This window comes from Leucoraja erinacea, chromosome 3 (assembly GCF_028641065.1).
Source record: "Leucoraja erinacea ecotype New England chromosome 3, Leri_hhj_1, whole genome shotgun sequence".
Classification (NCBI taxonomy): Eukaryota; Metazoa; Chordata; class Chondrichthyes; order Rajiformes; family Rajidae; genus Leucoraja; species Leucoraja erinaceus.
Window position 1 is genome coordinate 97,438,083 of NC_073379.1, and position 144,179 is coordinate 97,582,261.

Genomic DNA, 144,179 nt, shown 5'->3' on the forward strand with positions numbered 1-144,179 from the left:
GTAATTTCACGAAAGGGCACTGGAGCGTAGATCCGCACCCACGTGACCGAAATTCTCAAGTGGAGGACATGCTAGACATCCGGTACATGTTAGTGGATGGGAAAACACGCACTTTCCCACCCGTTAAAAACATAGAAACCGGCCAGGTTTTGATCTGCAATTTATTGTGCCAGTCGGGGTGACCGTGAGGCACAGCTACCTAGATTTACAGTAAAAAAAAAAGATAGACACTAAGGTAAATTAAAGAGGGAGCTGAAGGTGCCAATCCAGCGGAAGTGAACAGCGGACATTTGCCGTGGAGATTTAAAGGTCCAAAATATCGGGAATTATCGCGTTTGCTCGCTGAATTTCATCAAAAGTAAGTCGACAATGCCTTACTTTTGATGAAATTCAGCGAGCAAACACGATAATTCCCGATATTTTGGACCTTTAAATCTCCACGGCAAATGTCCGCTGTTCACTTCCGCTGGATTGGCACCTTCAGCTCCCTCTTTAATTTACCTTAGTTTTTATCTTTTTTTTTAACTGTAAATCTAGGTAGCTGTGCCTCACGGTCACCCCGACTGGCACAGTAAATTGCAGATCAAAACCTGGCCGTTTTCTATGTTTTTAACGGGTGGGAAAGTGCGTGTTTTCCCATCCACTAACATGTACCGGATGTCTAGCATGTCCTCCACTTGAGATTTTCGGTCACGTGGGTGCGGATCTACGCTCCAGTGACCTTTCGTAAAATCACCCTATAGGGAACAAGATGCTAATTTCCGAGTATGAAAATGGCCATAACTTTTTAAATACTTGCGATATGAAAGTGAATTAGGTGTCAAATTAAACTTATTTTTATGCTTTATCTGATGGGATAAATTGCAGACTTGATTTTTAAAATCTCAAAATGTCTCCCCCTCCCTACCTCCTCTCCCCTCACCCCCCCCCCCCCCCTCCTGCCCCCCCCCCCCCCCCCCCCCCATCCCCTCCTCACCTCCCATCCCCTTCTCACCTCCCCACCCCTTCCCTCCTCACCCCCATCTCCTCTCCTCACCCCCCATCCAGTCCTCATCCCCCATCCCCTCCCCACCTCCTCACACACACAGGACGGGCCGAAGGGCCTTTGGCGGCAGCGGCGGCGGCGCGCTCCCGCGACGTTTAAACCCGTCTCCTCAGCAACCGCTGGGCTCGAGCTGCCACCGGGACGCTCTCGCTCTCGCTCGCGCTAGGGCGCGCCTGGCGTCCATCAGCCGCCGCCTCCTGACATCACCCACCCCGTGCCCTTTGCCCTGCGGCTCATCCATCCATCCATCCATCTACCTGTCTGTGTGGCCGCACCTGCCCACCCGCACTGGGCCCTCACGCCGCCGCCCGACACAACACTTCAAAGGTTTAGTTCCTCCCCCACCATCGCCAGAGCTCAACACTCCCTGTGACTGACTCCCTGCACCTCTGTAAATTTCGCAATTCAGTGGATTATTATTATGTTTCCGAGATAATAAATCTTTTAAATAGATCATGTTGTACATATGTACAAATTTTATTTTTTGTAACTTTCCCTGTTGTTTTGCCGAGCCTGGACCTACTGCTCTCTAATACACGGCAGCATTTAATCCCAGCAGACGATTTTCTTCATTTGGCTATACTGGTCAATTTTCAAATGTAGGAAGCTCTTTCAGACCCGAATAGGTTGGACAACTGACAACTCTTCAAGGAAACAGCAGAGAATGAACTTCCTGCTTTTGTACAAATTTAAATTAGCAATGCAAGAACTTAAACCCAGAATTTAATATTACGTCTGAATGTCAGGACTTAATTGTTTGAAAATGGATATACAGTGAACAGTTAATTGGAAGTATGTCTCCCCTGTACAACAATTTGCAAAACAGAAACTGTTGGCATGTACATTAATCAGATGATTAAACGGAAGTATCAGTTTACTGATTGGGTTAACTAGTGCTTTTGCTCCACCTCTAGTTAATGCAAATACAATTTTACATATCACTTCAGGGCGGAGATGTACTGAGTTTGCAACGAGATGGATTACAAATAACCTAACTTGTACGCCAGGTAGAATTTTCTGTCTTCAGCAGCAGATCTGGAATTTACTGTTAACAAGTCAAGAAGCTCCTGAAATAGGCACCAAACAATACAACTGGAGTACTTTATGTGAGAGAACTTTAGGATGTATAATTTGTTCACTGAATTCTGACTGCTGTGTTTTTTTTAAAAAACTGCTTGACAATATAGTTTTAATGAATTCTAGTAAGAAAATGGTTAAAGGTAGGGATAACCCAACGTTCACACTTACTGAAGACCCAACGTTCACACTTACTGAAGATCCAACTCGGCACCAAAAGTCAACAACTGACGCCGTATCCATTCAAGAAAGCGCAAAATCAACTGAAGAATTTGAGGAAGGACCATGTGGCTGGGGAACATTTACCTCAGGTTGCATTCAACGATGTAACAACCCAAAAGGATATTTATTATGTTACAGTCTGCTAGCTGTTGTTCAAGGTAGGGTTTAGTTTTCTTTCAGTCATTTAAAAAATATCTTTATTTTTCTTTTGTTTTTATTCCTTTAATTGTCAATATTATTTTTTAATTCCCACTAATTATTATCAAAGTTACCATTATGACAGAGATGAGCAGCCAAATTCTCTCATTGTTAAATATTCTTGACTCATGAACATGTAGATTTGTGAAATGTATGGTGCTATCTTTCAGCAAATGTGTTTGTTTATTAGGAAAGGAAACTGAATCCCTACAGTTGTGATTAAAGATAGAGGATAATTTAAATGGAGTAACTTAATAATTACCAAGTTGTCTTCGGCATTTTAGGTAGCCTTAACTTTCTAAAGCCTTAACTAAAGCCTTAACTTTCCGTTCAGTCAAACAAAGGCCAAAGCATTGCAGTCTGTGTGTTAATTTAATATAAGCTATTGCTCTCTGAATACAAAAAGGGATGCATAAATAACATACATCACCAGTAAAATAGCCGATGTATTACAACATTGTTCACTGCCAAAAACACATTTTAAATCGATGTAAACCATACTGAGGGCAATAGGATGTCATTGAAGTTCTGGAAGGGCAATAGGATGCCACTGAAGTTTTGCTTTTGTAATACTACTTTCCATCTGGCACTTGAATGTTAACAATTAGAATCTCTGTCTTATAGATATTTATAATTAAAATTCACTTTACTTGTTAATTTGAAGGTTACAATATATATATTTTAAATGAAACAATATTTAAATATATTTATTTTGAATCTAGATCCCTCTTATCATCGTGCTTCATTTCATTTTTCCCCTCCTGCTAATCTGCCATTTAAAATCTCTATTCAAATTTTTGACACCTCCGCAACCGCCATGTTATCTTGGTGCGGTTTCAGACTTTAAGTGCTGAAGGAACTCAGTGGGTCTGACACCATTTTGGGGGGAATGGACATGTGACATTTCAGGTCGCCATCCTTCTTCAGACTAAGGTCTCGAGGTAGAAAGATGGAAATATAGGTGGGGGCGAGACAAAGCCGGGCAAGTGATAGGCTTGTGGGCACAGATGAGGCCTCAACCGTGTATCTTCTGTATCCAACAGTTCTGCTCTCAATCCCCTTTGCCCCCAGACAGAACAAGGATAGAGATCTCTTGTTCCTGACCTTTCATCCCACTAACCTCCACTTCCAACACATAATACCCTGCCACATTTAAAGTGTTCCCACCATCAGACACATCATTGTGTCCTCGTATCTTTATGGTTTCCGCAGAGACCAAACCCTCTGCAACTCCTTGGTTCGCTCCTCCTTTCCTACATAGCTTTCCTCTTTCCCAGGTACTTTCCCTTGCAACCGCACGAGATGTAACATCTGTTCCGACACATTCTCTCTCACTTCCATCCAAGGATTCTAGCAGCCCTTCCAGGTGAGAATGCGATTCATGTGCATATCTTCAAACTTCATTTCTCTGCATTTGGTGCTTATGATGTGGCATCCTTTACATCAGTGAGACGAACCGTAGATTAGGCGAACATTTTGTGGAACACTTGTCCGCCAAGACCTGCAGCACCTCCTGGCGGATAACCATTTTAACTCTTCTTCCTATTCCCAAACTGACCTTTCTGTCCTTGGGTTCCTCCATTGCCAGATTGAGGCCACACGCAAACTGGAGGAACATCACCTCATATTCCACTTGCGTAGCTTGCACAACCCAATCGAAATAATGAAAAGCAACTGTTGAATTCTCCAACTTGAAGTAAAAGGGCCTCTCCAAACACTGTCTTTGATGATCTTCTTTTTTAGATGTCCTGTGCCCCGCTGTCCTGGTTACCCTCTGAAGCCAATCCCGGTCTGCCATGCATTCCCACCATTGTAAAACATAGAACGCAGAGTAGGTCAGCAGCAGTTGACAGTACCCAGCACAGGAACACACGCCCTGGAGCCCAAAATGTGCTGAACCCAATGGAATGTCATGACCATTCATAAAATCCTCTCCCACCTTTCCTTTTTTTCCTGTGCCCCCTGTAACCATTCCCATTTAAAACATATTACAGCACGGCCCAAAATGTGCTGAACTTAATGTCAGGCCATCCATCGGCCCGGACACAGTCCGTCTCGCCGAACAAAATTTTTTTTTTCCCTTAGTCCCACCTGCCTGCACTCATACCCTAACCCTCCATTCCCTTCTCATCCATATGCCTATCCAATTTATTTTTAAATGATACCAATGAACCTGCCTCCACCACTTCCACTGGAAGCTCATTCCACACCGCTACCACTCTCTGAGTAAAGATGACCAAATCTAACCTTTCTCCACCAAATCCATATCCTTCCAATCCCTGCATATCCATTTGCATATTCAAAGGTCTCTTAAATGCCACTATCACATCTGACTTAACCACAACCCGACAGCTTGTAACAGGTACTTGCTGACGTTGTATAAAAAACTTGCCCCGCACATCTTCCTTAGACTGCCTCTCTCACCTTAAACAATACTAGTGTATGAATTTTCCATCCTGGAAGGAAGGTTCTGGCTGTCTCCCTGATTTAAGCCTCTCACAATTTTATATACTTCTGTCGGGTCTTCAGCTTTTCTAGCATTCTTGGAAAAACTAAGTCTATCAACCTCTCCCTGCAGCTAGTATCCTCTAAACCAGGTATCATTCTGGTAAACTTCCAGTACCCTTTTTAAGCCTCCATATCCTTCCTGTAATGGGCTAACTGCATACAGTATTCCAAATGTGGTTTACAACGTCCTACAACTCGGCATATGACTTCCTGACTTGTATCCAGTGCCCTGACCAATAAAGATAAACATACCAGATGCCTTCTTTACCAGTCTATCTAATTGTGTTGTCACTTTCAAGGAGCTATGAACTAAGAACCCAAGATCCCTCTATACATCAGTGCTGTTAAAGGTCGTGCCATTAGTTTTATATTTTCTCCTTGCATTCAACTTCCCCAAAATCCCACACCTCAATTTGCTTGAATTAATCTCCACATACCATTTCTCTTTTTCTGTGAGTGATCTGTACCCCACTATATATTATGACAGCCTTCCTCACAGTCCGCAACTGCAAGAGTCTTGGTGTCAAACATACTAACCAACCTGTCTACATTTATGTCCAAGTCATTTGTATACATCACAAACAGCAGAGATCCTTGCAGAACTCCACTCGTCACAGACCTCCAGCTATCAGACCTGCCGTGTACAAAGCCATTCTGACTGTCCGTGATTAACCCATTCTCTTCAAAACAGGAGGAAATCCCTATCCCAAACAATCCTCTTCAATAACTTTCCTACCACTGATGTGAGCTTCTCTGGTCAATAATTCTCTGGATTCTCTTTACCTATCTTTTTTTTTAATAAAAGGAGCAATATTAGCTACTCTCCAGTCCTGCATGATCTCACCTGTGGCTAGAGATGACACAAAGATCTTTGTCAAGACCACAAAATCTCTTTTCTTGGTTCTCTCAATAACCTGGGATAGATTCTGGAATGGAATTGAAGGCTATGTGGCCAGGTTTGCAGATGATATGAAGATAGGTGGAGGTGCAGATAATGTAGAGAAAACAGGGATTCTGAAGAAGGACTTGGACAGGTTGGGATAGTGGGCAAAGAAGTGACAGATGGAATTCAATGTAGCAAAGTGTGGAGTCATGCATTTTGGAATAAAGCTCTCTTCTACATGGGGAGATAATTCAGAAATCAGAGGTGCATAGGAATTTGGGAGTGCTGATAATCTAGGCTTTACGTTTCCTGGCCCGTCCCAATGTGCCTCATTTCATTTTCCCCATCTGCCTAACCTGCCCTTCCAAATCCCTATACAATTCTTTGAGGACCACAACCTCCATCGTGTCTCTTTAATCTTGATGAGAACTCTTTGCTCAGTTTTCCTTTTGATGTTCTGAGAAGCATTTATCCCTGCCTGTGTACAAGCTACAGCTATCTCCCAGCAATCTTTTCAGTAGCAAATGTTATTAATGTCCTTACTGCACTACATACCCCTCCAACTACTCAATGTTTTACTCAGGGTAGGATGGCTTCCTACCTTGAGTAAAACTTGTCCAAACAAATGAGGTGACAGAATTATTGTAAAAACCATATTGCACCATGACCTTCCCCCAAATCGTCTGCCACCTTCTTTGCTTTTGAACATTTCACTATCCAACTCTGCCCACGTGCAGATCACTGGCTGGCTCTGCGGATTATATCATCAAATTTCAACATCATCTTTCCTCCTCTCTTCTGGCTGTTTGTTACTTATATTGAGTATCTTGTTATATTCATTCAGGAGAATGCTGTTGAGAAGGACAAATAGATCAGCCTTGATTTAATTCTGCTCCTATATCATGTGGTATTATGATCTAATGTGCGGCAGTTGATGCTTTTAATAAAGTATCATGTATTATGATTGCTACTAGAATTGAAGCCTTGCAAAGATGCAGTGGAGCATGGGTATACAATTGGCTGAAGAGGGTTGTGATTGTAGCATTTTTTACAGACTGGGTATTTGATGATATTCCTCGAGAGAAGAGTTGGGGATAAATACAATTTTGAAATTGGAAGAGTTGTAAAATTTGGAAATGTAGTAAGCATTAAGGACATTTCCAGAAAGTCCACCCTGAAGGATCAGTTGCTTTTTGAGCAACTATACTGGGTGACCCTCTATCAACATAGAAAGGGGAGGCAGGAACTTTCAAACAGTGCAAATTGATGAAAAGATATTCAGTTCTGAATACCTTTGATACAAATAATAAATTAGAGTAGAACAAGCAGAGTAAATTTGTGGTGGTGTGGAACAGGTGATTGCTAATCTGAAGATATAAAGTGCAGAAATGGTAGAGCCCATTTCAATTATAGTCAAAGGTCCAGAGTGTTTTGTTCAAACTGCTGACTTTCAGAGCAGGTACAAATTTTGTGACAGGAATAATAGGAAACATTTATGGTGAAAATGAGATACTTACAACATAATATTCTTTATATTCCTTCTTTCTACATTGTGACTTTACCCAAAGACAGTAAAACATTATTTGTGAATTTAATAAGAATACATCAGAAAAGTGTACTGCTTGGATCCAGAGGAAACATTTGTTAAGCACAATTTTTTTCAGTAGCTCATTCCTATAGCTTAGTTTATGGTCACTGTAACTGAGTTTGCCATCTTAGCTTTTTTTTTTAAGGATGAATATGAATCGGGCATTTTAGAGGTTAAGTTGGATTCATGGGAGGTGGTCTTGGAGGGGAGGATGCTCCTCAAATTGTGGAGATTCTTGGACAATACTGTTCACCCCCTCCTTGATGACACACTGGTCAATCTGAGGAGTACCTTCAGCAACAGAATGGTTCCACCAAGATGCAGTATAGAACGCCATAGGAGATCCTTCTTCCCTGAACTGTACAACTCCTCCCCCTTCTGCCGTGGGGTAGACTGACTGACTCCCGTCCCTTCTCCCCCCATCTCCCCGCTCCCAATCTTTGCACATTCCCAATCCTTTCCATTTCCCTCCTGGGATAAATAAAGTTCTATCAGAACACCCTAACAATAGAAAGATGAATATATAGCTGAGAAGAGTACAGGCAACAGGCCAACTTTAATTTGCTGATTGCACAACATAGCTAGCATTATCTACAAAGTTCAATGACTGGAGCTTGTGGCTAGCAACCAAGATAATTTGCATTGCTCAAAGGTTGCCTAAACGTTTTAAAGCCATTTTTGCTGTAGCAGGTTTTGGAAGTCAGACTGCAATTCAAACTGACCTTGGCAAGATGGTACAGAAGTGGAGAGAGCAGTCTCTTAATGTTTTAGTGCAATGCAATACATACCGTGGTGAAGAAACTGGAGAATAGGATGCATATCTTGTAAAGACAAGAACCAATTTTCAGGATGTCCCAGTGCATTTTATTTATTGAAATTGATAAACATTATCAAAGAAAAATGGGACGACGTAACAAAAGCAGGGTTCCTGGTCTTCACTGTCACTTTTTTTGCCTCGCTCTCAGCCACATCTTGGATCTCTGATCTCCTACTCCACCTCTCCTAGGACTCCTGTGTTCCTTTTCAGTAACTCCTAAAGCTACTGACCTCCTCCTGAGCTGCTACTAAGATCTCTGGACTCTCCTAGCAACACCCTGTGGTTTCTGGCAGCTGCTTACACTATGCCAACTCATAGTCATAGAAACATAGAAAATAGGTGCAGGTGTAGGTCATTCAGCCCTTCGAGCCAGCACCGCCTTTCAATGTGAATGTGATCATCCACAATCAGTACCCTGTTCCTGCCTTCCCCCCATATCCCTTGATTCAGCTAGCCCAAAGAGCTCTAACTCCCTTTTGAATGCATCCAGTGAATCAGCCTCCACTGCTTTTTGAGGCAGAGAATTCCACAAATTCACAACTCTCTGTGAGAAAAGTTTTACTCATCTCGGTTCTAAATGGCTTACCCCTTATTCTTAAACTGTGGCCCTTGGTTCTGGACTCCCCCAACATCAGGAAATAAATTCTTGCGTCTAGCTTGTCCAATCCCTTAATAATTGTATATGTTTCTATAAGATGCCCTCTCATCCTTCTAAATTCCAATTAATACATGCACAGTTATTCCATTCTTTCATCATATGACAGTCCCGCTATCCTGGGAATTAACCTTGTGAACCTACACTGCACTCCCTCAATAGCAAGAATGTCCTTCTTCAAATTAGGAGACCAAAACTCACACAATACTCCAGGTGTGGTCTCACCAGGGCCTTGCCCAGCTGCAGAAGGACCTCTTTACTCCTATACTCAAATCCTCTCGTTATGAAGGTCAACATGCCATTCGCTTTCTTCACTGCCTGCTGTACCTGCGTGCTTACTTTCAATGACTGATGTGCGCGGACACCCAGGTCTGATTGCACCGCCCCTTTTCCTAATCTGATAACATTCAGATAATAATCTGCCTTCTTGTTCTTGCCTCCAAAGTGGATAACCTCACATTTATCCACATTATATTGCACCTGCCATGCATCTGCCCACTCGCCCAACCTTTCCAAGTCACCCTGCATCCCCATAGCATCCTCTTCACAGTTCACACTGCCATCCAGTTTTTTGTCATCTGCAAATTTGCTAATGTTACTTTTAATTCCTTCATCATTAATATATATTGTAAATAGGTGTGGTCCAGCACCGAGCCTTGCAGCGCCCCACTAGACACTACCTGCCATTCTGAAAGGGATCCGTTAATTCCTACTCTTTCTTTCCTGTCTGCCAACCAATTTTCTATCCATGTCAATACCCCAACATCCTGTGCTCTAATTGTGACCACTAATCTGTGTGGGACCTTATCAAAGGCTTTCTGAAAGTCCAGATACACCACATTTAATGGCTCTCCCTTATCCATTTTACTTATTACATCCTCAAAAAATTCCAGAAGATTAGTCAAGCAAGATTTCCCCGTCATAAATCCATGCTGACTTGGACCAATCCTGGTACTGCTATCCAAATGCATTACATCTTTAACAATTGACTCCAGCATCTTCCCCACCACCGATGTCAGACTAATTGGTCCATAGTTTCCTCTCTCCCTTCTTTCTTAAAAAGTGGGATAACAATAGCCACCTTCTGTTTTGGGGTAAGGGGGAACTGTACAGAAGGGACGGATTGCATCTTAACAGATGTGGGACCAGCATTCTGGCAGGCAGGTTTGCCACTGCTACACGGGTGGCTTTAAACTGAATAAGGGGGGTGACTTGACGCAAGAGTTAACCAGAGTTTAACATCGTGGGAACCTCGTGCGATAACAGTACGGCATTCGTGGACCACCGTGGCGCTAACGGCAGGTAATCGTGTAACTTGGTGACTCGGGAGAAAATTCAAACAAGCTTGAATTTCTCCAAGAGTGACTTGTACACTTGTGGTTGAGCATTTAAACATTATATGATCATAGTGGCCAGTGCGATATCCGTGCGATATCCGTAATAACTCTTGCAGTTACCGTGGGAACTCCTGCGAACGGTAAACCCGGAAGCTGGACAGAGGGGACAGAAGGTGAGTAAAATTTGTCTTCTGTGGGATTGAATTTAAAAAATAAAGATTTGCATCCGCATATGGACATCAACTTATTCATGAGTTATGTTAAGAAAATAACTATAATCTTTAAAAGGGATTTTACTGAAAGATCCCGCATTTTTATGGTCCGTGAGAACTTTTTCACATGTACTTCTTTGAGAGATACAGTTCGGAGTCCTCGCCGACTAGCGATCTATGGCTTTCCGAAGCAGGGTCCGGAATGCTACCAATCAATGTTCTCCAGAGACCCGTGTAAGGAGTGAACTGCACATGCTGGTTTAAACCGAAGACCGACACAAAAAGCTGGAGTAACTCAGCGAGTCAAGCAGCATCTCTGGAGAAAAATAGGTGATGTTTCGGGACGAGACACATCTTCAGACTCAATTCCGATTAGGATGTCTGAAGAAGGGTTCCGATTCGAATCGCCACCTATTCTTTTTCTCCAGAGATGCTGCCTGACCCGCTGACTTACTCCAGCTTTTTATGTTTTTCTTCCCAGATCTGACTTGGGTAACTTAGGTAACTTACACTCTCTCTCTCTCCCCCATGGTCAGGATCGAACCCCGGTCTCTGGGGCTGTGAGGCAGCAACTCTACCACTGTGCCGCATGTAGTCAGATTTAATAAATTGCTGGTGTTGCTTCCAAAGACAGAGGCATTGATAATATTAGATCAGAATTGCATCTTTCCGCTAATAGAATCAATTATTAGTCAATTAATAATAGAATCAATTATTGTTGGTGATATTTCACCTACGAATATCAGACTATTTTCGCAGAGGTAAGGGCCAATTAGGCATAGCAAAAGGTATGAACACTTTTAAACATTTTTTTCCGACTATTTTGTCAAATGCAAATACAGGGAGAATGATCAAAGTGCTCACATGGCTCACTCTGTTAGAAGCGTTCTGAGTTTAAATGTTCCGTGTATTCCTTCTTAAAGTATAATTTTGTTGTGTGGCCAGGGGTGCGATTGAGAACAGCTGGGAAAGGGCGGAGGGGGTGTCACGAATAACAGCGTTTCCCTGGCCATATTATGGCCCATTCCCCAACCGTAACATTAATCAAGCTCTGTCTAACTCCGCCTTCACACCATCCCCCTGTGACATGGGTTAGTCATCGCTGGGCGGGCTGTGGGCCGAATGGCCTGCCAACGGGAGTCAGAGACTGACACTGAGATCCATTGTGCAGGAAGGAACTGCGGATTCTGGTTTTTACCGAAGATAGACACAAACGCCACCTGTTCATTTTCTCCAGATATGTTGCCTGACCCATTGAGTTACTCCAACATTTTGTGTCTGTGGTCACTATGAACATTGAATTATTTAATTTTAGGTAACTTACACTCTCTCTCTCTCTCCCCCCCCCCCCCCCCCTCCTCCCCCCCCCCCCCCCTCCCCCATGCAGTAAATGTCGGTTAACCAGGCCAAGGTTTGCAACGATGGTCCCCTCTTGGGATTACACTATCCCTAGCCAACAATTGGCCTATCAGGGAACCAAATGTAGACATAAAGTGCTGGAGTGACTCAGTGGGTCAGGCAGCATCTCTGGAGGAAAGGGTTAGGTGACATTTTGGGTCGGGACCCCTCTTCAAAATACCCTGCTGAGGTCATCTGTTGTTGGCCCTGATTTGTCCCGGTCTTTTCTTGCTTCCAGTTCCCCCCTACAATCATCCCGAAGAAGGGTCCCGACCAAAAATGGAATCTATTCCTTTTCTCCAGAGATGCTGCTTGGCCTGCTGAGTTACTCCAGCATTTTGTGTCTAACTTGCTGATTCAGACAGTTTTTGATTATCAAGGATTCTGCGCTGACTCTTTACAAGTACCACAGATCCCCACCTTTATAAATTTCTATCTGGCAGTGTTTTCTGTCTCAGGAATTTCAGCCCTTTGTCTGTAGTTACTGTCATCAAATATAGACAAAGGGCTGAAATTCCTGAGACAGAAAACACTGCCAGATAGAAATTTATAATGGGGCTTTTTCACGGGGCGACTTGACGCAAGATGTGACCAGAGTGAAGTGGTCGTGGTCTAGCACGATATCATACGATATAACGGGGGGGTAGACAAAGAGTTCCCACGGTACTCGGCAGTTCTGTTATTTGTGCGAGTGACTTGTCCGTCTCCCGAGCTTTCCCGTTAAATCTTGAATGAGCATTGTAAACTGTCAAGTGCAATTAAATCATCACGTGGCACAAATGATGTCATAATTTATTTTATGGCTCTTAGAAACATGATTCCAACCTCAAACACAGAGGGTGTAAAAGATGTCTGCGACTTTTTTACTTTGCAGCTGCAGGGCACAGACAGACTTATAAGAGAAGTTTAAGTTAACTGCAAAAACAGCACTTTTACATCTATAGCATTGTATGTTTTTAAATCTTGGATAACATTAAATGGTTCTCCTGTTGATGAACTGATATATCGTTATTTATACTCACATGAGCACCCGGGATACTCCGCAGCCTTCGTCTCCAGCAGGTTCCGTTTTCTCTCCCTGTTTCTATAATCCTCTCTGGATTTATCGTAGAGAATCTCGTTAAATTGGTACCATTCTACAAGTTCCCCCTCTTGTTCCCTGGAGAAGTTATATGGCCTTACCTTCTGCCATCTTCCCTTTACATAAGCGTCTGTAGAGGCTATTCCTACAATGGCTACTGGGGAGGTAATCTGAAATCTACCTTGCTCACCCTCTCCCTGCTCCAAGGAGCCCACAGGCAGTGTTATCTCTGGCATCTCCTGTTGCCTCTCCACCTGTCTCTCTTGCAGCGTCTCCTCTTCATTCTCCTGCATGGCAAAAACCTTTCTGACACGCTTTACCCCCTTTCTTTGAGCTTTTCTGGGAGCCATCTCTGCGTGTTCCTGTTAAAAACATTCTCCAACAATGACAATGAGGTGGGACGTCCTCGATGGACACATGTTCCATTGGCGACATTGAGAACACCTTTTTTACTCACCTTCTGTCCCCTCTGTCCAGCTTCCGGGTTTACCGTTCGCAGGAGTTCCCACGGTAACCGCAAGAGTTACTACGGATATCGCACTGACCACTACGTTCATAAAATGTTGCCATGCTCAACCACAAGTGTACGTCACTCTTGGAGAAATTCAAGCTTGCTTGAATTTTCTCCCGAGTACCCAAGTTACACGATTACCTGCCGTTAGCGCCACGGTGGTCCACGAATGACGTACTATTATCGCACGAGGTTCCCACGATGTTAAACTCTGGTTACCTCTTGCGTCAAGTCGCCCCGTGAGAAAGGGGTTTAAAGGTGGGGATCTGTGGTACTTGTTACTGTCATCAAATATAGACAAAGGGCTGAAATTCCTGAGACAGAAAACACTGCCAGATAGAAATTTATAAAGGTAGGGATCTGTGGTACTTCTGAAACACACGTTGGAAATTTAAACTTGGGCGCAACTAACATCGTCTAAGTAATGTGGCATCTTGCTGCAGTAAAGTCACGGCAGTAGTACAGGCATGTCTCCAAATGAGCCAATTCAACCAAGGGAGGATATTTATAGTGTGTGAAAAAAAAAGTGACATCATTTGTGCCACGTGACACTTCACAGTTCACAATTGTCATTCAAGATTTAACGGGAAAGCTCGGGAGATGGACAAGTCACTCGCTCAAATAACAGAAATGCCGAGTACCGTGGGAACTCTTTATCTACCCCCCGTTATATCGTGTGATATCGTGCTAGACCACGACCACTTCACTCTGGTTACATCTTGCGTCAAGTCGCCCCTTGAGAAAGCGCTTTAAGCCTCCCCCAGCACTGGAGATGAAAAAAAATCAATCCCCAATTGCAATACCAATTGATCCTCCCCCTCCTGTCCTGCCAGGAGCTATGATGGCCGCATTGTTGCAAATGTCGGGTGCACTTGCTGATAGATGCCATTGAGCTGAAAAGTTCAGTGTGTTGCTGCCAGTGTTCCTGTCTTGCAACTTTGTATCAAAGTGTGCTGGAAGCTCAGGAATGATTTAAAAGTAAAAACCATTTTAAATTCAAAGTATTTTTAAACATTTTCAATAATAGATAGATAGATAGACCTTTTATTGTCATTCAGACCGAAGTCTGAACGAAATTGCAGCAGTCAAACATATAATACCATACAATAAAACAACAATAAACACATATTAACATCCACCACAGTGAGTCCACCCAGCATCTCTTCACTCTGATGGAGGCAAAAGTCTTAGGTCTGCAGTCTCTTCCCTCCTCTTCTCCCTCTGCGCTGGGGCGAGTACCCCCCCCCCCCCCCCCCGGGCGATGTTAAGAACAGTCCCGCGGCCCCCCCCACCGACAACGGAGACCAACAGGGAAAAGGTCGGGTCTCCCGAACAGGGAAGAGATTTTAAACGGTTTCCCCCTCCCCCCCCCCCCCCCCCCGCCCCCCCACATATACACATTTAAAACTAGTATTAAAAAATCACCAACACTACATTTAACTAGACAAAAAATATAAAAAGACAGACAGGCTGTAGGGGCCGCTGCAACTGGTGAGTCGCGCCGCCAACTATGTGGGTCACCGCGGCCCGGGGTGGTTGAAGCTGCCGCCCACCAGTCCTGCAGAAGCAGCTGCTGGCCCGCGGCCGAACCCCGGACTCAGGCCACCGCCGCCAGAACACCGTCCCAGCCACCCTCACGTGAGTACTGCGCCGTCTTCAGCCTCGGGCTGGGCCGCCCCGACTTGGGCGCCGAACCTCCCCCGGACCGGGCCGCCCCGACTTGGGCGCCGAACCTCCCCCGGACCGGGCCGCCCCGACTTGGGTGTCGCTTCTCCCCCGGACCAGGCCGCCCCAACTTGGGCGTCGCTTCTTCCCCGGGCTGGGCTGCCCCGACTTGGGCGCCGAACCTCCCTCGGGCTGCCAGCGCCGCACCTTCCCGAGCTCGGCCGCTCCGACGGGAGCCTCGTTCCACCCTCGGGCTGGCCGCCCTCACGGGAGCGTGCCAACCTCTTCCAGCCCTGAGCTGGACCACCCTCACGGGAGCGAGCTCAGGGCGAGTCCTGACGGTGCTCTGCCTCCGGAGCCTCGAGGTCGTCAGCTCCATTAGGCCTCAGCACAGACGGAGGCAGAGAAGGGGAATACGACAAAAATGTCGTATTCCCCCGCAGGGAGAGACTGCAAACCCCGTTAACCCCCCTCCCCCCCAAAAAAAACACAAGCTAAAGCCAAAAAATAACTCGAGAAATAAAGCATGAACTTTTCAGATAAGGCGGTTTTGGACTGCATGGAAAAAAATCTCTACCGGAATATGTAAAAATATTACCGTTAGCGTATCGTTTTTTCTTCTGTGAAAAGGCTGACGTTAGCCACTAATATCTCAGAATTAAAAATGATTTAAAAAATTTCCTGGACTTTACCCCTCCCATTCTGTAACCTCTTCTAGTTCTGTATAAATACAGTTTTTATTATTATTACATTTATGTTCTTTGTTTGAGCAAAGATGCAGCTTTATCATCACTGACTGTAGTAACACTGAGTGTCTCCTTTGAGAACATAATGTACTTCTATAGCAGGTGAACTTAAGGAATTCATTCTATGAGCCAAAATCACATTCTCAGATGTATAGTACATGCCCCATATCAGAAATGTAAGCTGTTGGATCACTGCACACCATTCTGGGATGGTATACAGTATATGAATAACAACACAGGGTCAAGTTCTTCTTTAGTGACCAGTGCTGAGTGTTTTCACTGCTGTGTTCACTGAAGTTGGATCTAAATTTGCACACAACGTACAATCAGGATCTGATATTTATGCACATATTTACTGCTAGAGTTCAAAGATAAATTGGTTGTTAAATCCCACAGCTGCCATAGTAGCTGTTCAGACATTCCCATGGAAAAATGAATATTGTTGGATGTTTTAATTTTACATCGCCAGATTAGAATTGGCAACGCACAGTGGCACAGATGGTACAGCCGATGCCTCACAGCGCCAGAGATCCGGATTCGATCCTGACCTCTGATGCTCCCTGTGTGAAATTTGCACATTTTCTATGTGACTACATGGATTTTCTTTGGCTGCTCCGATTTCCTCCCACAGCAGACATGCTGGTTTGTAGGTTAATTGCCTAATGTACAGAGAGTGGTTGGGAAGGTGGAATAATAGAATTAGTGTGATTGCTGGACGGTGAACTTACCATGTACTTGAAGGCTAAAGGGCATAGTTTCATGTTGCATCTTTCAATCAAATATTGCATTGCCTTGCTTTCTTGCAAATCCTTTACAAAATGGAATGCTGTTCAATATAATACTTTGATGCATATTTTATTATTTTTGTTATCTCTGGTGGAATATAGATCTCCTGCCTCATCAACTGTGACTATACATAGCTAATTGAATATGTAGAGTGCACTGAGTGTAGCACAATTTAACTGCATTTACAAATTATGTAAATGGAGTAGTTTTAAAATTTACAAGTAATGCATAAACAAAACATAAGGCACAAAGGTAGCCATCTAGCACACAGTGCCAGGACTTTGCCTTAGGGAGTATGCAAATTATTTCCCATTTCTTTCCGCATAGTCATTTAGCTTTATCCCACTGAAGTATTTATCAAATTCCTATTTGAAAGTTACAACTGAATCAACTTCTCGGCAATATTCTGATCAGAGTTTCTTAAATTTACTCCCTTATTTAAGATACATCAATGCAACCCAAGTTATAATTACTTGCTGTTTAAAAAAAATCTCTTATTATTGCCTCTGACATTTATGTCAAATATCTTAAACCTATTTTCGCTGGTGATTTGAAAGCAGCTTAGTCTCCCTAATTCTGTCAAAACGTCATGATTTTGAATATTAAATCTCCCATTTCCCTTGGGGCTAGGAGGGAGAGATAGATCAGCCATGATTGAATGGCGGAGTAGACTTGATGGGCCGAATGGCCTAATTCTACTCCTATTCCTTATGACCCTCTTTCTCTTAAATTAGGACTTGCATCCCTGCTTCCATTTTAGTAATTGCTCCAATAGCCTCGTCATAGATATGACATGCTTCCTAAAGTGAGATTGTCAATATTTCACAGGAAACCTAACCAACAATTTAAAAAGGTCGAGCATAACATAATTGTGTGATTGTCTATAAAACATTTATAAAACCAAGGTTGCTATGCTTTTATAATGGCCACTTCAACTTGTCTTGCAATCTCAAAGCAATCCTTTACATCCATCTTTTATAGCAACTCCCTTTAATGTTGGATCATTTAGTTTATAGTGCCAATTCTTTCCTTCTTCTAAAGTGCATTATTGCATTCTCTGAAATTGTATCCACAATGTGTTCTTTTCACCAGCCTGTGAATGTCCTCTTGAATCTATTGCTATCTTCTTTACATTATAATTTTGTTTTTAAGTTTTAGGTCATCTGCAAATTTGGAATTACGTCCTGTTTACCTAAACCCAGAATGTTAATACATTTGTGAAAGAAGAGTAATCCTATTTTTGTCTGGTATCTTTTATTTTCATTGTTAGTCTTTGGCTTTTGGCACTGGGACAGTTTCTGTCCATGTTACTATTGTTCCTTTAATTCCATGTGCTTGAATTTTACTCTCATCTCCAATATGATACTTTATAAAGCACTTATGGAAAGCTGGCAAGCAAACCATTCCCGAAACTCTCATTCCTTCATCGAATAAATCAATAAATTGTCTTTAACAAATGTACCTGTCATTGGTTGACCCATGTTTTTTCAAGTGACTATTAATTTGATCTTGAGTTATTGCTTTTACAATAGACAATAGAGGTGCTCATTCGGCCCTTTGACCCAGCACCGCCATTCAATGTGATCATGGCTGATCATCCCCAATTAGAACCTGCCTTCTCCCCATATCCCTTGACTCCGCTATCTTTAAGAGCCTTATCTAGCTTTCTCTTGAAAGCATCCAGAGATCCTGCCTCCACTGCCCTCTGAGGCAGAGAATTCCACAGACTCACAACTCTCTGTGAGAAAAAGTGTTTCCTCGTCTCCGTTCTAAATGGCTTACCTGTTCTGCCCCCTATCTCATTTTGAACGTATGCACAAGGAGATATTTGGAAAAATTAGTATGTGCTCTTGCTTTCCATCCATTAAAAAATATCTCTTTTGGTTGCAAATTGTCCTCATGGTGTATTTTACCATACTTTCCCTATTTCTGTTGTTCTAAGATAATTTAGCATTCCATTTAATATAATTAAATGTACCCTAGGTATTTTATTGGAAAACCTGAGCAAGTCATCCTCGTTTGCAGATAAAAAATGCAGAAAAGTTTTAACCGGTTATAAAATATCTGCAAAGAATGTAACACAGTTCACCAAAAGTCATCAACCTTAAATATCAAACCTAGCTTCTGTCTCGAAAGAAAGGAAAGCAGTTTCTTGTGCCTACAGTTTGTTTCCCCTGAATCCGACTAACATGTTGATCCGCATTGTCCAGTGCCCTTTCTTGGGATATGCTTTGTTAAATCTAAAGCATTCGCATATTATATTCGCACATTGCACTAACAACAAAAATCAAAATACTGCTGATGGTAAACAGAAAATGCTGAAAACACTCAGCAGGTCAGGTCGCACATGAGACAAAGAAGCAAGATTGATATTGCAGGATGCAGACCATTTATCAGACTATGAAGGAGATGAAACAAGTGAGTTTGAAATTGCAGCGAAGGTTGGGGGGGAGCAATGGAGATGCATATACCTTTGATAGGATGAGGCCAGAGTTGCTGTGAGAATAAGTTGTTGTGTCACTGAGTCAATTGTGGAGGCGGCATTCGGAATGAGAGAAAATGAGCAAAAGCAATGTGATGAGGGCAGTGAGAGCGTGAGAATAAAAGTAAAGGATTGTGAAAGGGTATAAAATGTAGAGGCATAGGATACACCTAGCATGTCAGGCTATGTTAATTTGGAGAGAAAACCTGAGTCAAAATACTCCACCAGCCCCTCTCAAGAAATAGGTCAAATATGAAGCACCTTCTGGGAGAAAACCCTCAAGACCCCTCTGAGTATTTTTAAACCAATGCTCTCTGGTTGTTGACACCTTTGCTGAGGGAAACTTTTTCACTGTTTACTTATCTACGCCCCTCTTTATTTTGTACAGCACAAAATAAATTGTCTTTGACAAATGTACCTGTCATTAGTTGATCCATGTTTTTTCAAGTGACTATTAATTTGATCTTGAGTTATTGCTTTTACATTAGACAATAGATAATAGGTGCAAGAGTAGGCCATTCGGCCCTTTGAGCCAGCACCGCCATTTCTCAAGTCTACCTCCACTCCAAGGAGAACAAACTCTTGGAGCATTCGAGGAAGTGTCCAGATGAACCTCTTCTTCCCCCTCTCCAGGAGAATCATGTCCTTCCCATAATGTGGCATTTGCAATGACATGCAATATGCCAGCCGTAGTTTGACAAATGTTTTATATATTTGCACAATAACCTCACAGCTCTTATACTCTATTTCCAGCTAATATCGCTTGTTTCTCAAGCTGTAACACTACATTCTGCACTCTACCTCTTTATTTCTATTCTCTTTTTGCATCTCCTGTTGCGCTCATGCAAGATGTCCTCCTGCTTCCTCTCAACTTCTCATTCTACCCTCCCAATTCTTTTTGTATTGGTTTATTGTTGTCACATGTACTGAGATAAATTAAACTACATTTTGCATGGTATTCAGGCAAAACCTACCATATATGTGCAAAATGTAGTGCAAATGACTGAAAATGCAAGCTACTGAGACTTTTAGCCTGTGATTGGGTACATATTATTTATGACCGCTTCATGACTCCCGGAAAAACCTTCAACGATCCCCATAATTTATGACACGCAAAATAAAGCCAAATGGCCACTACACTGACGAGACAATCTCTTACCTGCTACTTTGTTAAATAATATGACATCTAATCATACAATAAAGATTAATTTCTGCTTGCTATATTTGGGAAGTTTGAAAGCTGCTTCCTGTTTGTACTAATGGCTACTATACTATTGCCCCAAATTATAACTTCCTTTCCATAAAAATGGCCGATAAATTAAACATAGTTAGTTACTTCACAGCAAAAAGCATAAATAATCTTCAAGATATATTAGAGAATGAAGGGTCCAAAGTAAATTAAAATTAAATTAGTATTAATAGAAAAGTATTATAGCATATATAGAAGTTAAGTAGCCCAAAAAATGGACGATGATTTTTTGCTGAATATATTTAAGAAAGAAATCAATAATTTTCCCGAGGGATGTGAGGAAAGAAAGTGATTTTAATTTTAGTTTTGGAGATACAGCAAGGAAACAGGTCCTTCAACCCACCGATTCCGCGCCAACCAATGGTCATCCGTGTGCTAGCTCTATCCTACACGCTAGGTTCAATTGCAGATGCTCGTCTTAGTGTGTGAATTTTGGGAATGTTGGCACTGATGCTGTTTGCTTGATGTCACTGCATTATTATTATTGAGATATTCCCTGTTTTTATATATTTAAAGTAATAAATATTCTTTTTGTTCCAGGTGCTCTGGTGAATGGCCTAGTCAATGTCAACCTCTCCACGATCGAAAAGCGATACAACTTGTCCAGCTTCTACGCAGGATTGATTTCTACTGGCTATGATATCTCCTTCTGCGCCTTATGTCTCTTTATCTCTTATTATGGACAAAAGGGACACAAACCACGGTGGTTGGCCTTCTCAGCTTTTATGCTTGGATTGGGATCTTTAGTGTTTAGTCTTCCGCATTTCAGTAGTGGCCTCTATAATCATGGTGCTCAAATGAGAGGTCTGTTTATATCTTTGGATTTGAGAAGTACAACTTTTTTAATGCTCCTATTACATAGTTTAAATAAGATAATGCGATATAATTTGAAACCGGTATCAAAAAAATAAAAGGAAGGGATAAAAAAGGAAGTCAGCTAATCTTTGATCAAGACATAGCAAGCTAACTTCTCTAAATTTTGCACCTTTTTTGATGTGCAATTTATGTTAATATGTTCATGTCTAATGAGTCAATGGGTTCAATTATTCTGTTGAATAACACTTACCTGCTATGATGTCAGAATTTTGTTCTGTGGCCATCGCAGATTTGGAAGTGAGTGTAAAGTAAAATTATTGGCCCTCACCTTTATTAAAGAGTAAATCAGCGACCAATCCCTTATGACAGCAAATGTGTCGTTAAAACATGGAAATCATAGGATCTTCCTTGATCTGCTCCATTGAAAGTTCTGCTATATTGATGGTGAAGTTGCAAAACTAACTTGATAAATGACCATTATATTTTCTATTCACAAAGGCAAAGGCAAATTTTGGTTAAGGCAAATTCAGTCAAGTACTTTTAATAATAATAATAATAATAATACACTTTATTGTCATTGCAAATACATACAATGAAATTTCAGGCGCACTGCCCGTGCGGAGCTCCAACATATCAGATAAATAATAACGAATAACAAAAACAGCAAGAAAACGTCGTCAGAATGTGCAATATTTACAGTATAGTGTTGTGGCAGTACAAATATTGGCTATGGGGGCTGTGTGTTCAGTGCAGAGTTCAGAGTGGTGATGGCCTTGGGGTAGAAACCGTTTGTTCATCTTGTGGTGTGTGATTTGATGGACCTGAGGGCAGGTCCATCAAGAGACAAGTGATGTGCGGGATGAGATGAGACCTTTAGTATGCATGAAGCCTTCCACAGGCAACGAGAGCTGTAGATCTCTTCCAGGGCCGGCAGGTGTGTGTTGGTGTTGTTCTAACCAACAGTGAAAATATATGTCTAGATACATAGCGTCACATTACTTTGCACTTCAGTGATTGTTGGCATTTAAAAAGTTAATAAACACAACTTGTTTTTCTTTCTCTCTCTTCAGTGGATATTTGAATATTTAGGGAATTAAGAGACATAGGAAGAGCACAGGAAGGAGGTGCTGAGCAGAAAAGATCAGGCATGATCTCAATGAATGAGTGATCTCAATGATCTACTTTTGTGATTTACTTTTATTAATGTATTTTTCTTTACTTCTGTTGCACCTATTATTTAATTATTTTTTTGAATTTACTCTTCCATTGTCGGACTCTATGTGACTCAGTAGGTGTTCTTCATTCTGATTGGTTAAGGAGGTGCATAGAACAATAATTGATATTGCAAAGTGGACATTTTATGTGAGGTAATCAATGTGAAGCTGAAATTCACAGGCAAAATGTGATTAGAACTTAGCATGTATAAGCTGAAATAGTAGAATTGGTTCCATGCACCTGTTAATCCCTGTGAATCCCCCAGCAGTGGCTTCAAAAGCAGGACATCCATGTTTGTTGCCACTGCCGAATATTCATTTACAAATACATAATAGAGAAATTGAAAATGCCTTGAATGGATAGATAGGCCTTAACTCGTGTAGGAGGGAGCCTATCACCAGAGACCATCAAGAAATTTCCGAAGGTAGAGACAAAATGCTGGAGTAACTCAGCGGGACAGGCAGCATCTCTGGAGAGAAGGAATGGGTGACGTTTCGAGTCAAGACCCGGACTGAAGAAGGGTCTCAATGCAAAACGTCACCCATTCCTTCTCTCCAGAGATGTCTGCTCTGCTGAGTTACTCCAGCATTTGTGTCGATCTTCTGTGTAAACGTGAACCTGCAGTTCATTCCTACCAAGAAATCTCCGATGCTCATTTATTCCAGGTAAGGCCATCCAAGTCAGTGACTGTTTATCCAATGGTGATTTTGTGGTAGCCACCCCCATCTCCTTCCTGCCACTCTTTACTTGGTTATATATCTTGATGTGATAATTCCCACTGAGCAAAAGCACTTAATGTTCTGCTATTAAGGCAAGCAATAACATTTGTAAGCTCAAGCCTCTGTCATGAATTGTAAAATTGTGAATGGAAGATCTGGCAGTGGTCTCCTGTGCATTACCATTTTAGCATGTGTTTTAGTACACATTGTAAGCTCTAGGCAATGGTTGCTTGCTTGTTTTCAACAACCTTCGCACTTTGTACAAGGTTTCTGTTCCTGAAAATTATAATGCAAACATAAATTGAATGTATGTTAACTGGTGCAGCTACACTGAAAGGCCAATGCTGTTTTTTCATTGTTAATTCCCAGCTCTTGGCTGCGTTGCGAGCATACCTAGAAATAGCAAAATGTCTTTCATGTCAAAATCTGGTTAATCATCAGATTTAGGATAAAAGGCTCTGTTACAGTAGGTTACAGATCCTTGTAATAGTTCTGACATGTAATTGTCAGCGGCCAACTTCAAGAAGCTGATTTACTGAAAATCGCATTCTTTTTCTATTCATATGAACTTAAAATGTTCAGGTACATCAAGGAGATAAACTGGCTTATTACTGTAACAAAATTAATCAAAAGTTCAATATCTACAAGGAGTGCTGACGCTTAATTTGCCAATCTTCAATTGAAAATCTGGAAGAGGCAGATAAGGTTGGAGAAAGTTTTTCAAAATATTATTTGTTTATTGGTGATAAGGTATAATTTTTAAACTGTGATCCGACAATATATTTTGGAATATTTCTGTGCCAAAGACTGTTGCAATCATCATTTAGTGTTATCTTAGAGATAAATAGGAAGAGTTATTGTATTTTAAGTGCATAGTAAAGTTCCTGACCTTTGAAAAGGACAAGAAAATGCTAATGCCTGTAATCAAGGTGGTACTCTTATCCATTCTATCAGTAAATAGCTTTGCAAGAAATATTGGCTTGTGAACATTAAAATGTTGATAATTGGAACATTCAGATAGTTTATTGATCAGTAAAGATATTCTCTTGTGCACACTAAACAAGTGGGTTTAAATTAAATTGTGGGGGGGGGGGGGGCAATTAGAGGGAAGGTGAATACCAGGTCAAAGTGTTGTATATGAATGCGTGAAGTATAAGAAATAAAGTGGACGAGCTTGAGGCTCAGTTAGAAATTGGCAAGTATGATGTTGTGGGAATTACAGAGACATGGCTGCACGAGGGCCAGGGCTGGGAACTGCATATTCAAGGGTATACCTCCTATCGAAAAGACAGACAGGTACGCAGAGGGGATGGGGTTCCTCTGTTGGTGAGGTATGAAATTCAGTCCCTTGCAAGGGGTGACATTGAAACAGGAGATGTGGAGTCAGTATGGATAGAACTAAGGAATTGCATTTGGTAAAAAGACCCTAATGGGATGTCTACAGGCCCCCAAACAGTAGCCTGGATATAGGGTGCAAGTTGAATCAGGAATTAAAATTGGCATGCTTTGGTTGTTATGGGAGATTTCAACATGCAGGTAGACTGGGTAAATCAGGTTGGTACTGGACCCTAAGAAAGGGAGTTTGTGGATTGCTTCCGTGATGGCTTCTTAGAGCAGCTTGTATTGGAGCCTACCAGGGAAAAGGCAGTTCTGGATTTAGTGTTATGTAATGAACTGGATTTGATAAAGGAACTTGAGGTTAAGGAGCCAATAATATGGTCAAGTTTAATCTATAATTGGAAAGGGAGAAGGGTAAATCGGAGGTGTCGGTGTTACAGTTGAATAAAGGGGCTATAGACAATAGACAATAGGTGCAGGAATAGGCCATTCAGCCTTTCGAGCCAGCACCGCCATACAATGTGATAATGGCTGATCATCCCCAATCAGTATCCCGTTCATACCCCGTTCATGCTGAGAGAATGGAGCGGCTGGGTTTGTATACTCTGGTTTAGAAGGATGAGAGGAGTTCTTATTGAAACATGTAGGATTATTGTGGGTTTGGACACGTTAGAGGCAGGAAACATGTTCTCTATGTTGGGGGAGTCCAGAACCAGGGTTTAAGAATAAGGGTAAGCCATTTAGAACGGAGACGAGGAAACACTTTTTCTTACAGAGAGTTGTGAGTCTGTGGAATTCTCTGCCTCAGAGGGCGGTGGAGGTCAGTTGTCTGGACACTTTCAAGAGAGAGCTAGATAGGGCTCTTAAAGATAGCTGAGTCAGGGGGTATGGGTAGAAGGCAGGAATGGGGTACTGATTGGGGATGATCAGCCATGATCAGATTGAATGGCGGTGCTAGCTCAAAGGGCCAAATGGACTACTGCACCTATTGTCTATTGACTATTGCCTAATTTGGCTCTAATTTGTGGAAGGTGATCTTGATGTTCAGGGTTATAGTGGGGAGAGGGAAAACATTTCACTTTGTGAATATCATACTAGTATTTTGAACCATTTAAAATCACTATACATCTGCAGCCCGCCACGATTGTCTCCATTTCTGATCTCTTAAAGCTGAATTGCTTCACTGTGAATCTCATTTTTGGCTTTAATTTCCTCTGATGCGGAAACATGATGACCAAGAAATGTGGATGTTGGGTGCAACTTTTTATTGTTTAGCTTAATTTAGTTTATTATTGTCATGTGATTACAGAGTTGACGTGGATAAGCTTTTCCCACTGAGAGTAGGGAAGATTTAAACAAGGGGACATGACTTGAGAATTAAGGGACTGAAGTTTAGGGGTAACATGAGGGGGAACTTCTTTACTCAGAGAGTGGTAGCTGTGTGGTGGTGGAGGCAGGTTCGTTTTTATCATTTAAAAATAAATTGGATAGTTATATGGATGGGAAGGGAATGGAGGGTTATGGTCTGAGCGCAGGTATATGGAACATGGGGAGATTATGTGTTCGGCACGGACTAGAAGGGTCAAGATGGCCTGTTTCCGTGCTGTAATTGTTATATGGTTATATGGTTATGTGTACCAAGGTGTAGGGAAAAGATGTTTTGTTGCATTCTATCCAGTCGTCGAAAACACTATACACAAATACAATCAAACAGTCCACAGTTTACAGATACAGGATAAAGTGTATAACATTTAGTGCAAGATAAAGTTCAATACTGATTAAAGATAGTTCAGAGGTATCCTATGAGGTAGATGGGAGGTCAGGACTGCACACCTGGGAAGAAACTGGGCCTCTAACTGAGGGTATGTGTTTCCAAACGTCTGTACCTCTAGCGTGATGGTAGAGGGGAGAAGTGGGAATGACAAGGGCAAGACTGCGCCTTGATTATGCTGGTGGCCTTGTCGAGGCAGTGTGAGCAGTAGATAGGAGTCCATGGAAGGGAGGTTGGTTTGGGTGATGGTCTGGGCTACACCCTCAACTGTCTTGCAATCTTGGATGGAGATGTCCCCAAACCATGCTGTGATGTATCACAATAAAATGCTTTCCACGGCACATCTGTAGAAGTTGGTGGTTGGTGAGGGTTGTTACACAGGTGTTGGTGTGCTTTCTTGGTCATGGCTTTGATGTGGCTGTTGCAGGACAAATTGCTGGGGATATTTATTCCTAAGAACATGAAGCTTTCGACCATCTCTACTTCTGCACCATCAACATAAACCAGGGTGTGTGTACCGCTTCACTTCCTGAAGTTAATCAGAATCTCCTTTACCTTGCTGATATTGAGGGAGAGGTTGTTGTCTTGGCAGCAGGTTATAGGTTCTCAATCTCCTTCCTGAACTACAGCTCACCATTATTTTATATTCGGCCCAGCACAGTAATATCATCTGTGAACTTGTAAATTGAGTTGAATTGGTATTAGGCTGCACAGTCATGAGTGTATGAGTGTACTTATAAATATCAGCTATTTTTATTTCTAAGTGCACTGCTGGAGATATTTGACCTTTGGAACATTATCAAATTATGTCACATTGTTTTGAGATGTGGACATGATTGGACACTCTAAGAGTGACTATGATTTGATTTGCATAGAGAGAGTAAACAGTCAGAACCTTTCTCCTTGGATGTCTTGGTAGGTGTCTGGAACATTGCCAGGGTTGGTGGTGGAGGTAAATATGACAGTGATGTTTAAGAAGCTTTTAGATAGATACATGAATATGCAGGGAATCGGGGACAATTGCTCACGTGCAGGCAGATTAAATTAATTTATCTTGGTTTCATGTTTGGCATGGACGTTGTGCGCTGATGGGCCTGTTCCTGCGCTGTACCTTTTATGTTATTTAACAGATACCTGAAGTATTACACCACTGGACTGGGAATCTGATCTGTTTTGTTTCCTTTTAATTTCTGTAACTTACCTGCCCTCTTTGGGCATCCCTTGACCTTCCATCCTCTTCTCCACTGATGCTAAGGCCATGTGATAACCATCCTGCTGATCCTCCTACACTCACCCACCCCCAATTTATTGATCTGGTCTCAGAATTTTGGCCACTGCCACTGCTTCCCCACCCACCTCAGGTTATGATTATCAAGGAAACCCATATCAAGGAAACCCATACTTCCCCAGCGATGGCAGAAGTCCCACCCTCCCTGTGCCCACCTCTCATGTTCCATTCTCTGACGCAACTTCCACCCACTTCCCATCAATTATAATCAGACCCTTGCGTGCCAGATGTAACCTCTGACAACCCTGCTAATTCCTCCTTAACTGGTCCCGGTCCTGAATATGGTGTATTTTTCTGCACATGAAAGTGTGAAGCAGGTAATAAAGGTTTTGTCTGTAGACAAAAATGCTGGAGAAACTCAGCGGGTGAGGCAGCATCTATGGAGAGATGGCAACGTTTCGGGTCGAAACCCTTCTTCAGACTGATGTGAGGGTGGGGTCGGGAAAAAGAAAGGAAGAGGAGGAAGTGGAGCCAGTGCGCTGATCCATCTCTTCCTTTCTTCTTCCTGCCCCCCCCCCCCTCACATCAGTCTGAAGAAGGGTTTCGACCCGAAACGTTGCCACTTTCCTTCGCTTCATAGATGCTGCCTCACCTGCTGAATTTCTCTAGCATTTTTGTCTACCTTCCATTTTACAGCATCTGCAGTTCCTTGTTAAAGGTTTTGTCTGTGCCATGTAATGACTTATTAGCATTATTTACTGGCTCTATACATTACTAAAATTAATCTAATTAAACACCATATGTTAAATCAACGTGCTGAACTTTATGGGCAGCAGTGCATGAAAGCTTATTACAATTATGCTTAACCATCGATCCTATAAGTCAGTTAATGCCTGAAGCTTGCAGTAATTAGAAAGCCACCTTGGTGCAGTGCACTTTGCTAACAATCTTGAACTTTATCGAAAGAACATATAATTGTGTATCTACGTAACACATCAGATTGAATAACTTGCACTGAGCCATGCAGAGTCCGATTTAGGAAGTGTAATTTAATTCATTTAATTCAATGATCTGGCTTCAGAAATAATCAAAATCTGAGAGTTGTATATCCACATCTGTAAGAGTTAATTTCCACTGCCACTGAGGTTATTTGGCAGTTATCAAGGTTTATCAAACCATTAAAAAATCTACTTGCACTGGAATAGCCCCATTTTCTGTTGAATTTCAATTTTATTTCCCCACTAAATAACATTTCTTCATCCATTTCCATGTATTTGTGTGCCGTTGGTGAGATGCTGCTCTAATGCAACTATAGATTCGGGTCAACATTCCCCAAATTTCCATCTTTAACCATGTTCACTGGAAATTGCTATCTGATTTACACTTTGTATACATAGTATATACACTCGGTGTACATTGATATCCCTACCATTGATGTTATGCATCAGGTTTTATACTGGAACTTGCTATGAACAGAAGGCCACCTTGGTGCAATGCACTCTTTAACAAACTTGATCTTTGTTAACAGAAAAATCAATTGTGTGTGTCTACTAAATAGATTAGATTGATAAACTGGCTATGTAATCAGACAAATTCTGCCAACTATTTTCAGATTGTTGGATTATTTTAAAGATCAAAGGAATTTGTTAATTTATAACTTAATAATTTATAATCGGCCTCTTCTCAATAGCATTTATTATTCAGTTTGGGTGCTATTGCAAATTATGTGGTGTAATTTAGTATGTGGTTAACTAATGGCATTATGCTTGTTATAGAATAAATTGAGAAAATAATTATAAAACATAAACATAAAGATAAGAAAGCTCCTGAGATCTAACTTTTAAACTATTAAGATAAAGATAATTGTTTTTGGGTTTTTTCAGATACCTGTGGATTTTCCAATGGCAATTCCACCGGAGAAGACTGCAATTCCTCTAAAGCATCCAATTTTCTGTTTCTGTTTCTTCTGGGACAATTGTTGCATGGAGTTGGAGGAACCCCTTTGTACACACTGGGAACAGCTTACCTCGATGACAGTGTTCCGAATGATAAAACTTCCCTTTATATCGGTATGATTACATGACTGCTTGAGTTATGTTATGCATTCTTCGAAGATCACTGATTTTTAGTGAAATTGTGGCATTCTGGAATAAGACTACTATGATTAACGCTGTAAATTATATCACATTATTGGAAAACAAAAGTCACATTTTCAAGCTTTACTTACTATGTTAAATAGCTGGTGAGCTCCTCACCCTTTTAAATCTCTTCTTGCTAGTGTCTGACCCCTTGCAAATCCATTGCCATTCATGCCTTTTATCTGGCCTCTGTCCACACTTCTGGACCTCCTATTGCCACCATTTGACCCCTTACAGGTCTGCTGTTATGGAGTTCTTGAACTTTGAGCTCAGGTATCTGAAAGTATAATTACTGAGAGATAAGGTAATTGAATTGCAAACATTTTTAACATTATAGAAGTTAAAGTCTTAATTAAATATGCATGTTGTGATACACTGCAGGTATTGGAAGTGGCATGTCAGTTCTGGGCCCAGCCTTTGGATATACTTTAGGTGGTCAGATGCTGGACATCTATATTGATTTCGATCATGTTTCCAAGTAAGTTGATATTTCATTCTGTTAAATTCATTCAAGCCATGTTATCTCCATTTATCTGTTAGTATTAATGTAAAACTTGATTAATATTGAAAGCTTAATTAAAAAAATCACAGCCAGCATATCACTAGCAATATACCTAGTTTGCATCTAAAATTTCTTGACTTTACAGCAAATCACAGAAATTAGTTGAAGTCTTGGGATATATTTATGAGAGAAAATATCTCCAACTCTTGTCATTCGTATCTTGTCATCAATCCTTGAATCCTATGAGCCCCTCTCATTTCTGTTTCTTTTTCCTCATACCCTGACTGGCTCCCTCCCTACCATCCATCCCTAGTTTCCACCTCCTTGTTTCCTCGGTTGAACCAATTTGGACAGGAATAGTCAGAAAGTCATCCTGCTTAAGTTCTCTAATGTATATCACTCTTATTTTCAGTTCTGTATTTCTCCTTTTGTCTGTGACTTTCTCATTGTTTCTGTCCCCTTTTCCTATTGTATTCCATTTCTCTCCTCTCCAAACTATTCTGCAGCTCCAATACATGTTCATTTTAACGATTTATCCTGGTTTATGATGTTTCTCTTTTAAAGATGTTAGAATCTAGGTGTCGGAAACAGCAGGACTTGAGAGCACGAATAAGCCACAAGGCTTCTCTAACATACTCTGCCATCCATTATAATCTTGGTTGATTCTCCATTTCAAGACCTTTTTCCTGCCTGATTCATACAGTATATACCTTAATTAGTTTTGGTCCTAAATCTTTCTTGCTTAGTTTTAAGTATACTCAATAGTTGAGCATCCCACAGGCGGCTGGATGGAGACTTCTAAAGCATCACAATATTAGGAGTAAACATATTTTTCCTCATTTTGGTTCTATATGAATGAATGAATACGTTTATTGGCCAAGTATGTACACATACAAGGAATTTGCCTTGGTGCTCTGCTTGCAAGTAACAATACGCCATACAGTAAACAATTAAGAATAAAACATAAAACATTAAGAATAAAACATTATAGTTTAAACATGTAAATGAAAACACGAAGCGCTAACGGTGAAATTTTTACATATGCCGATAAGAGATTTACGCCATGGTCAAAAATCACCTCATCTGAAAATTTGATGCATTATTTCCCAAGTTATTTACGAAAATGTTCAAAAATTTTAAATAGCTTGGTAAATAAACTAGATGGTCTCGCTGATGACGTCACAATGGCTCTGCCTGCCTGCCTCTGTGCACGCTGCCACAAACGATCTGCCTGCCTGCCGCTGCGCACGCTGCCACAATGGCTCTGCCTGCCTGCCTCTGCTCACGCTGCGAATGATGTCACCCCTGTTCTGTCTTCTGTACTTCTTGGCTTCTTAACTTTCACTTCTTTAAATTTGTCAATTAGCATTTTTAAACTGGTGCTTAGGTCCGCTGGGCTCCTTGAAGTTCTATAACATTGCTGCGGCGGCCGTTATCTCCGCGCGGGTGAGGGTGCAGGACAGCGTGCTGGGAAGTTTGCCAGCTGTTTACAGGAATTTATTTTATGGGGGCTGATAACATGTTCCATATGAAATAGGAACATGCGCTCTTGAAGAACAATGTAATTGTTCAAGAATGATTCATTACATTTTTTTCCCACTGTTACTTGTTCAGGAGGACTATATTATTGATACAGGTGCACAACCTTTTATCCGAAAGCCTTGGGACCAGACACTTTTCGTAATTCAGAATTTGTCGGTCTTTGGAATGGAAATTTTTTAGCGTATTTTAATGGCTGGCTCAGTGGTAGAGTGTTCGGCTCATATCCGCAAGGTCGCGAGTTTGCGCCTTGATCCAGGCAGTTACTCGGTCGCGAGTTTGAGTCTTCAATGTCGTTGTTTCTTGCAGAATAAATGTTTGTATGAAATGCAGTGTAGGAGAGGTGTACTGACTGTGTGGGCAGAACTTTGGAAGTGATAGCCCACCAGTCTAAAAAGCCGCTGTGTCTCCCTGTCCCTGGGATAGCAGGGGGCGATCAAACAGCACAATACCCCCCTCCCCCTCCAACTCCAGAGGAATCCGCTCCCCGATGGGCCGCTACGGCGACAAGTGGCAGTTTCCCACAGCCCGGGATGCGCCACCCCAAGAACACCTTGCACACCATCAGCTTCTGCCCCTACGTGTTCCTCTGGAGCGGGGCTGGGCTGGAGTTGCTGCTGGCTGTGGGTCTCTGGGATCTCCGTCCTTGCAGTGGGCCTGGGAGTCGCTGTCCCGTTGGTCCTGACGTCTCCGGCCACCCCCCCTGGACTGGAGCTGAGACTGGGAACTGTACCGCCCTTGCCCCCTCCCTCTGCAACTGCAAACAACCCCACTCTCCTGCAAGGGCGGTACAGTTCCCGGAGGATAGCAGGTGGCCGGAGACATCAGGACCAACAGGAACCCGCTCCCCGATGGGCCCCTACGACGCCCCGAGCTGCGCCCCGTCATCCGCAACCCAGGTTCCTCTGTAGTTGGAGCGGGGCTGGGCTGCTGTTGGCTGTGGGTCTCTGGGTTCTCCGTGCTTGCGGTGGGCCTGGTGGTCGACGTCCAATTGGTCCTGACGTCTCCGGTGACTGCACTGACCTGCAGCCATCGCCGACTTGAAGACAGTGCAAAGCCCCCGCGCCAGTGCAATGTTAAAAAGTTCCCACGCTAGACTCACGATAAACTGTGTATCGTGTCTACCGTGGGAACTTTTTAACTCAGCGGGCAGGTAGCAGCATATTGTCAATTATTAACCCTCCCGCGCAATATACCCTCACCTTCTCTTTTATGGATGGGGGTTTAGTTCCCCTTTCTTCGAGGACCGACCGGAGGTTCCGCTGTCACCTCTGCGGGTCGCCCTCGGTGAACGTCCTGTCTCCCTGTCCCTGGAATAGTAGGGGGCGATCAAACAAGCTGGGCTGGAGGTGCTGATCTGGGATCTCCGTACTTGCATTGGGCCTGGGGGTCGGTGTTCCGTTGGTCCTGACGTCTTCGGTGACTGGCACTGTGCTGCTAGCATCGCGACGTGAAGACAGTACAAAGCCCCCGCGCCGGTGCAATGAGCGGGGAGCTGGAGAGGGGAGGGAAGGGGTCACACACATGTCCGGGAAGCAGAGGGGTGTAGGTGGGGTGAAACTGAAGGGAGCGACAATCTACTGCTGCCTGCACGCTGAGTTTAAAAGTTCCCACGCAAGACTCACGATACACTGTGTATCGTGAGTCTACCGTGGGAACTTTTTAACTCAGCTGGCAGGTAGCAGCATATTGTCAATTATTAACCCTCCCGCGCAATATACCCTCACCTTCTCTTTTATGAATGGGGATTTAGTTCCCCTTTCTTCGAGGACCGACCGGAGGTTCCGCTGTCACCTCTGCGGGCCGCCCTCGGTGAACGTTTTCAAGGACCGAAAAAATGTCGTTATTCGGAGGTTTTCGTTATTTGGATCTTCGGACAAAAGGTTGTGCACCTGTACTAACACTATGTAAAAGTGTGCATTTAAACAGGGGAGATATTAATTGTCAGTATGAAATGAACAATAACATTAGCTATGGGCACGCGCATGGGCCCCAGCTATGCCTGCCTCTTTGGAGGGTACCTCGAACAATCCTTGTTCAATGCGTCCCATGGCCCTATCCCCAAACTCTACCTCCACTACATTGACGACTGCATTGGTTCTACCTCCTGCACCCATGCAGAACTCACTGACTTCATCCATTTCACCACTAACTTTCATCCGGCACTTAAATTCACCTGGACCATTTCTGATATCTCCCTACCGTTTCTGAACCTCACCATCTCCATCGCAGGAAACAGTCTACTGACTGACATAGAAACTAGGTGCAGAAAATAGGACTACTAACCCACCAACTCCCATGGCTATCTGAACTAGACTTCCTACCATCCTGCTTCCTGTAAGGCAGTGGTTCCCAACGTGGGGCGTACGCCCCACAGGGGGGCAATTTTATTTTTAAGGGGGGCAATTGGGTCCAAATTTTCGATTTTTATTTTTTAGGATTTTCCATCAGGTAAACATATGCAGTTTATGTTTCAGATGTTATTTTGAGTAAATAGTTTTTGGGGGGTAGAAAAGGTCTTTATTGTGTAGTTATTACAACCAAGGTATTGGCGTTTTAAGCTTCTTCAGCTGAAACGGAGTTCACTTTTTAAATGATAAGAATTATATATCACCACATGGGGGGGGGCATCAGGATTTTAGAGGTGATTAGGTGGGGCATGGCCAAAAAAAGGTTGGGAACCACTGCTGTAAGGACTATCCCCTACTCTCAATTTCTCCGCTCAATGCTGCATCCGCACCCAGGATGAGGTGTTCCAAACCAGGGCATCAGAGATGTCCTCGTTCTTTAGGGAGTGGGGATTCCCCTCTTCTACGATAGATGAGGCTCTCACCATGGTCTCCTCTATATCCTGCAGCTCCACTCTCACTAAAAGTCCTCAGACAGGTGAGAGAAAGCTAATCTGATCAAAATTGTTTTAAAATTGGCCAAAACCACACCTTTTGTTATTTTTGTACAGTTCTATAAGGTAAAATTATGACACTGCAGAAAAGATCGAATGTTTAGACATTATATTTACTTTGCAGTGTTGAATTAGAATCAGATGATTCTCGATGGCTTGGTGCTTGGTGGATTGGGTTTATTGCGTGTTGGATACTTTCCTGGTGTATGATTATACCTCTGACTTGCTTCCCAAAACATCTACCAGGTAAATACCATGACTAATTCACTTCAAGATAAAAAAAATATTAATAGATCACTGAAATGGCATAAAAATTATGAAATATATTTAAAACTTGAGTAGTTTTGAATTTAAGACAGTGTTTGTGTATATGGATATTCGTATGTAGTAAAGTAAAAAATTACATTAAAAAATATATTTTTAATGGGAGAACTAAAATTAATTTCTGTGTTGTATTCTTGGTAATATTTAAGGCTATACCTATTGCTTAATAAATAAAATGTTTAATATACTTTCTCTCTTATGGTCCTGTTTTCTCTGGAACTTCTGAGGCAGCCGGGAAAGTTGATAGAATTACATAAAATTAGGAGAGGTATAGATAGGGTAGATAGTCAGAACCAGATAGTCAGCCGGAAATGACCAACACTAAAGAGAATAGCTATAAGGTGAGAGGGGAAGGTTTAATGGAGATGTGCGGAGAAAATCTTTTGCCCAGAGGGTAGTGGGTGCCTGGTTACACAGAAAAGCTGGAGAAACTCAGCGGGTGCAGCAGCATCTATGGAGCGAAGGAAATAGGCAACGTTTCGGGCCGAAACCCTTCTTCAGACTAGTAGAGGGTAGTGGGTGCCTGGAACGCCTTGCCATGGGTAATGGTGGTACAGATATGATAGTGGTGTTTTCAGAGGCTTTGAGATAGGCAAATGGATGTGCAGGGAATGGAGGATATGGATCATGTGCAGATGAGATCAGTTTCGCTAGGCATCATGTTCGGCACAAACATTATGGGCAGCATGTTTGAGAAAGAACTGTAGATGCTGGTAAAATCGAAGGTAGACAACAAATGCTGGAGTAACTCAGCGGGTGAGAGAACGCAGCTATGGAGAGAAGGAACTGGCAACGTTTTGGGTTGAGATCCTTCAGGCAGCATCCTGGAGAACATGGATAGGTGTTGTTTCGGCTTGGAACCCTTCTTCGGACTGATTGGTATGCGGGGGGAGGGGGAGAAGGGGGAAAGAAAACTGGAAGAGTGGCAGAGCAAAGGTGGGTACATCTCCAGGTGGGGCCTCGAGAAGGGTGTGGGGGGGGGGATGAGAAAAAGGAACGTGGTGTAAGTTACCTAAAATTGTTAATACCAGTGGGTTATGAGTGGAATATATGGTGTTGTTTCTCCAGTTTTTGTTGTGGCCTAACTCTGGCAACGGAGGAGACCCAGGACAGGAAGGTCAGTATTGAAATGGGAAGAGGAGATAAAATGGTTAGCAACCAGGAGATTTAGTAGATCTTGATGGGCAAGCTTTCAGTGCAACGGTCATGGCATCTATACTTGGTCTTGCCGATGTTAAGAGGCCACACTGGGAACATCAGATGCAATAGATGAAGTTAGAAGAGGTGCAGGTGAACCCCTATCTCACCTGGAAGAACTGCTGGGATCCCAGGTTGGGTGCAAGTAGGCGTGGGGACAGGTGTTACCTCTCCTGCGGTTGCAGGGGAAAATACCTGGGGAAGGGGTGGAGAGGGAGAGGAAAATACCTGGGGAGGGGGTCGTTTGGGTGGGAAGTGATGAGCGAACCAAGGAGTTCCAGAAGGAGCGTTCTGCAGTAGGTGGAAGGGGGTGGAAACAGGAAGGTGGGATTGGTGTTGGGATCACATTGGAGGTGATGGAATTGTCGGTGAATGATATGTTGGATGTGGAAACTGGTGGGATGAAAGATGAGGACCAGGGAAAGTATACTTGTTCCATCTGGGGGGAAGGGGTGGGGGCGGAGGGAACAGTTTCTTCCCAGGAGTTGTCAGGCAATTGAACCGCCATCTCACCAGCAAGAGTGCGGTCTTGACCTACCATGTACCTCATTGGAGACCTTTGCATGGACTATCTTTAATTGGACTTTATCTTGCACAAAATAATATACCCGCTATCCTGTGTCTGTCTTTACACTGTGGACAGCATGATTGTAATTATGTATAGTCTTTGCGTTGACTAGAGCACGCAACAAAAAAGCTTCTCGCTGTACCTCAGTTTGTGTGACAATACCAAACTAAACTAATCTAAAGAACACGGAGGAGACATGGATGAGGGATTCATCTGTGACAGCAGGGGGGAAACCAGCTTTACTAAAGAAAGAGGACATCCTAAAATGTCTAAAGATGCACCACGCCATCAGGTTCAGAAACAGCTATTTTCGGAACATGATGAACTATCTTGCTCACTACCAAGGACTCTGAAAACATAGGAATCTGAAAACTGAGAGATTGGAGTGAGAGATGGATGAAGAATTAAAGTGAGATACAACTGAAAACTTAATGCCATCTTTATGGATTTAATGCAGATGTACTGCAAGGTGGTCTCTCAATCTGTGTTTGGTTTCCCAGTGATAAGCAGTGCACATTGTTACTCTGTCACATACATTCCCATTGTTCTCTCCCTCTCACCTCAGCTTAATCTCCTGCATCTCTCTTCAATTTAAAGTACACTCATTTCCATACTTTAACAATTCTGATGAAAGCTATTGATATGAAATATCAGGGACACTAGAGACTGCAGATACTGGAATCTTGAGCAAAACAGCAAACTGCTGCAGGAAGAACGGTCCAGGTAGTATCTGTGGGGGGAAATGGATAGCATGGGTCATTCATGACTTCCCTTCAAGACCATCCATTCTATCTATTTCCCTTTGCAGATGCCTAACCAGCTGAGTTCTTTCAGCAGGTTACACAAAAAAGCTGGTGAAACTCAGCGGGTGCAGCAGCATCTATGGAGCGAAGGAAATAGGCAACGTTTCGGGCCGAAACCCTTCTTCAGAGTTCTTTCAGCAGTTTGTTTGAAATATCAGCTCTGGTTATTTTCCATGGCCACCTCAGGCTATTCTCTGGTGGAGGCCTCCAGTAGTCAGCTTAATGAATTGTAAATGTGTTGATATGCTGCATCTTGCATAATAATATAATCACAACAAAGTAGCCCTTATCACCAGCTATCAGGAAGAAACATGAGGAAATGAAAGAAAGATACGAACAGGAACAGATGTTGTAACATTTACATCCCTTTTCTGCTCTGGCTCTCTGTGATAAATTAGTTCATGACCAACACCTTTAATTCCAAAACAACACCTCAATACCAAAGAAATCTCACCTTATCTTTCCCACCGTGCTAAAATGTTAACACCAAACACACATTCCAATCTCATGTATTAAATTACAGTAGATCATGAATAATATATACAAAATCAATGGATCTTCCAGATGGATTATTTCACTACCTTATCTATGTGTCATTAGGCTATGTCTTACTGGACAGGGATTACCACTTGGAATCATTGCTGAAAGTTTATATCAATAAGTGGGACGTATTATAGATAACAAAGATGATTATCAATGGTTACAACAGATAGGCAAATGGGCAGAGGAATGGTTAATGGAAATGAAAGCATTTGAATATAAGCTATTGCATTTAGGGAAGTCTAAGCCGGGCGGGATCTTCACAGTAAATGTCAGGGCCTTAGAGAGTGTTGTAGAACAGAGGGATCTAAGAGTCCAGGTAAAACATGGATCCTTGAAAGTGTCATCACAGGCTTGGTTCAGTTTTAGTTGCCCTGTTACAGGAAATATGTTGTGAAGCTGAAAAGACTGCAGTGAAAGGATGTTACTCGGACTTGCAGGCGGCGCGACTCTGGTCAGCAGCGGCCTCTGCAGCCTGTCCGCGTTTTATGTGATTATTTTTTGTCTGTTTTTTTATGTAGTTTTTGTTATTTTATGTTGGGGTGTGTATGTGGGGGGGCAAAGAGGGGGGGGGAAACTTTTGAATCTCTCCCTGCACTGGAGACCCGACCCCCTCTCGTCGGGCACTCAGCTTGTCGTTGGATGGGCATGCAACAACGTCCCTTTAGCGGCCTCCAACAGGAAGAAGCCGGGGACTCAGGTGCCGACAGAGGTCACCGTCGTGGAGCTGGCCGAACCGGAGCTATTGCGTCCGCGGTGGAGGAGCGTTGCCGCTGCCGCTGCGAGTCGGAGGCTGCTGCTGCGGGTCTGTGGATGACGGCACCGGGAGCCCGCGGCTCCCTGGAGGGAGACCGCTTTTCAGGGCTCCTGCAACGGCGACTTCTCCCGCCCGAGTTGCGGGGTCGAAGAGCTCCTGGAGCGGGGCCTGACATCACCGCCCCGCACGGCTTGGAATGACCGCGGGACTCTGTGAGCGCCCGCCGGGGGCTGCAACATCAAGAACCCGGTGTGCGACTTTGCACCACCCGGCGTGGCTTTAATGGCCGCGGGACAATCGCCATCGCCAGCCGGGGGCTTTGACTTTGACTCTGACATCGGGGGGGAGAGAGTGCAGTGGAGAGATAAGTTTATTTGGCCTTCCATCACAGCTATGTGATGGATGTTTATGTAAAATGTAATTATGTTGCTGTCTGGGGTTTCTCCATTTTTTGTGTAACCTAAGAGTCCAGGTACATGGATCCTTGAAAGTGTCATCACAGGCTTGGTTCAGTTTTAGTTGCCCTGTTACAGGAAATATGTTGTTAAGCTGAAAAGACTGCAGTGAAAGGATGTTACTCGGACTTGAGGGCCAAAACTATAAGGAGAGGTTGGGCAGGCTGGGACTGTATTCCTTGGAGCAAAAGATAATAAGAGATGATCTTACAGAGATAATACGGCGAAATAGATAGGGTAGATGCACAGATTTATTTTTACCCAGAGTAAGAGAAACAAGAACCAGAGGACATAGGTTTAAGGCGAGATGGGAAAGATTGAATGGGAACCTGAGGGGCAACTTTTTCCACACAGAGGGTGGTAGATATATGGAATGAGCTGCCAGAGGGGGAAGTTTGGGCAGAAACTATAACAACATTTAAAAGACAATTGGGCAGGTACATGGGTAGGAAAGGTTTAGGGGGATACAGGTCAAAGGTGGGCAGGTGGAACTAGTATTGATGGCACAGGCAAGCAGAGCTGAAGGGTCTGTTTCCGTACTCTATGACTCAATGACTTGTCATGCCCATACTTGCCAAATCTTGGTGCAGAATTTCCAGGTATTTTCAGGGAACCTGCTCCCCATTGGTCTCTTTCTCCCTCCTCATCTGCAGATCTCCACACATACTGTTCTTTGCCTCAAACACCCCACCACCTCTCACCTTGCTTCTTCTTCATTCATTCCATTTGCCCCTCAACTACATGCATGGCAGATGCAGTATAATGTGGATAAATGTGAGGTTATCTGACATCTGACATCTGACAATGTGGATAAATGTGAGGTATGACTCTGACATCGGGGGGGGGGGAGAGTGCAGTGGAGAGATAAGTTTTTTTGGCCTTCCAACACAGTTATGTGATGGATGTTTATGTTAAATGTAATTATGTTGTGTCTGGGGTCTATTTGTGTGTAATGTATGGCTGCAGAAACGGCATTTCGTTTGGACCCCCAGGGGTCCAAATGACAATTAAATTGACTCTTGACTCTTTGGTGGCAAAAACAGGAAAGTAGACTATTATCTAAATGATGGCCGATTAGGAAAAGGGGAGATGCAATGAGACCTGGGTGTCATGGTACACCAGTCATTGAAAGTAGGCATGCAGGTACAGCAGGCAGTGAAGAAAGCGAATGGTATGTTAGCATTCATAGCAAAAGGATTTGAGTATAGGAGCAGGGAGGTTCTACTGCAGTTGTACAGGGTATTGGTGAGACCACACCTGGGGTATTGTGTACCGTTTTGGTCTCCAAATCTGAGGAAAGACATTCTTGCGATAGAGGGAGTACAGAGAAGGTTCACCAGACTGATTCCTGGGATGTCAGGACTTTCATATGAAGAAAGACTGGATAGACTCGGCTTGTACTCGCTAGAATTTTGAAGATTGAGGGGGGATCTTATAGAAACTTACAAAATTCTTAAGGGGTTGGACAGGCTAGATGCAGGAAGATTGTTCCCGATGTTGGGGAAGCCCAGAACAAGGGGTCACAGTTTAAGGATAAAGGGGAAATCCTTTAGGAACGAGATGAAAAAAACATTTTTCACAGAGAGTGGTGAATCTCTGGAACTCTCTGCCACAGAAGGTAGTGGAGGCCAGTTCATTGGCTATATTTAAGAGGGAGTTAGATGTGGCCCTTGTGGCTAAAGGGATCAGGGGGTATGTAGAGAAGGCAGGTACAGGATACTGAGTTGGATGATCAGCCATGATCATATTGAATGGTGGTGCAGGCTTGAAGGGCCGAATGGCCTACTCCTGCACCTATTTTCTATGTTTCTATACCTCTCCCATCTTTCAGTACAATTAAAGGGTCTTGACCAAAACCCTCGACTGTCCATAACCCATCCCAGATTTTGTGTCACCTGCTGAGTTCCTCCAGCAGTCTGTTTTCTTTGCTCCAGATTCCAACATATGCAGCCTCTTATGCCTGCATTTCACCACATGCATATCACTTCTCTATCTTGTCCTATGCAGGCTACCATTTGTTAGTATCTGAACTTCTGTTTTCAATTCTGATGCAAAAACAATGACTTATTTTCAACTTTTTTTTCTTCCAGTTCCTCCACTACACTTTGGCACGGCCTGTGTTCGGCACGGACTAGAAGGGTCGAGATGGCCTGTTTCCGTGCTGTAATTGTTATATGGTTATTATATGGTTATAACATGTCTTGATGTGAGGTGGTGCTGGAGAAAGGCAATGTTTTGCAGGAGGCATGGCTGTATATTTATGTTTTGTTTTGTAAAGCTAAAGACTTCAGCCAGAAGAACAACTCTAGGAACTGGCCATTTCAGCTATTTAAATGCATTAGCGATCTTATAGTCGTTTGACATGCTGCACAAACCTGACCCCCAGGAACACAAGCACAGCACCCGGCGGTGTTGGAAGGGCCTCCATTGTACTAGAAAGCGTGCTTGCCGCTGAGGCCTTCATGTGAGACTGAAGCATCAGGGCATGTAACCCTCCCCTCTCCAACAACCTTCAATGTACTATCATTGGAGAACAAAGTAGAAGACCTAAGAGAAACACAGTTGTATCAGAGGAAAATGAGGGAGTGTTCTGTACTCTGTTTAACTGAGACATGGCTCATCCCAAACTCTCCGAAATAGGTGCACCAGCCCGAGAGTTTTTCCATCCACTATATGGACCAGGTGCCAACGTCAGGAAGAGGAAGAGGCAGTGGTGTCTGTTTTGTGATAAACTCTGCATGGTACTCGGGCTTGATGGCCACGTACCCTTTATGCTCCCCTGACCTGGAACGTTTAATAGTTAAGTGTCGACAATTCTACCTACCGAGGAAGTTCTTCACTGTCATCTGATTGTAGTCTACATCCTCCCTCAGACAAACGTCAAGCTAACACTTGAGGAATTGAGCATTGCTGCCAACAATCACACTACAGTCTTCTCTCGTCATCACTGGGAACTTCTACCGAGCTAGCTTATATAAATATCTGCACAACTACCATCAACACATCACCTTAAACATCAAAGGAAGCAACATATTCAACCACTGCTCTGCCACCATCAGGAATGCCTACTGTTTGCTCCATCACTCGCCTACACTTTGGAAAATCTAATTGTCTGGCTGTGCTTCTTCCTGCTCACAGGCAGTTGCTGAAGAGTGCAACCCCAGTAAAGAGGCCAATGAAGATCTAGTCAGGAGAGGCAGAGGAGGGATTACTTCAAATGAATAGACTACTTCAAATTGATGGACTGAATCACATTCAAGGATTGATTAAACAACTTGAATGAATATGCCAGAGTCATTGCTGACTTCATAAAGAAATGCATGATCGAGTGTGTACTTACAAAAATATTTGGAGTCTTCTTCAAAATCAAAAGCCCTCCATGAATCAGGAGATTTGCAATCTGCTAAGGATTGGATCTGTGAACTTTAGGACTTGTGATCCAGAGTCTTATATGAAGCCCAGGAACAACCTTACTAAAGGCCTTTGCAAGCATGAAGAGACAATTTCTGGAGTCATAGATGGGCACTTATAGATAGATATGCCATTTATTGTCACTATACATGTACAGTGAAATTGAAAGCTGCTCGTACTCAGTGCATACATATAATTTAGTACAAAAAACAAGAAACAGAAAAACAAAAACAGAAGGGAGAAGGGCGGGGGGGGATAGGTGCACAATTCTGCAGCGCTATATACATATATACAGATGGAAGTCCGGGTGTTGGGCTGTGAAGTCAGTGCATGTGTGAATTTGAATTAAGAGTAGTTATAATTTTCGGAAAGCAACTATTTCTGAGTCTATTTGTCCTGGATTTGATGCACCTATAGCGCCTTCCAGAGGGCAGCAGGGCGAACAGTCCAAACGCAGGATGGGAGCTTTGATGATCTTCTTTGCCCTGCTAAGGCAGCGGGAGGTGTAGATATCCATCAGGGAGGAGAGACGGCAACCAATGATCTCCTGCGCTGTCCTAGTTACCCTCTGAAGCCTCTCCCTGTCTGCCATGGTGCAGCTGCCATACCATGCTGTAATGCAGTATGTCAGCAGGCTCTCGATGGACGAGTGGTAGAAGGTCAGCAGCAGGTTGGAGTCCAGGTTGTGCTTCCTGAGGACCCTCAGGAAGTGCAGCCGCTGCTGAGCCATCTTGATGACCGCTGTCGTGTTGAGTGTTAGACACAAGGAATTGCAGGTGCTGGTTCACAAGGAAAAACACAAAATGCTGGAGTAACTCAGCAGGTTATAGAGCATCCCTGGAAATCATGGATAGGTGACGTTTTAGGTCAGGACCCTTATTCGGACTGCTGATATACCACCTATCCGTTCTCCAAGGATGCTGCCCGACCCACTGAGTTACTCCAGCACCTTGTATCTCCTCTTGATGAACCAGCATCTGCAGTTCCTTGTTTCTACATCTGTATTGTTCTACTTTGTCTGCAAATTGGTAATGTTTTTAAAATAATCCAAGATCTGCAGATGTGACACTAGAAGCAATTCTTCACATTATTAGTATCACATTGTCTAAATATCTTGTTCATTCCAGGCACAGAAAAAGTACAACGTGAAAAGGTTTCTGAGGCCCACAGTAATGTAGATTCATTAATTTTAACAAGCGGACATTTTGGAAAAGGTTTTAAGGACTTCATCACGGTATTGAGGGTAAGATTACTGTAATAAATGTCTACACCTAGGATATTTCTCCAGAATGTTTGTCATTTTTATAGCAATTATTTTGACTTCACAAGGGCATCTTTCACCATAAGATGCCAAACCGATTGCAAATAGAATTATAGTTTGCCCTTCTACAATTCCCAACTCTGCTTATATTCTGAAACATAATCAGGTAATGGTGGGAACACTCAGTAAATTAGACAGCATCTCTGCAAAGAAAAATAGTTGTAAATAGCTCATTCTATGCTTCCCCCAGTTTAGTTTCAGTCAATAAAATACTGAATCAAGCGCGAGCAACTGAACTTTATTATGGATACTCTCGGATAGTCATGTCCCTGAGGTAATCAGGAGGAATCCTTCATACTATCCTCTGTTGGTGAGGCAATCATTGGAGCCAAAGAATCCTTTCCCGATTTCCCTGCTATAGATTTAAATTTGGTGGGTGGTCGAAGATGCCGTTGACTCCACCCGAGCGCCCTGTTCGTAGGCTGCACAAGGTATTTTAGAACTAGGAACGTGAGAGGGCTGAGAGGAATGCTGCGACTCTGCTCCAATAAAGTCTGCACATTCTCTTAAATGTTGGGCTTCTCTCCCTTCGAGATCCACACTAACTTCTGCGCTTTTGTTAAAGCTGATCATTTGAATCTTAGTCAGCGGGTCCACCCCTTTAAGAGCCACTAGTCTTCTCCCCTTTAAAAGCCGGTGCTCCCTCCTGCTCCTGTTGCTGACTTTCAATGTCTCTCTCTCTCTCTTCCGAAATATCCAGAGAAGAACCAGTTCTCTCTTCTTCCATCCTTATCCCTAGTCTCGAAGCTGCCACCCTCAAATCTGATAGCAAAACGATTTCTTTATTAACATTTTTTCGGTATAAAACATCTTGCATATTTTCATGAGTTTGTTCCCCTCTTCACTATTCCCGTATCGCCTAACTATTCTTTCTATGTAGGTTACTCACATTATAGATTTCAGCCCACCTATCGGCCATATCTCGCTTCCTAACTTTTTATATAATTGCCCCACTCATTTCCTTAATTTTCTCACAAATTATTCTCAATGGGCTTTCAGGTATGTTTGATTGGTCCTTCTCCATAATATTTCCCATCCTTGCACAATAGTCACAATACAGGTAAATTTCAAAGCACTCACTCCTCCCTTTTTGACTCCAAGGCCACTGAGATCGCTTTCACACATGGCCAACGTCTAGCAGATTCACACCTCTCTCACACAATTATACATTCAATCTTTCCCAACCGCTAGTCAATCGTTCTATTCAATCGCTCAGTTCAATCACTCAACTCAATTGTTCGACTCAATCGCCTTTTTTTTTGTTTATTTTATTAGAAGTTAATACAGCACAAAACAGTACAGTGGCACCTAATTTTAGGTGCCAACTATGTAATACTGTAATCCATTCTATGTACAACCTCTAGTTTTATGTTATAAGAAGGAAGTAAGCAGAACAAGAAAAAGAAAACAATAGAAAGGGGAAAAAGTGGAAAAATAGATGGTAGAGAGTAGAAAAACGTGAAGTGTGTATATAAAAAATAAAAAAAGGAAGAGAGAAAGTGGAAAGTAGAAATAGAAGAGAAGGCCCCTTAAAAGAGAATTTTTCAAATCTGTATTCGGAGATGTAGCTCTATCCGCGTCATGAACTGAAATCAGCAAACCTTACGGCACCGCTGCATCACATGATTCCAAAAAGTCGATGAAAGGAGACCATCAATCGCCTTTCGATTGTGCACTCAACTTTCTTATCAGTTTGATCACAATCACCTATTCAACTTTCAGCTTGTAAACAAAGAATCTCCAGTTTCTCAAATATTCAAAACTTAGCAGCAATCTCTCCCAGACAAATAAACCCGAACCACGCAAGCTATACTATAATCAAACAAGAAACTATCCCCGTCAATTACAAGTAGACAAAGACACATTCCAATATAAGCGACAAGCATCCACTTCTTATTACTATTATTAATCACACGCTCTAATAAATCCTCCTCATGGTTTATTCAGTCAATGGAACGACTCCTCCCCGACACAGCGATCTGAAGAATCCGAACCCCAATCGAACCACCACAAATCGGACTTTAACAATTAACAATTCCGATTTAAACAAATCCCAGATAATCAATTGAAACACACTTTTACCCCATTATCCAACACCCAAAAATCCTTACGCATGGAAGATGGCTTTTGCCAGCAGCTGCAGCCTGCCAACTATGACCAAGTAGTAGGGCCTCTAACCCCAACTTAGTTTTAAGGGCCTCCAACCCAAAGGAGTGCTATCATCCCCCTGTGCTTACTAGACTCTGTTCTTTGATCTCGTTGGGACCCTTTCCAAAGTCCACGAATGATCGATCTGCTCCGACTAGCGAAATTCCCGAAAATCAATTCGAAAACCGCACCGTGGTGCCGATTTCTGCACTCACGATCGGGAACAGCTCAACACCCTTAATCGCAAACTTGTGTTTGTGGGTAGTTGAGATCCCGGACGAGCCCCCAATGTAAATAGCTCGTTCTATGCTCCCCCTAGTCTAGTCAAGCACTTGAGCAACTAAACTTTATTTTGGATACACAACAACAGTTCCCCTATACAATACCTAACCATCACGGGTTCGATCTTTGCAACTGCTTGGCCAAGCCCTTCTCGCCTCATGCAAGTAGAAACACTCCAAAAGGCACGCAGTCCCAAGCACTCATCCAGAAGATTGACATCGGACCTCGTGGGGGTAACCTTTTATAGGTCCCCGAACTTTGAGGGCCCGAAACATATGGGGGTGGTCTCTGTACAGTCCAATAACACATATCGATTAACATTGTACATAACTGACAGTTCCCCAACCCAATAATACAGTAGCTAATAATTGTATCTGGTAAGGCTTCGAAAAGGAAACTAACAGAGATGAATAATACAACATGTGCCTTGGGATTCAGACAACCGAGACAAAGCTTAACATTTAATCCAATCAACATCGAACAAAGTAAGGCTTTGCAACATTATTTACACTATGTATGTCTGGTTTGCATTGATCCAATTAACTCCATGCATTTTACACCTCATTGTAAGACTTCTGCAGATGTCCCATTCTTTCTCTGCAGCTCTTATCTGGACCACAGACACACTGGCACCATTAAGCAGCTTGTCTGAGTTCTGCTAAGGCACTGCTAACTTGACCAAAATGGCTTAGCAGTACAGAAGCCTTTACTCAATTTTAATAACATGGCTGCTCCAATTTATCCAGGATTAACAGAGTTAACATGTAATTTTAATCCGTGTAGTTTGAATGGCAATAGACTAGCTTGAGGTTAATCGCCCTTTCACATGTCTATTGATATTACTTAAATTAAATGAAATTCTGACAAGTGTGACGTGACATTTTGAGAAGTCAAATAAGAGTTGACTAAAGAAATGAGATCAAGCAGAAAATTACAGCATATAATCCTCCAACATTTTCGCCACCTCCAATGGGATCTCACTACTGGCCAAATCTTCCCATTTCCGCCCCTTTCTGCCTTCCGAAACTCCCTGGTCAACTTGTCCCTTCCCACCCAAACCAACCCTTCCCCAGGTATTTTCCATGCAACCGCAGGAGATGCAACACTTGTCCCTTTACCTCTCCCTCGACTCCATCCAAGGACCCAAACAGTCTTTCCAGGTGAGGCAGAGGTTCACTTGCATCTCCTCCAACCTCATCTACCGTATCCGCTGTTCTAGGTGTCAAAATCAGCGAGACCAAACGCTGGCTCGGCAATTGTTTCGCTGAACACCTCCGCTCAGTCTGTCTTAACCTACCTGATCACCCGGTAGCTTAGCACTTCAACTCCCCCTCCCATTCCCAATCTCACTTTTCTGTCCTGGGCCTCCTCCATTGTCAGAGTGAGGCCCAGCACAAATTGAAGGGCTGGCACCTCATTTTTCTCTTGGCTAGTTTACACCCCAGCGGTATGAACATCGACTTCTCTAACTTCAGATAGCCCTTGCTTTCTCTCTCCATCCCTCCCCCTTACCAGTTCTCCCACTAGTCTTACTGTCTCCGACTACATTCTATCTTAGTCCCACCACCTCCCCTGACATTAGTCCGAAGAAGGGTCTCCCGAAATGTCACCCATTCCTTCTTTCCAGAGAAGCTGCCTGACCCGCTGAGTTACTCCAGCATTTTGTGTCTACCTTCAAACAGGGATGTGAGGTTGAAGTACAAGGTTCCCTGAAAAGTAACAATACAGGCAAACAGTGGTGAAGAAGGCATTTGGCTGGCTTGCGTTCATAGCTCAGGGTATCTATCTTATTTCTATACTTTTAAAAATGTGTGTGTGTGTGTTTATAATTTGTTTCTCTCTCTCTTTCTTTTGCCTCCCTCCCCTCCCCCCTTTCATTTCACTCCCTCCCCTCTATCTCTCTCTCTTGATTAGTCCTCTCTCTCTCCTCCCCCCCATCTCCTCCCCCTCCTCTCTCTTCCTCCTCACTTTCTACCCCTCCCCCTCTCTAGACGCGAAGTGCGAGTTGGGGGCTATGAGTCAGTGGATAGGGCGGTTATTGGTAAAAAGGAGCAAATTAATAATATTAAATAATATCAAGGGGGGTAGTTAGTGTGTGTATGTGGGGTGGTTAGTGTGTGTGACGCCGCATGCCTGCACCCCCCCCCCCCCCCCCCCCCCGCAAACACGTGTTGGGGGAACACACCCAACGGGTCTGCAATTGGTCCAGTAGCTATTAAAACTCTTGGATGTGGATGTATTTGTGTGTGTGTGTGTGTTGTGTGTGTGTGTGTGTGTGTGTGTGTGGTGTGTGTGTGTGTGTGTGTGTGTGTGTGTGTGTGTGTTAGTGTGTGTGTGTGGGTGGTGTGTGTGTGTGTGGGTGTGTGTGTGTGTTTGTGTGTGGGTGTGTGTGTGTGTGTGTTTGTGTTTATTGTGTCTGTGATTCACATCTCCTCGAAAACACGATGCGCTAAAGGTGACATTTTTACATGCTCCGATAGAGATTTACCTCATGATGTCAAAAATCGCCTCATCTGAAAATTTGATTCATTATTTCTCGAGTTATTTATTAAAATTGTTCACAAATCTGAAATCTTTTATCATGTTAACGTGTTGATGACATTACAAGGACTCTGGTCCTCGCAGCCCGCTGCGCATAGTTTTCAGCGTGCAGCATGCTGGACACTGTTTTCCACGAGCTGTGATTTACATTAACCACCCCCACCCCCCCCCCCCCCCCTTGACTCACAGTCATTTTGTCGCCTCCCGCTCACAGTCGACTCGCACTCGGCCACCCCGCCCGCAGACCAGCCGTCCTCTCCCCCAGGGATTGGATTGAACCGCTGAACACGCAGTAATTTGGTTGGGCTTCCATGGTCCTGCGAAATCACGAGAGCTCCTGAGGCCCGCCACCCACTCTCAGTCGGTCACGCGTGCTCAGTGTCCGCGCCGACCGCTCACAGAGTTCAAGTCCGCCCTCTCTCTATCTCTCTCTCCCCACTTCCTCTCCCCCCCCGCACTCTCTCCCCCTCCCCTCATCCCCTCCCCCAAGTTAGGCAGCCAGCGTTTGGAATGTTGTGCTCTATTGGCTGCTACACTGAGGAAGATGGTGATTACACTGAAGGGAGTGCAGAGGAAATTCACCAGGATGCTGCCTAGATTGGAGGATTAACTATGGGGAGCAATTCGATAGACCAGGTTTGCTTTCCGGAAATATTGGGGATTAGGGGTGACCTTATATAAGAGACATTGATTGGATAGATGTAATCTTATCCTTGCTTCTCCTTGATTGCTGCTTCTCCGAGATCAACGTGAGCACTAGCTTACGTGGATCAACTTGATACACTTTTTGTAGTCAAAGTACTCGTTACTTAATTATTCCACATTTCCTTGGGCCACACTGCCAGCTGACAGCTGTGCTACCACATCATGTCAGCTTATTTGAATTCAGTAAGTATGAGAATATGAATGAAATGTTTTCTGTTCATGGTGGCCCTGACATTGTTCAGATAATACGAGAAAGCCACTTGCTAACAATGATGTTCCAATGAAGACGCACTGCTCCTGTTTTGCTGCTCTATTCATGGATATAGAGTTGTAGAACACAAACTGTTGCCCTTAAATGCCTCCTGGCTCCCTTGGTGTGCAGCAGCTCCCTCCCAGCTTGGATTTCATTCATCACGATTTCCATCCGATAAAGTGATGGTGGGCAGTGTGACACACATTCTCTCCTTTCCTGCTTCTTGCGCACCATGTTTAGTAATCGCTTGGTTCTATGGAGAAGGTTCTATAAGAGTTTTTAAAGATGACCTGATGTGTTAGTCACACAAATTTTAACAACAAGGTATAGTTGTGTGCACCGTTCCCCTTATTAGGAAGAATTGTCTGTGCTCTCACACTGTCACTGTCGATTTAAAAACATGATCCTTATGCTCCAATATATTTTGGCCAGAGTGACTACACAGAACTGTTTCAATAATCATATTAAATTGTAAATGTTTTTTTAGGCCAACGCATTTTTGTTCTTTATGGTGTTCACACTTTCTATAAAGTCAAACTGGCTTATAGAACCATCAGAGGCTTGTGTTCACTAATTGTTCACCCCATTTTTTCCTCAGAAAATGTTGAACAATTCGGTTTTCATGTGCTTAGTTGTAGCAAGCTGCACTGAAGGTCTAGTGATCACAGGCTTTGTGACATTTTTACCAAAATTCATTGAAAATCAGTTTAGCCAAACTGCTAGCCTAGCAGCAATTGTTGGAGGTAAGTAGTTTAAATAATTTTCTTGATAGCTAAGATTATAGTAGATAGGTATGCTATGATTGGTTAAAAGGGACATTCCTAGTCGCACATTGTTCGCCAATTTGCTCTATTAACCTTGTAAAAAGGGCATCTTTAATTTATATGACTTTGTATTTGGATTTTCAAAAGGCTTTTAAAACGTAGTTCAGAATATGGAAAATTAGGAGTCAAATAGCTAAATGGATAGCAAAATAAAATAAAGAGAGTGAAATGTAGTTATTCAAATTGTCAAAAGATAGGAAACAATGTTTCCCAGTGATTCTTCTTCTTCTTTAGTCCACACACAAGATTAGAAGTTGTTCCAAAAAAGATAAAGATCACGAAGAGCCGGGATCATATAGAGCAATTGCTAAATACAGATCAGAAAATATTAGCTAAAACCCTGGCAAGAAGACGCAGTAAATACGTTAATAAATTAATACATTCCAATCAAACTGGGTTTATACCCAAGAGACACTCATTCAACAACTTGAGACATATGGTTAATATAATGTATTCACATAGAACGATAAAGGAAGACATCAATTATTTCATTAGATGCAGAAAAAGCATTTGACCAAGTAGAATGGAAATATCTTTTTACAGTATTGCAAACATTTCAATTAGGAGAAAATTTTATTTCATGAATAAAGTTGCTATATGACAAGCCGACTGCCAGAATACTGACTAATCAAATACTCTCACCTAAATTTCAGCTATCCAGGGGCAATAGACAGGGGTGTGCACTATCACTCCTGTTATTTGCCCTTGCGATTGAACCTTTAGCAGAAAGTATAAGAGTACATCCAAATATTCATGGCTATAATACTAATACTAATAAAATATCATTGTATGCAGATGATGTACTACTATATATCACCAATTCCCAAGTTAGCATTCCAAACATATTAAATCTTATAGAGGAATTTGGTTCCTTTTCAGGATATAGAATAAACTGGAACAAAAATGAAATTATGTCAATAAAGCCTCAAGATCCGACACACCTTCTAAAATTCCCTTTTACAATTGCTACAGAGTTTTTGGAGTCATGGAGTTTGCGTAACTAGAAAATATACTTCTTTATTTCAAGCAATCTTTCCACCATTAATTACCAAACTAAATGCCCTTGTTCAATTTTGGAAAACGCTTCCGATTTCCCTCATATGTAGAATAAATGCCATAAAGATGATCTTCCTTCCACAAATCCTGTACCTATTTCAATCAATACCGATTTATCTCCCTAAAATAAAAATAAAAATCAACTTTATTCTCTGATCACAAACTTTATTTGGGATTATAAAACACACAGAATCCATAAACGACACCTATGTAAACCCAAAGAAATTGGCGGATTGGCTCTCCCCAAATTTTTGTACTATTACTGGGCAACGAATATTAAAAACGTAATCTATTGGATGGACAACACATGCCAACAGGTAAACAGGTTAATTATGGAGAGAGAAGATTGTTCGCCTTTTAATATAGGCGCGATTCTGCTCTCTCCAATTTATTTGAAGAAAACAGTATATGAGAAAATCCGATTATCCATAATACCCTACGAATCTGGAAAGAAGTGGTCAACCCTTAAACTGAGAAATTTATCTCTTCTCTCACCAACCGCCAATAATCTCTCGTTTAAGCTGTCTATTTTAGACAAGACGTTCACATACTGGGAAAGATTAGGAATTAAAAAACTGGGCGACCTTTATGAGACGGGAACTCTTCTCTCATTTCAAGAATTACAGTCGAAATATCATCTGAAAGGTAACCAATACTTTAGATATGTTCAAATACGAGTATCTGAAATCATATACCCAAGACTGTCAATATATGGTTATACTAGACGAATGTATGAATAGAAACACGGATTCAAATAAGTTAATATCGTCCCTTTATAATACCCTTTTAAATATACAAACCCCATCGTCGGAAGTAATTAGACGAGCTTGGGAAGATGAACTCGGCCTAACAATTTTAAAAGACAGATGGGAGAAAATACACAACTGTTCTCTTAACGTCAGGCATTTGCTAATACAATTTAAAATACTGCACAGACTTTATTATTCAAAGTCTAAACTGAATAAGATCTTCCACAAGGATTTGAGTATAGGAGCAGGGAGGTTCTACTGCAGTTGTACAGGGTCTTGGTGAGACCACACCTGGAGTATTGCGTACAGTTTTGGTCTCCAAATCTGAGGAAGGACATTATTGCCATAGAGGGAGTGCAGAGACGGTTCACCAGACTGATTCCTGGGATGTCAGGACTGTCTTATGAAGAAAGACTGGATAGACTTGGCTGAGGAGGCCACATATAGACCCCGACCGCGGGTAGACTATGAGGGGGAGAACTGGATATTTTTAGTGCCTTCCCTCACAGTGAATTCTGCTGTGGGGGGACGTTTCATGTTGATTTCTATAGTGTACTGTTCTGTGTCTTTTTTTTTTCTTTGTCTCTTTTTTGTTTTGTATGGATTTATTGACATTTGATCTGTTCAATTAATTTAATCAATCTCTGTAAAGCACTTTGGTTCAAATACTGGTTTTGTTGAAAAGTGCTATATAAATAAACATTATTGTTATTATTATTATTATTATACTCTCTAGAATTTAGGAGATTGAGAGGGGATCTTTATAGAAACTTACAAAATTCTTAAGGGGTTGGACAGGCTAGATGCAGGAAGATTGTTCCCGATGTTGGGGAAGTCCAGGACAAGGGGCCACAGCTTAAGGATAAGGGGGAAATCCTTTAAAACCGAGAGTAGGAGAACTTTTTGCACACAGAGAGTGGTGAATCTCTGGAACTCTCTGCCACAGAGGGTAGTTGAGGCCAGTTCATTGGCTATATTTAAGAGCAAGTTAGATGTGGTCCTTGTGGCCAAGGGGATCAGAGGGTATGGAGAGAAGGCAGGTACGGGATACTGAGTTCGATGATCAGCCATGATCATATTGAATGGCGGTGCAGGCTCGAAGGGCCGAATGGCCTACTCCTGCACCTAATTTCTATGTTTCTATGTTTCCCAAATGTTTCTATTATTTATGATCAATGTCTCCTTCAGGAAGCAACTATAACCCATTATTTTGCCTCTAGTATAAAGTTACACAATTTTGGGAGGGGAATTTTTGAATTTTTTTCTAAAATACTTAAAATAAAATTGGACCTCGACACTGAACTGATCACTCAAGGTACGTCAGAAGCTTGTTCTGATCTAACATTATTTCAAAGACGTTTCCTTAATTATGGCCTGATAACGGCGAAAAAACTAATACTTACATTTTGGAAACACACATCAGTTCCTACTGTTAAGATGTGGTTTACAAACATGTTCGAGACTATATTTGGAAAATATTAGGCTTGTCTTGGCAGAAAAAACAGACCAATATTTCAACACATGGACTCCCTTCACCGAATTCCTACAAAGATAGTATGGCGCAACACAACTTTGGATTTAAATCCAACTATGGGTTGGGTGAGGTGGGTGGGGGGGGGAACGAGAGGCGGGTAAATCTTCACTTTTTTCTTTCTTTTTTTTCCTTTTTTTTTCCTTCTCCTTTCTTACATCTTTATTCACTCTTTGGCCACACTACTTTAGTAGTCTAGGGGTCTTATCTTTTCACCTTTCACTTTTACTCTCTCTTGTTCTTTCTCTTTTCTTTTCCCTTAAAAGGTAAAAATTGAAGCAGTAGAATAATTGTATAATTTTATATGACGACTGTTTTATTCTTGTTAATAAAATTAAAAAAAAATAATAATAAGTTGTTCAGCCAGAGCATACAACGGTGTCTGCCTTGCGCATGGCAGTGGAAAGATTGATTGATACTGAACAATCATTGTTTACCATTTTCATTAATGATTTAGAATGGGCTAAATTTTGAAAATCAATAAAATTAAAGTTAAGAGAACTTTTATTTTGGCAGCTAATTATCATTATAACAGAAAAATACAAAAGAATGGCCAATGATTTAACACAAATGCAATTGATTTTCAACTTTACTTTGCAGGAGCAACACTTATTCCTGGAGCATTTATTGGTCAGATTTCCAGTGGGATCATTATATCCAAGCTGAAATTCCTTTGTGGAAGTATGATTAAGATGGCTATAGCCACAACTGTCATATCACTGCTCTTCGCAACTGTTTTCATTTTTAGTTATTGTGTAAATAATCCATTTGCCGGAGTCAACCAGAACTATTATCCGTAAGTAAATGTTTAATTAGACTCAGTTTATAATAGCTATCCTGAATAGTTAAGTGGTATGTACATGATTTTCACAAGGTGTAAATTTATTTTGAGGTTATCATAAATTATTCAATATTTTCATCACTTGATTTAAATAATTTAATGAGTTGGTCATAGGTATAGCCTAAAAAAATAGGGATTAAGCATTATACTCAAATGACAAAAAAAAACCTGAAGTGATAACTGAAGCAGGGTGAATGAAACAAGATTTTAATTAAAATATTATGTCTTTCATGATTTTGTTCAAAGTGAATCCAAGTGCAAATTCGAAAAAACAACATTTCATATTCTGCTTGCATAGTTTATAACCCAATAGCATAAATTTGGAATTTTTAACTTCAGGTAAACCACAGCCCCGGGCGTTCTTCTTCCACGCACACTCACCTGTTCACCTAGTTTTCTCCTTCCTTTGTTCAAGCTACCTCCTTCCCCCTCTCCCACCTGGTTGCATCTGCCCATTACCCCATTCCAATCTGGTTCCACCTAATATCTGTTAACCTCTGTCCCATCCCTCCCTTGTACTGCTACATACTGGCCATTCTTTCTCTTCCCCCTCAGTCCAGATGAAGGGTCTCGACCTTCAATGTCAATATAAACAGTTTACTATCGCAAATTCTGCTTGAACACCTTTAGGAAATCTGGATTCAACTATCAGCAGTCTCTTTCGTCTTCAACCTTATAGTAGGTTGGAGAAAATCCTTTGGCAGAATCATAGCTGAAGCTGAGAAAGGGTTCATCAGTGATGAAGCTCAGACAAGTAGGTGAAGAATAGATTATGCTTAATGGTCTGGAAGAGAGACAACTGCATTAAGAAAAATAGGAGAATAAATTAACAAAAATATGCTGAATGAAGTGGGAAAAAGACAAGGACAATGTAACGGCAATTTCTAAACTTTTCAGTCCAACTTTTAATTACTGTTACTACTCGGGGATGTGGTGGAAATATAGTTTACGCACTAACAGGTAGCAAAAACGAATCTTCCAGTTGTCGTTTCTTGATTAATTGGTCATATTGAAGTAATACAAAACAAAGAAATAATTAATAATTTTTCGTTCTTACTAACTGTTTCTTCCGTGTGGCGTGTCATGATCGTGGTATAAATTCTTGTCCTCACCATCCCTCGAGGCAAACTAAATTCTAAATCTCTTAGTCTGCGTTAGCCTCTCCAGATGTAGACACACCCCTCTACATATCAAATCCCAACTACCAGCCTTCATACAAATAAGAACTAGAAATATCAAGACATGACTATAATATACTGACTTAAGGATGAATGGCTCCTACAGAAAATAATGTTTAAAAGTGTAGCTGAAATGAAAAAAATATATAAATATGTATTGCGTTATCAGCTAATATTCATCTGGAAAAAAGTAAAAACCAACATAGTTGCAATTTTTTTTCACAAAAACAAACTCAACATTGTCATCAATGACTAGCATTGGGATGGAAAGCATCTATCTTGGCGTTCTTTGTTGAGCCAAAGCTGTAATTATATAATACCAGAAAGGCTATGATAGCATGACCAGTGAAATAAGTCTTATCGCAACAGCACCTGTGGATATGATCAGCATTAAAATTAATTCACACTATCCTGACAGGAAAATAGTCCTTCATATTAGACAATAGACAATAGGTGCAGGAGTAGGCCCTTCGGCCCTTCGAGCCAGCACCACCAGTCAATGTGATCATGGCTGATCATCCCCAATCAGTACCCCGTTCCTGCCTTCTCCCCATATCCCCTGACTCCGCTATCATTAAGAGCCCTATCTAGCTCTGTCCATATTCTGTCCAATTGCTTATATTTACTGACTTCCAATACCCAAGTCCATGTCGTAGAATTTTTATTTCAATGAGGTTGGAGATATATGTTTAGGAAAGGATATATCCTCACCTGTCATCAAGGTTTAATTTCAAGGGTATTGACACATTATAGGACAGATGATCATAATCATTTAGCAATATGCTTTAACGCACAACGTAGTTGTTTGTTTATTTTGGAAGATGCACTTTAAGCAGCTGTAAAATCAATAAATAGCCAAAAAAAAGTAATATTTACATATAATACTAGACTAAGTGTGACCCATTGGGTCCCATGTTGACACGGGAGGACTGGTGCCCAACGCAATATTCCACCTCTCCGCCAATTCCAATATTGGTGGCCAGTGGTGGGGACTTTCTGGAGCGCTACTATGGGTGCTGTGCGCTGAAGGGACTGGCTAGTATGGACATTGTGGGCCAAATGGATTATTGGGGTGGCAGCTCAGTCACTCAAGCCTGATGTGCTGGCAGCTCACTCACGGCTGGTGGGCTGGCAGTTGACTCACGGCTATTCTTTGAAATTCCATTTCAAGCAGGGTGCAAGGCCACCAAATTCAAATGCAGTTTCCTACCACTTCAAGCAGGGTGCAAGGCCACCAAATTCAAGTGCAGTTTCATGCCACTTCAAGCAGGGTGCAAGGCCACCAAATGCTAGTGCTGTTTCATGCCATTTCAAGCAGGGTGCAAGGCCACCAAATTCAAGTGCAGTTTCATGCCATTTCAAGCAGGGTGATACCTCCATAAAACCACACAAAACACCACATAAACACCACTCACAGTTCAGTAGACATTCAGTGTGTTCAGTTGATTCACAGCTCAGACAGAATCGTGACCTCTCCCTCTCCCATCTTGCAGAGCCTGAGCCACAGCCACACTTCCGGATTTTATAATCCCTCCCCACTCCCACCGGAAGGGGCGTGGCCTTCATGGCATGATTGACAGGAGAGAGATTCTCAACATTTTTTGAACACTAATAACACTTTTAATTTTCATTGATGGGAAGAATCCTCTGCACCCGATGAGCGGAGGGGGGACTGAGTAAGATGGCCTAAAATCACAGCCGTAAGTGGTAGCGTTTTATCTAAAATCAATATACAGTACAAACAGGAAGTTGTCAAGTTTAGACTTAATCATTTGCCATTTCGAACCAACCACCATTTGCAGTGCTTTATTTCAAAATAACCACCACCAGCAACCATTTGCAGTGCTTTATTTCAGAATAACCATCACCAGCAACCATTTGCAGGGCTTTATTTCAAACCAACCACCACCAACCACCATTTGTTGTGCTTGCTTTGCTTTATTTCAACCCAACCCGTATTTTCATTTTCATACCACATTAAGGGCACTCAAGGTCAGTTAAGCCGCACTTACAATTTAGTAAACATGTGTTCAGTGTTATTCACAGCTCAGACTGAAAGATGAGGCAGACTGAGACTCCCCCCATCTTGTTGAGACTGACTGAGGCACTCAACACTTCCGGGTTTTATAGTCCCTCCGGAAGGGGCATGGCCTTCAAGAGAGAGAATCTCAACATTTTTTAAACACTAATAATTCTTTTATTTTTCATCAATGGGAAAAATCCTCTAGTCATGTGCAGCAGAGGGCGACTCTGAGTAAGATGTCCAAAAATCACAGCTGTAAGTGGCGGCGTTTTTTCAGAAATCAATATACAAAATAAGAGGAAATGGTCAAGATCAGACTTTTAGTAATATAGATTTTAAAAAGAAACTGCAGATGCTGGTTTATACCATAATATATACACAAAATGCTGGAGTAACTCAGCGGGTCAGGCAGTATCTCTGGAGAATATTAAGAGGTAATGTTTTAGGTCCTGAAAATGGTTCATTTGGGTCAATTTATCAATTTTCTCCAGCATTTTGCATCTATCTGTAATATTTATATAATTAGCCCTTTCATGATAGAATGTAACTGTGCTTTGATGTTTTCACAGGGGCTTAATCTGACCTTTTTTTCCCTGTGTATTATCTCATAGCAACAAGACGACAGGGCACATTAAACTTGTGGCACCCTGTAATGCTGACTGTCACTGTCACTATGTCTTTAATCCAATCTGTGGTGTCGATCACGTCCAATATTTTTCTGGATGCTATGCCGGTTGTATGAATACAACGATAAAAGATAATCGTCATGTAAGTCCCTCTAACTTAAGATAGTTTATTGATATTTCTGATTTATTATAAATGGAATTTAAATTGTCCAATAATTATGCAAATGGTACACTGAAAAGTAACTGAGTAAGGTGGGCATGTCAGGGTACCCACCTGTTGACTACTGCAATCTGCAGTTGTGCGCATCACCTGTAAAAGAGGGAGATGAGAGATAGTGAGTTGCAATATGTGTGTGTGATGGGCTTTGCATAGTTGAAAAGCTGAAGTATCTGATATGAGATGTGCAAGTGAGTATTAGCGTATTGGTAATAACTTGGTAAGTAAAGTTATTGGTAAATGTGATGTTTTGCAGTTTCCATTATTTTGATACTTTGATTTGATGAAGCCATTAAACTTCTTCTGATACTGCTATTCGGTCATTTGTCATTGTGTTTTTATCTATCTGATCATCTCTTCCCACTGATATTTCATTTCATCCTTTTGGTACCACTTACAGGACTTCTTTCCAAGTGTTTACGTCTTCCACCAAGGTCCCAAGATTTGAGTCAATGAATCAGGCAGTCCACTTCCAGCTCTGCCTTCATTCTTACCCCTGTTCCTTGTTCCCCAATGTGTAAAATGACACACAATGTTGCTTAAGTTCAGAGTGATTTTTGGATATCAATCTGAGCTGTTTATGATGGTCATAAAATATTCAGAAGTTCATTGCTCAAACTCTTTCATTCAAGCATTCTTTACCATGTCTTCCTGAAAGCTTCCTTTAGCAATTTCTGTAAGGAAAGACATTTATGCATTGCTAGACCAAGTGGGACCCATTGGGTCCCGTCCCCTCAACGCACGGTTGCGAGGGGGAGGCGGCCTTCAACGTCACACACGCACACTAACCCCCCTTGATATTATATTAATATTATTAATTTGCTCCTTTTACCCCAAACCCCACTCTATCCACTCACGCATAACCCCCGACTGTGCAGGCATGGCAGGGGGGGGGGCAGAGAGAGGGCAGAGAGGGAGGGGACGAAGAGAGGGGGAGAACAGCAGAGGTGAAGGGGGCAGAGAGGGAGGGGGAGGTGTGCAGAAAGGGAGGGGACACAGAGGGAAGGGGTAGAGTCAGCACCTACCCAGGTCGTAGAGCAGCAGCCTCCCCACCAGGCGCCAGGCCCGAGCGAGGCTGAGGGTGTGCGTGTACCCGAGCGAGGTCTGGAGCGATCTGAGGATGGTCCTCTCCTCCCCACCTCTCCTCCCCACCTCACCTCCCCCCCTCTCCTCGCCCCCTGCTCTCCCCCCTCTCCCATACCCCCTCCACCACCCCCTTCTCCCCCTCTCTCCACCCCTTCTCCCCCTCTCTCCACCTCTTCTCCCCTTTCCTCCCCCCCCTCTCTCCGTCCCCCCCCCCCCCCCTCGCTTTCTCTGCCCTGGGGAGGGGATTGAGAGGGAGGTGGAGGAGGTAGAGGCAGCACCTACACAGGTTGTAGAGAAGCAGACTCCCTACCAGGTGCTGGGCCTGAGCCGGGCTGCGGTTGACTTGGACCCGAGCGAGGGCCGGAGCGATCTGAGGATGGTCTAAAGCAGCGGAGGGCCGGCCGATCATGGCTTCCGCAAGGGGAAGCCCACCCACCCATGTGACAGATGATCGGGCGGGGAAGACGGGGGGGGGGGGGGGGGGAGGTTGTCGACCTCCATGAGGGTGTCACGATTCCCCGAGTCCCTGCGAATGACTGAGGAATCGCAGGTCTCCATAAATGGCCTTTCCCAGAGGGAGTAATGGCTGCCACGGCCTACCTTCCCATCGCACTGGCCCGCACCCGCGCGGCGATAACGACCGCCGCCGCCATGTTCTAGAACAGTGGCTCTTAACCTGTGGTCGTGACCCCCTATGGCGGTCGTTTGGGGCTTTGCCGGGGGTCATGAAGGGAACACAAATAACACATCAATTTGTTGACCCCATGTTTAGGAACCTAACAAAGGTACGTACCACACACAGTATTTTGTTTGCGTATGCGCGTACTGGTGCCAAAAAGGTTAGGAATCACTGTTCTAGGACTTCAAGGAGCCCAGCGGAGCACGCGGCATGACCTAAACAGCAGTTTAATCCCCGCACCCGCGCGACGATAACGGCCATCGCTTCCATGTTCTAGAACTTCAAGGAGCCCAGCGGAATGCGCAGCACGACCTGAGCAGCAGTTTAAAAACGCAAAGTGACAAATTTAAAGAAGTAAAAGTTAAGAAGCCAAGAAGTACAGCAGACGGAACAGGGGTGAGGTCACTCGCAGCGCGAGCAGAGGCAGGCAGTCAGATCCATTGTGACGTCATCAGCAAGACCATCTCGTATATTTTTCCAAGTTATTTGAGATTTGTGAACATTTTCATAAATAACTCGAGAAATAACCCATGAAATTTTCAGATAAGGCAATTTTTGATTTCATGGGATTAATCTCTACCGGAATAAGTAAAAATGTTTCTTCGAGTAGATGTGATCGCACACAAACAAACAAATACACGCGCACGCACATGCATACACATCCAAGATCAGAGTTTTGTAGTTATAAGGATGAAGTACATTTTTACTCTACCTCTGTTTAAGTATTTTCAAAATGACATTATTGTAGAACATCTGAAATCAATATCAAAGGTCAAAGACTCCAATGCTGGAGCCATTCCTCGCACGGAGGAAGATAGTTGCTGATGATGCAAGTAATTCATCCCAGCCATAGGATGTCAGTGCTTAGAGTTCTTCAGAATAGTGATCTAGGCTCAACTTCTTCAGCTGCTACATAAATAATCTTTCTTCCATTGTAAGGTCAGAAATGGAAATGTGCAATAAGGTTCACTGGAGATTACCGAACAAAGTGAGAGCACATGGAGTTGAGGTTACAAGTGTGGATTGAAAGTTGGTTATTCGATTGTAGCGGCAGATTTTCATATCTTACAGGAAATTCGCACCCTAGCCGCTAAATGGATGAGCATGGTTGAAGGGGGTGTCTTCGAAACGCATGCGAGCTCACTCACAGAGACCTTCAGAGCTTCTTCACAGATATGGCTTCAAAACACAGTCTTTTGATGTATAAATGCTTTATTATTGATAGAAAACAGTAAGGTACATCCAAACTTCTTCCGACATTACTACAATCTTCATCGAACTCCAGCTTATTACTTTAAACATTAGAAAACTCCTTGTGTCTCTGTTAGACTGGAATGACCTCCTTTATATCTCACATGGACCCCGCATGGTCGAAGGGATAACCTTCCCCATTGTCTCTCAAAACTAATCTAGATAATTAGATGCGCAAGCATCTAAGCTCCAAACACACCCCAAAACACGTCATAAATCCCACCCACAATATAAAGGGCAGTCGAAAATTTAAAGGCACATGCTATCATCAATGTCATGCAAAACAGGCCAAATGGCCACTACACCGATAGAAAACCAAAGGAAGTAATATATGGGGGATTCTAAGACTGCCTTCTGTGGCTTGTTGAACACCACACGAATCTGTGCCTCTGCCTAAAATCTTTACAACCTATTTCAACAATTATACTGGTAATGCCAAATACCGGAAGTGGTGGCGCTGCCTTGCAGCTGCGGCTCGCCTGCAGTCCGTTTGTCATTTCTGTTTTTTGTTTTCTCTTGTCCCGTTTTTACAGTTTATTTTGGTTTATTTAGTTGTGTATGTGTGGGGGGGGTGGGTGTAACATGTTTTTTGACTCTTCCTTCGGGGGGGATGCGACCTTTCCTGCCGTATCCTACGTGTCCGTCTGCGCTGAGGCCTATCGCGGAGCTGGCGGCATCCAACTGCGACCGACCTCGAGGCTGCGGAGTCAGAGCCAGGACTTACCAACGAGGCTGGCCGACTTCGGGACTGTGGTTGCGGTGCGACCCAACTTCCGACCCGACTTTGGAGCCTCGGAGGCTCAGCCGCCGGCCAGTGGACGACATCATCGGAAGCTCGAGTTCTGTTTCCGGAGCTCCCACACCTACAGCTGCGTCCGCTGGACTGGAGGACGGCAGCTTCGGCAGCTTCGACCGCCCCGGGCCGCGGAGCACGGAATCAGCCGACCATCACCCGGCGGGGTCACAACATCGGAGGCTTCGATTGCCTCAGCGCAGAGGGAGAGCAAGGAAGGAAGAGGCAATGACTTTGGGACTTTAAACTGTGTTGAGTGTTTGTCATTTATTCTATGTTATGACTGCAGGCTAAACCATTTTGTTGCACTGAAAAGTGCAATGACAATAAATTGAATCAAATCAATGGCATGTTTATCCTTGTCGATGCCATGACACTAAGTGGTAATATGAGAAGTGATGGGGATTCCAAAAGGATTCAAATGGAGTTGTTGATCAAGGACAAATTGAATGAAATGTGAAAAAATATGAATTTATCAACTGTTGGTAAAACAGAAATTCGGAGTATTTTGTAAATGGTGAGAGGGTGGAAAATGGTGATGTTCAAAGATACATTGATATCCTTGTGCAAAGTTAACATGCTGGTACATTGCGTAGCGAGGAAAATATATATCTATATACATAAAACTCTGATCTTCGATGTGTGTGTGTGATCATACTGCTCAAAAAACAACGCCCTGATGATACATTTTTTACATATTCCTGTAGAGATTTATCCGGTGAAGTAAAAAATTCGGCTTACCTGAAAAATTTGAACTTTATTTCTTGAGTTATTAATCAAATTGTTCAAAATTTTCAAATAACTTAGATGACGTGATGACATCACAATGGCTGCATGTTGTGTTCACGCGCTGCGAGTCCGTCGTTCGGCCGCACCGCTCGCAACATCTTTAGAGAAAATCACGCTGTCTTCTTGCTCGCGCTGTGAGTGACGTTTCCCCCCCCCCCCCCCCCCCCCCCCCCCCCCCCCCCACCCGTTATCAGGCCCTGACTGCAGCATGCAGCCTGAAGCCGGGAGTGAGGTTCGGGAACCAGCGCTCTCCTCTAACGACGTGCACCCCCCCCCCCCCCAAACCCCTCAAACTCTACCCCCTTCCCTTCCCTCTCTGCCCCCCCCCTCTCTGCCCCCTCCCTCTCTGCCCGCCTCCCGCTCCCTCTCACACCCCCCATCTCCCCATCATGGATTAGTAAGTATGCAGATGATACTAAGATAGGTGGGGTTGCGGGTAATGAAGTAGAGTTTCAAAGTCTACAGAGAGATTTATGCCAGTTGGAAGAGTGGGCTGAAAGATGGCAGATGGAGTTTAATGCTGATAAGTGTGAAGTGCTACATCTTGGCAGGACAAATCAAAATAGGACGTACATGGTAAATGGTAGGGAAATGAAGAATGTAGGTGAACAGAGGGATCTGGGAATAACTGTGCACAGTTCCGTGAAAGTGGAATCTCATGTAGATAGGGTGGTAAAGAAAGCTTTTGGTGTGCTGGCCTTTATAAATCAGAGCATTGAGTATAGAAGTTGGGATGTAATGTTAAAATTGCACAAGGCATTGGTGAGGCCAATTCTGGAGTATGGTGTACAATTTTGGTCGCCTAATTATAGGAAGGATGTCAACAAAATAGAGAGAGTACAGAGGAGATTTACTAGAATGTTGCCTGGGTTTCAGCAACTAAGTTACAGAGAAAGGTTGAACAAGCTAGGGCTTTATTCTTTGGAGCGCAGAGGGGTAAGGGGGGACTTGATAGAGGTTTTTAAAATGATGAGAGGGATAGACAGAGTTGACGTGAAAAAGCTTTTCCCACTGAGAGTAGGGAAGATTCAAACAAGGGGACATGACTTGAGAATTAAGGGATTGAAGTTTAGGGGTAACATGAGGGGGAACCTCTTTACTCAGAGAGTGGTAGCTGTGTGGAATGAGCTTCCAGCGAAGGTGGTGGAGGCAGGTTCATTTTTATCATTTAAAAATAAATTGGATAGTTATATGGATGGGAAGGGAATGGAGGGTTATGGTCTGAGCGCAGGTATATGGGACTAGGGGAGATTATGTGTTCGGCACGGACTAGAAGGGTCGAGATGGCCTGTTTCCGTGCTGAAATTGTTATATTATCTCTTCCCATCCTCCCTCCCCCCTCCCTCTCTGTGCCTCTGTCTCCCTCTCTGTGCCCTTGTCTCCCTCTCTATGCCCCTGTGTCCCTCTCTGTGCCCCTGTCTCCCTCTCTGTGCCCCTGTCTCCCTCTCTGTGCCCCTGTGTCCCTCTCTGTGCCCCTGTGTCCCTCTCTGTGTCCCCTGTGTCCCTCTGTGTGCTTCTGTGTCCCTCTGTGTGCTTCTGTGTCCCTCTCCGCGCCTCTGTGCCCCTCTCTCTCTATCCCCCTCCCTCTCTAGCCGCGCCTGCGAGTTGGGGGCTATGCGTGAGTGGATAGGGCGGGGGATGGGGTAAAAGAATAAATGAATAATATTAATATAATATCAATGGGGGTGGTTAGTGTGTGTGTGGGGAAGGGGGGGGGGGGGGGTTAGTGTGTGTGTGTGTGACGATGCTGGCCGCTCCAGCCCTTCCGCAACCTTGCTTTGAGGGGACGGGACCCAACGGGTCCCACTTGGTCTAGTATATTATAAAGTCATCCTAATACAATTACATAAAGGATACCAATAATAATATTTGATGAAGACCTTGATTAATGAGCACAATTTGGGTCTCTTTATCTAAAAGGATATTCAAATTACAGAATGAAAGCAGTGAAGATTCACAAAAAAGACTGATTCCTGCGATTGCAGGTGGCATAAGAGAAAAGATTGAGTATGCAAGTCCTCTATTCATTAGTGTATAGGAGAATAAGATGTGACCTAATTAAAACAAACACAAAGGTCACAGCAGCATATAGGTTTAAAATGGGAAGAAATGTCCTCATCAAAGGCGGTAAATCATGGAATTGTCCTCCCTTGGGGGCTGTGGTGTTATTGATTCCCTTCAAAATTGAGATCAATATATTTCTGGATATTTGAAAAACCAAGGAGTGTAGAGGAAAATGATATAGAAGTAGACATAGTTTTGATAATTATTGAAGAAAATCAAGTTTCAGGTAAATGGCCAACCGTGGCTCTGACTTCTTATCTTTGCTGATGATTGAACATTGTGTTGACTTTTTACATACATCAAATGCTTCAGTACTGTAAATAGCAGAAAGCTTACATATTGCAGATGTGTGTCGCTTCCAGGTATGCAAATGCATCTGATGTTCTGTTATGTAAATTAAAATCTATAACTAAAATCAAATATCTTAAGTTTGTTTGTATCAGATGGAATTGTAGATATGGCTATGTATTCTCTGCCAGATTTTAGCATGTACGAATATAGTTCATGTTTAGCCTTAAGCTTGCTCAGAATAGGCTACAAATTAAAATATTTTTTGCAATAAAAAACAATCCAGCTTTGAGCTAGGTGGCTTAGTAATATTAAACAGTTATGCAAAACAAAAAAATATAACCATGAGCAAATCCTGGCATCCTAATTGTCGCTCTTGCTTCATCACCATAACCTATACGGAAAGTTTGTCAGAAACAAGGTTTCTGCAGCAATGCTGAAGCTGAGGCAACTATGGGGAAATTTTGGATGTATAAATTGTGTTTGCTTTTTGTATTACAGATTTATGAGGGCTGTTCTTGTATCCCCGAAAATAACTTTGGTTTTGATGCAAATGGAGGGAAATGTGAAACTGCATGTAATCACATGCCCATGTTTTTGGGATTATTTTTGTTCGCTGTTGTTTTTACATTCATGACAAGCACGGCAATTACAACGGCAGTTCTCAGGTATGTTGTATATTCAATACTCTCTTGATCTAGCCATGGTATTTTGAAACCAATTGGCACTGTAAATTGTTTTGTGATATGTCAAGTGATAAGGGGCAATATGGTGGCGTAGTGGTAGAGTTGCTGCCTCACAGCGCCAGAGTCCTGAGTTCGATCCTGACTACGGGTGCTGTCTGCATGGAGTTTGTACGTTCTTCCCGTGACTGCGTGAGTTTTCTCCAGGTGCTCCAGTCTCCTCCCACTTTCCAAAGACGTACAGGTTTGCAGGTTAATTTGGCTTCGGTGAAAATTGGAAATTGTCCATAGTGTGTAGGATAGTGCTAGTGTATGGGGATTAAGGGGTCGGCGCAGACTTGGTGGTCCGAAGCTGTTTCCAAGCTGTATCTCTAAACTAAACCAAACTATCTATATAAGGTTTTACGTATTATTTATGTTTAGTTTCCGATTCAAATTCATTTTTTGTCATATAAACCAAGCTGCAAATGAAATGACTAGTTTACATGAAGGTTACAGAGTAGTATATTCAGTATTCATGCAATAATGATAAACACAACTATGAATACAACAATAAGTGCAAAACAACAGAATGGTGCAATATTGTAGTGCAGGCCTGAGTTGTGTAAAAATATATATTAAAGTGCAATATTGAAAACTTTGGATGAGGTAGACTTAAGCCCACTTTCACGACTTAATTGGCGACCTCTGCCGAGTTTGCCCTTGACTCGTACTCGCAGCATGGTTGCCACGAGGTCGTAGGAGGTCTTCGTAACTCTTCCTCATGCTTGTGAGTGGTCTCCTCGTACTCGTGGCCTCAGGTAGGTTGCGACGTTTTTTCCAGCCTGATAAAAATGTCCACGAGTAAAAAAAAGGTCGCCATGGAAATAAATCGGTACTTTTTACTCGTAGGTAGGTCGTAGTAGGTCGTGATGCTAGTCGTAGGCAGTCAAAGGTAGTCAAAGGTAATAGCTCCGGGGTGAAAAAAAGGTCAGTCGAAAAAAAAAAGGTTATTTAAACAGCAGAAAGTCACCTTTGTCATCGAGGATCGAGGGCCACCTGTCACACAACGACCCATGGAGAGTGTGGCAAGGGTTACAGCACATAATCAACTATAAAGGCAGCACCAACAGCACTGTAAATGCTGACGCTGAGGAGCTTAACCATTTCTTTGCCTGGTTTGAGGTTAACGGGCCTGCTGCAGACTCACTGCTTCCACCTGTCTCTAACACCCACACACTCACACTACAGGAACAGGATGTGAGGCGTGCGTTGAGGTCAGTGAATCCAAGTAAGGCTGCTGGACCTAATGGAGTACTGAGTAAAGTACTCCAGGCATGTGCTGACCAACTCGCTGGGGTCCTCACAAAGATTTTTAACATCTCCCTGTCACAAGCTATCATACCACCCTGCTTAAAGTGAGCCATTATCATTTCTATTCCCAAAAAGCCAGTCCCTAAGGACTCGAATGACTATTGACCGATTGCACTTACACCAGTGATTATGAAGTGCTTCGAGAAATTAGTCCTGCATCACATCAGAACCAGCCTACCTCCCTCCTTCGACCCACATCAGCTTGCCTACAGAGATAACAGATCCACTGAGGACCCCATTGCCATAGCAACTCACACCGCACTGACCCACTTGGAACACCGGGAAAGCTACGTGAGGATGCTATTTATTGATTATCATTCAGCATTCAATATTATCATTCTGGAGATTTTAATCAGCAAACTGCTTGACCCAGGCCTCTCCTCCCCCATCTGCACATGGATCAAAAACGTTCTCACAAACCGCCCACAGTGAGTTAAAACCGGCCCCCCACATCTCCTCCTCCATCACACTAAGCACTGGTGCACCTCAAGGCTGTGTGCTGAGTCCACTCCTTTACTCCTTATACACCTATGACTGTACATCTGCCCACCCTTCCAACATAATTATTAAATTTGCTGACGACGCAACATGTGTGGAAAGGGTGCAGACTTCCGAATTCCTAGGAGCCCTCATATCCGAGGACCTCTCCTGGTTGGCCTACACCACTGCAACTGTCAAGAAAGCACAACAGAGACTCCACTTCCTGAGGGTGCTCAGGAGGCACATCACCAAGAAGAAGCTGCTGGTGGCCTTTTACCGGATGACCATTGAGAGTCTACTGACATATTGCATGTCAACGTGGTATGCAGGCTGCTCTGCTGCAGATAAGAAAGCGCTTCAGAGAGTGGTAAAAACAGCAGAGATTCGCCCTCTCTGGAGAATATTGCCACCTCATACCTGGAGTATTGTGTACAGTTTTGGTCTCCAAATCTGAGGAAAGCCATTCTTGCCATAGAGGGAGTACAGAGAAGGTTCACCAGACTGATTCCTGGGATGTCAGGACTTTCATATGAAGAAAGACTGGTAGACTCGGCTTGTACTCGCTAAAATTCTTAAGGGGTTGGACAGGCTAGATGTAGGAAGATTGTTCCCGATGTTGGGGAAGTCCAGTACAAGGGGTCACAGCTTAAGGATAGAGGGGAAATCCTTTAGGACCGAGATGAGAAAAACATTTTTCACACAGAGAGTGGTGAATCTCTGGAACTCTCTGCCACAGAAGGTAGTTGAGGCCAGTTCAATGGCTATATTTAAGAGGGAGTTAGATGTGGCCCTTGTGGCTAAAGGGATCAGGGGGTATGGAGAGAAGGCAGGTACAGGATACTGAGTTGGATGATCAGCCATGATCATATTGAATGGCGGTGCAGGCTCGAAGGGCCGAATGGCCTACTCCTGCACCTATTTTCTATGTTTTTATGTCTACCTCAGCAGTCATTAAAATCATCAAAGACTCCACACACCCCAGTCACCACCTGTTTGAACTGTTGCCCTCTGGTCAGCCAAAACACACACCTCCAGACTCGGAGACATAGAAACATATGAAATAGGTGCAGGAGGAGGCCATTCGGCCCTTCAGCCCTTCGAGCCAGCACCGCCATTTATTGTGATCATGGCTGATCATCCCCTATCAATAACCTGTGCCTGCCTTCTCCCCATATCCCTTGATTCCACTAGCCCCTATAGCACTATTTCTTCCCCAAAGCAATCTTCACACTCAATATGAAAAAACACTTGTATTATTCATGCTGCACTCTTCCATGCTGTTACCCACCTTGAACTTTACTATCACCATGTGCAGTATTGATTACTTACTTATCTTGATACCTAATTTTTAACATTGTTTTTAAATTGTGTCCCCTGTTTTTATGTTTGTATATTATGAACCAATGGAGTGGCAATAACAATTTTGTTGTATGCAGTGCTCACAACGACAAATAAAGGCATTTCAATTCCCAAGGCATGTTCATTCATAGCTGGAGAGTTTTTTGGAGAGGGGACTTGTGTTTTAGAGATGGCACCAAAAAGGCAGCAGCGCAGGGGGGGGCACAACCCTTAAAAAAACCTGCCATGCAGGTGTTGCCCACCTAGGAGGAGGAGTGGCAGGAGGTGATGCCACAGGAGGTGATAGTGCAGGAGGAGGTAGCCCTGCATGAGAGACCCCTGGAGGAGGAGACCAGGGTTGTAGTATATGTCCCCACCACCACCCCATCCTTCACTGCCTCATTTGAAGGCAGCAAAGCAGCCCTTTCCCCTGTGTCTGACACAACATCAGAGGCAGATGCCCCATTGGTGGTGATGGAGGGCTGGAGGAAGGTTATGCCCTACACCTTCACCAGGCAGCAGGAGGGGGACCTTGAGGAATGGTTCCAGCAGAATGCCATCCTGTACGAAAACGATAATGAGAGGTACAGGGATAGGAATGGCATGCTTGCCATCCACTGCCCCACATGTGTGCTTAAAGTTCTATCTTTTGTCATAGCCCAGCACCACTCTCTTCCATTCATCAGGTGTACTGGGACAGTCCATCACATCATCTCCATTCACCCATTGAGATCTCTTCTTGTGCTTCCTCTTCACCCTTGCTCTTCCCCTTCTGCCTTTCTTAAAAGGCTGCTGAAGCAAAAGCAGTAGTTGTATTTTTACTAACATCCTTCAAACTAGTTCCTTCATTGCTTGCATTGTTCACAATGATTTGCCAGAGACCAACGTACATGGTCGAAGCCAGTATTCAACATGGTCGAAGGAGGTCTTCTTCATAGTCGAAGGAGGTCTTCAACATAGTCATAGGAGGTCTTCAACATATTCTTGGAAGGTCGTAGGAGGTCGTACACATAGTCGAAGGAAGTCTAAGCTCACCGCGATCTTGATTTTTTTTTAAGTCGCTTAAGGTGGCCAGAGGTGGAGGTGTTCTAAGTGGGACAGGCCCTTTAAGAGTAAGAGTGTGTAGGAAGGAACTGCAGATGTTGGTATAAACCGAAGATGGCCACAAAAAGCTGGAGTAACTCAGCGGGACAGGCAGCATCTCTGGGGAGAAGGAAGGTAAGAGTAAGAGTGTGTGGCAGCTCCTCTGTGAATGGGGTGTGCCTGAGCTTTCAAGCTCCTTTATCTTCTCCCAGAAAGTAGATGAGAAAAACGAGAATCTCCAGGGTAATAGGCACCCTTGACGATCCTCCCAGCCTTCTTAATGCAATGCACTGTGAAGATGGAATGGAGGGAAGTGACAAGCCTGTGACAATCTTTTTTCTGTATGAATGTAGACATTAATTTTATATTGAAGGGGTATTCAATCTGAATTGTACACAGTACACTTAGTGCTGATTGCTTTTGCAGCTTCTGTGCTGTGCATTGATCTTTGGAATTTTTACAGAAGTAAAAGCACATTTCCGCTAACTAATGTCTTGTATTTTCCCTGGCATGGGTGGCCAGCTGTACATTCCCCAAAACACAGTCAGTATTATTCATATTTCCCCGGGCTGTGAAAAAGCATTTGCGTTTTGCTTGTGGCCACCGTACCTGCTAATGCGTAGCTCAGAATCAAGCTAGAAATCTCTCTGCTTACATCCGACCTTGTCTCCTAAATTTCTTACATAATGCAGAGCAGCGTGAGTGAGACAAAACCAACATTATGTCACCCAGAGCAGAGCATGACTACCTGACACAGATTTGTTGGGATCTGACTATATAAATCATGTATAAGTCAAGTTGCTAGTATATTCTGATAAAACATCCAGGATTCAGATCAAGTCATGCTGTGGCATTTCTGCTCAGTACTTTATGTTGTACTTATTCTTGATCAGTTGTGAGATAGTTGGTTTATTGCTTTTAATTTTTCAAAAATTCTCTAGATTCATTGAAAATTCCATTAGATGGAAAGAAAGCCAACACCTTTATTCAAAAAAGGGAGGGAGACAGAATATAGGAAACAGCAGACCGGTTAACTATCATGGGGAAAAATGTAAAAGCTATTATTGAGTATATTATTTACAAAGTGTTTTGGAAAGTTCAACAGAATCAGGCATAGTCAACATGGTTTTGTGAAAATGAAATCCAATTCGCTGGACTTCTTTGAAAGTAATGTACACTGTGGATAAGGGGGATGTCTATGTGTGTGAGGGTGGATTTGCAGAGGTCAACATGTAAATGTGGTGCGCCAGGGGGATCAGTGCTGGGGCCTCAACATTTTATAATTTATATAAATGATTTAGATTAAAAAAATTGCAAGTATGGCTGCTAAATTTGCTGAAGACACAAAGAAAAGTAGGAAAGTAATTTGTGAAAAGTATGTAGAGAGGCAACAAAAGAATATAGTGTGGCACCACCTGGTGGTTAGGCCGCTTATTGGATGAACCCTCAGCCCTAGGACTCTCGCTATATTGGTGACCCCGACGTTCCAAAACGGGTATTTTGGATTGAAAAATGGATGCAGCCGATGCTCAACTCAAAGTTGCCATCAATCCTGCCCAGCAGAATGCTGTCGCTCTTAAGCTACCCGTGTTCTGGACATTGCAGCCACAAGTGTGGTTTCAGCAGGCCGAGGCCCAGTTTCACATTTGCCGCATCATGGCTGATGACATCCGGTACTATTACGTGGTCGGCGCACTGGATCAGGAGACGGCCGGTCACCTGGTCCCTTACCTATGCATGCCACCGGCTGCGGACAAGTACGAGGGCCTCAACGCGTTGCTCCTCTGTTTCTTCGGGCTCAGCCGCCGGGTTCAAGCAGCACGGCTCATGCACATGGGCGGTCTTGACGATCGCTAGCCGTCTGTGTTCATGAGCGAAATGCTCACTCTGAGGGACGTTCATCATCCCTGTCTCTTGTTTGAACACGCCTTTCTGGAGCGGATGCCGGACGACATCCGCCTGCTCCTCGCGGGTGAGAATTTTTAAGAATCCCTGCAGCTAGCGGAGCATGCGGATGAGTTGTGGCAGTCAAGGCAGCAGGGCGACGATTTGCTTGATCGGGTGTCGGCAGTGCCTTGGAAGGCCCAGTGACCAGGCCCTGTATCCACCAGGAGCTCGGCTGCGCCTCTGGTCCCGGGAGAAGCTGGTAAAGGGAAATGGTGTTACTATCATCAATGCTGGGGTTCCATGGCCCGTCAATGCTGTATCTTGGAAATGCCGGGGCCGGTCGCCAGTATTCGCTGCGGCAGTCGGCCAGATACACCGCCTCTACGCTTGGGACCAACATTCAGGACGACGGTTCCTTATTGATACGGGGGCGGAGGTTAGCGTTTTGCCCCCATCGGGGGTCGACATTCGTTCCAGAAAGCAGGGGCCTTTGTGAACCGCAGCAAATGGCTGCTCCATATGGGCATATGGCATTCACATGGTCCCGCTTATCTTAGGCTCCTGCCATTTTACCTGGCCGTTCACGGTTGCCGACTTCTCCCTGACGTTGCTGGGTGCCGATTTCCTCCGGGCTCAATCCTTGTTGATGGATACGAGGGGGCAGTGCCTCGTTCATGCTGCAACGTTTGAGTCCATCTCCTTACACCACGCCACATCTGCTACGCCGTGCCGTGACCCGGTGTCTTCCATGGACAATATTTATTGTAAGATATTGGCAGACTTTCCCGGCATTCTGACCCCTCAATTTCATTTTGCCTGCCCTAAACACGGTTTGGTGCATCACATCCTCACCTCAGGACCGCCGCTTCACGCACGTGTATGCAGGGTTCCACCCGACAAGTTCCATTTTGCCAAGCTGAGTTCCGCCAGATGGAAGCCATGGGAATTGTACGGAGCTCCGACAGCCCGTGGGCTTCTCTGCTACACATGGTCCCCAAAGTCGCCGGGGGCTGGAGGCCTCATGGAGATTACTGACGCCACAACTATGGATCGATACCCTATCCCAAACATTCAGGACTTTTCCGCCCATCTGACTGGTGCATCACATCCAAGTTTTTTTTCCAAGGTCGTCCTGCTACGGGGTTATCATCAAATTCCTGTGCGCCTGGAGGGCGTGCCAAAGACACCCATTATCACTCCTTTCAGACTGTTTGAATTTCTCTGTATGCCTTTTGGCCGGAAGAACACCACGCAGGCTTTCCAGCGCCTGATGGATACGGTGGGTCACAGCTTGGACTTTCTGTTTATTTATATGGTTGACATTCTCATTACCAGTCGCTCTAGCCAGGAGAATTGTGCCCATCTCCCATTTCCCAAATGTCAGTTCGGCCTCAGTTCTATTGATTTCTGGAGTCATTGCGTGACCAGCACGGTGTGGTCCCGCTCCCAGATAAGGTGGAGGCCAGTTCACGCGGCCATCCATGGTGCGAGGGCTCCAGGAGTTTGTGGGTATGGTGACTTTTTACCATCGGTTCGTGCACGCAGCAGACCGGATCATGAGGCCGTTGTTTCAGTTACTCACCAGCAAGCAGCAGGACGTTCAGAGGAATGACGAGGCCGTGGCTGCTTTCGATGGTGCGAAGGAGGTGTTGTCACGGGCAACGATGCTGGTCCACCGTGATGCCCCGACCACCCTGACGGTTGACACCTCTGACTCCGCTGTGGGCGGTGCGTTGGAGCAGATGTTCGAGGGGTGCTGGTGGCCCCTGGCCTCTTTCAGCCGGCAACTGAACCGAGTGGAGCGGAAGTACAGTTCCTTTGACCGGGAGCTCCTTGCATTATACCTGGCAGTGCAACGCTTTCACTATTTCCTTGAGGGCCGGGAATTTATTGCCTTTACTGATCACAAGCCCCTCACCTTTGCGTTTGCGAACATGTCAGATTCCTGGTCCTCTTGGCAACAGCGTCAGTAGGCATTTGTCTTGGAGTTTTGGAGTCTTGGAGTTTACAACCAGCATCCGTCACGTCGAGGGTAAAAGTAACTGGGTTGCCGATGCGTTGTTTTGGCCAGCCATCTGTGCCATCCGTGATGTGGCCCAATCCCGCCTTGGCGGCTGCCCAGCTGAAGGATGGGGAGATGCCTGCCTACCGTAGTTATTTCTGGCTTGGTTTTGGAAGACGTGCCGTTTGGTCCTGCTGGTGCTACGGTACTGTGCGATGTGTCCACTGGTCAGGTGCGGCCCATTATCCTGGCGCTGTCGGGTGTTCAACGTCATCCACGGGTTGACTCACCCTTCCATCCAAACTACGATTGCATTGGTGGCGGCCCGGTTCATGTGGAAGGCTTGCGTAAGCAGGTTGGTCATTGGGCCCGGCCGTGCATTCTGTGCCAGATGTCTAAAATTCAGCGGCATGTCCGGGTGCCTGTTCAGGATTTTGCTTTGCCTCAACGGCGGTTTGACCACATTCATGTGGATATCGTGGGTCCGCTGCCCCCGTCCCGGGGAGTCACACAACTCCTTACGGTGGTGGATTGTTTCACACGGTGGATGGAGGCTATCCTGCTGGCTAATACTTCTGCTGTGACGTGTGCCCGTGCCCTCACTGCCTGCTGGATCGCCCATTTTGGTGCCGCGGCGGACATTTCGGCGGACCGGGACACTCAGTTCACCTCTGAGTTGTGGTCTGCTATGGCCCACCTGTTGGAGGCCCAGCTCCATCACATCACAGCCCATCATCCCCAATCCAACGGTTTGGTGGTGCGGTCCCACTGTCATTTCAAGGCCGCTCTGAAGGTGCGGCTCACGGGCCCGGAGTGGATGGACGAGTTGCCGTGGGTTTTGATGGGGATTCGTACTGCCCTAAATGAGGATTTGTCTTCTTCCTCTGTGGAATTGGTTTATGGTACTCCGCTTACGGTTCCGGGCGATTTTGTTCCGGCGGCCCTTGGGTTGCAGGAGCCACCCTCGTCTGTGTTGGTCCGTTTGCTGGAGAAGGTGGGCACGCCCTCCATGACTGTTTGTATGTGTTCCTGCGCCAAGACGCTCACCGGTCGCCGCTGCAGCGTCCATACGAGGGCCCTTTCTGGGTGCTGCAGCATGGACACGCCACTTTTGTTTGGCTTGTTGTGCCGGCTTCAGGCGAGACTGTGTCGGTAGCTCACCTGAAGCCAGCCCATTTGGACATTAGTGAACCAGTGCAGGTGGTTTCAACCTCTTCGTCGGGGGCGTTCGTGGTCCTGGCCGCTTCCTATTTCGCCTTTCCCGGTTGTGTCCCATGTATGGAGGGATGTGTGTACCAGGTCCGGCCGTCTCGTTCGTCTGCCATTACCTTTTCGTGCCTCTGGTTCTGGGGGGTTTTACTGTGGCACCACCTGGTGGTTAGTCCACTTATAGGGCGAACCCTGTGCCCGAGACTGGCAGGGTCACGTGACTAGGTTTGTGGGAAGAAATCGTCACGTGGCTTAGGGGTGTGCGCTGATATATATATATATATACTAGACCAAGTGAAGACCCGTTGGGTCTGCTCCCCCAACACAGCCATTCCCTGCTGGTAGCCCCCACGGGAGACGTGGTCCTCCAACTGAAGATTCGAGCACTCAGCAGTGCGGCTGTTTTTAAATGGCGTCTTTGAGGCGAGAGGTGGGCGCCAGCAGCCGTTATGGTCGCTGGCCAGCAGGAGGCGACAAAATGAGTGAATGGGGGGGGGGGAGAAGGATTTTATTAAAAATGTGTACATAAACACGACGAAATTTAATGATACTTGGAATGAAAAGTGAAATCTACCGAAATGGAAAAAATCTGGGCGTTTGTGGGTCTGGTGTTGGTGTAGCAACGAATCAAAGGCTGGCACCCACAAGTCAGGTAGAAACACACACACACACACACACACACACACACACACACACACACACACACACACACACACACACACACACACACACACACACACACACACACACACACACACACACACACACACACACACACACACACACACACACACACACACACACACACACACACACACACACACACACACGGTTTTAACATTATATATAGATATAGATAACTTTGGGAAAACCCTCCCCAGTCACGTGTGAGCTGTTCTTTTTTTAACTCAATACAGATCACTTTGCTTCACAACACGTGTCGCACTACAATAGATGGGTTTAGAAAATGGGCAAATGATCTAATAAATGGGACATAATATTAGAAATAGAAAAATTGTCCATTTTGGCAGGAATAAATAGAAAAATGGTAAAGGAATGGTTAGTGAAGGCAGAGTTCCCAATGTTCTAGGTGTCCAAGTGCATGATTCTCTCTTGGATTCAAGAAACTTTGGAACTCGTTTCCTCGAAATACAGTCTTTAAATATTTTTATAGATGGATGGACACTTGCTTAAGGTACCCGGACGTGGCGTTGAAGGACGAGGAGCTGAAGCAAAGAAGTGGAAGCCAAATAACCGAATGGAAACAAAGCCGAAACGCCAAATAACCAAAAGCGTACAAAGCCAAAACTCCAACTAACCGAAAGGGTGGGACGTCTAACAGCCAACTAACCAAAAGGCTCAGTCGCCTAAACGCAAAGTCACCGAATGTCTGCTCTGCCGAAACGCCACCTAATCGAAAGGCTGCGTGGCCTACAAGCCAACTAATCGAATGGCCGCTCAACAGAAAAGTCAAATAACCCAGAATCACTGAACGCAATGCACCGCCATCGGACCTCAACCCCTACACCAGGGTGATTTCCCCACTCCCGGACTCTGACACCTCCACGCGCCCTTTTGGTTAGGTGGCGTTTCGGCAGAGCGGCCATTCGGTGAGTTTGCGTTTAGGCGACACGACCTTTCGGTTAGTTGGCTTTTAGGCATTCTGCCCTTTCAGTTAGTTGGCGTTTCAGCTTCGATTTCCATTCGGTTATTTGGCTTCCACTTCTTTGCTTCGGCTTCTCATCCTTCGATGCCACGTCCGCACACGCTTGCTTAACATGTTACTGTGGTTACTGTGGGTAAATGAGAATATAGAATTAAGATTACAATCCGATCAGCCTTGATCTTATTAATTGGTTGATCAGGCTCGCGGGACAAGCAGCCTATTTTACCCAGAATTATGTCTTGGTGAAATTCACACCAATTGCAAAATTGGTACATTTGTATGTAACTGAATGCTGGCAAATGTATTACTTTGTCATGGTGCCCCATTACTTGGTGCCTTGTGAACAAACATTTCTGTATGGCATTCATCTTCTGTGGACAATGGCAAGCACTTGAACCATCCACATCAGCAGTCATAACTTTAGGAGCTGAGTCGCGCCTCTGACCTCAAGCAACTTAACATTTTGCATCACAGAATTTCTGACAAGAGCAGTAGTGGTTTAGCATGCCATCTGCTTTTAAGATTCCAGAATTCAGTGTCTTTAGGTCTTCTTGTGTGTTGAGTTTCTTTTGATTTCACCTCAGCCAGCTTCCATGGTTAGTTCACAGAATGGTTGATTTAGGGATGCCATGAGGCATGTGACTTGTAACTGTTTGTCTGTGCCTGTTCAACCATGAACAGATCAGCATTTCTATACAACATTTATGTGCAGAGACTAAATGTATAACTCATGCCACCTCTGAAGGTCACTCTTGAGTAATGTGTTTAACTTTAAATGTGTACAACCAGATAAAGATATTTGACTTATTTAAAGATACAAATGCCATAGTACTCACTATTCCATTCGGCCTCCTTGACATTTCAATCATCACTGCTCTGCACCTTTCTCAATAATTGAAATAACTGCCCCATGCCTGTATACTGTATATATTGCCAGTACCACTTTCCACCTCACCAGATCTATGCCCTGACAATATTGTCCCACAGTATTATACAGCGATGTTCCCGTGTATACCACTATTCAGGGCTGCCAACATTGGGTGATAGTTGGGAGAGAGAAATTGCGAGAGACCAAGCCTGAGGGAGCGTAGCGACTGAGGTGGGGGGGAGGGGGGGTATTCCCCCGCCTATTGGTACTGAGCTTTTGCATTTTTCAGCTTGAAAGTGTGCAATCCGGTGCATACTGTAACAAGTCTTTTAACTTGCACTTGAATGCAATATTTATGCTTTAAATTGGATTAGCTATGAATGTTAGGCTAAATTACATTCCTAATTACATTCCACAGTAGAGCCAGGCTCTGATCGACAGGTGCAGCACATGAATGATCTTAGTATATTCATGTATGAAAATCAGATTATAATCAAACATTTGGCCCATCTTGACCAACCTGGGTCTCACTGCACACCTGGTACTACTCCTGACCCCGACTCCAGTTGCATACCTTCTCTCATTCCTGACCCTGAGTCCAGCCTTACACCTGGCCCCCTGTTCTACCCTGATCATAGCTGCTTACCTGCTTAGGTTCCCCGTGCTGAACACTCCCATTGTCCCAGCTCTGACTGCACATCTAGTACTATTCCAAACCTTGACTCTGTATTCTGTCCTCTGCTGCAGAGGACAGAATACTCTGGATGCACACTTGGCCTTGCTCCTAGCCCTTCTGCACTGACAATATATCTGGCCCACACATAATGCCCCATACCTGACCCCCTGGACTTAACCTATTACGTTCAAGTCCACAGGTGCTTATATAATGCGGTAATCTTTTATGGGGCATTTCACGGACCAAATTTTGTATAACAAAATTTGCTACATCCATTGGCTTCCTTGTTATCTAACATGCTAATTACTTTGCCAAAATGTCATCAATTGGTTGAACACAATTTCTCATCCAAAAAATTATACTCACTCAGCTGTATAAGTATTATGTTACCATTTCCTTCATTTTCCTAACAAACTGTCCTGAAGTAATTTTCACCCCCAATATTTTCAGTATTTTGCTGTCACCTGGGACTTTTCTGAAATGCAGAGTCCAATATCTCTATATTTAAGCAATATTATTCTATTAAATGTGAACTTGAGAGTACATAATATTTTCTGTGGTATTCATAACACAACAATGATAAAAAAGATCTACTCCTGACCCTGATTCCAGTTGCATATCTGTAATATAATAATGTATGCATGTTGGTAGGTGCAACCAAGATTTGATTGCACCTATCAACATGCATTCATTATTATATTACAGTTAATATGTACCGCGGGCAATTTTTTGTTCTAATGCTCCCCATTCCCAATTACTATTACATTGAAGTGATTGAAATCCAAGTGAAGTTTAAATGGCATCAGAAAAATAAAACTTCCGGAATGGATGATATTTATTACGTGGTTGGTTGGAGTCAGTATCAGCGCAATTACTATATTAAACTTTGAATCTTCAGATGTCCTGGTTCAAGCTAAAACTAAAGACAAATAATAACCTCCTCACACATTCCCATGCAAGTACCTCTGTCACTCCTTTAAAATATGCCCCTTCTTTGAACAAGCTCTTAAACATCGCATCTGAATCCGTTTCCATCTGTTTACACTCCTTGAGAATGTTCATCTACGTGTTCAATTACTAAAACAACACGATTGGGGACATTTCTATTCAACCTGTCAAAGGAATTGGGCGGGTGGGGTTTAGAAATAGTCAGTGAGGTAAACAAACATAATAATTGAGGGTCAAATTACAATAGTGCTACCTTCCCAATATTTAACTGATGGAAATAATGGGTTATCGGGGCTTTATGTTGTGACAGACACCTTGCATATCATTTTATTATTACACTTATCCCATCCCACTCGATATTGCAGATGAATAAATTAAGGTTTTGTCAACTAATTACAAATCAGGCTAATTACAAATCAATAGCGGTAAATTTCCGAACAAAATGAAAATAGCTAAAGTAATACCATAAAGTAAAACTGGGGATAGACACCATTTCACAAATTACAGGCCTGTTTCTTTACTCTCCCAATTCTCCAAGATCCTTGAAAAACTTTTTACAGAAAGACTTGACAATTTCATTGAAATACATAAGCTTTTGGTCGACAGTCAATATGGATTCCGGACAGACAGATCAACATTTATGGCACTAATGGAACTAATTGAGGAAATCACAAATTGCATAGATAATAAAAAACTTGCAGTGAGAATATTTATAGATTTTTAAAAAAGCATTTGATACCATAAATCACGACATTTTACTCATGAAACTGGATAAGTATGGCATCAGAGGGGTTGGACTGGATTGGGTGAGAAGCTATTTAAGAAACAGGCAACAATTTGTAGAAATAGGTGATCATAAACCAACTTACATGAACATAACTTGTGGAGTACCTCTGTGTTAGGTCCAAAGCTTTTCATAATGTACATTAATGACATATGTAAAGTATCAAATATACTGAAATTGATTATATTTGCCGATGATACGAATATTTTTTGTTCCGGTGACAATTTGAAGCAGCTTTTGGAAGTCATCACATCAGAAATGAATAAATTAAAACAGTGGTTTGATGTCAACAAATTGTCTCTAAATTTAAGCAAAACAAAGATTATGCTATTTGGAAAACATAAAATAAACCCTCAAGTACAATTGAAAATAGATAACATAAGTATAGAAAGAGTATATGAAAATAAATTTCTTGGTGTGATCTTAGCCCACAAAATCTGCTGGAAAGCACATATAAACCACATCAAAGCAAAACTGGCAAAGTCTATAGCAATATTGGGAAATCAAGACACATTCTGAACCACAAATCATTACATACTTTGTATAATACACTCATATTGCCATATCTGAGTTACTGTGTGGAGATATGGGGTAACACCTACAAAACCAACCTACAACCGTTATGCACATTACAAAAAAGAGCAATAAGAATTATCAATAATGTTGGATATCTTGAACATACCGATTTATTGTTCTTAAAGTCACATACACTGAAGTTCACTGATCTGGTTAAATTTAAGACTGCGCAAATCATGTACAAAGCAAGAAATAATTTACTTCCAAGAAATATACAAAAACTGTTTATGGAAAGACAGAGTGGGTATAATTTGAGAGGGGAACATAATTTAAAAAAACTCAATGTCAGAACAACTCTTAAAAGTATGTGCATAGCAATCTGTGGTGTGAATTTGTGGAATGGTCTGGAACAGGAGATAAAACTTAGCACAAGCATAATTCAGTTTAAAAATATATACAAAAACACTTGTTTAAAAGGATATTGGGATGAGGATAGGTGATTGTGATATTTGTTATACTGATTGTATTGGGAAGGGTGATAATAGAGTGATGGGTTGTATATATGACTAAGATACTGTATAGTATTTGCGGGTTTTTTCTTTTCTTTTTCTTTTTTTCTTTTTTGTATGGCTTTGTAAATATTTGATTAGTGTATAAATGTAAATAATTTGGTGTACATATGGTGTACATATAGCTGCTAAATTTGTATGAGATAATTACAAGCAGTTGAATAAGGGGTGGGAATTAATAAGCTTTGGCTTCTTCCTGCTCCTTTTCGGACACATATGATTTCATTTATTTATAGATATTGTTTATGACACTTTATAAATATTTGTGTTTTGTTTTTTGTATGCTGTTTCACATTTGCTTTTTACTTTTTTATTCTGTCCGAAATAAATAACTAATAAATAGCATTAGCCAACTCCGAAACATGAACCGCTGAGATTTGGGATCCAGACATCACGGACAACTGGATTCCAGTTCCCCGCTCACATCTGGCAGTGCTCTCTCTCTCTCTTTTAACCAGGGGCCATGGAGCGTTTTTGAAAGTGGGGAGGCTGAACGATCACTGGCCATGGGGGTACCTGGTGAGGGAATGGGCAACCGAATGGGTGTGGGAGGGGGGTGTCCACCCTCCCACGGTAGGGACATTTTGAAATTTGATGTATTAAAATCATGTTTTAGTGCGTTGTAGAAGTATGATTTCAATATTTTTTGATTGAAGTATTTTTAAGCGGCAACTTTTTAAGTGGTAACTTTTTCCACACAAAGGGTGGTGGGTGTATGGAACAAGCTGCCAGAGGAGGTAGTTGAGGCAGGGACTATCCCAACATTTAAAAAACAGTTAGACTGATACATGGATAGGACAGGTTTGGAGGGATATGGACCAAAAGCAGGTAGTGTAGCTGGGACATGTTGGCGGGTGTGGGCAAGTTGGGCCGAAGGGCCTGCTTTCACACTGTATCTATGACTGCATTATACCTCTACCATGCATGAATGCTTCAAAATCAAGTGGTCGAGTTTTATTGCCATATACTCAAGCATAGAAACATAGAAAATAGGTGCAGGCATAGGCCATTCGGCCCTTCGAGCCAGCACTGCCATTCAGTATGATCATGGCTGTTCATCTAAAATCAGTACCTCTTTCCTGTTTTTTCCCCATATCTGTTGATTTCGCAAGCCCCAAGAGCTAAATGTAACTCTCTCTTGAAAACATCCAGTGAATAGGCTTCCACTGCCTTCTGTGGCAGAGAATTCCACAGATTCACAACTCTCTGGGTGAAGAAAGTTTGTCCTCATCTCAGTCCTAACTCGTTGTAGCGGAGCAACGCTTGTGACGCCTCCGACGGCCCGGGACTCGTGTGATGAGGCTGCTCGATGGCCGGAGCTGCACCAAACGACTCGCAAGCCCGGCAAACAATCGCTAGCCCTGGCTCCCCGGCTCCCTGTCCGCATCTGTCCCCGCCACTGCTTCTGCTTCCATTCCTCCCTCCGCCCCAGCTCTCCAACAACCGCGGCCCATGAGATTTTGAAATTCTCGTTGATCACAGAATTTCCCACGACAGAGCGTGAGACATTTGTGATCAGTGTGAGAGCATGAGAATTTGTCAAAATGCGTAACTCTCACGCTCAATACGTGACAGTTGGCGGCCCTGCAATATTGTACCTTAAGAAGTGTCCCGACCCAAAACGTCATCTATCCATGTTCTGCATGGTTACTGCCAGACCAACTGAGTTACTCCAGCACTTTGTGTATTTTTTTCTAAACCAGCATCTGCATTTCTAGTTTGGACACTTCAGAAACACCTTCTTCTACCTGGACCTTTCTGATCAACAATCCATTTTCAGCCTCGGGTGTTCCAAAGATGGTACTAATGTTGAGTTTAGTTTAGAGATACAGCGTAGAAACAGAACCTTCAGCCTGCCGAGTCCATGTTGACCAATGATCACCCGTACATTAGTTACAAATTATCCCTGTTTTGCATCATCTCCCTACACACTGGGGGCAATTTACAGAAGCCAATTAACCTACAAATCCACACGTCTTCGGAATGTGGGAGGAAACCGGAGAACCTTGAGGAATCCCACACAGACGGCATCGGTAGTCAGGATCAAACTCGGGTCTCTATGGCTGTAAGGCAGCAGTTCTACCTCTGTGCCACTGACCACGTCCTTATGTCTAGACTGATGTTTCCATGGAGTTCAATGTCATATTGCCTCTCGAATCCTTCAAGAATGATTCTAGCCAAGTACATCCATAGTACATCTCCAGCTTGCTCCTCATGTAAGATCACCCAAGCACTGTGAAGAACCAATTTCAACAACTTTATTTCAGTGAGAAAGAGGTGGCATTTGAGGAACTGTGTTTTCCCAACACTGAAGTCTTCCTTTGAGTGCTGGTAACGATAGCGTGCCAGTCTGCCATAGTTACCAACATCACAAGGCACTGAGAAAGATACCACCAATACCATCTTCTCAAAATGCTTCTAATTTATAGAAGGACATGCAAACCAATGTCCAAGTTCTCTCCCAGGTGAACATTGAGGCTCCATTTACATTCAAATCAGCCTCATTGGACAGAGCACATATTTGCCATTCTCCACACCATCCAGGCTATGTCATTACCAGGCGGGGAGATAAAAATGTTTAAGGATGTGTTCATAATCTTACTGAAGAAACGCAACATCCTGACTCCTGCAAATCCTTTGCTCCTAGTAATCTCCACCATACTTTTATTTGGTATATCCTCACTAATATTTATGTGTTCATATAATATTTATGTATATGTCCTGTTTTTTTTAAATTAATCAATGAGAATTTCCTTCTTTTTGCGAATGAAATAACCCAAAGGAACAGTTAGATCCCAAGCAGCCAGGAGTTGAGCAGCCAGTTGGTTGAGAAGCCAGCGAGTTGTTGGCTCTGTGTCAATGTCTGCCAGGCACTGAGGTCCATTTGGTGGGTGGTGGAGCGCGCACCCAGAGATGACATGGTTCTGAATGTTGAACTGAATCTGTGTTCTGAATTTCCTGATTTATTTGCTTACAGGTGTGTTCCAAGTAGCCAACGCTCATTTTCATTAGGAATTAATTGGGTCTTTGTACGGCTCCTAGGTAAGAAGCAGCCTTGATGACATTCATATTGTAAAGGCATCTGCAGTATAAAATCAAATACATCTTTAAAACCTTATTTATAAATGGAATGTGGCTTTCCTGAGTGAAACTAATCACATAACATGGTCATTCCAAATATCCTTGGATTTTCATTAGATTCATTTGTCATTCCTGAGATGTATTATTAAGCCTTGATTTTAAGTCTTGATTTTGGGAAGTGCCTTCTGAGGATACTGGTACTAGAAAATGGAACTGGTGATATGGAACTGGTGTTCACTCAGAATATCACAACTAATCATACCCACAGCTTGTTCAGACCTGAAAACCAATACATTTACAGGGATGAAGCATACTGACTCCAAGTATGTACAACTGAACTAAACTAGGGCAACATCCTGACCTCATAAATTCCTGCAATGTTCTTCAAAAATTCTGGACCTGTCCTCTTGTATAGGTGGCATTTGGCAATTCAAGTCCAGTGATGGACTGCAGTAGGAAAGAACTGCAGATGCTGGTTTAAATCGAAGGTAGACACAAAATGTTGGAGTAACTCAGCGCGACAGGCAGCATCTCTGGAGAGAAGGAATGGGTGACATTTCGGGTCGAGATCCCTCTTCAGACTGATGTCAGGGGAGTGGACAGGACAGAGATATATGTAGTTGGAGACAGTAAGACTGGGGGGAGAACTGGGAAGGGGAAGGGATGGAGAGAGAGGGGAAGCAAGTTTCATTTGAAGTTGGAGAAGTCAATGTTCATACTGCTGGGGTGTAAGCTACCCAAGCGAAATATGAGGTGCTGTTCCTCCAATTTGAGGTGGGCCGCACTCTGACAATAGAGGAGGCCCAGGACAGAAATGTCAGATTGGGAATGGGAGGGGGCGTTGAAGTGCTGAGCCTCCGGGAGATCAGATAGGTTAAGGCGGACTGAGCGGAGATGTTCAGCGAAATGATCGCCAAGCCTGCGCTTGGCCTCACCGATGTTCAGGAGTTGACACCTGGAACAGCGGATACAAACATCACAGGAGACAGATTACTGACCGACATCTACTACAAACCCACTGACTCCCATAGCTATCTAGACTACACTTCTTCCCACCCTGCTTCCTGTAAAGACTCTATCCCCTACTCCCAATTCCTCCGTCTACGCCACATCTGCGCCCAGAATGAGGTTTTCCATACTAGGGCATTGGAGATGTCCTCATTCTTTAGGAAACGGGGGTTCCCCACTTCCATTAAAGATGAGGCTCTCTCCAGGGTTTCCTCGATATCCTGCAGCTCTGCTCTTGCTCCCACTCCCCCCATTCGTAACAAGGACAGAGTCCCATCCACCCCATCAGCCATCACATCTGTATATATACTAAAACTCTGTCCTTGACCAGTTTTGGCGATCTGTGCTGCGATTTCCGAGAGAACGCCGCCACCTATGGCCGTCATTTTTGGCCACCTTGCTCAGAGCCCCCCTCCGCCGCATGTGTGCCAAGGATTTTTCCCGTTGATTAAAAATGACAGAGATATTAATGTTTTTACAAAATTCCCCATTCTCTCTGCTGCCCCCGCTGGCGGCAGGGGGGAGGGATTATAAAACCAGGAAGTGGTGTGCCACACAGTCTCTTCATGATGGAGGAAGGCAGAGGGTCACGTTTCTCTGAGCTGTGAATAACACTGAACACATGTCTACTCAAATGTAAGTGCCCTCAGTGGTTCTAAAATGCTTGCAGAATGTGTCTATTGGTTCTAAAGCTTGCAAAAAAAGTGTCTATTGGTTCTAAAGCTTTCAAAAAATGTCTATTGGTTCTAAAGCTTGCAAAAAAAATCTCTATTGGTTCTAAAGCTTGCAAAAAAATGTCTATTGGTTCTAAAGCTTGCAAAAAAAATGTCTATTGTTTCTAAAGCTTGCAAAAAATGTCTATTGGTTCTAAAGCTTGCAAAAAAATGTCTATTGGTTCTAAAGCTTGCAAAAAAAATGTCTATTGGTTCTAAAAAAATGTCTATTGGTTCTAAAGCTTGCAAAAAAATGTCTATTGTTTCTAAAGCTTGCAAAAAAATGTCTATTGGTTCTAAAGCTTGCAAAAAAATGTCTCTATTGGTTCTAAAGCTTGCAAAAAATGTCTATTGGTTCTAAAGCTTGCAAAAAAATGTCTATTGGTTCTAAAGCTTGCAAAAAAAATGTCTATTGGTTCTAAAGCTTGCAAAAAAAATGTCTATTGGTTCTAAAGCTTGCAAAAAAAATTGGTTCTAAAGCTTGCAAAAAATGTCTATTGGTTCTAAAGCTTGCAAAAAAAAATGTCTATTGGTTCTAAAGCTTGCAAAAAAAATGTCTATTGGTTCTAAAGCTTGCAAAAAATGTCTATTGGTTCTAAAGCTTGCAAAAAAATGTCTATTGGTTCTAAAGCTTGCAAAAAAATGTCTATTGGTTCTAAAGCTTGCAAAAAAATGTCTATTGGTTCTAAAGCTTGCAAAAAAATGTCTATTGGTTCTAAAGCTTGCAAAAAATCTCTATTGGTTCTAAAGCTTGCAAAAAAATGTCTATTGGTTCTAAAGCTTGCAAAAAAAATGTCTATATTGGTTCTAAAGCTTGCAAAAAAAATGTCTATTGGTTCTAAAGCTTGCAAAAAAAATGTCTATTGGTTCTAAAGCTTGCAAAAAAAAATGTCTATTGGTTCTAAAGCTTGCAAAAAAATGTCTATTGGTTCTAAAGCTTGCAAAAAAAAGTCTCTATTGGTTCTAAAGCTTGCAAAAAAATGTCTATTGGTTCTAAAGCTTGCAAAAAAAGTCTATTGGTTCTAAAGCTTGCAAAAAAAGTCTATTGGTTCTAAAGCTTGCAAAAAATGTCTATTGGTTCTAAAGCTTGCAAAAAATGTCTATTGGTTCTAAAGCTTGCAAAAAAAAGTATATTGGTTCTAAAGCTTGCAAAAAAAAGTCTATTGGTTCTAAAGCTTGCAAAAAAAGTCTATTGGTTCTAAAGCTTGCAAAAAATGTCTATTGGTTCTAAAGCTTGCAAAAAAAGTCTCTATTGGTTCTAAAGCTTGCAAAAAAAAAAAAAAATCTATTGGTTCTAAAGCTTGCAAAAAAGTCTATTGGTTCTAAAGCTTGCAAAAAAAGTCTATTGGTTCTAAAGCTTGCAAAAAAATGTCTATTGGTTCTAAAGCTTGCAAAAAAATGTCTATTGGTTCTAAAGCTTGCAAAAAAATCTCTATTGGTTCTAAAGCTTGCAAAAAATGTCTATTGGTTCTAAAGCTTGCAAAAAATATGTCTATTGGTTCTAAAGCTTGCAAAAATATGTCTATTGGTTCTAAAGCTTGCAAAAAATGTCTATAGGTTCTAAAGCTTGCAAAAATATGTCTATTGGTTCTAAAGCTTGCAAAAAGTGTCTATTTGGTTCTAAAGCTTGCAAAAAGTGTCTCTATTGGTTCTAAAGCTTGCAAAAAAAATGTCTATTGGTTCTAAAGCTTGCAAAAAAAATGTCTATTGGTTCTAAAGCTTGCAAAAAAGTCTATTGGTTCTAAAGCTTGCAAAAAAAGTCTATTGGTTCTAAAGCTTGCAAAAAAAGTCTATTGGTTCTAAAGCTTGCAAAAAAAAATCTATTGGTTCTAAAGCTTGCAAAAAAATGTCTATTGGTTCTAAAGCTTGCAAAAAAATGTCTATTGGTTCTAAAGCTTGCAAAAAAAAGTCTATTGGTTCTAAAGCTTGCAAAAAAAGTCTAAAAGCTTGCAAAAAAAGTCTCTATTGGTTCTAAAGCTTGCAAAAAAAAATGTCTATTGGTTCTAAAGCTTGCAAAAAAAAATGTCTATTGGTTCTAAAGCTTGCAAAAAAAATGTCTATTGGTTCTAAAGCTTGCAAAAATAAATGTCTATTGGTTCTAAAGGTTGCAGAAAAATGCTTATTGTTTCTAAAGCTTTCAAAACTATATCTATTGGTTCTAAAGCTTGCAAAAAATGTCTATTGGTTCTAAAGCTTGCAAAAACCGTCTCTAATGGTTCTAAAGCTTGCAAAAAAGTTTGTATTGGTTCTAAAGCTTGCAAAAAATGTCTATTGGTTCTAAAGTCTCTATTGGTTCTAAAGCTTGCAAAAAAAGTGTCTATTGGTTCTAAAGATTGCGAAAAAGGTGCCTATTGGTTCTAAAGCATGCAAAAAAAACGTGTTCCTATTGTTTCTAAAGCTTGCAAAAATGTCCATTGGTTATAAAGCTTGCAAAAAAAGTCTATTGGTTCTAAAGCTTGCAAAAAATGACTATTGGTTCTAAAGCACTACTGCAAATGGTGGCTCTACAATGGTTGAAAAAGGCTTGCAAACATGATGGCTTGGGTGTGGCGGAGTTGAAAGGCACTACTTACTGCAAATGATGTCTATTGGGTTCATTGGCTTGAAAAAAAGGCACTATTGGTTTTACTGCAAAAAAAATGGGTGTGGTTCTGAAGCTTGCAAAGACACCACTTACTGCAAAAATGGCTTCATACTTGCGCTCCAGAAAGAAAGGCCCTACTTACTGCAAATGGCTTGGCGTGGGTGCATTGGCTTGAAGTTGAAAGGCACTACTTACTGCAAATGGTGGCATGAAGTTGAAAGGCACTACTTACTGCAAATGGTGGCCTGGTTGCTTTGGCTTGAAGTTGAAAGGCACTACTTACTGCAAATGGTGGCTTGGGTGTGGCTTGAAGTTGAAAGACACCACTTACTGCAAATGGTGGCTTGGGACACCACACTGTGGCATGAAGTGAAAGGCACTACTTACTGAAGTTGAAAGACACCACTTTACTGCAAATGGTGGCATGAAGTTGAAAGGCACTACTTACTGCGAATGGTGGCTTGGGTGCTTCGGCTTGAAGTTGAAAAGGCACCACTTACTGCAAATGGTGGCTTGGGTGCTGTGGCTTGAAGTTGAAAGGCACCACTTACTGCAAATGGTGGCATGAAGTTGAAATGCACTACTTACTGCAAATGGTGGCATGAAGTTGAAATGTACTACTTACTGCAAATGGTGGCATGAAGTTGAAAGGCACTACTGTAAATGCACTTACTTCCTGTTTGCACTGTATATTGATTTTAGATAAAACGCTACCACTTACGGCTGTGATTTTTGGCCATCTTACTCAGTCCCCCCTCCGCTGAGCAAGTGCAGAGAATTCTTCCCATCAATGAAAAATAAAAGTGTTATTAGTTTTTTAAAAAAATGTTGAGAATCTCTCTCCTGTCAATCACTCCATGAAAGCCACACCTTTTCCGGTGGGTGGGGGGGGGGGGGGGGGTTAAAACCCGGAAATGTGGGTGTGGCTCAGTCATTGCAAGATGGAGGAGGGAGAGGTCACGACTCGCTGTCTTTAGTGGCTTTGCACCCTACTTCAAATGGTATGAAACTGCACTTGAATTTGGTGGCCTTGCACCCTGCTAGAAGTGGTAAGAAACTGCACTTGAATTTGGTGGCCTTATACCCTGCTTGAAATAGAATTTCAAGGATTAGCCGTGTCAACTACCAGCCCACCAGCCGTGAGTGAGTGAGTTGCCAGTACAACAGGCTTGATTGACTGAGACGCCAGCCCAAGAATCCATTTGGTGCACAAATTGCATACTAACCCTCTGGAAACCAGTCCCCTCAGCCCACAACACCCATATTAGCGGTCCAGAAATCCCCCCCCCCCCCCCCCCCCCCCCCAACTGGCCACCAATATTAGAATTGGTGGAGAGGTGGAATATTGCGTTGGATGACCAGCCCTCCTGTGTGATGCTGGGACCCAACGGGTCCCACTTAGTCTAGTCTAGCTTCCCGAGCATATACCATCCTTCAAATCCACACATTTTTGCCACCCGCCCAACGGACTCCATCTGTATATATGTATATACTGTAGCGCCGTAGAATTTCACCTATCTCCCCCCCCCCCATTCTTCTGTTTTGTTTTTTCTGTTTCTTGTTTTTTGTGTAAAATTGTATGTATGCACTGAGTACGAGCAGCTTTCAGTTTCACTGTACATGTATAGTGACAATAAATGGCATATCTATCTATATCTATATCTATCTAGTACAGCATATAATCCTCCTACATTTTTGCCACCTCCAACGGGATCCCACTACTGGCCACATCTTCCTATCTCCACCCCTTTCTGTTTTCCGCAGAGACCTTTCCCTCTGCAACTCCCTGGTCCCTTCCCACCCAAACCATCCCCTCCCCAGGTACTTTCCCCTGCAACCGCAAGAGATGCAACACCTGTCCCTTTACCTCCCGCCTCAACTCCATCCAAGGACCCCAACAGTCTTTTCAGGTGAGGCAGAAGTTCACTTGCACCTCCTCCAACCTCCGCTGTTCCAGGAGCTAACTCCTGTACATCGGTGAGACCAAGTGCAGACTTGGCGATTGTTTTGCTGAACATCTCCACTCAATCCGCCTTAACCAACCTGATCTCCTGGTTGCTCAGCACCTTAACTCCCCCTCCCATTCCCAATCTGACCTTTCTATCCTGGGCCTCTTCCATTAGTCAGAGTGAGGCCCAGCGCAAATTGGAGGAACAGCACCTCATATTTTGCTTGGGTAGCTTACACCCCGGCGGTATGAACATTGACTTCTCTAACTTCAAATAGCCCTTGCTTTTCCTCTCTCTCCATCCCCTTCCCCTTCCCAGTTCTCCCACCAGTCGTACTGTCTCCGACTACATTCTCTCTCAGTCCCACCCATTCCCCTGACATCAGTCTGAAACATAGAAAATAGGCGCAGAAGTAGGCCATTCGGCCCTATGAGCCTGCACCGCCATTCAATATGATCATGGCTGATCATCCAACTCGGTATCCTGTACCTGCCTTCTCTCCATACCCCCTTATCCCTTTAGGCCACATCTAACTTAAATATAGCCAATGAACTGGCCTCGACTTCCTTCTGTGGCATAGAATTCACCACTCTCTGTCCTAAAAGATTTCCCCCTTATCTTTAAACTGTGACCCCTTGTTCTGGACTTCCCCAACATCAGGAACAATCTTCCTGCATCTAGCCTGTCCAACCCCTTAAGAATTTTGTAAGTTTCTATAAGATCCCCCCTCAATCTTCTAAATTCTAGCGAGTACAAGCCGAGTCTATCCAGTCTTTCTTCATATGAAAGTCCTGACATCCCAGGAATCAGTCTGGTGAACCTTCTCTGTACTCCCTCTATGGCAAGAATGTCTTTCCTCAGATTATGAGACCAAAACTGTACGCAATACTCCAGGTGTGGTCTCACCAAGACCCTGTCCAACTACAGTAGAACCTCCCTGCTCCTATACTCAAATCCTTTTGCTATGAATGCTAACATACCATTCGCTTTCTTCACTGCCTGCTGCACCTGCATGCCTACTTTTAATGACTGGTGTACCATGACACCCAGGTCTCGTTCCATCTCCCCTTTTCCTAATCGGCCACCATTCAGATAATAGTCTACTTTCCTGTTTTTGCCACCAAAGTGGATAACCTCACATTTATCCACATTATACTGCATTTGCCCACTCACCCAGCCTATCCAAGTCACCTTGCAGCCTCCGAGCATCCTCCTCACAGCTAACACTAGCCCCCAGCTTCGTGTCATCCGCAAACTTGGAGATGTTGCATTCAATTCCCTCGTCCAAATCATTAATATATATCGTAAATAGCTGGGGTCCCAGCACTGAGCCTTGCGGTACCCCACTAGTCACTGCCTGCCATTGTGAAAAGGACCCGTTTACTCCTACTCTTTGCTCCTACTCTGAAGAAGGATCTCAACCCGAAACGTCACCCAGAGATGCTGCCTGTCCCGTTGAGTTACTGCAGCATTTTGTGTCGACCGATGGACTGTGGTGCTGTGCGCTCCATGCAACCACAATGGAATCTTTGAAAGATCTGACCAGATCACAGCTGGGGGAAGCTGATGGTTGAGAGATCATTAGTCTTGCTGGGAAAAAAAGTGCTGGAATAACTCAGCGAGTCTGAAGAAGGGTCCGGATCTGAAATATCACCTAACAATGTTCCCCAGAGATGCTGCCTCACCTGTTGAATTACTCCATCATTTTGTACCTTGTTTTATAAACCACCATCTGCAGTTCCTTGTTCCTACTTTGCAATTTCTAGGATGTGTTTTTAAACCGTATTACGACGATCATTTTTGTTAATACAATAGATAAAGAATTGGTTAGAGAAAAATTTGGTGGGTATTTTTTTTCTGAACAATCTTTTTGCCAGCTCTTCAGAATGTAGTTCAGTATCCGACATGGATTATATGAATAAAACTATGATTTGATCAAAATAAATCTGTTCACGCCTATTAGTAATTATACATGATCCTTGCAAATATATTTTTGTAAATTAGAACATTTCTCATTGATGGAAATGGCAGAGTGCTCTTAGTCTAAAATGCATTTTGGGGATAGAGAAAGTATTCAATGTTGATTATAAGGCTGTTCCATTCTCCAGAACTGATCTCCTCACCTTGGTAAGCCAGGGGCGGTTGTTTTTTTTGGCATCAATATTCACTCATTAATATTCTTTTGTAACCATTGGTAGGTATGATGGAAATACAAGAGGAATCGAATATAGGAGCAAAGAGGTCCTTCTGCAGTTGTACAGAGCCCTAGTGAGACCACACCTGGTGTATTGTGTGCAGTTTTGGTCCCCTCATTTGAGGAAGGACATTCTTGCTATTGAGGGAGTGCAGCGTAGGTTTACAAGTTTAATTCCCGGGATGGCGGGACTGTCATATGCTGAGAGAATGGAGCAGCTGGGCTTGTACATTCTGGAGTTTAGAAGGATGAGAGGTTATCTCATTGAAACGTAAAAGATTGTTAAGGGCTTGGACATGCTAGAGGCAGGAAACATGTTCCCGATGTTGGGGGAATCCAGAACCGGGGCCACAGATTAAGAATAAGGAGTAAGCCATTTAGAACGGAGATGAGGAAACATTTTTTGTTAGTGGTGAGTCTGTGGAATTCTTTGCCTCAGAGGGCCGTGGAGGCAGGTTCTCTGCATGCTTTCAAGAGAGAGCTAGACAGGGCTCTTAAAAATAGCGGAGTCAGGGGATATGGGGAGAAGGCAGGAACAGGGTACTGATTGGGAATGATCAGCCATGATCACAGTGAATGGCGGTGCTGGCTCGAAGGGCCAAATGGCCTACTCCTGCATCTATTGTCTGTTGTCTGTTGTCTATTGAAATCCAGAGGTTCACAGAACATGTAGGATTTGTTGAAGGTTCGGATGAAGAGTCATTGATCCTGATCATTAACTGTTTCTCCCTGTACAGTTGGTGCTTGAACTGATGAGCATTTCGAGCATGTTCTATTATTGTTTAATATTCCTTTCACTGTTATTTTAACTTTTCCTTTGCTAATTTACAGGTGCCATTCCAGGACCGATTATTTTTGGTACAGTGATTGATAAATCCTGTGTCCTCTGGAATGAAGATGATTGTGGCCATCGGGGTGCATGCTGGACCTATGACAACCCAAAAATGGCTCTCTTATTCATAGCAATTGGTAAAATATTAACTCAATCTCCACTTGGAAAAATGTAAACAGATGTAAATGAAATTCTAAACTTTAAGCAGTCAATTTCTTTCATGATGCTTTGAGTTGAAACATCATGAGTTAAGGTCCTGAGCATGTGGAATCACCCATGCTAATTTTAATCATGAGATCAAAAGGAATTGTAAATTTAAAGTGATGCTCAGACCAGTGCAAACTGTCAATAGGAAGAAGTCTAGCCTTCTCTAAGACTATGAATGTCAGATGGAAGTTCTTTAACTAGATAAAGAGTAATGTCACAGAGTCGAATAGAGAGGATAAAGGCCTCTTGGAACACATACCTTCACTGTTTCTGACTTTTCTTCTCAGCCAATCACTCAGGATCGAGGTTGACTTGCTTTCACTTCAGTTTTGTGGTTCTAGTTGAAGTGTTGTGCTTCCACAGGGAATGCAGCGTAGGTTCCCCAGGATAACTCCTGGGATGGCGCGACAGGTATCTGATGAAAGAATGGGTCGACTGGGCTTTAGAAGGATGAGAGGGGACTTTATAGAGACATATATAAAATTATTAAGGGATTGGACAGGCTAGATGCAGGAAAAATGGTCCCAATGTTGGGGGAGTCCAGAACCAGGATACACAGTTTAAGAATAAGGGGTAGGCCATTTAGGACTGAGATTCTTCTTTTGTGACCATTATGTTTCAAATGTTCGGCCAGGTTCTTGCACAGTGGACAGTCTTCTCATTTGCCACCGCTAGATCTTCCAGGCAGCATTGTTCACTAAGAAATGGGCATCTTAATAGGTGTGAGATGAGGAAAAACCTCTTCACCCAGAGAGTTATGAATCTGTGGAATTCTCTGCCACAGAAGGCAGTGGAGGCCAATTCACTGGATGTTTTCAAGAGAGAGTTAGATTTAGTTCTTAGGGCTAAAGGAATCAAGGGATATGGGGAAAAAGCAGGAACAGAGCACTGATTTTAGATGATCTGCCATGGCTTGAACGGCTGAATGGCCTACTCCTGTACCTATTTTTCTATGTTTGTATGAATGATGAGACCAATCGAAGGTCTGTCCCACATGGGATATCAAACTAGATGCAAGAAACTGTAGATGTGGTGTACCAAAAAAATACAACATTATAGAGTAATTCATCAGGAAGCTTCTCTGTGGAAAAGGGATAGGTGCCGCTTCTCATGGCTACATACATTTCCAACAACATCTGAAACATGTGCAGGTTGCTATGTTAATTGGTTATTGTAAATTATCCCCCAGTGTAGGTGGATGATGGGAAAATCAAGGAGTGTTAATGGCATTTGGAGAATAAGATTTACTAGAATGTTGCCTGGGTTTCAACAACTAAGTTACAGAGAAAGGTTGAACAAGTTAGATCTTTATTCTTTGGGGCGCAGAAGGTTAAGGGGGGACTTGATAGAGGTCTTTAAAATGATGAGAGGGATAGACAGAGTTGACGTAGATAAGCTTTTCCCATTGAGAGTAGGGACGATTCAAACAAGAGGACATGACTTGAGAATTAAGGGACAGAAGTGTAGGGGTAACATGAGGGGGAACTTCTTTACTCAGAGAGTGGTAGCTGTGTGGAATGAGCTTCCAGTGGAAGTGGTGGAGGCAGGTTCGATTTTATCATTTAAAAATAAATTGGATAGGTATATGGACGGGAAAGGAATGGAGGATTATGGTCTGAGTGTAGGTAGATGGGACTAGGGGAAAATAAGTGTTTGGCACGGACTTGAAGGGCCGAGGTGGCCTGTTTTCCGTGCTGTAATTGTTATATGGTTATAATAATATATTATATGGATGATCAGCCATGATCATATTAAATGGCGGTGCAGGCTCGAAGGGCCGAATGGCCTACTCCTGCACCTAATTTCTATGTTTCTAATAAGACAGGGAAATTGGTGTAGAATGGGAAATTGGGAAAATGAAATAATATCAAGGAACCACAGATGCTTGTCTATACCAAAGATAGAGTAATTGGAAAAGACTGAGTGGTGTAAAAAAATATGCAGGGCCTAGATAATATGGATAGGAAGTATATGTACCATATCTCAGAGAAATTATTAACTAGGAGCAGGATATTTAAGTGATGTAGTAACTTTGAACTGAAATGTTAATGCTATTTCTCTCACCACAGATGCTGCCTAACTTGACATAAGTGTTTCTTGCATTTGGAGAAAATCAGTGGGTCAGGCAGAATCTGTGGAGGGAAATCTGTCAGGTTGACAGCCTTCTTCCGGACTTGGGTGTCCAGAGGAAGGATCTCAATAAAAAATGTCAGTGGAATTACGTCAATTGCTCTGACTGCTTCAGGTGTGACTGTACCCACCATCGTTATCGCCAATGTCAGATCGGTTTTCCTGAGAGTGACCCTGCGGAAAGCAACTAGCTCCGATGTAATCCTTGGCCACACCAACAGGACATGCATGTTCCAGTTGGCAGGAGTATTCATAGACATTTTAACCTCTCCCTATTATATCAGACGTTCCAACCTGCTTTAAGAAGACCACTATCAGCGTGCCTTAATGACTGCTAACCAATGGCACTGATTAACCATTGTGAAATGCTTTCAGAGGCTGGTAATAATGCACGTTAACTCCAGCCTCCCAAACAGCCTTAATCCACTGCACATCACAACAACAGGTCCACAGCAGATATCTTCCTTGCACAACACTGGTCACTGGAATATCTAGATAACACCTACGTCAGACCTATTTATTGACTATAGCTCCGAATTCAACATTATAGCCCTAATTACACATTTATCTCCAAATTCCTGGACAGAGGAGTCAGCACCCTTCTCTGCAAATGGATCCTCGACTCGCTAACTCATAAACCACAATTAGTGAAGACCGTTAACAAAACATTCTACACGATAATTATCAACATCGGTGTCTAATAAGGATGCACTCTCAACCTCATACTATAATCCCAATACATTCACAACCGCATTGCCAAATTCTACTTTAACTCCATTTATACGTTTGCAGATGACACCATTATTGTGGGTCTGATCTCGAACAATGGTGAGATGAAGTGTAGGAAGGAGATAGAAACATAGAAACATAGAAATTAGGTGCAGGAGTAGGCCATTTGGCCCTTCGAGCCTGCACCGCCATTCAATATGGTCATGGCTGATCATCCAACTCAGTATCCCGTACCTGCCTTCTCTCCATACCCCCTGATCCCCTTAGCCACAAGGGCCACATCTAACTCCCTCTTAAATATAGCCAATGAACTGGCCTCAACTACCCTCTGTGGCAGAGAGTTCCAGAGATTCACCAGTCTCTGTGTGAAAAAAGTTCTGCTCATCTCGGTTTTAAAGGATTTCCCCCTTATCCTTAAGCTGTGACCCCTTGTCCTGGACTTCCCTAACATCGGGAACAATCTTCCTGCATCTAGCCTGTCCAACCCCTTAAGAATTTTGTAAGTTTCTATAAGATCCCCTCTCAATCTCCTAAATTCTAGAGAGTATAAACCAAGTCTATCCAGTCTTTCTTCATAAGACAGTCCTGACATCCCAGGAATCAGTCGGGTGAACCGTCTCTGCACTCTCTCTATGGCAATAATGTCCTTCCTCAGATTTGGAGACCAAAACTGTACACAATACTCCAGGTGTGGTTTCACCAAGACCCTGTACAACTGCAGTAGAACCTCCCTGCTCCTATACTCAAATCCTTTTGCAATGAAAGCTAACATACCATTCGCTTTCTTTACTGCCTGCTGCACCTGCATGCCTACCTTCAATGACTGGTGTACCATGACACCCAGGTCTCGCTGCATCTCCCCCTTTCCCAATCGGCCACCATTTAGATAATAGTCTGCTTTCCCGTTTTTGCCACCAAAATGGATAACCTCACATTTATCCACATTATACTGCATCTGCCAAACATTTGCCCACTCACCCACCCTATCCAAGTTACCTTGCAGTCTCCTAGCATCCTCCTCACAGCTAACACTGCCCCCCAGCTTAGTGTCATCCGCAAACTTGGAGATATTGCCTTCAATTCCCTCATCCAGATCATTAATATATATTGTAAATAGCTGGGGTCCCAGCACTGAGCCTTGCGGTACCCCACTAGTCACTGCCTGCCATTGTGAAAAGGACCCGTTTACTCCTACTCTTTGCTTCCTGTTTGCCAGTCAGTTCTCTATCCACATCAATACTGAACCCCCAATGCCGTGTGCTTTAAGTTTGTATACTAATCTCTTATGTGGGACCTTGTCGAAAGCCTTCTGGAAGTCCAGATACACCACATCCACTGGTTCTCCCCTATCCACGCTACTAGTTACATCCTCTAAAAATTCTATAAGATTCGTCAGACATGATTTACCTTTCGTAAATCCATGCTGACTTTGTGCAATGATTTCACCACTTTCCAAATGTGCTGCTATCCCATCTTTAATAACTGACTCTAGCAGTTTCCCCACTACCGATGTTAGACTAACTGGTCTGTAATTCCCCATTTTCTCTCTCCCTCCCTTCTTAAAAAGTGGGGTTACGTTTGCTACCCGCCAATCTTCAGGAACTACTCCAGAATCTAAAGAGTTTTGAAAGATTATTACTAATGCATCCACTATTTCTGGAGCTACTTCCTTAAGTACTCTGGGATGCAGCCTATCTGGCCCTGGGTTTTATCGGCCTTTAACCCATTCAATTTACCCAACACCACTTCCCGGCAAACCTGGATTTCACTCAATTCCTCCAACTCCTTTGACCCGCGGTCCCCTGCTATTTCCGGCAAATTATTTATGTCTTCCTTAGTGAGGACGGAACCAAAGTAGTTATTCAATTGGTCCGCCATATCCTTGTCCCCCATGATCAACTCACCTGTTTCTGACTGCAAGGGACCTAAATTTGTTTTAACTAATCTCTTTCTTTTCACATATCTATAAAAACTTTTGCAGTCAGTTTTTATGTTCCCTGCTAGTTTTCTTTCATAATCTATTTTCCCTTTCCTAATTAAGCCCTTTGTCCTCCTCTGCTAGTCTTTGAATTTCTCCCAGTCCTCCGGTATGCTGCTTTTTCTGGCTAATTTGCACGCATCATCCTTCGCTTTGATACTATCCCTGATTTCCCTTGTTATCCATTGATGTACTACCTTCCCTGATTTATTCTTTTGCCAAACTGGTATGAACAAATTTTGTAGTTCATCCATGCAGTCTTTAAATGTCTTCCATTGCATATCCACCGTCAACCCTTTTAGAATTAATTGTCAGTCAATCTTGGCCAATTCACGTCTCATACCCTCAAAGTTACCTTTCTTTAAGTTCAGAACCATTGCTTCTGAATTAACAATGTCAGATAGAGGAGTTTGTATCATGGTGTCAAGACAACAAACTTTCCATTAATGTCAGCAAGATGAACGACCTAGTTATTGACTTCAGGAGATGTATATGCCTCAGTCATCATCAATGGTGGCAACGTGGAGATGCTTGAGAGTTTCAAAAGTAAATATCACCAACTATTTGTCATGGACCAACTACATTGAACGTAACATAAAAAATAGGTCCGGGAGTAGGCCATTCGGTCTTCGAGCCTGCACTGCCATTCAATATGGTCATGGCTGATCATCCAAAATCAGTACCCTATTCCTGCTTTTTCCCCATATCCCTGGATTCCGTTAGCCCAAAGAGCTGTATCTAACTCTCTCTTGAAAACATCCAGTGTATTGGCCTCCACTGCCTTCTGGCAGTGAATTCCACATATTCACTACTCAGCGGGTGAAAAAGTTTTTCCTCATCTCAGTCCTAAATGGCCTACCCCTTATTCTTAAACTGTGACCTCTGGTTCTGGACCCCCCCAACATTGGGACCATTTTTCCTGCATCTAATCCCTTAAGAATTTTATGTTTCAAGTATAAGATCCCCTCTCATGCTTCTAAATTCCAGCGAATACAAGCCCAAACAACACATTCTTTCATCATATGTCAGTCCAGCCATCCCGGGAATGAACCAGGTAAACCTCTGCTGCACTCTCAATAGCAAGAATGTCCTTCCTCGAATTAGGAGACCAAAACTGCACAAAATACTCCAGGTGTGGTCTCACCAGGGCCCTGCTGTACCTGCATGCTTACTTTCAGTGGCTGATGTACAAGCACACCCAGGTCTCCTTGCACCTCCCGGTTTAGTAATCTGACACCATTCAGATAAGAATCTGCCACATTGTTCTTGCCACCAACGTGGATAACCTCACATGTATTCACATTATACAGCATCTGTCCACTTACCCAACCTATCCAAGTCACCTTGCAGCCTCATAGCATCCTCCTCGCAGTTCACACTGCCACCCAGCTTTGTGTCATCTGCAAACTTAGAGATGCTTCATTTAAGTCCCTGGTCTAAATCGTTAATATACATTGGAAATAACTGGGGTCCCAGGACCGAGCCTTGTGGCTTTCCACTAGTCACTGTCTGCCATTCTGAAAAGGATCCATTGATTCCTCCTCTGCTTTCTGTCTGCCAACCAGTTCTCTCCATGTCTACATTGAATCCAGCCAAGAAAGCACACCAATTCCATTACTTCTTCAGTGAACAAAGGAAGTTCTGCATGTCTCCAATGACTCTTACCAACTTCTACAGATGCACCTTAGAAATCATACAACAGAGATGTGTCGCTGCTTGGTTTGTCAACAGCTCTGCCTAAAACCTCAAGAGATTGCTGTGAATTGTGGACATAGCCCAGTCCATCACACTGATCAGCTGCCTCGAAATGATCTATCTACATTTCATGCTGCCTAAAGGAAGCAGCCATCATAATCAAGTACTATGTTTGTTCCGATCAATCCTTCTTCTCCCCTCTTTCATTGGGTAGAAGATACAAAAGCTTGGAAGCATGCACCACCAGGCTCAGGAAAAGCTGCTGCCTTTCTGTAATCAGACTACTGCATGGTCTTCCCATAAGCTGGGGTGCAGTCTTCCTTGCATTTTTTCTGTAAAATTATATTCTGCACCAGATATACTTGTGCATGGCTTGATTGTACTCATGTATATAATGATTTGACTGGATAGAACACAAACAAACCTTTCACTGTATCATTGTTTTTTTATACAATAATAATCCAATACCAATACCAAGATGCCGCCTGATCAACTGAGTTTCTCCGGCAGTTTATTATCTGCTATAGGTTCCAGCATATGTATACTATAGTGTCTTTTTTTCTGTTTTTATTTTAGATTTAAGTTTACTGATAGAAGGATTAGTGGGGAGTTGAAGAACATTTGTTTTCTCCTTCAAAATGATAGGTTTCTGGAACTCACTGCTCAAGAGGGTGGGAAAGACCGAAATCCTCACTGGTATTTTGAATGGATACTGAAAGATTTACAGTCAAGGGCAGAGAATGGGGAATAATCCCTATAAGAAAATGTGTAAATGCAAGAATAGGTCATCCAATCCCTCACATCCGTTGTACCAATCAATAAGATTAAGGGTGGTTTCTTGCTTGAGTGCCATTTTGGCTTTTTCAGTGCTCCAACATTGAACTCATTCACATTTTAACTTGGGGGTCTAGATTATAATGTGAGTTTCCCCTCTCTGCTGTATGATATAGTGTCAGCATGTTTTAACTCTGCACAATTTGTTTCCAGGTACAACTTGCAAAGTGATCACCATTATCGCACTTGTTGCAGCTCATTTCCTATATAAACCTCCAACAGGAGTTACAACTATTTCACATGTGTCTCATAACAGGCTGAACGCAAGATGAGGATTTGAGGACGACCAAAATATTGCTTTGATTGATAATGAATTGTGATGACTGAACAAATAAGTCTGTGCAACAATGAATATAAAACAACTTTGTATGAGAAACTAAATGACTTTGTATATTTAAAATATATAACAAATTTCCACATTTAATGCCCTGCACAGGAAAATGTATCTTTACCACAAGCAAATATATTGATTTATGATGTTCCTTGGATCAATTATTTACAACTGATTGAGAGCCAAGGTTTATTAAATCTTGTTGACATTGTATTTTTTTGGTTAAACACAAAAACTGCATGTAAAAAAAAGTCTGCATTTTGCGTTATAGAATAGAAAAGCATGGGGAATACTGATATTGTGCTATCGGTAAGCTTGGAGAAGTCCTATTGATGGTTTTTGTAGAATGGGTGACATATAGCCTCTGCCAAAAATAACATTTAAAAAATATCTCCATATGGAATAATCATGAGTCCTTCAACAACATAAAAGTACAACACTATAGAACGAATTTACATTGCATTTTAATGCTTACATCGTCTCCGTGTATCAGCATGACTTCACATCATCTTTGACTTGACTTCTGCAGGAAAATGCAAAATTTGAAAGCAATTTAATTAATTGTTTCCAACATCCCACACATTTAATAACACAGGTTTAATTACCACTTCTTGGATTACTTTACCTAATACTCTCCTGTACAATTTTTAACCTTTGCTGTGCTTTGTGCTATACGCCATGAACTTGTACGCAAGCAGACCAAAGAATTTCTGAATTTCAGAATCTCAAGCTGTGTTCAATTGATTTTATGAATAGTATCAAACCCGATGAGTTGGATGTGGGAGAATGCAAGAAAAATTGCCCCAACCGTTGCATTGTCTTCATGACAAGTGCGCATGTATGTGTGTTTTTAAGAGGTTCTCCCAACTCTGTGGTATCCTCACACATGGGAAAGAGGTGTTTGGTAAGGTACTGCAGAGCTATCACTGGTTCTCTAGTGATACATGGGCATAAGGTAATTGTTTTCCTCAAAAAGACGAAAGAAAGAACAGAAAACAAATAAATACATTTATTAGATCCTGCTACAAGCTCAGTAATATAGAAAGTGAATTAATCAATGGAATGTTGTTTTGTAGGTTTAATTTGCCCATCCTGTTGAGCATTTGAGCTCAGGCATGTTTCTCATGCAGAGACATCAGTCATACAATCCTAACCTTGGCAGAAGACAGAAACTGGACAAAATAATTGTTGCTTATCTCCCATAAATCTACAATGAACTAAATAAAAGTTGTACGAGTGAAAAGTCTAGGAGCACATTAGTGTCCTGTCCTCTCCGTTACAGTCGATTAAGATTGAAAGGAAGTACATCCAAAATTCCATCATTCTTCGCCATGAGGAACTGACTTTAATTGAGATGGCCAACTTTACCCTTCTATGGAATGTTACCAAGTCCAAAGCCAACCTGTAAGAGAAGGTACACTTGTGCCACATGAGTTCGCTTTTATGAAACTATCAAATTAAGTAAATCAAACTAGCAGACATTTAATAGTGAAATTAGGTCTGTACTTTTAATTGCCTAAATGCCGGTGTTAAACCTCCACAACATATTGGGGGAAAATTTTAACTTTTGTAGCTAAAGCTGCTAAGCATGAAGCCTCAGCATGAGAGTGCCTACTGTACTCACCGCACACATTTTATTCATTTACTTCAATCTAACCAAATGTGCAGAGAATAGAACACAACCAGCAGTTGATAGTCTACAGCATTTAGCTCAGGACACCAAATATGTATTCAGTTCATATGTGGAAAAGCCTTTGGTCGTTAGCATGGAGCATTCTTGGTCATCGAATGCTGTTATACATGAATATATTGAGGAAGCACTTTGCAAAACTGTTCCATTGGAGTTATCACTAATCATTTGTGTTTTCTTTTCCATGTATTCATAAATTGAAAATAGAACGCATGCACAAGTCTGTAAATATACAAAATGAAAGAGTTTGACCTATTCAGAAATTATATTTTGTTGAGTGCTTTAAGAAACAAATGTCTAATTTTTTTGTTATTTGATCATTAAAAATTAAGATTTACTGAATTTATTGGACAATTTCCAACCTTTAATCTGTCATTTCTTCATTTCTCCACTGAACATCAAGCAAAACTCTGGAATATTTATCCAACCCCATCATTTAACTGATTGATTGTGTTCTATTTTTTTTTTTTACACACCATAGCTGAGAAACCACGGAGACGTATCACTACAACCAACCATGTTCTGAATCCTGGAACAAAAGCTATTCTCAATTGCTGAAAACTTCTTTAAATCTAAATAAGCATAAAACATTTAATGTTACTGTGGATCTACAGATACTGCACAACATGTATAGCATTTAAATTACATTCATCATGCTCTCACTTTAAGCTTCTCAAGCTGTTATTCTGCCCAACAAAGATTTGTACACCTGGAAGTTGAATATATTAAACTATCGTAAACATATTAAACTATTCCTTTGCTCCATAGATGCTGCCTCACCTGCTGAGTGTCTCCAGCATTTTTGTCTACCTTTGATTTTTCCAGCATCTGCAGTTCTTTCGTAAACTATCATAAGGTCTTTTTTAACAAATATGTTAAACTGCAACAGTTAACTATAGAACTAATGGCCAGGCTTTTTCCCAGGCAGAGCACAAAGTGCTGGAATTAATCTGGGTCAAATAGCATTGCTAGAGGGCATGGAAAGACAACAATTTGGGTTGGGACCCTTTATTTTATCCAAGGTGACTACTTCAGTGTGAGATCAGACACAAACTCGGCATAAACACAGGAAAAAGTGCACCATCTCAAACTATTCAGACCCACCTGTGGTAAAATTTGTAGGATCCCACACTTGCTTCATCAACCAGGTCAGAAGCTGCATTGACCTCAGCAATCAAACTTAGGAATACATATGTTTGGAGGCCAAGCTCCAAGTTAAGGTTGACTTGATTGCTGAAATATACAAAATGTACAAAGAAGAGGTACTCTAGTAACCTGTCCCTGTAGTGCAATATCCCTGTTCCCGAGGGATGGCTTAATGAGAAAAAAAAAAAATCAGACTTGGTCCTCGTCTCTCACCCATGAAAAATGTACATGCGATGAGCTGACAAAAATAGCAATGAATCCAGACTTATTTACCCCTTAGAGTTTCTTGACTTTTCCACATGATCTGAACTTTTGTGGATATTGATGAAGAGGGGGACATTATATTTAATCAACCCCAACTCACCTGCATTCCCCGATTAACTGCCAGCTCTTGCCATCCTGCTGCCTTTCTTACCCACCTCTTTAAACAATACTAGAAATGTGTTCGACTTACAAGGGATCAAGCTGATGTGACTGCTTTGAGAAGGAGGGGCTTCAGGTTTTTCTCAGTTTCTCATATTGGCCAAAAGAGCTAATTGAAAGCTATTCAAGGGGCGAGGGGAAAACAATTGGAATGAAGAGACATGTCTGGGTGTAACGAAGTTTCGGGAAAGATCAGGAAGCTGGCTGGACACCATTTATTTTGATTGCAGTCAATAAGTACGGTACCGGAAGGAAAGAAAGAAAAATACTCACAAATTAATTGAAGAGGGACTTGCCTGAAATAGACAAAAAATATTTAAAGATATCATTAAAGGGAAGCTTTTATATCTGCAACTGAAACTCTAGGAACTACTGTTACTGTAAGATATTTTTGTGCCCTCACATTCTGAGAGAGACTCTCTCCCAACACGCCCACTCCTAATAGGCTGCTCCGCTACACCTTGCAGTTTTTTTTATTAACTGCTCAATTGGCCAATTTACAATTGGACACTCACAAAACCAATCCAATAGATGACTTTTGAAAGATACAGTCTGCTGTTTCTTGCGTGTGACTTGTGCTTTATTTTTCTCCGGGTTTTAATGCAGCACAGAAGGCAGACAGAATGGTGCAAAGCTCTTCCTGCAGGATGTGGGAAGTCATGGAAACTGCTGGTGCCCCCGATGACTGTACCTGTGGGGAATGTATCCAGGTGCAACTCCTTACAGACCACGTTTGGTTCAGCTGGACAACCTTGGGGTCATTGAGAAGAATTATGTCCTCTATTCATTGGAGCAGAATTAGGCCATTCGGCCCATCAAGTCTACTCCGCCATTCAATAATGGCTGATCTATCTCCTGCCTTCTTCCCTTAACCCCAGGTCAATAGTTATTGTTGCGCCTCTATTTAAGTTGAAGTGAAAGGGGCAAGATTTAATAAGGAGCTGAGGGGCAACATTTTCAAACAGATGGGGGTGGGCATATGGATGAACTGCCAGAGGAGGTAGTTGAGGTAGGTACTAAATCAACATTTAAAATAAGTTTGGACAGGTTCACGGATTGAAAAAGTTTGGAACGATATGGGCCAAATGCAGGCAGGTTGGACTAGTGTAGATGGGGCATTTGGTCAGCATAGGCAAGTTGTGCCAAAGGGCCTGTTTCCATGCTGTATGACTTTATTATATCCTGCATGGACTGTATGATAGGGTACCAATGCAGATTCAGATCCTTTACAACATCAATAATGTCAATATGTTACACAAGGATGCTTCAGTTTAATGCCATGAACTGCTAATCTTTCAAAGAGAGCACTGTGTACCATTCAAAATCAGACACCTCAAACCATTCTGTCACTTCTAGCAGCAATTTCATGTCACCTTTCGAGTCTAATTTTCTACATCAAGTATTAGATAATATAATCTTCAGTATTGATTAATGTTTCAGGAATATAGCATGATTATAAAACATGAATGTGTTTTCAAATGCACATATGTATTTGTTTAAGTGAATGAACCAGTAGCAATACCCACGTTTAATGGATGAATCAAAACTAATCGACATAAATTGACACAAAGTGCTGGAGTAACTCAGTAGGTGAGTCAGCATCTCTGAAAGGCAGGTTTCAGGTTGAGACCCTCCTTCAGATCTCAATCAACATAAATTATTTGAAACACATTGGCTGGTTTGAATTAAAGAAAGATACATTGGTTATATGAAGGAACAAAGACTGCAATTGTTGGAGTTAAGATTCAGGACCTACATATGTGTTCCACATCCAAACCCCTCTGCAAAGAGTAAATAAATAAATTCAACCTCTTCCTCACTAGCCATGTTCATAACAAGGGTTTCTCTCATGATTCAGTCATGGCCAAGGCTAGGAATAATTCATCTTTTTTTAAATTTAATTTTAGCTCTGGGTTTTCCCAATAGTTAACTGTAGCTTTGACTTTGATTGAAATTCCCTTCCTAATGCAACACATCTCCTTTGACCACAGTATCTGAGCTTTCACCACCATTACATTTTCACTTCCACATGTGTGCAGTTTCTTTGTAGAAGGTTATCAATCTGGTACATTGTCATGTTACAATATAGCTTCCATTCATAATTCTATTCCTTCCAGACTACGAATAGTTAATTGACTGCATTGTAAACTGAATTACATTTTTGTTCATAGCCAGAGAAGCAAAGTGGTTCATTCAAATGACATTGCAAATGAATCTTGATGCCTTCTTCTTTTCTATAGGAGTCCCTAGTCATCAACAATGTTTTGCTTCTACTGAATACTGGGGAATGAAAGATGCCTGTGCATGAATTATTTGAAAATGTGGTAGCCATTGCACCTCACTTACCACGTGGGGTTTACACAGGGAGGTTATGCTGCAATTCACAGCATTTGGAAACATTATGGAAAATAACACTGAATACATTTATATTTTTATCTTTTTATTTGATCATCCATTTGTGGGTTTTTTATAAAGGTTTCAATTGTATTGTTATCAATTTCCTCTAATCGTCAGATGACAACATAAATAAAATACCTTAGGAAATAGAAGCACCAGTTCAAGCTGTGGGATTTTAATTGCTGTCTCTGTAGGCAGAGTAGTGCTGTAATGGTATAATTTTATACTTTACTATGCACTATTTTCATCCATTATCATCTATTTAATATCTCCTATCTTCCAACCTAAGACAAATGTTCCCGACTGGTCATTCCTGACTGCATCCCCATTATCAATCTTGTCATCAGTCTTCCCTTTGCCCTCTTAGTTGCTTTTGCCACTGGCGTCTTCCAGTTCTGAATTAAAGTTTAACTCTGTCTCTCTGTACATGGATACATCTGTACATCTGACTTGCTGAAAATGTCCTCCTTTTATTTCAGGTTTTCAGCATCCCCTGCATTTTACCTTTGTCAGCAAATTCACAGTGGTCACAAATGTACTTATTAAAGTAGACTTGACTAACCAATTGTTGTTTTGAGTGAATAAGCGGGGTGTACAAAGTGTGCCACCTTAAATTGCCCCTGGTGTCAGTAAATTACAAAAGACCGGAAGTTAGTTAATGAGGGAGTGAATTGCAGGACTTGAGGAGGACTGGTGAAATTGCTTTGTAGAGAACCTACATGGGCCCAGTGAATGGCCTCCCTCTACATTATAGTACGTTATATTAGTAAAGTAGGTAAAAAATATAACAAAAGGTTAGCATGGCTGACAAATTATTGATGAGGCCTGTTCCAGGTCCCTCTGAATTGCTGGTCTGCACTGTCGCCCTCTCACCCAGGTCTACAAAGGACTGATAGAGAGCATCCTCACCACAGGCATCACGGTGTGGTATGGAAACACCACACAGACAGAGAGGAAGGCTCTGCAAAGAGTCATAAAGACTGCAGAGAGGATTATCAGAACGGAACTGCCCTCCATGGATACAATCTATACACAGCGCTGTCAAAAAAGAGCAGAGAGAATCATCAGAGACACACTACATCCAGCTCACTCCCTGCTCAAACACAAAAACTGCACATCCAACCTCAGGCACAGACGAGCAGACAGCATTGTCACAAACAGAACACGCTTTTTTAAGAGCTTCTTCCCTGCCACAGTCAGACTCTTGGCCAAAACAAAATGAACTGATGTCCTGACCTACCTCATAGCACATCATATTATATTATATTATATTGTCTCCTGGGCCTGTGCAATTTACAATGCAATCAACACTTTTATATAGGGTTTGTGTAATTTACAATGCTCTCACTTTCCCCTTTATATAGGGTTTTAGGCATTTTCTTTCTTTTTTAGTTCTAGAGAAGTATATGTTTTTATAGATTCTGTGTCTTCTGTGTGTCTTTTTAACTTGACTTGACTTGACTCTCTGAACAACCGCACAAGAGTTCCTATGTGTGTAAACACAAATGGCAAATAAAGTTTTTGACTTTTTTTTGAATTTCAGCATATGAATCAGAATTCCTGAATCACTCTCATGAAGAAACTGTGGTAATATATCTTATCAGCACATGCAAATATCACTTTCATATTCTTATTTGCCTTGGCCTTCACACTTGTCACACCTTCTGCTTATCATTTGCTGGCATTTGATGAGCTTTCCCTGATCGTGAGTCAAGTCTGTGGAATTCTCTGCCTCAGAGTGCGGTGGAGGCCGGCTCTCTGGATACTTTCAAGAGAGAGCTAGATAGGGCTCTTAAAGATAGCGGAGTCAGAGGGATATAGGGAGAAGGCAGGAGTGGGGTACTGATTGGGGATGATCAGCCATGATCACATTGAATGGCGGTGCTGGCTCGAAAGGTCTACTCCTGCACCTATTGTCTATTATATATTGCATAGAATTTAGTATACAGCTAAATCCTGAAATGCTTGCAAAAGATTCCTATCCAATAGTGTATGGCACACTTCCAACATGGGCTGTCTGCCACGTTGGTTATTTTGGTGCTTGTTTAATGCTAATGATTGTTTGGCTGCTGTTCATCATGTGACAATTTTAGTCCAGTTTGACAAATAAATGTTTAGTCAAGTGGCAGCACTCACAACCTGATTTTAATGAAGATGAGGTTACAACTGGCTTCAGTCTTTGTTATATTCCCATGATGACAGACCAGAGGAAGTAAATGGCCCTCACTGTTAATGGTCCTATCAAGGGTGAACTTAAGTGTTTGACGAAAATAAACTCACATTGAATTTAAGTAAAACAAAATTCATAATATTTGGAAATCGATCAACCAACGCAGAGAAAAAGCTCATGATAAATGGCACAGAAATAGAAAGAGTATCTGAAATAAAATTTCTTGGAGTATTAATTGACAACAAATTAACTTGGAAACCTCATATAAATTATATTAAAGCCAAAATATCCAAATCAATTGCAATACTGAATAAAGCCAGAGACCTACTAAATCAAGCCTCCCTGTATATGTTGTACTGCTCCCTCATGATCTACTGACGTTCCTGACAGCGCCATCCAGCTATCGGGGCGTCATTTACTCCGAGCGGACAGGACATCAGACTCTGGTAAGACCAGAGGGGGGGGTCTGTGCATTTATGTAAACAAAGCATGGTGCACGGACTCCACCATCATCGAGAGTCACTGCTCAGCTAACCTTGAGTTCCTCTTGGTTAGATGCAGACCGTTCTATCTGCCCAGAGAGTTCACCTCCACTGTTGTGACTGCAGCCTATATCCCTCCTGATGCTAATGCCAAGCTTGCAATGAAAGAGCTGCATACTGCCATTAGCAAACAACAGACTCACAACCCCGAGGCAGCCTTCATTGTTGCGGGTGACTTCAATCACTCCAACCTGAAGACTGTACTCCCCAAATTCCACCAACATGTATCCTTCCCCACTAGAGTAGACAAGACACTGGACAAAGTCTACACCAATATAGTCATCCCCCTCTACACCATTATAGACAAAGTCTACACCACAAAGCCATCCCCCTCCCCCACCTTAGTCAGTCTGATCACGTCTCATTGTTCCTGCTCCCTAAGTACTCCCCACTCATCAGACGGGTTAAACCAACTGTAAGGACAGTTAAAGTCTGGTCAGAGGAAGCGGACTTCACACTTCAGCAGTGTTTTGGAAACACTGACTGGAAGGCGTTTGCAGCCCAGGCCACCCTTGACTCTCACACGGACATTGATTCCTATACATCCTCTGTTCTGGACTTTATAAACTCCACCATCAATAGTGTCACCTCCCTCAAACAGGTGACCATATACCCGAATCAGAAGCCATGGATGAACAGCGAGGTCAGGCTACTGCTGAAAGCACGGGACACCGCTTTCAGGTCAGGCGATGCTCGAGCCTACAGTTCATCCAGGGCTAACCTGAAGAGGGGCATCAGGAAGGCCAAGCACTGCCATAAGCTCAGGATTGAGGAGCACTTCAACAACAACTCCGACCCCCGACGCATGTGGCAAGGCATCCAGGCCATCACGGACTACAGACCCTCCAACATCACCCCCACATCCAGCGACGCCTCCTTCCTTGAGGAGCTTAATCACTTCTATGGCCGCTTCGACAGGGACAATCTAGAGACAGCCATCAAGGCTGTGCTACCTGCCGATCACCAACCCCTCACACTCACCCCCTACGACGTGTACGTGGCACTGAGTAGGACTAATGCACGTAAGGCTGCTGGCCCTGACGGCATCCCCGGGCACGTGCTCAGTGCCTGTGCTGCGCAGCTGACAGACGTCTGAACTGACATCTTCAACCTGTCACTTGCCCAAGCAGTTGTCCCCACTTGCCTTAAAGCCACCTCCATCGTGCCAGTGCCAAAACACTCCACTGCGGCAAGCCTCAACGACTTCCGCCCAGTTGCACTTACCCCCATCATCACCAAGTGCTTCGAGAGGCTGGTCCTGGCACACCTCAAAAGCTGCCTACCCCCCACACTGGATCCCTATCAGTTTGCCTACCGCAAGAACAGGAGTACGGAGGATGCCATCTCAACGGCACTTCACTCGGCCCTCTCCCACCTTGACAACAGAGACACTTATGTAAGAATGCTGTTCATATATTACAGCTCAGCATTCAACACCATTATTCCATCAAAACTGATCACCAAACTCGGTAACCTGGGCATCGACCCCTCCCTCTGCAACTGGATACTGGACTTTCTAACCAACAGACCCCAGTCTGTGAGGTTAGACAAGCACACCTCTTCAACCCTCACCCTGAACACCGGCGTTCCTCAGGGCTGTGTGCTGAGCCCCCTCCTCTACTCCCTCTTCACCTATGACTGCACACCTGTACATGGTACTAACACCATCATCAAGTATGCAGATGATACAACGGTGATTGGCCTCATCAGCAACAACGATGAGCTGGCCTACAGGGAGGAGGTCCAGCACTTAGCAGCATGGTGCGCTGACAACAACCTGGCCCTTAACTCCAAGAAGACCAAGGAGCTCATTGTAGACTTCAGGAAGTCCAGAGGTGGCACGCACACCCCCATCCACATTAACGGGACGGAGGTGGAACGTGTTTCTAGCTTCAGGTTCCTGGGAGTCAACATCTCCGATGACCTCTCTTGGACCCACAATACCTCTACTCTGATCAAGAAGGCTCATCAGCGTCTCTTCTTCCTGAGGAGACTGAAGAAGGTCCATCTGTCTCCTCAGATCCTGGTGAACTTCTACCGCTGCACCATCGAGAGCATCCTTACCAACTGCATCACAGTATGGTATGGCAACTGCTCTGTCTCCGACCGGAAGGCATTGCAGAGGGTGGTGAAAATTGCCCAACGCATCACCGGTTCCACGCTCCCCTCCATTGAGTCTGTCCAAAGCAAGCGCTGTCTGCGGAGGGCGCTCAGCATCGCCAAGGACTGCTCTCACCCCAACCATGGACTGTTTACCCTCCTACCATCCGGGAGGCGCTACAGGTCTCTCCGTTGCCGAACCAGCAGGTCGAGGAACAGCTTCTTTCCGGCGGCTGTCACTCTACTCAACAACGTACCTCGGTGACTGCCAATCACCACCCCCCCCCCCCCGGACACTTATTATTTTTTATTCAAATCGTTTGCTATGTCGCTCTTCAAGGGAGATGCTAAATGCATTTCGTTGTCTCTGTACTGTACACTGACAATGACAATTAAAATTGAATCTGAATCTGAATCTGAGGTATGGGGGGGAACACATACAAAACAAATACACATCCAATCTTCATCCTCCAAAAAAGAGCAATACGAATTATACATAAAGCCACCTACAGACAATCACCAAAACCATTATTTATCAGACTAAAAAACATTAAAATTTCAAGATCTGACAGATTATAAAACTATCCAAATTATGTTCAAAGCAGCTCATCAGCAATTGCCTTGTAATATCCAGGGGTTGTTCCAACGGAGAGAAAGCAAACACAACCTGAGCGGAACCTATATATTCGAAAAACCGGCAATAAGAACAAATGCAAAATTCCTTTGTGTTACAGCAAAGGGTGTTAGTCTCTGGAATAACTGCCATGATGAGCTGAAAAAATGTAAGACTCTATTCAAACTAAAAACACTCTTCAGAAACAAAAGATTGAATGGTTATGAGCTGGACCAGTGATTTTCTTTTCTGTTTGGTTATTTCTTGTTTGTGGATTGTTCAATAGATTTTGGGTCCATTTGTTCCCATTATTTTGTTTTTGCATGAAAATGTATAGAAAATAAGAGGGGGTAGGACCAGAAACGTTTTCGAACTTCTTCTTGCCCCTTTTGAACATGAACGATATTATTTGTATTATTTGAGTTACTTATTTGTTTGTTTTCCTTTGTGTTTTATTTTCTTTTATATTGCTTACAAGTTTATTTGTGTTTGTATTTTTTAATATGTTCAATAAAAAATAAAAAATAAAATTTAAAAAAAGTGTCCGTTTCAAAGAGAGATGATCATATTAACCTAATGCCAGAGGGTTTGAGATACTTTCTACTGACGTTGATAGTAACAGTAATATACAAGAAACTATTGAACATTTTGAAATGAATAAGAAGGAACATTTTATAGATATGACTGGCCTAATCTCAAAAAATGAATAAGGTGCTGTTTTATGACCACAAGTGGTGGTAATATTTTCTCCATAAATAAAAATGTAACCTTATTTTAATTTCCAAAATATAGCCAATTACTTGGAATAGTAACTATTCTTCCTTCCTTGTCAGAGAGCCATAGAGTCCGACACCTGTGCAACAGGCTCCTCAGCTCATTCTAGTGCGCATGCCAACCATCAAATATCTATCCGTGCTCATCCAAATTTCCACCGTCACCCATAGCTTTCATGATATTTCCAGTGCTCATATTAACGCTTCTTGAATGTTGTGAGTCTCTGTCTCCACCACCTCTCAGGCAGATTGTTCTACATTTCAACCACCCTCTGGGTGGAAAAGAATCTTTCTCATTCTCCCTTTATATCTCCTACCTCTTGAGGTAAAATGTTGTTCTCTGGTTATAAGCATTCATGTCTTTGTTACGGGGTTGGACAGGCTAGATGCAAGAAGATTGTTCCTGATGTTGGAGAAGTCCAGGACAAGGGTTCACAGCTTAAGGATAAGGGGGAAATCCTTTAAAACCGGGATGAGAAGAACTTTTTTCACACAGAGAATGGTGAATCTCTGGAACTCTCTGCCACAGAGGGTAGTTGAGGCCAGTTCATTGGCTATATTTAAGAGGGAGTTAGATGTGGCCCTTGTGGCTAAGGGGATCAGAGGGTATGGAGAGAAGGCAGGTACGGGATACTGAGTTGGATGATCAGCCATGATCATATTGAATGGCGGTGCAGGCTGTAGGGCCGAATGGCCTACTCCTGCACCTAATTTCTATGTTTCTATGTTTCTATGCTGAGGGCAAAGGTTTTTCACTACCCACCCCATCAATGCATCAATCCAGTCCCCTTCTCTGCTTGAAGGAAAACAAACTCAGACTATCCAATCTTTCTTCTTAGCTTAAATGCTCCATCCCAGGCAGTGGTCTGGTGAATCTTCTTCAATCAATCAATCAATCAATCAATCAAATCAACCTTTATTGTCATCTTGCAAAGCAACAGTTGTACAGTGCAAAATGAGTAGACGTTTCCCAGGGAATAGCGGAGCATCGCACATGAAATTTAAAACATTTCACACATAATAACACTAAAAACATCCAGTCCCTGATGGAACAGTATCAATAGTTAAAAGCAGGTAAAAACACAACATTAAAATACAATAAAACCAATCATAAAAAATGTCCGGGGCAGCTGATTTAAGTGGCCAGTGCCAGTTATTAAAGTGGCCAGTGCCAGTTATTAAAGTGGCCAGTGCAGGTTATTAAAGTGTCCGTGCCAAGCCGCAGAATCAAGTGCACCCTCTGTGCACACCATTAGCACCCTCTGCAGTGCAATGATGTCCATCCTCTAGAGTGGTGACCCGGACAGCATGCAGTACTACAGTTATGGCCTAACACCTTCTATAGAGATGGATTCTAATCTCCTTGCTTTTATTTTTTATGCTTATTCTTAATATTGTTACTCTCTCCTGAAGTTTTGAAGTTTGTTAACTGCTTTTCCATTGTGTTCAACTTTAGAACCCAATCCCATGCTACCTCTATGACACACTCATCTAGACAGGCATACAGTTATTGCACACAGAGAGAAGGGATATGCTAAATAACATAGACGGGTTTTCAAATACCTACTGCAACTACACAATCTAATTACAATGTAACTGGTGTCTGATTAAGACATTTGCTAAAATGTGCTAATGTATCAAACACTAGAAATCAATCTGGGTTTTTCTGGGCAAAGGATTTATCCAATTCACTGGATAAGCTTGCTAAGTATTCATAGGAGCATAGCCCAATTATTCTACATCATCTATGTTCTGTACTAAATGGGAATGGATGGCTGGAATGAAAATGTGTGATACCTACTATAGTGGCCGTTTTCGTCATCGATATTCACTAATGTGCTGACTATGGGTCAGAAGGTAATCTTACGCATTCCACGAGCCCTCCACGAGACATTCAATGCCTTCGAAAGATAAGATTTCCAGAAACAGTCTCTTGATTGATAGTTTCTTTATTGAAGTACAAAGCAGTAAGATAATTCATAAAAGTTCTTCTTGGAAAAGTCCGTTTCAATCATACTCGTGGTCATGCTCGTGCATGGTCGAAAAACGATGTCTCTCCCACGATCTTCTTCGAACTAAAAAAAAAACATCTGGGTGTCTGCGCCAGAATCCTCTTGCCACAAAGACGCCTCAGACTATGTACAAATCCCACCCACATAATTACAGGCAGATACAATTAAAGCTAACTGGTTATAATTATAACATACTGAGTTAAGCTAAATGGCTACTATATACCGGCCCCTAATTGTTCTGAGTATATAACGAGGCAATTACCAATAGACATTAAAAAAAGGAGCTTTAAAAGCTTAACATACATCAAAAAAAAAGTATAGATATCAGCTTTCAGACCTCTATAGAGATTCTTCCTTCTTCATCTTTGCCTTCTAGGAGCAAGCATAACTTGGTTATTGGTCTTATTAAAACATTATATAAGTCATGCAGTATGTACCAAACCCTTAACGTCAGGCATGATACCCAGTATATAGCCCAAAACACAAAAGTCCAAAGTTTTGACAGCATGAAACTTCTATATCCGATCAGTTCATGGATATGGTGTAACAATAATGTTGAAATGTGGAAGCCCTCAGAGAGAATAATAGGATGCTTGGCCTCTTCAGGCATTGCTCGTCTATTCATAGGACCACACACTCTCAGATGTCGTTCTTCCAATACTGGATCAAGCTTGTACAATTGACTGTCATTTTTAACACCATGTACTCCAGTTTCTAACGTCGATATTTCCTCTTTGTATTTCTGTCTTTGGTAGAAAGAAATAATCGGGTTTTTTGCTTTGAGGAGATGGATCATCAAGATGTAAACCCTGTATGTCGTACGATGCCTTAAAAACTTGCATCTTCTCAACTTTTTCTTTCAATTTTTCAGGATCTTCGTCAAAGATACCTTCAGCAATCTCTTTCCTTTTTTTTGAGCAAACAGCAATAATCTTGTTTTGGCTTTAAGAACCTGAGCCACAACAGTCACCAACTTCTTCCATATTGAAAGGTAGGTAATTCAATAATTTGTTGTGTTTGATGAATCTTTAGCAAAAACGTTCACTGTGATGTTTTGTTTAATTTCCGGATCATTAGCAGAGATTTCAGATCCCAGCTCAAGTTTTGGCCATTCTCTATCTGACTTACAGAGAAACTCCGGGCCATTGATCCATCTCTTATTGCTTAAGAAGCGATTTGCTGACAGTCCTCCAGAAGCTTCATCCGCAGGATTTTCCTTTGTGTTAACATATTTCCATTACAAAAGAGATTATGTTTGCTACAAATGTCAAGAAACGTTTGTTCTCATTGTTGAAGTATTTAAGCACCATAGTACTATCAGTCCAGAAGATTCTTCCAGTTGATGCTGCAGTTCTTTTTGCCGCATTATGTCAACTTTAACAGCTAAGACTGTGGCAGTAAGTTCCATTCTGGGAATTGTCATTTGTTTCAATAGTGCCACTCTGGCTTTCCCCCATTAAGAATGCAACATGTACTCCATTGTCTGCGTTTTCCAGTCTTAGATATAAACAGTACCATAGCCGCTTTCACTCGGGTCTGAAAATAGGGGGCGCTGTCCTGTGCACGGCTGCCCTGCCAGCAGTTGTCTGTCTTTTCACCGTTTTATTTTTATTTTTAGTTAGTTAAAGTGTTTTGTTTGGAGGTCTAGACTTTTTTGTGTGGGGGGGGGGGGGAAGGGGGAAACTGCCTTTCAGGGTCCCTACCTGGTCGGAGAGGCAGCTTTTCTCCGGGCTGCAGCTTCGACCCGTCCTCGCGGCCTACCAGCGGGCCTGGAGCGGCGTTTCCTGTCGCGGACCGCCCAGAACCTCGGCTTCGGCGGCGGCACAGCGCTGGAGCGCTATCGTGGAGCGGGCGATGCCTTGCCTGGGTCGCCGCGCTGGAGCTCCGGTGAGCTGAGACCGCCGGGAACAACATCGCGGAGCTGCGGGACTGTGGAGCGGCCAGCTGCGGGCGGCGGCGCTGAACTTTACACCGGGAGCCTGGGATCTCGCGACGAGATCGCCAGTTGTGGAGCTCCAACCGGCGCGGCCTTGTCGGCTTCGGAAGCCGCGGCCTCCAGTACGGAGGCGGCCGTTCCAGGGTTCCCAGGCCGCTGTGAGGACTCTCCCGACGCCGGAGCAACATCACCCGGCGAGAACGGCCAGGAACATCGGGCCTCCGTAGAGGCAACTGTGGAGGCCTCAATAGGCCCGACTATGGGTGAACTGGGGTTGGGGACTGGACTTTGTGCCTTCCCTCATGGTGGGAGCCATTGTGGGGGGATGTTCTTTGTGTTTAAGACTCTCATTGGTGTTATGTCTGTATTCTTTCTTTGTGTGCTGCAAAATGGCAAAAAGCATTTCACTTCACTACACCTCGGTGTATGTGAATGTGACCAATAAAATACCTTTGATACCTTGAAAGTGATACAGCTGTGCACATTTGATTTGACCAAAGTCTGTAGGCTTCATGCACCGGTCAACTTCGAATTCTGAGATCTTGTTAAGATCTGTCAATCATTCTGGCTGTCGATGAGAACAAGTTTGCGTTATACTCCCATCCCATCCAAGTTTTTTGTTACAGAGTTCCTGCAAAATTAGCCTGGCTGGCAGTGCAAATGGTGCCAGAAATCCCAAAGGGTCATAAACGGAACCAATCACAGGAAGGATGCCCTGTCTTGTACATGGTCGCTCTTGAATCGAGATTCTGAACATGAACACATCTGATTTGACACACCAGTGCAGTCCCAGTGCTCTTTCCATTGGCAAGTCGTCTTTGTCCAAATACAATTCCGTAGTCTCCTTGGCTCTGTTATCTGATGGAATGATTTCCAATAAAGCACGTCTGTTGCTGATCCACTTGGATAGCATGAATCCTCCCTTATAGCAGAGGGAAGTTAGATGTTTTACCATTTGAGTTGCTTCCTGCTCCGTAGACATGGATTTTAAACAATCATCTACATAGAAATTGTTCTTCACAGTGTTTGTCACTTCTTCTGGAAAGTGAGCTTTTTCCACTGCGGTCTTTCTTAATGTGAAATTCGCACAACTTGGTGATGTCACTGCTCCAAAGAGATGTACCTTCAACCGGTATTTAACGAGATCTTGTTGTGCATCACCACCAGGCCACCATAGGAATCGCAAGTAGTCAATATGCTTTTCTGATACTTTGACGATGAAACTTTGCTTTAATATCAGCCATCAAAGCAATCAGTTCTTGTCTGAATTTAATAAGAACTGCAATGAGTGAGTTGGTAAGGTTTGGACCTTGCAGTAGTTGACAGTTAAGTGATTTTCCGTTGAAGACTGCAGCACAGTCGAAGGCCACCCTCAGGGTCCCTTCATGGAGTGATACACCCCATGGTGCGGATTATACCAAATCTCCGATCCAGCTGGTTTGTTGGTAACATTTCGGCATAATCATTGTCAATCATGTCCTTTAGGAAAGATGTACATTCCTCATGAAATTTCGTATTCTTGCAAACTTGCGTTTCCGATTTTGTGTGCGTTGCTCTGCCATGCGGCGATTATTTAGCAGACTAACAGTTTCTTACTTGAAAGGTAAGTTTAGACAATAATATCCTTCTATCATCTGTACTAAGTGGTTCATAATATCCAAAAATGTTAACTCTTCTCTGGACATTTCTTCCAATTCCTTAACAGTACTTTCACTGAAGTCATGGTTGTGTTGCTTGATCAATAACTCCTCTACTTTAGATAATTGATTAACAGCAGCAGCAGCAGGGTGGTTCTACTGGTTCCTGCTTTCATTGTTCCTTCCCAAGGAGCCGTAGATAACCCATCCGAGTAGGGTTCTCACAGCAAACAGTCCGTCCCCTTGACTGCTCATAATCTCTTTCAGTTCCAATGCCTTTGAAGCATTCGTTCCAATAAGTAGGTCTATACCAGAATTTATTGTAGGTATCTCGACATCCTTCAAGTAGGGCCATCGTTTCAAGTCCTCGTGTCTGCGTATATATTGATGAGAAACAGGCAAGGTCTCATGTGTAAACACCTCAGTTATTTGTATAAAATTGTCTTCATTCAGGCTAGATATTTCCATACTTGTAATATAATGACTAACGCACACTTTCTCTTCATTCATGGTGCGCGATAGAATCTTAACCTTTTCTCCTGTAATGTCCAGCCTTCTCATCAAGCTTTCTGTGCAAAAGGTAGTTGAGCTCCCATGATCCAAAAAATCCCACTGTATTCATCTTGCTATTCCTTACCTGTGCAGGTAAGATGGAGAAAATACAGGTTTCGACCCCGGCCCCGGCCCCAATATGGGCAGTTATCTGAGGTGATGTAACAGCATAACTGGTAGCTGGCTTCTCCCTCTGATCTATTTGCTCTGGCTTCTTTTCCGCATTCTTCTGTTCAATGTGAAGTGCTTCAGGATGATCTTGCTTGCACTTATCACCAGTTATAAGACTCTTACAATCTTTAACCATGTGTCCTTTTTATCAAACATCCAAAACAGATTCCCTTCTACTTTAAGAAATCATCTTTTCTTTATATTCCTTCTTCTTGAATTTTAGACACCACCTAATGGTGTGACCAGCTCTACCAACCACAAACAAAACCCTTGTGGCTTAATAGTAGATGTATCTCCTTTCTTTTCGCCTTTTGTTTCCACAGGTATTACAGCGGTAGCAAAACTACTTCCATTAGGTCCTGGTCTTCCTCTTGTTTTAGTAAAGGTAGAACCTTTGACGTTCGCTGATTTTAGATCTTGAATATCCCCATGATGTAGACTTGACATAAATTGTACTTCCCTTTCTCTAAATTTCACCAGATCAGGAAACATGGCTTGTCGCTTCTCATCTTCCTGTATCTGGCCTGCCTTGTCCCTCCACCTCTCTCGAAGCCTAAAGGGCAGTTTATGAATAACAATCTTCATATTCATTAACAACAACATTCATTTCTTCCAAATGGTTGAGTTTGCTCATCGAGTTGCAACAACCTGTAAGAAACATCGCAAACTGACCAGGCAAAGACCTTCTACATGTATGCATTAGCAATCTTCTGTTCGTTACCGACATATTCTTTGAGCAACTCTCTTGCCCTTTGATAACCCTCCTTTGCAGGCAAATGTAGACAACTAGTAACAAGCTGCCTTGCACATCCGCCTGTATATTGTACAAGAAAGTTTAAGCGATCTCCCGGATCAGTAGTTTTCATTTCCACTCCTTCCCGAAACCATTTTATGGAAGTTTCATAATGCAAAGGATCACCATCATATGTTGGAATTTCCTTTGCAGGTAAGGTGGAAAGGATATTTTGTTGAGCCATAAGCTTGCAGATTTCCGTTTGATTTTACACCAATTCAAATAATTCACTTCAACATCCCTGGTTGGGCACAGATAGATGAGAAACAGGCATGTGCGAGGAGTATGTATCTGGATAAGCTATGTCACGAGCGCCATGACTGGTTATTTGTCCCTGACTGGGAACAAATGAATGATGATCAGGCATCTGCCGATGTTGGCTTGCTGAGCCTGTATATCAGGCCCCCGAAGGGGATGCTGAATTGAAGTTTTGTTAAGCGCCCACCCCCTGGATTCTAGCTCTGGGTCACAAAGCCAGAGTGGCTCTGGTTGCGGGTATGATTTAAGTGCTGCTTCCTTTCCTGTTAAGGAACCTTCCTTCTGAGATGCTCTCGAGACACATCTTGATCCCCGACTCTCCAATGCCTCTTTCTTCATTGCGGCTACTTCCAACTTCCAGCCATTCCTTCTTTCTCTTCAGCTGTTCGTCGTGTTCCTCGACCTCTCTATTCAACTGCCTTATCTGCTCCTCAATCTCATGTTTTCTATCCAAGGCACCAGTTTCTAGCGAGAGAGCAGCAATTTCAGCTTCGGCTTTCATTTAAGCAGAGACGCTTGCGATTAAACTAGCTACAGAACCAGACTTATGTCTTGATCCTTGTGTAGAGACGTTTGAGATAGTATCTCGTGGTGTCATTTCTTCTTCAATGTGGGTACCTTGTTGCCTGGCATCTCCTGCTATAGCACACACGGTCCATTTGTCAACTTCAGCTAACCATCTCTTCGCATCTTCCATAAAATCATCAAATCTCTCCACCTGGCATTTCTCCTGAAATGCAACTTGGGCCTTTTCACTACACTTAACTATTTGCTTGCCAGCTCTTGCCAATTCTGACTCCACAGCTCTTCCTTTTGGGTCTTCGTCACCTGGTTTACCTGTCAAAGATTCCACGGCTCCCTCTGGTGGCATTCCTTCGCCTGGCTTACCTGCTTCTTCTTGCTCCATGAATTAAACAGGTCTTTGTTAGACTGCCAAATCTGCTAGCTGGCCTAGCAGGAAAGTTTTCAATCTGCTTCTGTCTTCTAGCTGATAAACATTCAATAGTGGTTCAATAACAAACCGGCTGTGTCTCACGCATTGCTAATTTCCAAAGTTTTCAAATTCTTCGAGCTGGCTCTTAATGTAAACATCCAGTTATTTTCGAAGTGCAGGGCTGATTTATCTTGAAAGAATGTGAGAACATCTCGACTGCAAAACATCTCAATGCCAAGCACCTGGCTATATCCAGGCTGGCAAGCAAACGAGCTTCTTGGCTGCTTTCCAAAACTCAAAACTTAAGAAGCTGTCCGAGTTAAAGCGTTCCAACTTTCAAATTTCCAGCATAATACAAAGCTGTTCATTACTCATGACTGCTCAAAGGTAGACAAAAATGCTGGAGAAACTCAGCGGGTGAAGCAGCATCAATGCAGTGAAGGAATAGGTGACGTTTCGGGTCGATACCCTTCTTCAGACTGTGGGGGTGGGAGGAGGGAGGGCGGGAAGAAGAAAGGAAGAGGCGGAGACAGTGGGCTGTGAGAGAGCTGGAAATGGGGAGGGGAAGGAGGGAGAAAGCAAGGACTGCCTGGAATTGGAGAAGTCAATGTTCATACCGCTGGGGTGTAAACTACCAAAGCAAAATATGAGGTGCTGCTCCTTCAATTTACAGTGGGCCACTCTAGCCATGGAGGAGGCTCAGGACAGAAGGGTCAGATTTGGAATGGGGGGTGGAGTTTAAGTGCTGAGCCATCAGGAGATTATGTTGGTTGATGCGAACTGAGCAGAGGTGTTGGGCGAAGCGATCGCCAAGCCTGCGCTTGGTCTCACCGATGTAGAGCAGTTGGCACCTAGAACAGCCGATGCAATAGATGAAGTTGGAGAAGGTGCAGGTGAACCTCTGCCTCACCTGGAACGACTGCTTTGGTCCTTGGATGAAGTCGAGGGGGGAGGCAAAGCGACAAGTGCAGCATTTCCTGCGGTTGCAAGGAAAAGTACCAGGGGAAGGGGTGGTTTGGGTGGGAAGGGACAAATTGACCAGGGAGTCATGGAGGGAGTGCACCCTCTGTAACTCCCTGGTCACCACTCCCTCCGTAACTCCCTAGTCACCACTCCCTCCGTAAGCCAATTTGCTGAAATGGTACACCTTTCTGTTTATTCAGTGGTGTGTGATTCAAAACCATTCAGAGGGTAAAATATTAAAATAAACTGGCACAGCTGAAGAACTGAGTGTGAAATTATAAATGGGTAATGTTTTAAACTGGAAATAACATCAATTACTCATGAGAGAAACTTAAATATTTCATACAGTGATGTGCTGCAATGTGATGAGATTGTACTGCCGATGGTGTTTATTGTTATAATTTATCTATCTTAATTTTGAAAAGTTAAATACCTGCATCTTAAAAGGTCACAATTTCTAAAACCTTTTTGAGGCACATGAAATCATTTTTTCCAGCAACTTATTTGTGACTAAGGTTAAAAATACGTTTGCATGAAAATGCTCACAAATATCGTCAGTTTTATATGAGTTTTATTCGGACCAATTAAGAATTTATCTTAATTGAATATGTATGATAAACAAAATAGAACATAGAAAGCAAAAACGGTACAAAGACATTAATCGTAACGAGAAACAGGAGAAATCCTATTATCAGAATGGAGTAGGATAACAAATGAATGGATTGCCTTTGACAGACACTTTCAGAAATAATGCAGTTTAGGATGCCCTAAGTTGCCGCTTCCAATATGGCGCCCAACCCAGGTGACTATTTGCGTGCTCGCCACCGATCCAGATTTACAAACTCATATTACAATCACTCCACACTCTTAAATCTCTCTTCCTTCAGCGACATTTCTTACATTATCATATTTCTATGCACTGTAAATGCATCAATTGTATTCATGTGTTGTCTTTCTGCTGACTGGTTAGCACACAAGCAAACAAGGGTCTCGACCAGAATCGACTTTCAACAACTAAGTTACAGAGATAGGTTGAATAAGTTAGGTCTTTATTCTCTGGAGCACAGAAGGTTAAGGGGGGACTTGATAGAGGTCTTTAAAATGATGAGAGGAATAGACAGAGTTGATGTGGACAAGCTTTTCCCTTTGAGAATAGGGAAGATTCAAACAAGAGGACATGACTTCCGAATTAAGGGACAGAAGTTTAGGGGTAATATGAGGGGGAACTTCTTTACTCAGAGAGTGGTAGCGGTGTGGAATGAGCTTCCAGTGGAAGTGGTGGAGGCAGGTTCATTGGTATCATTTAAAAATAAATTGGATAGGCATATGGATGAGAAGGGAATGGAGGGTTATGGTATGAGTGCAGGCAGGTGGGACTAAGGGGAAAAAAAAAAAAAATTGTTCGGCACGGACTTGTAGGGCCAAGATGGCCTGTTTCCGTGCTGTAATTGTTATATGGTTATATGGTTATATGGTCACCCATTCCTTCTCTCCAGAGATGCTGCCTGTCCCGCTGAGTTACTCCAGGTCTATCTTCGGTTTAAACCAGCATCCGCAGTTCCTTCCTACGCTTTTTACTGTACCTCGGTACATGTGACAATAAACTGAACTGAACTGAAGTTGGTGAAAGCCGTGACATAAGTGATGAAATGTTACAACAGTAAAAGCTGAGAGTAAATTTCATTAAAAATATATATATATATAATGTTGACAGAGAATGATAAGTAACTGGGAACAACATTAGAGCAGTAACATTCTCTCGAGAATTTTTCTAAAGAACTAACCTACATTTATTAGACAATTTCTGTAATGTAATATTCTAAAATGTTTCATAACTTAGGAAATATTTTGGGGCATCCGTATTATTAATGCTCAAACAATGTGAGCACATAAGGTGCCAACAAAAACAATGAGATAAAATGGCAAACAATTTATTTTCTAATGTATTGGCAGAACGTGAAATATCAAACAGAACATTAGAGAACTAACACTTTGTTTCAAGTAAACCTATGTGGTCTTTTACATCCATGAAGTTTATATGACTTTTAATGTGACATTTGACCAACATGCTTAAACATGCAGGTACACAAAAATGTATTTAAACCCCTCCACTTTTATTTGCCAACTGCATAAGGTCATAGGCTCAGAAATAGAGAGCGTTATCTTAGGAAGGAGACGCTACAGTAGGAACTCAGAAGGTCGAGCAGCAAATTGACAACATTTTGGTCAAGACCTTACATCAAGATAATTGTTAATTTCCATAAAGTTGACCTTAATCAATATAAATAAACTAAATATCAGTCTCTGTATGAAGTTTGTACTCTTGCTCAGTTCCCAACATAACATTTTTATGAGGCTCTCTACAATATCACTATCTTCTATTTTTGAACGACCTTTAACAGAAGAAAATATTTGAAGGTACTTCATAGAAAACTATCAAAATATAACACCTAGCCTCATGAATAAATATAGCAGCAGATCCAACAAAAAGCTTGCTCAAGTATGTAGGATTTAAGGAGACCCTTCAAGGCAAATGGAGGGCAAGAGCTGAGGAGATTTAAGGAGGGAGTCCCAGAGCTTGAGGGAGTGCAGCGTAGGTTTACAAGGTTAATTCCCGGGATAGCGGGACTGTCATATGCTGAGAGAATGGAGCAGCTGGGCTTGTACACTCTGGAGTTTAGAAGGATGAGAGGATATTTCATTGAAACATATAAGATTGTTAAGGGCTTGGACACGCTAGAGGCAGGAAACATGTTCCCTATGTCCAGAACCAGGGGCCACAGTTTAAGAATAAGAAGTAAGCCATTTAGAACAGAGATGAGGAAACACTTTTTCTCACAGAGAGTTGTGAGTCTGTGAAATTCTCTGCCTCGGAGGGCGGTGGAGGCAGGTTCTCTGGATGTTTTCAAGAGAGATCTAGATAGGGCTCTTAAAAATAGCAGAGTCAGGGGATATGGGGAGAAGGCAGGAACGGGGTAATGATTGGGGATGATCAGCCATGATTACATTGAATGGCGGTGCTGGCTCGATGGACCGAATGGCCTACTCCTGCACCTATTGCCTATTGTCTTAGGTCATAAGGTCAGAAGTGATAGGGGCAAAATTTGACCATCCGGCCCATCAAGTTTACTCCGCCATTCAATCATGGCTGATTTATCTCTCCCTCCTAAACCCATTCTCCTGCCTTCTCCCACAACCTCTACCTGTACTAATCAAGAATCTATCTATATCTGCCTTAAAAACATCCACTGACTTGTCAGAGATTCACCACTCTCTGACTAAAGAAATTCCTCCTCATCTCCTTCCTCAAGGTACATCCTTTTATTTTGATGCTGTGACCCCTTGGTCCTAGACTTTCCCACTAGTGAAACATCCACATCCACTCTATCCAGGCTTTGCCATTTTATCAGAACATTCCCTTCTCTGCACAAATGATAAATGGAGGAAAGAAGACAACACCTGATGTCCACCAGTGTAATTAATAGAAACAACATTCAAGATTCAAGATAGATTTAATTGTCACATGTGCCTGATGGCACAGTGAAATGAATTCCCATACAGCCATACAATAAAAAATCAACAGGACACAACACACTATAGTGTTTGACTTAAAACATCCCCACACAGCAGAATCAAAGTTCCCCACTGTGTGGGAAGGCACCAAAGTCAGTCTCTTCCTCCACTATTCCCCGTGGTCAGGGCCTCCCCGTGCCCTCCGCAGTTGCCGCTACGGGCGGCCCGATGTCCCCGCCGGAGTGTTGTAAGTCCGACGTCGGGGCTGCGGGACGTCCTCAGCGGCGTGGACACAGAGTCGGCCCCCTCCTACCGGAGTCTGCGGCTTCCAAAGACCGCAGGCCACGCCGGGTGGAGACTGCTGCTGGAGACCCTCTGCAAGGCTCCCCAGGACTCCACGATGCCGTTCAGCTCCGCCCGCGTTGGAAGCTCTCCGCACCAGAGCTCCACGATGTTGGAGCAGCGGCCCAACGCTCCGGAGCTCCAACGGCGACCCAGGTAGGCATCGCCCGCTCCGCGGTGACTCCAACGCTGTGCCGCCGCTGTAGCAGCCCTGGTCCAGTTCCCGGTCCCCGGCAGGAAAGGCCGCTCCGATCCAGCTGGTAGGCCGCGAGGTGGGGGGCGAGGACGCGACTCGGAGAAATAGTCGCGTCCCCGCCAAGAAGAGACTTGGAGACGGTTTCCCCCTTACCCTGCCCCCCTCCCCCACATAGAAAAGTTAAAATTTCCCCCAACACAAGACTTTAGACTAACTAAAAATAATAAAAAAGATAGAAATAACAGACATGCTGTAGGCAGAGGCTGCTGCCAGTGCAGCGCCCCCTAGTGGCCATGCATCTAAAGGTGCTCAGACCAAATTTTGGGGGGGCCCACAGATGTGAACTCTGTGAGACTTACAAAAATAAATTCTTACGTGCAATTAATCATTTGGCTACTTTACTGAGGTTCATTTAAAGCTAAAAGATAAAAGATCAACAAAATCTGTAACAATACATTTTTATTAATGTAAAATGTCCTAAGGTGCTCAGAAAATGCACACAAAAAGTTAGAATGACAAATACAACCTTTGTTCTTTGAATGAAATGCACAGGGTTGAAAATTGCACATGTTCACCTTCACCTCTGCAGATCTGTGTTTGATTGCAGAGCAGGGTGAGAAGGAAATTATCTCTCTTTCTTCAGGGCCTGTCCCACGAGCTTGCGACTGCATGCGGCAAGCGCGACCAAACCGGAAGCGGGGGCCGCGCGGAGGTCGAGTGATCCCGTACGAGTTGACGTGAAGTTCGAGCGAAGGCGTACGCCGTCAAGATGCTCTGTACGCCGTCAAGACGCTGCGTACGTCGTCAAGACGCTGCGCACGCCCGTCGAGCCTCAATGCGGCTGCGGGCCGGCAGGCCGTTGCCGCGCGGAATTTTTGGACAGTGTGAGTTTTTCGGAGCCCCGCGCAATGTTAGGACCAGCTCCGCACAACTCCATACGGCTCCGGCGATCAAAGTAGGACCGGCCCCGCGAGGCCGTACGGCTCAAGTGACCACGTTAGGTCGCGCTCGCCGCATGGAGTCGCATGCTCGTGGGACAGGCCCTTTAGTCAGCTTTGGCAGTTTCAGTTGTTAATGGGTAGAAACCTGCAATCTCAAAGCATTCCATAAAGTAGCAAAAAATTAACAATGACTGAGATAATCCTAAAAACAACAAGGATTTTGGTTCGGTTCATTGCTTTCTTGACTTTGAATGAAGTGATCGTGACTTCAAGTCTCACTCCAGGGCTAAATCAATATGCACTGACATTTCTTGGAGCTGCTCTCCCATGCAAATGCAACGGAGCAGAATATCTCTCCTCTTATCCTTGTTGTTGTTACAACATTAAAAGTTGAAGGTAAATTTGACCATCTCCAGTTGCAGCTGTGGATTCTCTTGCCTCAACACAAAATTGGACAGTGTCCAATGAGGTCGGTGGGGGCGCTGCAAGCCGGCGCCATGTCAGCAGCGTGTCCGTTTTTTTCTGACTTTTTTTGTTTTTTAGTATGTTTTAATGTATGCTTTTAATGTCTCTCTGTGTGTGTCTTGTGTGGGGGGGTAAGGGGGAAACCGCTTCGGTTGCCTCCTCCACGGAGAGGAGACTTTTTCCAGGTCGCCTCCCCCGTGGCCTAACAACAAGGAACGGGCGGCCTTTCCCGGAGATGCGCCCGGGGCTTCAGCTGCGGGCGCAGTGCAGACTCGGCGTGGAGCGGGCGAGCCCTCGCTGGGGCTAGCCGGAGGGAAGCGCTCCGTTTCGCTGGCCCGCGGCAGCCGGCAGCCTGAAGCCGCGGTCTGTGGAGCTCCAGCTGGCGCGGCGTCTGCAGCCCGGGATCCCTCGTGGGGGACCCGGGGGGAAGAAGAAGCTCCGAATGCCGGCCCGCGGCCAACTTCTACCGCGGGCGCCGTGGCAACTTACCATCAGGAGCGGGGTCCCTCACCAGGGATCCCTGGAGAAGAGCTTCAGATCACCGGCCCTGCAGTCTGCGGTGCTTCTGGCTGCGGCGTGAACTTTAAATCTTCGACCGCCGGCCTGCGGCCTACACCAGCTTAAAGCCGCGGTCTCCGGTGGGGAAGAGCCGATTCTGGACTTACCTTGACTTTTACCTTGTCCTTTTACCATCTGGACGCCCACAGCAGCGGCTGCAGATGGTTGAGGTCCCGACCACGGGGGAAAATGGAGGAGGACTGGCCAATTTCTGTGCCTTCCACCACAGTGATGAATGCTGTGGTGGATGTTTGTGTTAAATGTTTATTGTGTATTGTGTGTTCTTTATCATTGTACCGCTGCTGGCAAATTCATTTCACTTGCACTTTATGTGCAATGTGACGAATCAAACTGATTGTATTGTATTGTATTGTATTGTAAAATGCACCAAGACTGCAAGTACACTTTGCAAGGCTGGAATCCTATCACTTCATTGCCCTTCATTGTTTCTTGGTCTAAATCATGGAATCCCATGCTCAGTAATAGTGGTCGAGCACCTCCACAAATGAGGCTACAGGGGTTCACCACCACATTCTCAAATCCAAGGGATGGGCAAAAAATGCTGGCTCTGTCAGGAATGTCCTGAAAATAGAACAAGCTGATATGTCAGGATTCCACTCTGCTTCCTTAAAGGGCTTTCTCACGGTGCGACCTGACCCAAGACTTAACAAGAGTTTAACATCGTGGGAACCTCCTGCGATAACAGTACGGCATTCGTGGACCACCGAGGACCTCCGTGGCGCTAACGGCAGGAAGTCATGGAACTTTGTACGGTCGGGAGAAAATTCAAAAATTTTTGAATTTCTCCAAGAGTGTTGCAACATAGGAATAACAATATACACTTATGAGTTACTGGGTAAAACTGCGACTCTCTCTTGATCAGAGAAGCCAACGTTTCTGAGATGAATTGGTTCACTGCATCTAAGAGCAGAAAGCCTGAATCTGGCAAAATGAATAAATTCACAGTTGTTTTTAAGACTTACAACAGAGAAAGTTGCAAACTGTATTAAAGAGTATAATTGGACATATACTGGAAAGAATTAGGCTGAATGTATTATTTTGTTTGTGCAGCCTTGGAAGCTGTATGCTCTCAGTAATTTTCATATTTCCTTAGCTCATCTCAAATCTGTCAGCATATGTGAAATATAAAAATGTTGTTTTTTTAAGCTGTTTGAGTATGTACTGTATATGGATAAGTGAGGGTGTAATTTCCTACGCACTGATTTAAATATATACGCTTAATTCCAATGTAGATTTGTGTGTTTTTTTACTTTTAAAACCATATGCAAAATGTTGTAGTTGGAATAAGGGGGTCTTGTAATGTTAAAATTGTACAAGGCATTGGTGAGGCCAATTTTGTAGTATGGTGTACAATTTTGGTCGCCCAATTATAGGAAGGATGTCAACAAAATAAAGAGAGTACAGAGGAGATTTACTAGAATGTTGCCTGGGTTTCAGCAACTAAGTTACAGAGAAAGGTTGAACAAGTTAGGGCTTTATTCTTTGGAGCGCAGAAGGTTAAGAGGGGACTTGATAGAGGTCTTTAAAATGATGAGAGGGATAGACAGAGTTGACGTGGATAAGCTTTTCCCACTGAGAGTAGGGAAGATTCAAACAAGGGGACATGACTTGAGAATTAAGGGACAGAAGTTTAGGGGTAACATGAGGGGGAACTTCTTTACTCAGAGAGTGGTGGCTGTGTGGAATGAGCTTCCAGTGGAAGTGGTGGAGGCAGGTTCGTTTTTATTATTTAAAAATTAATTGGATAGTTATATGGACGGGAAAGGTATGGAGGGTTATGGTCTGAACGCGGGTATATGGGACTAGGGGAGAATACGTGTTCGGCACGGACTAGAAGGGTCGAGAAGGCCTGTTTCCGTGCTGTAATTGTTATATGTTATATGTTATATATATATATGTTATATGTTGTAAGCTTTTACAAGACCCAACGATGCACACCATTGTTTTTCAAAGACAAAATGTGTAGGAAGGAACTGCAGATGCTGGTTTAAATCGAAGATAAACATGAAATGCTGGAGTAATTCGGCGGGACAGGCAGCATCTCTGGAGAGAAGGAATGGGTGACGTTTCGGCTCGCGACCCAGGGTCTAGACCCATAATTTTCTCAATGGTCTTAAACTGAATACTGAAGAGGGGTCTCGACCCGAAACATCACCCAATCCTTCCCCAGAGATGCTGCCTGTCCCGCTGAGTTACTCCAGCATTTTGTACCTATTTTTCAATGACATTTTGTTATAGGATTCTTCTGTCAATAACCATATGAAACACATAGGGTTGAAAGCAGGCATCTCATTGAAGCTTCGACAGATACCTGCAGGGATTTCTGGACCAAGGGTATTATCAATGCTACCTTTATATTCTTTAACTGTTAAATTTCTCGCCTCATACAACTTTTTCATCTGTACATTGAGTGTATGTTCCAGTATATAGATCATTCCAATACAACCCACTGTTTGCAAGCAGTTTCAGTTTAATCTCATGAAACAGTGATATGATAAAAGTTTGTTGCTGAGTCTATTTAAAATAGTGCCAAGGCTTGCTGCATAAGTCTTGCCCAAGGGAAAGACGCTGGCTTCTTTTTTTATTTGCTGACTATGTTATTTTCCTGCACCAACACACTGCAGTATTTTGTCAATCTGGGTTATTCTTCATTTAACCCTCGGCGAACGGAATACATGATTGCATCCTGCAGCATTCTGCGGAGATCTAATATTATGGAGGGGCAAATTGCAAGTTTATTTTTGGATCGCATGTGCATCAAACAATTTGTTTTGATATCACCAAATATTTATCATGCTGCAGGTCGCAGACTGTCTTACATGACTCGATGGGCTTGGAGATACCTTGTTATGTGAATAAATGTATAATGTGCTTCTATGTTTGAATGCCTTCCTTGCATCTATTTGCACTGTGCTGCATTAATACTATTGCCATGTCTTCTAGAAAAGTACTAAAATTACATTTACAAATGAAGCAATTGATTTAATATAATGTAAATTGTAGCACCCAACGATCAATATTTGAATGAACGTATTTCAAGTATAAAAGTAATCTTTTTTTTGCATTTTGTGACAGGAGCACAACAATGCTAATAAAACACGGAACTTATAGTTTCCTTCAGTGTTTGTTATTGTGTTATGTTATCGAAAGAAATACTGCGCGGTCCATTGGCGATATTGAGACCACCTTTTTTACTCACCTTATGTCCCCTCTGTCAAGCTTCCGGGTTTACCGTTCGCAGGAGTTCCCACGGTACCCGCAAGAGTCATTACGGATATCGCACGGATATCGCACTGGCATCTGCGTTCATACAATGTTGCAACGCTGCTCAAGTCACTCTTGGAGAAATTCAAAAATGTTTGAATTTTCTCCTGACCGTACAAAGTTCCACGACTTCCTGCCGTTAGCGCCACGGAGGTCCTCGGTGGTCCACGAATGCCGTACTGTTATCGCAGGAGGTTCCCACGATGTTAAACTCTTGTTTAACATTGTCTTGGGTCAGGTCGCACCGTGAGAAAGCCCCATTAATTCAGATTTTCCGGAGTTGACCACTGAGTGGTAGCAGGTTCCTTGGGAACGTTTAAGAAATGCTTAGATGAGTGGTTAATACCATGACATGGAAGGACCAAGTGCTGGAAAATCGGATTAGTAAGGACAGGTGATTGATGGCCAGCATGGACACAGTGGGCTGAAGAGCCTGTTTTTATACTGTAAGACTATATGACCCTTCAGATGTCTGTTTGTGAAATTCCCTAGTAAACTGGCCATGCCACATGAATCCAGAAAATTAATGCCCCTGTCCCACTTAGGAAACCTGAACGGAAACCTCTGGAGACTTTGCGCCCCACCCAAGGTTTCCGTGTGATTCCCGAACGTTTTTGTCAGTCTCCCTACCTGCTTCCACTACCTGCAACCTCCGGCAACCACCTGCAACCTCCGGGAACCACACAGAAACCTTGGGTGGGGCGCAAAGTCTCCAGAGGTTTCCGTTCATGTTTCCTAAGTGGGACAGGGGCATAAGGCAGCTATTTGCTGATGTTTATCCATGTTCCAGTATTGGCTGATTGCGAAATGATGGCAACTTATTTGCAAAACAAATTAATCTGCTTTCTTCTGGGCCATAATTTCCACGACTAGGTCTTGTTAATTTGCTTTTGCAGTACTGACCTGGAGAAGGATTCTGGTCGATCCAATATACTTCCATTCCAGAAACCATAAGATCCTCATTTGCAATCCAAATGAGTGGAGGTGATTGGGGATGGGAGTGTGTTTATTATTTCATCCGACAATGCGGTACTATATAAGGATCAGACAAATCATATAGGATGGAAGTGCAGATGCTGGTTAATACTGAAGATAGACACAAAGTGCTGGAGTAATTCAGCTGGTCAGGCAGCATCTCTGGAGAAAAAGAATAGTTGACATTGTAGGTCTGAAACCTTCTTCAGACTGTGTCACCCATTCCTGTTCTCCAGAGATGCTGCCTGACCCGCCCAGTTACTCCAGAACTTTGTGTCTGTCTTCAGGATCAGACAACTTGGGTAAATAAGCCTTGGAATGTGGCCTGAGAGACAAATTTTCCTTCAGAACTGGGATTAACCGCAGATGAAGCAAATGTCAGCAGCTAGGAGATAAGCAAATAGCCACACGCATGAGTTAGTCAGTGTGAAAATTAATCTAGAAGATAGAAATATAGAATAGTACAGCACAGGAGCAGGCCCTTGAGTCCATATGTCTGGACCAAACATGATGCAAAGATGAACCAATCTCATTTGCCTGCCAAACCTTCAATTCCCTGCGCACCCATGTGCCTCTCACAGCAGCGGCAGCCGTCGGAGCCAGGCCTCAGATCCTTGGCGCGGCCTCTCCCCACCACCGGAGCCCGCCATGCGGGCCTGGAGAAGCAGCAGCAGCCGTCGTCCTCGGAGCCAGCCTCAGCGCCCAGGCCTCAGCGCGGCCTCTCCCCGCCCCTGGAGCTGGCCGCAAGTTTAATGCATGCTGAGATGTAGAGCAGACCAGGATTGCATTCTCTAGAATTTAGAAGGATCAGAGGATAACTCATCGACACTTACAAGATTTTTAAAGGGTTTGACAAGCTGGAAACAAGCAGAATATTTACCCTGACTGAAACATCTGGAACTAAGATGTAAAAAGAAATGTCCTCATTTAGAGGGTGAATTCTTTGGAACTCTCTGCCCCACAAGGCTGGTGAAACTTAGTCAATGGAACATTCAAAAGGTAGATTCCTGGATATGAAAGGAGCCAAGGGCAGCACAGTGGCATACCCAGTAGAGTGGCTGTCAAATAACCCCGGTGGCCCATGTTTAATCCTGTCCTCCAGTACTTTCTACCTAGAATTTGCACCTTTTTGTAGTCATAAACTCATACAATTATACACCATGTAACATAGACATAGACATAGAAAATAGGTGCAGGAGTAGGCTATTCGGCCATTCAATATGATCATGGCTGATCATCCAACTCAGTATCCTGTACCTGCCTTCTCACCATACCCCCGATCCCTTTAGCCACAAGGGCCACATCTAACTCCCTCTTAAATATAGCCAATGAACTGGCCTCAACTACCTTCTGTGGCAGAGAGTTCCAGAGATTCACCACTCTCTACGTGAAAAATGTTTTTCTCATCTTGGTTCTAAAGGATTTCCCCTCTATCCTTAAGCTGTGACCCCTTGTCCTGGACTTCCCCAACATCGGGAACAATTTTCCTGCATCTAGCCTGTCCAATCCCTTAAGAATTTTGTAAGTTTCAATAACATTCCCCCATCAATCTCCTAAATTGTAGCGAGTTCAATCCGAGTCTATCCAGTCTATAGTTACACCATACATATGCACCATGTATAACAGAGTTATAGAATTGTGCATATAGAGTCATGGAGTGATACACATATGTCTTGGCATTTGTGTGCTGGTATTTTGCTGATGTTGACAAGACAAAAGTTATTGGGGCCTCCTCTTCCACCTGCTGATTAGTTGACCATCAACAGCAACAGAACTGCAGAGTTTTGACTTGGGTGTGCAGAGGCAAGGGTAGGATAGCTCACAGAGTGTTGTGGGCCCAGAGAAGATGAATACCAAAAGAGGTTTGGGAATAAGCACCTTGCTGGAGTTGAAGCTGTTGGAGGTCGGTGAAGGCGACCATGTAAATGAGCAGCACTCTGAGTGTGTAATGAAACAGGATGATTTCATTAAATACAGGAGAGTGCAAACTGCCAAGGCTGGCCAGGAGAAATATTGGAACAGTCAATGGAGAAATAGCAAAGCTGCTGATAAGGACAAACACAGCGCTGGTAATGGAGAAAATGATGGGCTTGATTTTTGCTGGCATCTATGATAGCACCATCAGCTTCCAGCTACTTAATTGCCTGTGCAATGCTGACCCGAGACTTGGCGAGAGATTTACAGTAGTAGGCCATTTACATCTTGTTAAATATATTTCCTTCATCTTCACAATGCTTGCATTTTCTATCCAATTTAAACGCTGTGTCCTTTTTATCCAAACGTGCAAGAAAAACAAATTGTCGTCATTGAATGTGTTCATTAGAATGTGTTCATTTGAATGTGTTTATTAGAATAAACTAAACTAAACTAAACTGAACTGCAACTCATTAGAATTTTTAACAGGGCGGTAAAAGCAGATGGCTGATAGATGAAGAAAATAGCAGAATGAATGCTTTTGAGGTGAACTGGAAAGGGCAGTGAGTTAATACCCTCATCCATTGGATCTGGAGTAATTGAGCTGGGAATAAGTACTGACATTATTAATGACAGAGGTCAGAATCGAAAAATGCCTTGGGAGCTAAGCTGTGGGTTAGCACACCCACCTCTTTAATTTTGCGATCTTGATTCAAATACATGCGAAGTGGACTACTGGGATGTGTAAAGGTAAAAAGATTTAGATGTAGTCATTAATTTTTCGCCAACGGTACTCAACCAATGCAGGGCTACCCTCCTCAAATCTAAAGTACTTTAATGGTCCGCCAACCATTGGATTATTATAAATAGAAACATATTATGTCGGCTCTGCATGACGGTAATATTGCCACATGCAAAACTTGCATGACTTCGGTCAATTTATATGAAATAGAACAATGACGTTTGTGCATTGATAAAGATTGATAAGGATAATTCAGGAAGTTAAAATACAAAATAAAAAGAAATGTTCTGAAAATGCTTGTCACATGAACGAGCATCTGTGGAGAGAAAAGATCAGTGGAGATGGGCCATTAAATATTAATAAACCATTCAAATGAAGGGTCATTCATGTTTAATGATCTATCATTTGAACCCAAAAATATGAAATGATGTGGATTGGCACCAAAAGTTTCTCATGGAAGGAAGAAAGGGATGTCATATTGTCTCTGCCATAAAGATAATGTACAACTTTAATATTGCTGTGGTGAACAGGTTAATTAACATAATTCAAAGGTTAAACAAAAGCAAAACACTGCAGATTTCAAATCAAAACAAAACCAGGAAATATTGTAAATGCTCAGCAGGTTAAGCAGCGCCTACGGAGAGAGAGCAAGTGTTAATATTGGGGTGAATTGTACGTACATCTGGTCAGCAATTCCACAGAGAACCATCACTTCTGTCTACCCCGTGGATCAGCTTGTTATCATCCTTGGCACCCGCTGTCCGGAAGTCATATGTTGATCTCCTTCTTTATCACTGAGATCAGCACTAAGCCCAGACACAGAACCACGAGGCTGCTGAACTGAGGGAATGGATACATTTCCTATCAAACTCCTCCGCTTTGGGTCAGCCAAGGCAATCCAAGCACATCCAATGTGTCCCCATTCATTGGACTGTGAGACCAACCTTGATTAACAGGTAAGCAGTACAGATGAATGGTTTGTACACAAAAAAGCTGGAGAAACTCAGCGGGTGGAGCAGCATCTATGGAGCGAAGGAAATAGGCAACGTTTCGGGCCGAAACCCTTCTTCAGACTGATCGGGGGCGGTACCTTCGATTCTCCAGCATCTGCAGTTCCTTCTTAAACACAGATAAATGGTTTGTTTACTTAATTTCTAGTGGTTTCAACTATTTCAAATTAAACACATTTATATATTTTTTCAATTACTTAGTTGGCCTGTTTATACATGTCCCTGGTTATCTGATACATCTACATACAGTTCAAGACTGTCAACAGCCAGCGGTTAAAAGGACATTAGAGTGGTCTATGGATGGAGCTCCAAGATGCCTACATTAGGTTGAGTTACTGCTTATGACCTGTTCCAGATTCAGGTCAAACTTCCCTCTGCATCTGGCTGGGGTTAGAGCAGAGGGTTTGAGCAGCAGACCAGAACTGTCTCAAACTTTTATATCATCAAATGTACTCAGATCTTGGAGATGCATGTGGCACAACAGTTTGTAAGCATGTGTAGAGCGAGGAAGATTGGCATTGGGAGAAGAAAGAGAAATTGGAAGAGAGAGTCAAGGGTGATTAAGCAATGAAAGGGATGTTTAATGTGGATATATGTGAGGTTATCCAATTTGGTGACAAAAACAGGAAGGCAGGTTATTATCTAAATGGTGTCAAATTGGGAAAAGGGAAGTACAACGGGATTCCTAGAAAGTGGCCCGGATTGCAATTTTCCATATGGTGAAGCTACGCCATTCGAGTATACATCAAGAAACATTATACGAAAAATAATCGTGTTTAGGTTTATTCAGTTTCTTTACATAAATTCTATAGGAGCATATATTATTTCGTATCTCAAATTTTTGAATAGTGATTTATGAACTCAGTAAGGGTGAATTTGCCTAGCCAGAATGGTCATAAAGCGGATGGGAAAGGGGGCAGGTGGCTTTATTTCATCATTCAACGTGATAGATTTAATTCAAGTCTTAGGTTCATTCTCATATGAGCTGCTTTCTGCATTTTATTTACCTTTTGTAAAGTCTAATCATCTAGATTCTGAAATGCTGCAGTAAGGAATGTATTATAATTAACGAAACTATATCTCAATGTACATAGAATCACTTCAGGCAATTTGTTCAACCAACAAAGACATTTATTAGTCTACTAGACTAAGTGGGACCCGTTGGGTCCCATGTTCACATGGGAGGGCTGGTCCCTCAACGCAATATTCCACGTCTCCACCAATTCCAATATTGGGGGCCAGTGGGGGACTCTGAGTAAGATGGGGGGGGGGGGGGGGGGGTGGCTTTCTGGAGCGCTAGTATGGGTGTTGTGGGCTGAAGGGACAGGTTTCCAGAGGGCTAGTATGGACATTGTAGGCCAAATGGATTCTTGGGGTGCAGCCCAGTCACTCAAGCTTGATGTGCTGGCAGCTCACTCACGACTGGTGGGCTGGCAGTTGATTCATGACTATTCCTTGAAATTTCATTTCAAGCAGGGTGCAAGGCCATCAAATTCAAGTGCAGTTTCATGCCACTTCAAGCAGGGTGTAAGACAACCAAATTCAAGTGCAGTTTCATACCATTTCAAACAGGGTGCAAGGCCACCAAATTCAAATGCAATTTCCGACCATTTCAAGCAGGTTACAAGGCCACCAAATTCAAGTGCAGTTTCATACCACTTCAAGCAGGGTGCAAGGCCACCAAATTCAAGTGCAGTTTCATACCATTTCAAGCAGGGTGCAAGGCCACCAAATTCAAATGCAGTTTCATGCCATTTCATGCAGGGTGCAAGGCCACCACATTCAAAGGCAGTTTCATACCATTTCAAGCAGGGTGAAACCACCATAAAATCACACAAAACACCACGAAAACACCACATAAACATCACATCCACAGTTCAGTAGACATTCAGTGTGTTCAGTTGATTCACAGCTCAGACAGAGTCATGACCTCTCCCTCCCCCATTTTGCAGAGACTGAGCCACACCCACACTTCCGGGTTTTATAATCCCTCCCCCCTCCCACCGTGCTGTGATTTATTTTAAACCAACCACCACCAACCATTTGCTGTGCTTTATTTCAAACCAACCGCATTTTCATTTTCAAAACCACATTAAGGGCACTCAAGGTCAGTAAAATCACACTCACAGTTTAGTAGACGTGTTCAGTGTTATTCACAGCTCAGACAGAGAGACGTGACCCTCACACTTCCCCCATCTTGCAGAGACTGACTGAGGCACTTAACACTTCCGGGTTTTATAGTCCCTCCGGAAGGGGCGTAACCTTCAGGAGAGAGAATCTAAACATTTTTTAAACACTAATAACTCTTTTATTTTTCACCGATGCAAACAATCCTCTTGTCCTGGGTCAGCAGAGGGGGACTCTGAGTAAGATGGCCAAAAATCACAGCCGTAAGTGGCAGCGTTTTTTCTAAAATCAATAAACAGAACAACCGGAAGTGGTCAAGATCAGACTTTTAGTAATATAGATAATGGGAAAGAAAATGGATCACTTGACCCTGATGTGCTGCTTAAGATGTGGAAAGCCTGATGCAAACCTGAGTACTGAAAACTTGTTGGTATATTATTGTCCAGTTCCTGAAATGCCATGAAAATCATATCTAGTCAAATCATACTATACATGAGAATAATCAAGTCTATACACAGACAGTGCAAAGAGAAACATATAATATAGTGCTACAGCATTCTAGTTCTACAACTACAGAGAAAGTGCAGATGAAAAAAAGTGCAAATGCGACAATAAGGCAGGTTGAGACTACACACTTGGCTTATGAGAGGAATATTTAATAGTCTGAAAACAGCAGGATGAAACTGTTCCTGAATCTGGTGGACAAAGGTTTCAAACTTTTGTACCTTTTGCCCAATGGGAGAGGAGAGAAGAAGAAATGACCGAGGTGAAAAAGGTCCTTGATTATGTTAGCTGCTTTCCTGAGGCAGTATGCAGTGTAAATGAAGTATAGATGGTGGGGAAGTCTTGTTAGTATGCTGGTTTGGGGTATATCCACAACTCTCTGCAACTTCTTGTAATCTTGGGAAGAGCTGTTGCCAAACCAAGTTGTGATGCATCCTGATAAGATGCTTTCCACAGCGCAGATGTTGGTGAGAAACATTAGAACCATGCCAAACATCCTTGGAAGTTGTAGTGTTAATGTGCTTTCTTGGCCGTAACTTCAATGTGGTTGGTCGGGGCAAATTATTGGTGATAGAAGCATAGAAACATAGAAAATAGGTGCAGGAGTAGGCCATTAGGCCCTTCGAGCCATTCAATATGATCATGGCTGATCACCCAACTCAGTATCCCGTACCTGCCTTCTCTCCATACCACCTGATCCCTTTAGCCACAAGGGCCACATCTAACTCCCTCTTAAATATATAGGCATGCAGGTGCAGCAGGCAGTGAAGAAAGCGAATGGTATGTTAACATTCATAGCAAAAGGATTTGAGTATAGGAGCAGGGAGGTTCTACTGCAGTTCTACATGGTCTTGGTGAGACCACACCTGGAGTATTACGTACAGTTTTGGTCTCCTAATCTGAGGAAAGACATTCTTGCCATAGAGGGAGTACAGAGAAGGTTCGCCAGACTGATTCCTGGGATGGCAGGACTTTCATATGAAGAAAGACTGGATAGACTCGGCTTGTACTCGCTAGATTTTAGAAGATTGAGGGGGGATCTTATAGAAACTTACAAAATTCTTAAGGGGTTGGACAGGCTAGATGCAGGAAGATTATTCCCGATGTTGGGGAAGTCCAGAACAAGGGGTCACAGTTTAAGGATAAGAGGGAAGTCTTTTAGGACCGAAATGAGAAAATCATTTTTCACACAGAGAGTGGTGAATCTCTGGAACTCTCTGCCACAGAAGGTAGTTGAGGCCCATTCATTGGCTATATTTAAGAGGGAGTTAGATGTGGCCCTTGTGGCTAAAGGGATCAGGGGGTATGGAGAGAAGGCAGGTACGGGATATTGATTTGGATGATCAGCCATGATCATATTGAATGGCGGTGCAGACTCGAAGGGCCGAATGGCCTACTCCTGCACCTAATTTCTATGTTTCTATGTTTCTTTGTAACTCAGCGGGACACGCAGCATCTCTGGAGAGATGGAATGGGTGACGTTTTGGTTCGAGTCCCTTCTTCGGACCCAACATAATGTTTTGTTTTTGAGCAGTCGCTGTAATTTAAATATTTGCATGAACATGCCAGACAAGAAAGATGGCTACGAGGGGACAAAACCTGAACTCACATCAACTGGCTCTTTAAACCTGCATGAAACCTATTCTCATAAAAACTATTTGCATAACACATGCCGCCTGCAACTATACTGAGCAGACCTGGCATAATCGAAACATCTGCAGATGTTGGAAATCTAAAACAAGAACACAAAATAACCATATAACCATATAACAATTACAGCACGGAAACAGGCCATCTCGACCCTTCTAGTCCGTGCCGAACACGTATTCTCCCCTAGTCCCATATACCTGCGTTCAGACCATAACCCTCCATTCCTTTCTCGTCCATATAACTATCCAATTTAATTTTAAATGATAAAAACGAACCTGCCTCCACCACCTTCACTGGAAGCTCATTACACACAGCCACCACTGAAGTTTCCCCTCATGTTACCCCTAAACTTCTGTCCCTTAATTCTCAAGTCATGTCCCCTTGTTTGCATCTTCCCTACTCTCAGTGGGAAAAGCTTATCCACGTCAACTCTGTCTATCCCTCTGAAATGCTGAAAATACTCAGCAGGACAGGCCACATCTGTGGGAAACACTTTTGTTCTGTCCATTGCTTGGACAGCTCTAGTGGTACTTGCTTGTTCAATGTATATTGGGTCAATATTTTATGATTGTATGCTATTGGTTTTCTCCAGGTGCTCTGGTTTCCTCCCCCACAGTCCAAAGATGTACAGATTTGTAGGTTAATTGGCCACGATAAAATTGTAAAAAATGATCCCTGGTGTAGGATAGTGTTAATGTATGGGGTGATCACTGGTCGGTGTGGACTCAGTGGTCTGTTGGGCCTGTTTCTGTGCTGTATCTCTAAAGTCTAAACTGTCAAGCAAGGGACTAAGGCGCTGCAGATGCACATTTTCCTTGTCGGACTGTTGTTGCTGCTGCACCAAATATGTGCTGCCTTGCCTTGAAAAATGGGAACGTATATGTGAAGGTCATGCACTGTATAAGGTTATGTATGCACTGTTGCTGCCATGCCTGAATAGCTGTCAGCATATGCAAGTTGTGGGGTTGTAAGTAGCAGCATATGGAAAAAACCAGTGACGTGGATTATTACATATAAACATAGAAACATAGAAATTAGGTGCAGGAGTAGGCCATTCGGCCCTTCGAGCCTGCACCGCCATTCAATATGATCATGGCTGATCATCCAACTCAGTATCCCGTACCTGCCTTCTCTCCATACTCTCTGATCCCCTTAGCCACAAGGGCCACATCTAACTCCCTCTTAAATATAGCCAATGAACTGGCCTCGACTACCCTCTGTGGTAGAGAGTTCCAGAGTTTCACCACTCTGTGTGAAAAAAGTTCTTCTCATCTCGGTTTTAAAGGATTTCCCCTTTATCCTTAAGCTGTGACCCCTTGTTCTGGACTTCCCCAACATCGGGAGCAATCTTCCTGCATCTAGCCTGTCCAACCCCTTAAGAATTTTGTAAGTTTCTATAAGATCCCCTCTCAATCTCCTAAATTCTAGAGAGTATAAACCAAGTCTATCCAGTCTTTCTTCATAAGACAGTCCTGACATCCCAGGAATCAGTCTGGTGAACCTTCTCTGCACTCCCTCTATTGCAATAATGTCCTTCCTCAGATTTGGAGACCAAAACTGTACGCAATACTCCAGGTATGGTCTCACCAAGACCCTGTACAACTGCAGTAGAACCTCCCTGATCCTATACTCAAATCCTTTTGCTATGAAAGCTAACATACCATTCGCTTTCGTCACTGCCTGCTGCACCTGCATGCCTACTTTCAATGACTGGTGTACCATGACACCCAGGTCTCGCTGCATCTCCCCTTTTCCTAGTCGGCCACCATTTAGATAATAGTCTGCTTTCCTGTTTTTGCCACCAAAATGGATAACCTCACAGTTATCCACATTATACTGCATCTGCCAAACATTTGCCCACTCACCCAGCCTATCCAAGTCACCTTGCAGTCTCCTAGCTTCCTCCTCACAGCTAACACTGCCCCCCAGCTTAGTGTCATCCGCAAACTTGGAGATATTGCCTTCAATTCCCTCATCCAGATCATTAATATATATTGTAAATAGCTGGGGTCCCAGCACTGAGTCTTGCGGTACCCCACTAGTCACTGCCTGCCATTGTGAAAAGGACTCCTACTCTTTGCTCTATTATAGTGATGTGAATGACAGGGGTTGTACTACAATGAACAGTGTACCCTCCCCAGTGTTCAAATCTGGGTGCCAGCTCATACCCATGTTCAGACATGTTTTCCAAAAAGCTTCCAAGATCTCTGCAATAATTTTCACCTTCGGTTTCAGCCATAAAACATCATTAGGCATTACCATGGACCCGGCCATCATTTAAACATAGAAACATAGAAATTTGGTGCAGGAGTAGGCCATTCGGCCCTTCGAGCCTGCACCGCCATTCAATATGATCATGGCTGATCATCCAACTCAGTATCCCGTACCTGCCTTCTCTCCATACCCCCTGATCCCCTTAGCCACAAGGACCACATCTAACTCCCTCTTAAATATAGCTTAAAAAAAGCTGGACTTTTATGAGGTCCCCATAAATTGACTCAAAGTTTTGTCATCTTGACTGCTTTTTCTTAATTCTGAGGCTGTTGACTGGTCAGTGAGGCTGTTACTTTTTCTAGAGGGTTTTGAAAATAT

At 43.0% G+C, this 144,179-nt stretch overlaps 1 protein-coding gene across 1 annotated transcript; it reads left to right on the forward strand.

Moving 5' to 3' along the window:
* Positions 1 to 1,325: 1,325 nt before the first annotated feature.
* LOC129695862 (solute carrier organic anion transporter family member 4C1-like) lies at positions 1,326 to 105,347 on the forward strand. The gene is made up of 13 exons (XM_055633267.1): positions 1,326 to 2,502; positions 21,001 to 21,264; positions 29,431 to 29,616; positions 30,067 to 30,163; positions 34,753 to 34,874; positions 43,811 to 43,926; positions 50,532 to 50,676; positions 54,694 to 54,889; positions 58,747 to 58,903; positions 66,430 to 66,596; positions 84,968 to 85,032; positions 94,351 to 94,488; positions 102,078 to 105,347. Exons 1-13 carry the CDS (start codon positions 2,238 to 2,240, stop codon positions 102,194 to 102,196), a joined length of 2,037 nt encoding a protein of 678 aa, XP_055489242.1. The 5' UTR covers positions 1,326 to 2,237; the 3' UTR covers positions 102,197 to 105,347.
* Positions 105,348 to 144,179: the final 38,832 nt, after the last annotated feature.

Excerpts from the sequence above, each read along its gene's own strand:
- LOC129695862 (XM_055633267.1), top strand. The coding sequence starts at position 2,238 with ATGAATTCTAGTAAGAAAATGGTTAAAGGTAGGGATAACCCAACGTTC. Across the intron at positions 43,927-50,531 it reads ACTTCATCACGGTATTGAGG|AAAATGTTGAACAATTCGGT; the intron begins GTAAGATTACTG and ends TTTTTTCCTCAG. Across the intron at positions 85,033-94,350 it reads GGTCTTTGTACGGCTCCTAG|GTGCCATTCCAGGACCGATT; the intron begins GTAAGAAGCAGC and ends GCTAATTTACAG.